General features: G+C 44.0%; 4 protein-coding genes across 7 annotated transcripts; 2 read left to right on the top strand and 2 right to left on the bottom strand.

Moving 5' to 3' along the window:
- Positions 1-8,148: 8,148 nt before the first annotated feature.
- LSM3 (LSM3 homolog, U6 small nuclear RNA and mRNA degradation associated) lies at positions 8,149-30,347 on the bottom strand. The gene is made up of 4 exons (XM_004469158.5): positions 30,238-30,347; positions 28,053-28,163; positions 24,964-25,059; positions 8,149-8,531 (listed from the first exon to the last, which is right to left on the bottom strand). The coding sequence occupies exons 1-4, from the start codon at positions 30,256-30,258 to the stop codon at positions 8,451-8,453; spliced, it is 309 nt and encodes a 102-aa protein (XP_004469215.1). The 5' UTR covers positions 30,259-30,347; the 3' UTR covers positions 8,149-8,450.
- A 101-nt stretch (positions 30,348-30,448) lies between these two features.
- Positions 30,449-87,819, top strand: XPC (XPC complex subunit, DNA damage recognition and repair factor). Of its 4 annotated transcripts, XR_011647566.1 has the most exons (17): positions 30,462-30,651; positions 35,805-36,000; positions 40,705-40,820; positions 44,610-44,733; positions 45,639-45,723; positions 47,308-47,465; positions 47,894-48,014; positions 64,238-64,327; positions 65,155-66,036; positions 67,468-67,628; positions 69,910-69,991; positions 73,330-73,464; positions 73,546-73,715; positions 74,289-74,382; positions 75,739-75,963; positions 85,479-85,568; positions 86,818-87,819. XR_011647566.1 is itself a non-coding variant. In XM_004469160.3 (16 exons), exons 1-16 carry the CDS (start codon positions 30,549-30,551, stop codon positions 87,031-87,033), a joined length of 2,823 nt encoding a protein of 940 aa, XP_004469217.1. In that variant the 5' UTR covers positions 30,461-30,548; the 3' UTR covers positions 87,034-87,819. The 4 variants fall into 4 exon arrangements, 3 of the variants coding, with proteins under 3 accessions (XP_071068341.1, XP_004469217.1, XP_004469219.1); XM_004469160.3 differs by lacking the exon at positions 75,739-75,963 and having other exon boundaries at positions 30,461-30,651; XM_071212240.1 differs by lacking the exons at positions 35,805-36,000; positions 75,739-75,963 and having other exon boundaries at positions 30,449-30,651.
- An 828-nt stretch (positions 87,820-88,647) lies between these two features.
- Positions 88,648-106,199, bottom strand: TMEM43 (transmembrane protein 43). The gene is made up of 12 exons (XM_058288981.2): positions 106,060-106,199; positions 101,966-102,115; positions 100,970-101,104; positions 100,271-100,365; positions 99,362-99,411; positions 99,011-99,080; positions 98,175-98,245; positions 97,173-97,294; positions 96,897-96,971; positions 96,158-96,259; positions 92,978-93,095; positions 88,648-90,702 (listed from the first exon to the last, which is right to left on the bottom strand). The coding sequence occupies exons 1-12, from the start codon at positions 106,069-106,071 to the stop codon at positions 90,500-90,502; spliced, it is 1,203 nt and encodes a 400-aa protein (XP_058144964.1). The 5' UTR covers positions 106,072-106,199; the 3' UTR covers positions 88,648-90,499.
- Positions 106,200-106,501: 302 nt separating this feature from the next.
- CHCHD4 (coiled-coil-helix-coiled-coil-helix domain containing 4) lies at positions 106,502-118,055 on the top strand. The gene is made up of 3 exons (XM_004469163.4): positions 106,502-106,618; positions 113,176-113,274; positions 117,197-118,055. The coding sequence occupies exons 1-3, from the start codon at positions 106,597-106,599 to the stop codon at positions 117,493-117,495; spliced, it is 420 nt and encodes a 139-aa protein (XP_004469220.1). The 5' UTR covers positions 106,502-106,596; the 3' UTR covers positions 117,496-118,055.
- Positions 118,056-143,285: the final 25,230 nt, after the last annotated feature.

Consider the following 143,285-nt stretch of genomic DNA (forward strand, 5'->3'; position numbering starts at 1 on the left):
ATTTTCGGGAACATCAAGGAGGCCAGCATGCCTGGGCAAAGCAGGTGAGGTCAGAGGTCAGCAGGGGCCGGATCAGGAGGGAACGAGATGGGCATGGAGTGCAGATGTTACTCTGGTGAAGTGGGAAGCCACTGGAAGGTTTTATGCAAGGGTGATGTGATCTGAATGCCTTAATCACAACCCTTGTCCAACAGTTTCAATGCCAGCTCTCCTCTTGCCAGTCCAGGTTCTTTCTACCCAAAGAAGTTTGGATGGTGATAAGTCAAGGATGAAATAGCTTTACAGTCTTCTAAAAAAAAATGCCCATGGATTTGGTTGTTACTTTCCAAACCTTGGAAACCCTTGAAAAATAAGTTTAGGCAGGGTAGTAAAATCATGGGAGAAGGCTTAGTGGGTAGAGGACATCTCTAATAATTGATGAAGACAACTGGTAGTGTTTTGCTTTAAGAAAACATAATGTATAAAACCATGAAGTCAGGAATAGGATAAAGTTGGGGCCAAACACCCACTTTAACAAAATGTGGAGTTTTACATCAGGTTCTTCTAAGCAATAGCATCCCTCTAGGGCACTAAAACACGGAAAACACTTTATGCACAGCATTGTGGAAAAACAACTAGCCTGGGTGGAGGAGGGCCAGAGGGCTTCTGCAATGGAAATTCCCACAAAGTGATAATAACTTTAGATTCTGCTTATCTGCTCCATCCCAAAGGGCATTGCACAATATGAGTGCTTGGCTTGGACAGGATTCCTGTGAAACGATCCACGTTCTATTTTGATTCTGGCAGTGGGTAACCTTTCTTCTAGGAAAGAGGTGAAGAAAAAAAACTTGTTGGTGATATTCTGTTGTTCTGAACATGTGAGGGCAGCAAGGCCAGCTGGGGCAAGCTGAGCAGAGGCAGGTGTGGTCCCGGGGCAATTTTTAGCAACACTCCCAGACCCTGATATTTGACGGAGGCCTGCACACGGCTCTGTCAATCGGCCATGAAGATGACCTGTCCTTTCCCTCGGTTATTTGAGGCCTGGGTTTTTCCTGGGCAGGAGCTGACAGTGATGTCATAGTCTCGTGATGTTGGATGACCTTGGTCACTGAGCTGGGTCTACTCACTTCTCTTGCACCCTAAAGGTGAACTGAGGAAAACACTGCTGAGAACTAAGGAGAGGAAGAACAGAGGACTCTGCAAAGGGGGAGCGTTCTTTTGCCGATCCTTACCTTCCTTGCCCCGCAACCTAATTCAAAACCCTTATCAAAGACGGCAGGGGAGGAACACTGGTGTGGGGTATTATTGATACAACTCCAGGTACTGGTGCTCCTGAGGGCTTTGGAGACACACAGGTTCTATGGTTATAGCAGATGGCTCTGGAGTTCAGTGCCTTGTCAGTGGGCCCTACTTTGGAATCTGTGCTCCTGAGTGTGATGGAGTTAGACTCAGATGTGACCTTTCTACACATGCCTCTTCTGTCACAACCTGTGGTTGGCGCTAGGGTTGGAGTATACTCAGGAGACTTGAATCTCTGGACTGGCCATGTGCCAGCTGGGCCCTGAGCCTCACCAGAGTTGCAACACCTACTCTCTGCTTCGCTGGACTTATTCGGGCCAGCTATCAGGAAGTGAAGATGGTCAACCACCACACCAAGGAACTGAGGGATTCTACAACTGCAAGCAGGAGAACTGCATCCATCAGTTATGTGGGATCTAAGCATCCTCTTGATTTAGAGGTCGAGTGGACTTCACCATCCCAGGGCCCACAGGATGGAGGAATATAATATGGATTGGAGTGGACTTGCTGGTATTCTACTATAAAACTGTTGCAACTTTAGTAATGGAAGAAATTGTATCATTGATGTGGAGACAGTGGCCATGATAGCTGCTGAGGGTAAGGAGAGGGAAGAAATGCGATGTGGGGGCATTCTCGGGACTTGGAGTTGTCCTAAATGATATTGCACGAACAGATGCTGGACATTATATGTCCTGCCATAACCCACTGAACAGACTGGGGGAGAGTGTAAACTACAATGTAAACTATAATCCATGCAGTGCAGCAGTGCTCCAAAATGTATTCACCAAAAGCAATGAATGTGCCACACTGATGAAAGAGGTTGATGATGTGGGAGGTGTGGGGGGGTTGGAGTATGGGGTATATGGGAACCTCTTATATTTTTTAATATAACATTTTTTTTGTGATCTATGTATCTTTAAAAAAAAAAGACAAAAACAAAAAAACAAAATAAAACCAAACAAAAAAAACCCCTTATCATGACTAGCTTTTAGCCAACTCAATTTCTAAGCAGCATTCAGCCTGGAAAAGTCATAAAGGAAAAACACAAGAAAAGATCAATGAGAAAGAAAAATTTAATGTTGTAGTTGACTCAGCAAGGCAGAAACTATGAGCTCATAAAGACCAACTTTGAGCCTTGTTATAAAGGCAGATAACATTTACGAGTGGTCTTTTCTTACTGTGCGCCAGCCGCAGAAGCCTGAAAGGCAGGTAGCAGGGGACAGGGGGCACAGTATGTGAGCCGCTGGTCTCACTGAGGAAACACAAATATACTGAGCACTGAGTCAGATCCTTTGTGGACATCATTTCATCCTCAGACCTTCTTCATGAGATGGGCACTGCTATTGCATCCATTTTATTACAGAGGAGGAAACTGAGGATTAGAGAGGCTGCGTCTCTCATTAAGCCAATAAGTAGTGGCACTGGCATTTGAACACAAGGCTTCTTGACTCCTAATCTGTACTCTTCATGGCTTTTCAACCAACAGTGAAGAATTCCCACCTTGGGCTCTTTTAATCAATAATAGAGTGATCCCAGGCCTTTCCCCTGCAACCCACAGTTCAAGTTGAAATAAACTGTACAAAGACAGAGGCCGTGAGCAGGGAAAAGGATCTGCTCAACAGCGGGCAGAATCTGGCCTTAAACCTTGACCAAAGCTCTATGTGACCATCCATTCGACTACGTGCACAGCACACAAAGTGCAGACAGAAACTGTCGTGCCTGGAATGTGGTCTTGTCAAAAATCTAATTTTAGTTCAACAGGATGTGGGCACAATTAGAAGGGAATTTTACCTTATAACTTGCTTCCTGGGGCCTAAACAGCAAGCTGTGTTTTCTTTCCTATATTGCTCCTGGCAGCAGTAGATATTGTAGGATTGATTTCCACAAACTGTTTGGACTTAAGGAGACAAATGAGGAGATCACTGGCAAACAGTACGATGTGGACTATGAAGCAAGAAAAAAATGCAATTGAAAAGCAAAGAGCACAGCACCACCTGGTGTTGGAAATTAAGAGGTGGATGTTTAAGTGTACTTCCTCTGCTGAAAGCGTGGGCTAGTTGCACAGCAAGCTTTTTAGGGCTAAAACTCAACTCCCTATGTTTCCTGTCATATGAGGAATTAAGGCCCTGAAAGGGTGAGAGGCTTGCTAAAATTCATACACCATGTGGGAGATAGAGCTGAGTCCTGCCAGTTTGATTTCCAACTCTGTGCTCTTTCCACGAGGCCCAAATGCGGGCAGGTGCATGGTCTCGCCCCTTTCATGAACGCCGAGTACCAGCTCACATATGGTCCACGGGGCAGCTGTTCCTCAGAAGGAAGACACCTTCCTTTGCAAGGGGAAAGCTGCTGAAATGTTAGTTTGCCATCTGAAGCAAGGCAACCCTGCAGCTGCACCAGCTGCACAGCGCCCAACTCTGGGGAGTGGCATTCACAGACCACGTGAGCGGAGCCTGCTGGAGTCATGCCACATGGTGGTTCTAATTCAGATTTTAGAACTCACTTAGCCTGGACTTGCTTGAGGCAAGTCTCTTTCACTCTTGGCCTTTTCCTCTCCATCTGTAAAACAAAGTGCCTGAATCACATCTTAACCCAAAGCCGCCTGATACGGCCCCCTCTGAACTTATTGCCCCCCACCCTTGCTTGGCTCACTCTCCTCCAGACTACTGGCCTCCTTGCTGACCCGTGTTCAGGCACAGCTCTCTTTGCTTCAGAGCCTCTGCATGTGTTCTAACAGCCTGGAATAATGCTGTTTGCCAGGTCCCCCACAGGATCTGCTCACGTCACCTGCTTAAACAAGCCTTCTGAGGCCCTCGAATGTTGCATTCACTCCCTACCCCTCACCCACCGTCACGCCCCATCACTTTACCTTCCCAGTGTCCTTCATAGCACATAGCATTGTTTTGTTTGTCTGGTTCAGTCTTCTCGAGAGCCAGGCAAACAGACATTTGATAGTGATTTTTAATAGAATGAATCAAATTATTCCAAATTCCTGATTCTCCTGAAAAATCTTTGGGGGATGAAGAGTGACAATGGGTGGAATAAAATGGTGACCTTAGCAAACCACTCTGGCCCTTCAAAATTGCCTCCACCTCCCGTGACTTCCAAAACTGGTGTCTATGACGTGGCAGTAACATTCCAGGCACTGTCTTGGGCTTCACATATTGACTGCTTCCAGTACTTACAACTGCCTTGAGAATGAACTCGGTTCAGTTAAGGAAACTGACCTTAGGGCATAAGTAACTTAGCCCAGCTGGTGTGTGGCCAAGCTGGGACTTGACACCAGGTTTATATGCCCTCATCACACTGCTTGATCCTCAATGGTCAGTTTTATAACTCATCTAAGGGCATCTCTGGAGGACCTGTCACATCCAGAACCCAGGTCGCTACAGCAGTATAGAGAAGCAGTTGGGATGAGTACCAAGGAAAAATTCCTCTGCAGTAATCAGTATCAGAAACTACAGTGGAAAATAAGACTCTACATGCTCCAGTCTGTTAAAATTGGGTAATGAATCTAAAAAGAATTTAAAATTAGGTCCCACCTTCCTCATTCCTTGGTGTTAAGTTTTCCATGTTAACTGATAACTAAGTAGGGATCTAGAAGGGGCCTACACTGATACTCTCAGGTCAATGGTAAAGGGGGCAAGACGGTTAGAAGAGTCAAAAACAGGGGAGCAGGTATAGCTCAGTTGGTTGAGGGCCTGCTTCCCATGTATGAGGTCCCAGGTTCAATCCCTGGTGCCTCCTAAGACAAAAAAAAAGTAGCATTGTCCGGTTGTGGGGGAACATCACAAGTATCTGGAAAACAATGTACAAACCCACCCTCTTTGAAAGTACCATTTGCCCCTTCAATCCAGTCTTGGTCACAAAGTACTCTTCTCATTGGTTTTCTTGTTAATTTATTCACTCATTTATTAAGGACTCATGCAGGGGTTGTGGCTTTGGTCCCTGTCATTAGCGACAACTTCATCTGGTGGGACTCAGTGTTCCTCAACTCTCTCCATTTAAGTGTTCAGCTCTCTCCAAAACCCTGAGGACCCAAATACCTATCCCCAACCTAACAAGTCCCTAGAAGACCTCAGCTCCCACCAGGCCATTACTAAACAAGTCTAAGCTCCATCGACACTGACGCATCCTCAGGGTGCTCCAGGGCCTCCTACTCAATTCCAGAGCAATAGCTTAAAATCACAATGTCTCGCTACAAGGAATGGCCCAGGAAACTCGCTAATAATAAAGTACCAATGTGATTTATTTTTCTATAAATTGGAGCAAAGTTATCCCTTCATAACAGGCATTCTGTTTCCAGCTCCCATTTCCTCTTCCCTCTGGTTTCCTTGAAAGAACCACCCCTGTCCAATCTGAAACCATATGGTTGAGGTGCGGGTAATTGCACCCTTAGTTCCAGGGTTGAGCATGATTCAGGCCTGTCTAGTCAGTTTTACATTCTCTTGGCCATGACTAGCTCATGAATGGGGCACAGGACCCAGTCTAGGAGAATGAAACCCACTACAAGTGACAGGCACATAAGATGCAAGCCTGGATCTGCAATAGGGAAGAGCCTGCCAGGAGGGAAATCAGCATGGTTGAGCAGAGTTGCATGGCACAGAAACATCAACCCCTTGAACCAACCAGCGTGACAGCTGAAATGATACTTTCCATGTCCAACACAGGTGAGCACCGCTCACAGCTGCAAACTGCTCACACAGTGGAACATTCCCCGCCTCTGGCAGGAGGTTAAAAGCAATATGGGCAATAGTTAAGAGTAAATGAAAGGGTGTATAGAACTAGTTTTTGCATCTCAGCATTCAGAGGGATGATATTTCTAGTTTTGGGCAGATGTGAAAAAATCACTTTTTAAAATTTTAAAATTGTTCATTGTAGCTAACAATTTTTGGCCAACTTGGGATAATCAAATTACTTGGGTTTCATTCTGGGCATATTTCATCTCAACGAATAACTTGTGCTCCTCCTACATTTTGTCTGTCCATCTTTCTTTGTGGGAGGCAAAGAAAATCCCAACCTTTTACGAAACCAAGGCAGGGATCCAGGTGTGGCATCTGCTTGGGAAGCTTCCAAAGGAAAGATGGTCAGAAGACACCTCCTGGGCTGTGTGACGCTGTTGTGCAAACCACCAATCATCAGCTCCAGTGACCAGCTGACCAGAGCACGGAGCACTGCACAGTCTTCTAAGTCCAAGGCCTGGTGTGCAGAGGCCTTTGGACTGCAAAATTCCTCAGAAGGCAGTGCCCACAGACCTGTAGAGAAAACTTCTGCATGGAGAACCGTGGCAGGGCCCCGCTTGAACTGCCGAGCCCTCCAGGCCAGGACCTGGAGCTCCAAAAGGGCTCATAAAACTCCTACTGCCTCCTTTCCACCTGGTAACACAGACGGTTTCCTGCAGTTAATCTTCTATCTTTCTTCCTGTATCTTAGCAGCTAGGAGATGAGTGATGTGTTTTTATGTTGTAGCAGAGTTGTTTTTTTTTACTGTGTAAGGTAGCTGTGTGAGATTTTAAGTGTCATGTGTTTTGGAAACATGCAAAACAACAGTCCTTGCAGCCAACAGTTCTAGTCCAATCTATCACTTTCAGGAGAAAAGAGAAAGATGACCAAGAATGGAAGAGAAAAGGTGCTCAGAAATTAAGTGTGGAGATCAGAAACCACTAAAAACGGAATGCTAGAGAGAAGTAGAGTATGGCAGACTAAGAGTAACCAGTCATGCCATGGCCATGGTGGCATCAAGAACCAGGCACAGCCAACAGACTTCTCCGTGCATGGGCCGCTGCAGCGCACCACGCCCACACACTTGTGCCTTAGGAGTCAGGCAGATTCAGACCCTGCTATCGTGTACTACCTACGTGACATAAGCAAGTGACTTAAGCTCTCTGAGCCTCGGTTTCTTGTAACGTGCTGCAGCAGTGAGTTGTAAAGGATTAAAGAGGAATAAGCACACAAAATGCCTTTGCCTGGGACACTTTCTTGAACAAATGATGGTAATATTGTGTTTCATCATCATCATCATTTAGGTAAGGGTTCTACTCAAGAGTGATCAAAAGGAGCAGCCACCTGTCACTGCCAGAATCACAAGCCCCATTTTCCTAACAGTGAACAGGTTTCTACAAACAGGTTACCTCCCAGAACCACTAAGGCATAAGGATAAAAAGTGGGGGCAGCAGAAGTGAAGGAAGAGTGTCCCTCCTGCCTACTTACAGAAGTAAAAACCACGTTAAGATAAAACCTCCATCACCCCACCCATACTTGTTTTTCCTTTCTCCAGTAGCTTCCAGTGACAGGTACAATAAATAATAAAAATGAAACGTTTTATCCCATATCTACCAGAAGCATCTTTCTTGCACATGGCTTAAAATATTATGCATGTTAGCATACTGTGCTTGATAATGGATTAACAAATGCACATTCAGCATATTTATAGACAAGTCATCCACAAAGCAGATTTTCTGCATTTCAAAATGGTGCAACCTACTCAGTGGAGGGTGCCAGGTCTTGAAAAAGTTTTGGAGATTATAAGATACATATAGATTTCCACACAGGTATGTAATAAGAAACAAATTACTCTTCATATTCTACTGCTAATGTTTACAACAATATCACTGTCATCACACTTACCCACCCACTGCATCCTGATTTGGGTACTCCGAAGGTACCCTGTATGTATTATTCTGTCAGCACTGATCTCACTGCCCTATAATTGTTGTTTTAAACAAATGTCTCCCCAGAAGACTTGAGGGCAGGAAGTAGAGTAACAAAATGGTACTTGGCCAGCACCCATCTTGGCGTCTGAACACAGCAAGATACGTGTGTGAATATGGTGAATGTAGGCATGCTTTGAAGAATTCACAGATAGGAGACAGCATTAAGATCAAAGCCAAAAAAGGGAAAGTCAGATTTAATTTGAAGAAAAAAAAAATCAGAAATTGTTTGTAAAAAATAATGGAGCAAACCAATTCCTGAAAGAGAGTTCTGCATCTTTTGAAGGGTTGCAAAAAATAAAAATGCTATTCAGCTTAAGAACTTGTGCATTATCTATAATAATCATGAAGAATCCTTGGTTATTTCTTAATATCAAAATTTATGCAGACTTCTTTCAGTATCTTCAACGTTAAAGAGGTAACAGTACAGAGTCTCCTATTTTTCACGCAGGATAAATTCTTTATTTCAGCCAACTCTCAGTGGAGGGGCAACTAGTACAACACCATCGCCTCGCACAAAAAGCATCGGAATATTCCGTTTCGTTGACTAGAAGAGGGAAAAAACACAAAACACATTGATACAAATATGTATTATTATAATCATAATACATGGATTCATCTTGGCTCACAAAAACTAGATTAAAAATCTAATTACTTACCTTTGTAGCATAAAGGATCAACTATTAACTGTTTACTTTCCCTGTATATTAACAACTGTGGCAGAGCAGACTGGAGCTGGCCACCAAAACCCATTTTCCTCCTCTTGGGGCATGCAGCTGGACTGCATTTCTCAGGCTCCCTTGCAATTAAACGTGACTGAATTTTTTTTTTTTTTAAGATACTTAGACTATACAAATGTCACATAAAAAAAGATAGGGGATTCCCATTTGTCCCGCTTCCCACACCTCCCACATTAACAACATCTTTCTTTAGGGAGGTACATTCATTGCAATTGATGAACACATTTTGCAGCATTGCCATCAAGTGTGGATTAAAGTTTACATTGTAGTTTACTCTCTCTCCCACCCAATTCTGTAGGTTATGGCTAGATTTATAATGGCCTGTATCTGTCACTGCAATGTCATTCAGGACAATTTCCAAGTCACCAAAATGCCCCCATATTACACCTATTTTTCCCTCTCCCTGCCCTCAGAATCTCCAGTGGCCATGGCCTCCACATAAATGACATAATTTCTTCCGATGTGACTGATTTTTAACCAATGGGAAGTAAACAGTGCTGCTGCAGCCATATCCACACTGACCTGTAAACCTCCCTCTGTGGTCTTTCCCTACCCCTGAGCAGATAGATACATGAGGGTAAGAACCCAAGAGGTGGAAGAGCCCCCTGATTCTGGATCCCTCACTGATCACAGAGAAGAAAGCTGGTGCACTAATCTATACCCCACTCAAGACTATATGAGCAAGAGTGAACTTATATTGCGTTGGGCAAAATACACACAGTTTCTAATTGCAACTGCAGTCACACCTCTAGCACCTTGCAGCGTTAACTTAGGGTCTGGTGAGGCAGTAAGGAAACTGCTGGAATGTTTGAGATCTCCCTTAAACCCAGACAAAAGGTTGGGTAAATCTGTTGCCTGAAAGAACTTGGAAATAGACCAAGGGCCTCTCAACCTCTAGCTCTGGGGACAGAGGTTGGAAAAAGTCAAATGTTAATATGTGTTGCTAAGCCTGATGCATTTAGCAAGACAAGAGAGAGATGAGCTCAAGGCAATAACCAGCTGGGTTTCAGGCAGAGATAAAAAGAAATAGCAAGACTGGAAAATAAGGGCTTGATACGGCTGGAAAAGCCAGCTGCTTCCAGACTCCAAACTGTGGAAGATAAATTTGAAAAAAGTTTTGAGGAACAAAGACCCAGTAAAACTTCTCAGTTAAGTAAATAACTCAGCCCTGAAGCAAAGATCAGGTTAAGGGTGTTGCCTGCTCATAACAAACTCATAACAGCAAATGGCTGCTGCGAGGCATTTTAATTAGAGCTCTAAGAAAGGTGAGAAGCTAAAGGAATAAAGGAGTCCTGCAAACTATGTTGAGGAAAGAATGCCCAATGAGGTTACTGGTCTATAGAATGGACTAGAAGGAAATAGATCAGGAATCTATGTAGTTCTAAGCTGTTGTTTTTTTTAAAAGATGTATTTATCACCTCCCACCCCAGCTGTCTGTTCTCTATGTCCATTTTGCTGTGTGTTCTTCTGTGTCTGCTTGTATTCTTATCAGCAGTACCAGGAATCTGTGTCTTTTTGTTGCGTCATCTTGCTGAATCAGCTGTGAGTGTGTGTGTGTGTGGTGCCAGTCCTGGGCAGGCTGCACCTTATTCACATGGGGCGGCTCTCCTTATGGGGTGCACTCCTTGCATGTGGGGCTCCCCTACGTGGGGGACACCCCTGCATGGCACGGCACTCCTTGCGTGCATCAGCACTGCATGTGGGCCAGCTCACCACACAGGTCCAGAGGCCCTGGGTTTGAACTCTGGACCTCCAATATGGTAGGTGGATGCTCTATCCATTGAGCCAAATCCAATTCCCTAGTTCTAAGTTTTTAAAAGTGCAGTGCCAAAGAAACCAAAAGCCTGTGGCTATTCAAGTTTTCTTGCATAAGCAAGAAATTGGCTATGAGAGCTCTGCAGACCCAAATTACGTTTGCCAGACTTAGTAAATAAAAAAATATGGGACAACTAATTAAATCTGAACTACAGAAAAATAACAAGTAACTTTTTTAGTGTTGCGTATCCGAAATTTAAATTTAACTGGATATCATGTATTGTAACTGGTAACCCTGTCCCAAAGCCTGTCTCAGATGTGGCCATGCAAAAGAATGTGTATAAGGAAGTTCCTCTCAAACAGCAAAGCCAGGGGCCACAGCAGACAATGTATAAGGAGTTCCTCCCAGAGAAAAGCTTTAGGAGCTCATCAAGGAATTTCTTCTATTACAAGGACAGGGAGCACTACTGCTTTCCCAGTGGAACTTCGTCACTGTTAAGGACCGGTGACCGCTCAATGTTTCCCCTTCTTTCCATCTCAGAAAGGGAGATTTCATAGTGGAAATCCTGTACCTATAGGACTTGCCAAAGAGAACTGCAAGTCATCTGGGGCCCAGACTCTGTGTTGATCTGGTTGCCTCCTTGGAAACAGAGGTGATTGTGCTGTGTGTTTGCAAAGTAGGGCTCTATAACGCCCACTCTTGTTGGTCTTTATAGCAACGTGACAATCAAATTCGCAAAGTTCAACAGTCATGCTAATACTGGTGTATGCTGCTTCACAGAAGGAAAACAAAGGATGCCAGCCTGGTAGTGTCAGGAGCATTTTTCAGTTGAGAGTCTTGACAGCAGTCTGAGGGCTCTTCTTTAGCTATCCGAGTAACAGCTCACTTACTCACCCTGGCTTAACTGCCCCAGGTTCCATATAGGAACCGGTATCCCATGGCTGTAGCTTCCAGAGTCCCTAGGAAGGAGTATGTTCTTTTACAAGTAATGTCTCATCACACTCAGGGAAACTCACACCTACAGGTTCCTAAGGGTATTTAGAGTTTATTCATAGTTCTCCCAGTCCAGATGCAGTTTATTGTATCATAGCAACACAGCTGACATTCTACTTTTATTAGGTTTCTAGGGAAACAGAACTGCTAAATTAACCCCTGGCCATATTTCCACAGAGAATTTTTTTTTTGGTTATTTTTTCACTAATCCTTTGCTCACAGGTATACAAAGACATTTGGTTGCCAGAAGAAGCAGACTATTGCAGACTGCTAGCTGTTCTTTTGTCCCAGTCACACAAACTACTTTTCCCAGCCTCTCTTGCAGTTGCACTGAGTTCTAGACCAAAGGAATGAAAAGAGATGTTTGGTACTTTTGGGACTGTGTGACACTATAGACCTGGCTCAAAAAAATTCCCATCAGCACTCCTCCATTTTTCCTACATACCACTGGCTGCATGCAAATGATAATACAGACTTAGATGATGGCAGAGCCATTAGATGGAAGGAATCTGGATTCCTGAATGACTGTGTGGAGGAAACTGGCTTACAACAATTACGTGATCGAGAAGCAAACTTAGATTGTGTTAAGCCATCACAAATTCAAGGTACTTGTTACCACAGTCTAGCTCCACACTAACTATACGCCCCTAAGAGTAAACTTTCAACACCACATGTGAGTTACCTCCCCTGGCCTGTATGCTCATACCATCCAGCCAGGGCCAGGCTACAGACAAATAATTTTTGAGAAAGAAGGGGATATGACCATGTACAAGAGGTTGCAGTGTGTAAACTTAAGTCCAGCAGGGAAGAAAAGACTGCTATAAGCTCACTATAAGAAAAAAGTATTGAATTTTCTAGCTATGGTGGTAATCAGAATCAAACAAATCAAATATTTAAGACAGTTACCTAGATTTGGACCTGCAGTTCTTGGTTATGAAACACAAGTTTTTCTGTTCACAATGAACTTAACCTCCTAGAGTCTCCATTCCCAAAATGAAAAGTAAAGAAAGTATGAATCTATACTACATGTATACTTACACATAGCAAAATGATATCATTATTCACAGTAGGATAACTTCTAACAGCAAAAGACTGGACATGGCTATGAACAGGAAAATAAATTATGGTATATTCGCATAATGGAATACCATAAAGCTGAAAAACAAAAGCATGAGGAAGCTATGTACAGAAATGTAAAGAGCCCTGAGACGAAAAAAGCAAGGTGTGGAATAATGTGTATGGTATACTATCTTTTGTTCGGGGGAAAAATAGAAGGAGAACATTTATTATTCATTAGTATATGTATAAAGACACTGGGTAGGATTCTCAACAAATTGATAAGTGAATACCTTTTGGGGCAGGTCTGAAAAGAAGAAGAACAGAAGACAGAGGTAGGAGGGAGACTTTTTACTAAAATTCTGTAAGAAAAAAAAAGAAATGCCTTAAATATTACATAGTGATATATGAGTTCATAAAGAGAAAAGAACTAGTTCTCTGTGGGGCAGCTGATCTAGAGCTACTCTGTCCAATATGACAGCTATTAGCCACAGGAGCCTACTTAAATTAAAGTGAAATAAAATTTACATTTAAATTTCTTAGCCACACCAGCAGCATTCTAAGTACCTGGCAGCCACAGGTGGCTCCTGGTCCTGGCAGTTGTAATGGACAGTGCAAACGCAGGGCACATCCTTCACAGTAAATGGTTCTCTTAGACTGCAATGCTCCAGAGAAAGGTCTAGGAGAGACATGCAAAGTTGCCTAGAAGACCTATAGGCAAGGACTGTAGGGGAGGGGGTGTTCTGCCAGCAGAGGGAATAAGATGGCTCAGTTAGAAAAGGGTATAACATCTCCAGGATAAAGTCTGTGAGTCAAACTATAAGGTGTTAGACAAAGCAAAGTGGCAAATGAAGGGTGTCACAAAAGTAGGCTGCAGTCAAGTGAAAAACACTTTAGCAACCTACAAAATGGACAATCCAATTATGGCAGGAGAGCCAAGAAGAAGACTGACTGCTTTTCCACTGTCCCACTAAGAAATCAGTAGTCATATTAATTATTCAAAAGTCAATTCTCTGGTCTTCGGTTCCCCCCAACTAAGGGATGTTGATATTATTAGTTATTTCAACAGAGGAAATAGAGCAAAAACATAAAATGGGGCAAACTGAGAAACCATTTAGTCAGGTTTCCTATTTTGGGTAGAAATACCAAGAGAGCAGAGCATACAGGAGAATAAGGTAGTTGTTCTCCTTAATGTTGATTACACAGATTACAGATATTCCCCATAATAGCACTCTCCTCCCTTTCTTCTATAGTTCATACACACACTACAATGAAAAACATTATACATGTCTAAAACCCTGTAAGATAAGGATGCTTGTGTAAGAACATAGACCTACTGTACAGAAAATAGCATACTACTCTTTCTAGGGAAGAAACTTTTTTCTTCATAGTTGAAAATAAGAAAAGTATTTTCATTTATCCAAAGATTTTACTTTAATATTTTACCTAATAAATCATGGCAATGGAACTTTCCTTACTCTCCTGCAGAAGCAACTCCGGGAGCAAGAGAGCCCACGTTCACTCAGCACACAGTGTGCAGCCATTCAACAGTCAATCCCTTTAGGAGCAGCAGCCAGCCTTCTATGGCAGCAGTTACTAAGCTTTATGGAGGTCAGCGACGACTCTGAGAATCTGTTATAGACAGTTCACCAGAGAAACGCACATGTGCACAGACAACCAACACCTTCAAACGGTTTCAGGAGGAGCCCTCCTCAGAGCAGAGTATAGCAGGGATGAGATAACAGCTGATCCTGCTGTCTGCTCACTGCGAATCTAGAGTGAGCAGCAGTGCTCCCCTCTCTGTAAGAATGGAGACCACGGCCAAAGGGTCATTTCTGTCACAAGCAGAAGTCAACATGAGCACAAGATGTTCATAAAAAGTCATTTCCATGGTGATATTCTTAACATGCTAATAATGTTATATGAAAAATGCAGAATATAAAATTCTATGTACCAAATTTCATCACATTAAAGACACCATCATTTGTAAGCTTTTTGAACTAAAAAAGAAAAATCCTTCCAACTATACTATGACACAATTCTTTCTTAGTAAATCAACTGTAAGAGGGATCTGATTTTAGAGATGCTAAAAAAATAGAAAGTGTATCTTAAAATTGGCACACTGGTACATTGTGATCTCATCTGTTTTTTTTTTTTTTTTTTTTTTTAAAGCTACAAGATAGGCTCTGAGCAGAAAAAGAATAAAGAAAAGTGAAAGGAATCTGAGGAATCTGTGGGACGCCATCACATGTACCAATGTGCACAATGTGGGAAACCCGGAACAGAAAAAGGGGCTGTAGCAGTTTGATATAGTTGATGGATTCCAAAAAGAAATATTGGATTATGCTTGTAATCTGATATGTACCTGGGCATGACTGAGTTATGATTAGGGTGTTGCATCCCCACCCCTTGGTGGGTGGGGACTCACAGATAAAAGGCATGGAGAAGAAGAGAGTTGAGGATTTCTGATGTGAGAGTTTGAGGCTGAAGATCCGGGAAGTCAGCACCAGGAAGGAACCTTGAACCAAGAGAAAAGCAAGCCCTAGGGACGTCAGAACCCAGGAAGCATGAATCTTCACAGGCATTGTCAGCCGTCTTGCTCCAAAAAGACTTTGGTGAGGGAAGTAACTTATGCTTTATGGCCTGGTATCTGTAAGCTCCTGCCCCAAATAAATACCCTTCATAAAAACTAGCCAATTTCTGGTATTTTGCATCAGCACCCCTCTGGCTGATGAATACAGCGGCAAAGAGAATATTCAAAGAAATAATCACTGAAAACTCCCCAAATTTAGCAAAAGACATAGATAAGCAAATCCAAGACACTCAACAAACTCAAAACAGGATATATCCAAATAGACCCATACCACGACACATCAAAATCAAACTGCTGAATGTCAAAGTTAAAGAGAGAATCCTGAAAGCCACAAGAAAAGCAAGTGTCAAGTACTATGGAGCCTCGTAAGATTAAGTGCCGATTTTTCATCAGAAACCATAGGGAAGAAGGTAGTGGGATGATGCAGTTAAAGTGCTGAAAGGAAAAAACTGCGAAAAATAATTCTATATCTAGCAATAATGTCTTTCAAAAATGAAAAAGAAAATAAGACATTCCCAGATAAACAAAAGCTGTCACCACTAGACTGGTTCTACATGAGATGCTAAATAGAGCTCTGCAGATTCAATAGGAAGGACAATTGGAAAAAAAAAAAGAAAAAAAAAAAAAGAAAGGACAATTGACAATGGACTGAAGTTGCAGGAAGAAATAAAGATCCCCAGTTAGGATAATGACATGGGGTAATGTAAATCCCAGTACTATCGTATTTTTGGTTTGTACCTCTACTTTTTACCTCCTCTTCGATCTACAAGGCAACAGCACAAAATATAATGATAAACCAGTGGTTTTGCACTCAGAGTGTATAAACATGTAATTTATGACAAGAATTATAAAAAGGTGGGGGGGGGTAATGATAGGAATATAGTCTGTGTACTATTGAAGTTAAGTTGGTAGAAAAGACAACAGATTGAGGATGCTAAATTTAAGCCCCATGGTAACTACAAAGAAAATATCAGAGAATACACAAGCTCATAAAGACAGAAAGTAAAGTACGGAATGTCAGGGAAAGAGGGCAGGGGAAATGGGGAGTTAAGGCATGATTAGAGAGATGAGAAAATTTTAGTAATGGAAGGTGGTGAGCATACTGCAACAATGTTAATGTAATTAATCCCACTAAATGGAATGCTTGAAGGACTGAAGGGAAAGTTGATGTTGCATATGTACCCCCCCCCCCCGCCCCGTCCCCAAAAGAGCAAATAAACAGACAATGATAAGTAAATGCAATACATGATTCTGGACAGGATCTAATAAGGGAAGAGAAAAGGCTCAAAGGGACATTACTGGGACATATGAAAAACTTGAATATAAAGTGTAGGCTTTATATCAATACTAAATCTTTTGATAGAACATTCAGTAAATGTTAAAACTGGTGGATCTGGGTACCTGGGGTGGAGGAATATGAGTATATTGGAATTCTCTGTTATTTTTGTAACTATTCTGTAAGTTTAAAGTATTTCAAATAAAAAGTTCGTATTTTGCTCGTTTTAAAGTGTATACAGTTTGAAATCCACTAGAAGGAAACCTGCTCAAGCTAGAGATCTATCCACTAAAACATTTATGTCACATATCCACCAAGACTACTAAAAATTTCTAAGCCAATTAGAACAAGTGGTCTGCAAAATGAATTTTTTTTTTCCAATAATGTTTTATTTTTATATTGAATGGATGTTCTGAGATGCTCCAAGGTGCTTCCTTAACTTCCTAATCATTGCATTATTCAGTTTCTTAAGAGGGAACTGACATGTAAGAAACTTTTAAAGTGCAGTCAATAAAATACAGTCTTTCCAGGAATTCAACTCCATACCTCCCTTTTCAGCTAACTTTGGGAACTCATCAAGAAATAAGTAATTAGAAAGCAGATGTGGTTCAAGCAACTGGGCTCCATCTACCATATGGGAGGTCCAGCGTTCAATTCCCGGGGCCTCCTGGTGAAGGCAAGTTGGCCAAGTGGAGAGCTGACACAGGAAGATGATGCAACAAAGGACACACAGGAGAGACAATAAGTGATACAGCAGACAGGGAGTTGAGGTGGCAAAAGAGATTGAGAGCCTCTCTCCCACTTCAGAAGGTCCCAGGATTGTTTCCCAGTACCGCCTAAAGAGGAGACAAGACGCAGAAGAACACACAGCAAATGGATACAGAGAGCAGACAAGCAGACAACCGGGGGGGGGGGGGAGGGGGAAAGAGGGTTGAGGGAGAAATAAATAAATCTTAAAAATTAAAAAAAAAAAAAGAAATGAGAAATCTGGTATATGGCATAGGTCCTGGTCTTGGGAGTCTGGCAAATGTGGGTTTGAATCCTGGTTCTGCCACTTATTGGCTTTCCAACCCTTGTATAAGTTGTCATCTATACACTGGGAATAATTGTGAGATATCAGGTACATAGTATGAGTCAATAAATGGTAGTGATTATTTGTAATGCTTTTAAATAAACTACAAGAAACTTAAGCTCTTACACTATACTGATTAATTACTATGGACTATGGTTTATATAAAAGTGACAACTGTAAGGCTGAATGACAACTCAGAGGGGTAGAAAATGTACAAGAAGAAAGAAAAAGTCTAAATGTCCACATTTAGAGTAGGAAAGAAAGAAAACAAGCAAAATAGTAAGGAGAAGGGGAGAATTCAGGGAAGATGGTGGATTAGAAAGACACACGACTCTTCTCCAGAAAAATAACTAGAGGACAGGCTCAAATAGCCTAGAAAAATAACTTCTTGGGTTTAGGACACCAGTTGAAGGCTGGACATGGCACAGAGGAGAGAGGGACAAAAGAGGGAAATCATGAGGACAGAACTGTTAGTTGAAACCAGCCGCTGGCAAACCCCCACCACCCCCCCCCCCCACTTCAGAATTCTCAGGCCTCTGGCACTGCAGCTACAGATAAAGGGGGCTCCAGGGATGGACCACCCCAGGAAAGGGGAGAGAGAGACACACAGCCTAAGGCTGACTCGGCTTCTGACCACAGATTTGGTCTGCTGTGTCCTGGAGCCCTTCCTGGCCAGGTGGGGCTGCATCATTGTTTGCCTTGGGTGCCAGCAGGGACTAAAGACATAACAACCTTCCCAATCTCCTCCTCTACTAACCGGGACTGATTGTGGAGGACTCAGAGGGAAGAGGAAATACTTCCTAGCCAGGAAAAGGGAGGGGGAGGCCAGAGAAGGCTGGAGTAAGGTATCTGAGAAAGTTTCAATTACAAGGCTCTTAGACTCCAGGCAGGAAGCTGCACTACGTGGATATGGTCTGTGTTGCAACAAATACACTGACTAGGCATTGAAGGGAGAGCTGCCAAGGAGCGCCATCTGCTGGCAGGCCAGGAAGTGCATGTGAAAAAATTAAAAATAAGAATGAGAGACTTTTTCTGGTCTCTATAACCTCCCTCCCCAAGGCCGAAGGAAGTGAGTCTAAAACCAATTACTGGGTCCAGGGCCCAGTTTTGAGCAACTAGCAGGGACAATTCTAACAATCCAAGTTGATCCAAGAATCAAAGAGCAGTGGTAACACACAGCCTCCTGCCACTAAATCCCTACAAAAGAGAAAGAAGTAAACTATATCCCAATTAGATGCCTAGACATTAGCAAAAAAAATACAAGAAATACTAAGAAAATGGAAAACATGGTCCAAGAAAAGGAATATTATCAAAGCTCCAGAAGAGATGCAGGATTTGAGAGAACTAATCAGTGAGATGAGCACAAATGTCCAAAATCAAATTAATGAATTGAAAGACAATATGGTTAAAGAGATAAACGACATCAAGACGACACTGAGTGAGCGTAAAGAAAAATCTGAAATCTTGAACAGAAAAGTAAGAGAGCTCATGGGAATGAAAGACAACCGGTGAGATCAAACACATATCAGAAAGACAACCAGCAAGATGGCAGCAGAGTAAGGAGCTCCTAGAGTCAGCTTCTGCTACAGGGCAGTTAGTAATCACCCAGAGCTATCTGGAGCTAGCTGAAGCACCTGTTTGGGGGCTCCAGGAGACCAGAAGAACATCCTGCAACATTCTTGAAGGAATGAAAGGAGAGTGTCCATCTGCAGAGAAGACTACTAAGTAGAGCACTCAATGCCACGGAGGCTGGTGCCCATCATCCACTGAAGGCACAAGGTGCCTTGGGAGCTGTTTCTCACCTGGAATTGGAAGCTCCATTTCCCCAAAACAGGCGAGGAAGACACGGATGGCACCAATTTCAGCTACTGATGAATAAATTCAGCAGGCTAAAGTATAATCCTAAGAATGGCTAAAATTTGAACCTGTCCAAGTCAGAAAAAGGCTCGTAGCTGCCATCTTAACTACGTGCCTGGAATGGGCGGAAGCAGGGTGATCTGAAAATCACAGTGCCAGTAGGGACCGGCTTCTTTCCATCCAGCTCAGATTGCAGCTCTAGCCTCAGCCCAAACCCCACCTCCAGTAGGGAGGAAGCTGGGGAGAACTCCGCCAGCCTCTCTGGGAAATTACTGGCCACGCTGCAGAGGCTGGTAATCATCCTACTCTGGCAGCGCAAGCTGCCCCAGGAGCTATTCTGTGACTGGAATTGGAAGCTCCATTTCCCAAAAACAGGGAAGAAAGAGAGAGTTGGCCACCGATTTCAGCTACTGATTAGTAAATGCAGCTGGCTAACGTATAATTCCAAGAACAGCTAAAGTCTGAACCTGTCCAAGTCGGAAAGAGGCCGGTAGCTGCCATTTTGACTCTGCTCCCAGCGTAAGGGGAAACCCAGCTGACTGAAAATTACAGTGATGGTAGGAACCAGTTTCTTTCACCCAGATAAGTTTACAGCCCTAGCCTAGGGTTCAGCTCCACCTCAGGTAACTGAAGGTACATGTGGCTGGCACAGACTGAATAACTGGAAGTCTACCAGGGCAACTGTGGTCATCTTGGACCCACACTGCATTGACTGCTGCCCAAACCTGTAGCTCCAAGCCCACCACAGGCAGGGGAGAAAGGGGTGAGAAGTGTCATCAGTTTCTCTAGGCAACTGCAGTCTAGGCCTGCATGACTTGGATTATTCCACACGGCTGTGACTCTATTCCTATCCCTGGCAAAGGAGAAAGTTGGGAGAAGCTTCATCGGCCCCTGGGGCAATGAGGACAACTTGAGCCTCCACAGCTTATAGCACCAACTACATCCTTGGCTCCTACTGTACAAACAGCAAGGGAGAAAGGGCAGGAGGCCCTAAAGTGAATAGAAAAACTGCACCTAGAATAAATGCTCCAGTAAGCCAGATGCCAAGACACCAACCAAAAATTACAATCCACACCAAGAAACAGGAAGTTACGGCCCAGTTAAAGGAACAAGATAAGCCTCCAGATGACATAAAGGAGTTGAGACAACTCATCATAGATGTTCCAAAAAATCTTCTTAATAACTTGAATGAGATGGCTAAAGAGATTGAGAATATTAAAAAGGCACTGGATGAGCACAAAGAAGAATTTGAAAGCATACATAGGAAAATAGCAGACCTTATGGGATGAAAGGCGCAATAAGTGAAATAAAAGAAAACATTGGAATCATGTAATAGCAGATTTGAGGAGGCAGAAGAAATGATTGGTAAGCTGGAAGAAATGGTCTCTGAAAGTGAAGATACAAAAGAACAGATAAAGAAAAGATTGGAAAAAAATTGAATAAGGGCTCAGGGAACTAAACGACAGCAAAAGATGTACAAACATGTGATATGGATGTCCCAGAAGGAGAAGAAAAGGGAAAAGAGGCAGAAGGAATATTTAAAGAAATAATGGTAGAAAATTTCCCAACCCTACTGAAAGACATAGATATCCATGTCTAAGAAGCACAACATACTCCCATCCAAAAAAAAAAAACTGAATAGACCTACTCCAAGACTCATATTAGAATGTCAAATGCCAAGAGAGAGAGAATTCTGAGAACAGTAAGAGAAAAGCAATGCATAACACATAAGGGATACCAAATAAGATTAAGTGCTGATTTCTCACCAGAAACCATCGAGGCAAGAAGACAGTGGTATGATATATTTAAGATATACAAGAGAAAAACTTCCAGTCGAGAATCTTATATCCGGCAAGATTTTCTTTAGAAAATAAGGGCGTGTTTAGAATATTCACAGATAAACAGAAATGGAGAGAACTTCTAACCAAGAGACCAGATTATCAGGAATTACTAAAGGGTGTGCTAGAGCCTGAAAAGAAAAGACAGGGGAGAAAGGCCTGGAAGAGAATCTAGAAGTGAAGACTACATCAATAAAAGTAACTAAAAGTGTCAAAAGAGTGGTGAAAATAAAATATGACAGATAAAACTCAAATAGGAATAAACTTAACCAACGATGTAAAGCCCTTGTATTCAGAAAACTGCAACTCATTGTTAAAAGAAATCAAAAAAGCCCTAAATAACTGGAAGAACATTTCTTGCTCATGGACTGGAAGATTATCATTAAGATGTCAATTCTACTCAAATTGACACACAGAGTCAATGCAGTCCCCTTAAAAATTCCACCAACATTTCTCTAAAAAAATTAAAAACACGATTATAAAATTCATTTGGAAGGGTAAGGGATCCTGAATAGTCAGAAACATTTAAAAAGGAAAAGCGAACTCTCATCTCCAGACTTTTAAGTCATCTTACATAGCTATAGTGGTAAAAACAGCACGGTACTGGCATACAGACAGACATACAGACCAATGGAACCAAACTGATGGTTCAGAAAGAGACCCTCACATGAATGGTCAAGTGATTGTTGACTAGCCTGTCAAACCCACACAGCTCGGGCAGAACAGTCCATTCAACAAATGGTGCTGAAAGAACTGGATATCCATAGCCAAAAGAAGGAAAGAGGATCCCTATCTCATATCTTATCCAAAAATTAACTCAAAATGGATCAAAAACCTAAGATAAAAGAACCATAAAACTTCTAGAAGAAATTGTAGGAAAATATCTTCAAGCCCTGGTGGTAGGTGGTAGATTCTTAAAGGAGGTAAGAGGAAGATGGAGATGGACTACTGATGTTTAATGTATGTACAAGTTTTAAATAGCTTTACTGTAAAAGTGTGGAGATGTATAGAGTGGATGGTAACAAACAGTGAGTAACAGCTAGTTACTAAATGCCAGCTAGGTATGTAAATGCCAATTGACAGAATGCTAGAGAATAATCTAGGAACTGAATAGCACGGTAAACCAAGAGGTGGATGGGAATTGTGGCTGATGGTACAGATGCCAAAGTGTTTTTGTGAGCTAGTGCAGATGTACATCACTACTGCAGGGTGGAGGGTATGTGTGAAGCATGGGTAAAATAAACTGGAGTGACCTATGGACTGTGGTTAGCAGTAATAATATAATATTCTTGCATCTAAGCCAAAGATGTACTGTGTTGATAATGGGGCAGTATGGAAAATGTGTGCCAAATGTACCCTATGGACGTGATAACAATCAGATGATATTATCTGTAGCAACTGTTCCACCACAGTGTGGTGTGTTGATAGAGGGGTGTTGTTTGGGAATTCTGCATGTGTACATGTGCATGATTGTTTTATAAGTTTACAACTTGTGTCATAAAAAAATATTTTAAAAATAATAATAGGATGGGATGGGGTAAAAATATAACAAATGTTAAGATAAGGACAATAATTAGTAGTAAGATTTTGACAATGTTCTTTCGAAATTTATAACCAAGGTCTCACAACAATGTAACGTGTTGGAGAAGGGTTGATGTATGGAACTCCTGTATGATGTTAGGCATTTTTACTTTGTAAGTTCACAACTTTTATTATACACTTATTGTTTATGTATGTTTGTATATAAATGATGTCAAGAAATAATAATAGGGTGGGTTGGGGGAAAAACACTTTTGTTAGTAGTAATATTTTGACAATGCTCTCTAATCATTAAAAACATTTAACAACAATGCAAGGTATTGGTGATAGGGTTAGTATGAGAGTCCTGTATGATGTTATATATGTTTGTTTTGTAAGTTCACAACTATTACTATACAGTTATTATTTATGTATGAGTGATATACTTCAATAAAGTTTTAAAAAATGTCACCACCACATACTTAAAATTAAAAAGCCAACCAAAAACAGTTCAGAACATTCTTGCTGAAAGAGTAAAAATTAATTTGAGCAAATCTTGACCCTTGAGTACATATCCTTGATGAAATGGAAAGCAAACCTTCAGCAATTTTTGTGTAATGAACTATAATTGAGGAAAAGCACTTGTACAACTGAGCTATGAAAGCAGAGCAACTTTTTTTCAGGATCATTATTTTATCTTCGAAGAACAAATGACAGGGAAGTGGATTTGGCTCAATGGATAGAGCGTCTGCCAACCACATGGGAGGTCCAGGGTTCAAACCCGGGGCCTCCTGACCCGTGTGATGAGTTGGCCCATGCACAGTGCTGATGTGTGCAATGAGTGCCGTGCCACGCAGGGGTGTACCCTGCGTAGGGGAGCCCCACACTCAAGGACTGTACCCCATAAGGAGAGCCGCACAGCGTGAAAAAAGCGCCGTCTGCCCAGGAGTGGTGCAGTACACACAGAAAGCTCACGCAGCAAGATGATGCAACAAAAAGAGACACAGATTGCTGGTGCCACTGACAAGAATGCAAGTGGGCACAGAAGAACACACAGCGAATGGACAGAGAGAGAGCAGACAACTGGGGGAGAGAAGGGGAGAGGAAAAAGAACAAATGACAGAAAATCTATAGGTATTCAGATACTGGCAGACATTTTCCTGAAAATAAATGAAGGGAACCTAGCACTTTAAATAAAACAATTGACAGTATTTGTTACTGATAAAATTCAAGCTTTTATGTGAAAATCAGAATTCCATGTGTATGCTACTAACATAAAGTAGATGGCTTTCCAATATTTAGAGACTTTTTGAAGAGATCACTGATTTTTTTTTATATTTAACCATGAAGTGTGTGACTATTTGGAAGATCTATATAACTTAGTGAATTAATATTTTCCAAATGACCAGTGCTTGATGTTGCAAAATCACACACAGGAAAATGATCCATTCAAAGTATTGAGACAAACCAATGGCTTTTCATATGACTAAGAGCATGAAAAATTGATACAGTTTCAGATTCTACAGAGCAACTAACTTTAAGAATATAGCACTTGTTGAGTTTGGGTGTAGCATCAAAGGAAAGTAGTCACAAAAAATTACCCCTCCCTTTTCCAACTGTTTCCTAACTTTTCCAACATTGAGTCCAAATTTTCTTCAACTAAAACAACATGGTGCAACAGGATGAAAGCAGACAAAAAAGAATGAAACTCTAGGTGTATCAATTAAACCAGACATTAAAGAGATTTGTAAACATGTAAAACAATGCCTAACAATCAATATATTTTAGAAAACAGAATTGTTTTAAAATGTTACTGATGATAACATGCAATAGGTTATTTTTAACGAATCAAAAAATATTTTTAAAATTTCTCAGTTTTAGTTTCTAATATAGTAAGTATTGCTAGATTAAATTTACATTAACGAGAACACTGTCCAGTATTCCTGTATTATACTAGCACACGTATGCACCTTACACTACTGTATGTCATTAAATCCCAGCAATAGTATGAGGTAAATATTAATATTCCCATTTACCAATGAGGGTAGTAAGTCTGCAAAATTAATTCCCTTGCCCAAGGGGTAGGACAGCTAGGAAGTGGCCAAGCCAGTTTGGGCAATCCGATTTGCTGAATCCCAAAGTCCCTGCTTTTAAATGCTATTCTCTGAGTCCATGAGTAGCATCAACACATAACAGGCATTCCATAAGTATGTGTTAAAACTGTTGGATGTTGAGAATGATTGACATTTTCAAAGTGGTGGTTAGAATTGCATGACTTACTTTATATATCTCTTCATATGTTTCTTCATCAATTTCTATCGTGGTCACAGTTTCTTCCACATCTCCCAAAATCATATTTAAATGCTGATCGTAAGCCTGAAACAGAAGGGCAGGGGACCAAGAAGTTTTAACAATTTAATTATGAAAAAATTAACAGACCTTATAATATGCAAATGACTCAATGACAAGTAACACACTTAATATTTACGCCATAAACCTTTACATGCAAATAAAAAATACTCCTGACTGTACTAATACACTGTTTATTTCCAATGATAAATTCATTGACCTGTTTGTATAGCCGAAAATGAATTTATCAAAATAACTTTTCAAAGGTTCCATCCTACCTATTATACAAGGCAGTTACTTAATTTGTATTTAATTATGAAAAACCGCAAATTCATCACTTATCGTGGATTTCTTTCAATTTACCTTTAACAATTTGACAAGAAAGATACAGAAAAGGAGATAGAAGTCCTTTAAGTCATTTTTTGCTAAAATGATGGCAGTACAGTCTCTGAAAGGCACAAGACACTGTCATTAGATCTTCACTGCCCTAGCCTAGACTAAGTACCACAAAAGTAAATTAAGTAGAGCAACCCCCCAGTCTATCTGGAACTTAATTGTGTTTGGCACCTGCAGGCTCAATCAATAAATGTTGCAACTGAGATACTCAGGGATGTACTCAATCCAAACTTCAAAGCTCATGTATTTCACTGAAAGGTGACCCTCCTGGGGCGTTTGGAATGCACTTACCCATATTTCTAACAGTGTTAAGTGGCTTGCCAGCGGACATAAAAATAAAAGTAGCAAGTAAGTGTCGGAAATTACTAGAGAGGGCATAGTAACAAGTTCACAAACCTATAGCTGATAACAACAAAAAGACAATAAACCCAACTAAGAAATGAGCAAAGGACTTGAACAAATATTTCTTCAAAGAAGATATAAAAATGGCCAATAAGCACATGAAAAGATGTTCCACATCATTAGCCACTAGGGAAATGCAAATGAAAACCACAATGAGATATCATCACCTCTCACCACTAGAAACAGAAAATAACAAGTGCTAGGAAGGATATGAAGAAACAGAGATTACAGTATGTTGTTCTTGGGAATGTAAAATGATACAGCTGCTGCGGAAAACTTTGGTGGTTTCTCAGAAAGATAAAAAGAACTACCATATCACCCAGAAATCCCACTTCCAGGTATATAAACCAAAAGAAATGAAAGCAGGTACTCAAATATGTACAACAATGTTTACAGCAGCATTATACACATACAATGCCAAAAGGAAGAAGCCACCCAAATTCCATCAACAGGTGAATGGATAAATAAAATGTGGGATGTCCATGTGGGTGTGTGTATACAATGAATTATTATTCAGCTATAAAAAGGAATGAAGTTCTGATATGTGCTACCATACATGAACCTTGAAGACATCATGTTGCATAAAATAAGCCAGACATAAAAGGACAGATTGGGGAGATTAGCTCCAGTGGTTGAACACCTGGTTTCTCAGGTACAAGGTCATGAGTTCAATCACCAGTACCTCCTAAAACCTAACAAAACAAACAAAAGAAACCATCTCTCATGGGGGAGCAGATGTAGCTCAGTGGTTGAGCGCCTGCTTCCCATATACGAGGTCCTGGGTTCAATCCCTGGTATCTCCAAAAAAAAAAAAAAAAGACATTATATGATTCTACGTGTATGAAATAACTAGAATATGCATATTCAGGGACAAAAAGTAGAGTACAAGGATACCAGGGATGGAGGAGGAAGGAGGGGGGATGGAGAGTTAATACACATGGGTGTAGGGTCTCTGTGTGAGAAGATGGAAAAGTTTTGGTAACAGATGGTGGTGAGAATAGTACATTATGACACACTCTCGCTGAACTATATGCTTGGAAAGAGGCAGAGATGGGGAATTTTCTGTTGTATACATGTTTCCACAATTAAAAAAAAAAAGTCATAGTTAAAGGACAGAGAAACCAGACAGACTCATACATTAATTTAAAAAAAAAAAAGGTTGAAAGTCATTCAGTATAGAGGTAATCCACTCTACCCAGGAAACTGAAGTTTCCAAGACTTAAGGGTAACATCTCTGTCCTGGGGTGTCTCTCCAGGTGCCACAGGCCCATGTGATTAAGCTCAATTCCATTTTTCTTTCCCAAGTTGCCATTACTCCATTTCCTTTCCCTTAAGGCTAGCTATAGATTAAGGCAACTATCTCCCTAAGACCCTACTTCCTTCTTTAAGCACAGAGGTCCTTTATCTTGAGGTTTGATGGAAGGTGGAATCACAGATTTGAAGAGCAGAGTTGAAGTCAGACTGTCTATATTTGCATTCTGGCTTTCCCTTTACAGGCTGTCGCCTTAAGCAAGTAACTTCACCTTTCTGAGCTTCCGCTTTTTCGACTGTAAAACGAGATAATGAGTACCTGCCCTCAGAGGGCACTTAATAAGATCAGATGAGATAATACATACAAAGCATTCAGCATTAAGAGTACCTGGCTCCATGAATGTTAGCTGTTTTAATCACCACAGGGTAGAGTAGAAGTTATAAAAACAATATACTCAAGAAAGCAACAAATCATCAAGAAAAAGCATAACCTTCAGAATAAATGGGACCATTTCAAGAGACCAATCCTATAGAAATATTTGCTGATATGTACAAAGAGATATGTATAAAAATGCTTACTGCAATATTATTTATAATTGCAAAAAATGGAAAACCACCTAAATATCATTATTATTATATACAGTATCCTGGGCAGTCATTAAAAAAATATATTTATGTGTCAGAATTAAATAAGAATGAAAGACAAATGTAGGAAAAAAAGGTAATGAAAGTGTTCTGTGATAAACACACTTCTCTAAAGAGAAAAAAGTGTTAAAGATATGAATAAAATAATAGTTGTATTTGGCTTATAGAAATATTTGTTACTTTTCAACTCTCCCTCTTCCATGTTTCAAGACATTCCTTCACATTGGATAGTTTTTACATTTCAAGGTGGATAATTTTTACCTTTCAAGGGGGTGGGGTGACAAGGAAGTAGTCTAATTTCAAGGAAACTTAATAAATTTACTTACATGTAACCTGCCTCGGAGCTCTCGGTCGTTCCTCATTTTCACGTAAATTCGCTCATCCAGGCTGAGCCTGATAAGATCCAGGGGCTCCTCTACGGTGTTGGTTGTTTGTTGCTAATTAAAGAATCAGGTTTAGTAACGTTGTACAAGAGACAGTGTAATGTTCAAATCACTGCTCTGCTGTATAACCATGGCAAGTTACTTAACCTCTCTATGCCTCAGTCTCCTGATGTGTAAAACGAAGATTAACAGTGTCTACTTTATACAGTTGTTATGAGGCTTAAAGGGCACATATGAAGGCTTAGAGTAAGAGCTGTATAAATTAGAATGTACATGCATAGACAGAAGTTATACAGCAAAATAGTCACGACTATATCAATTAACTTTACAACTATGCTCCCTCAAAATATGAACTGCCTGAAGCTATCCCAATTTCAGGGTAAAGGGAGCCAACTCTCTGGGACTTTCACCTTACTCAAATATCATTTAACCATTTGCAAAACCTACCACACACCAGTCAGAATGCTAAAGAGGGATGAATGTCTGAGGGAAGATTATGAATTCAGCACAGGGAAGGGAGAGTTCAGGTTACCCACTGAACAGTAAAATGAATATAGTTAGTAAGCACATTGGATATGGGTTCAAAGTCCTGGCTTTCAAGCCTTGGCTCTGACCCATATGAAGTGAGAAAACAAATCATGCCATCTCTAATTCTTAGCTTCCTCATTTGCAAAATGAGCATGTCACAACCTTCCCTTCAGGGTTCTTGCGAGGATTAAAGGAGTCAATTTATTTAAACTTTAACCTGGCAGACAGAAAGCTCTTAAAACTGCTAATAATTAATATGATTGATAGGAATATTAAAGAACTGTTGGTAACATGAGGTCTGCAGTTTCAGAGAGGTCAGCGCTAGGATCACTTGGCGTCATCCATCTGGAAGGAATGGTTAAAGCCATGCGTGATAAGATCAAATTCATGCTCAGTGAGTGCATGAGGCCTGTGGAGGAAGGTGACTGAAGATTACAGGCTCCATCTGTTTCTAAGTTTCAAAAAGCTCAATGAGGGGAAAAAAAAGTTCTGGCCTCAACTGGTACCGCCCCCACTACCCCAGTTCAAAAGGTACAGTTAAGGACCTAGACTGGTTACACAGACTGGTTACACAGCACCGGCCCTTAAGGAGTTCAGCCTGAAGGAGAGAGAAGCATATAAATAAATAATTGTAATACTGTAAGAACCTACAAGTGACAGAACCCTGCTGCTACTTTAGCCTCAATCTGAGATGCTCCTTATCCACTCTTTTCAACCCGAAGCCTCAAAGTTGCCTTTTCAAAAAGGCCTTTTGATCATTCAATTCATTCACTCCTCAATATTTGTTGAGTGTTTCCAGCACTGTTATAAACCCGAGGGTAGAACAGTGAGCAAAACAAAATTCCTGCTTTTGTGGGGGAGACAAAAGTTAAAGCAGCACAAAAAAGAATGACATGCTATGAAGAAAAATTAGGGTAAGCAGACAAGGGTGGTGGTGGTGCTTTTTGATGTAGGTGGCAAGGAAGGCCTCTTGGTGGAGGTGTGATTTGGCAGAAAAGTTGAAGTTGTGGCTTGACATTAATTAGGAAGATAATTTTGGGACGAAGAGCAGGAGAAAAACCCTGTAAGACCATCTGTCATTCTCTATCCCGGCCCCTTGCCTGTTTCCTTTATACCACACCACAATTCCTGCCCCAGAGAATATAAATTCCAAGTGGGAACAGGCATCACGTGTACCTGCTGCCTAGAAGAGCATCCAGTCATAAACAGGTGAAGTTCACGACGTATCGTTCCAATGAGTGGATAATTGGTACGCTTAGTAATAACGATACTAACTCAACTTTATTACCACGTTTTCTATCCAATCCCGGCAGCTCCGCGAGGCAGACAGGGATAATTATTCCCATTCTACAGGAATAATGAGCGTGAGGAATCGCTGTCCCACGGGCTTCGAACAGGAAAAGACCTGAGGGCCTGAAGCAAAACTCGAAGGGGGCGCGGTTACAAAGGGAAGGAGACAGAGCAGGCCGGAAAGAGGCGGTACGGTGGGACACTTTCCCTTGAGTTCGGAGAAAGGCGCCCAGGTACGGAAAGTCGAGCAAGCTCAGGACTGGGAGTGCGGGGGAAGCCGCTCTGGACCAGCTCCTCAGAACACACTCACCTGGTCCACGTCGTCCGCCATGTTTCAAACCCTGCGCCCTTTCTCTTCTCTCGCGAGATCATACGTGCACCAACGAGCTTCCGGAAATGTGAGCAAGCAAAGCACCGGAAGTAGAAAAAAATCTGTTTGGGTTTGTCTCGTTGCCTACAATTTACATTGGCCACGGGGTGGGGGCGGAGCTTCATCTGGGGCGTGGCTCGGCCAAAGCGAAGGGGCGTGGCTCGGCTCGTTCCCTTGGGGGCGGTGCCCGCTCAAGGGCCAGTTCCCGCGGCGTGGTGCGTCACTCGCGAGGCGAATCTCGGCTGTGGAGTATGGGTCGGAGAGGCGCCGCCAGCGCGGTATCGCGGCGCCGTGAGCCGCGCGGCCAGAAAGCCAAAGGCGAGAGCCAGGCCCGGCGTGAGGAGAAGGAGGCGGGTGAGAGCCAGGGGACAGATGCCGAGGGGGACGGGAAGCAGGCCCGCAGTGCGGGGCGCAGGGGCGGCCGGATGTTTGCGGAGAGGGAGGAGGCTGCTCGGCGTCGAGACGCAGGGCAGGCGGAGCCCCGCGGGGCCGTAGGTCATTGATGGGTCGTCCACGCGGGGAGGGCTGCGCCGAGCGTTTTCCATGCAGCCCCAGCCTGCCACGAGCCCCCCTGCTTTCCTTTGCCCAGAGGGTCAAGTCCACCCGCCTCGCGGATGCTAAGGGCTGAATGAGGAAAAGGCATTGCAGTTACTTTTGTCCCCAGAAGACGGACCAGGACGTAGAGTTGTGGTGTGCAAACTCCCAGAGTAGTGTGTTCAGCCAAATCTCCCACCAGAGTTCCAGACTAGCACCCAACACGACTTCTCCACGTATGGTATAGGCTTCTTACACTTATCATGGTCAAAGCAAACCTCTTGATTTTCCTCTTTTAAATCTCTGGCCCTTCCCCAGTTTTTCCTGTCTCAATAAATGATCCCTTCACCCTCTCATTAAAGCAGAACCCTCCTTTTCCTTACATGCACAAGTCCTGGCAGTTCAGCCTAAGAAATACATCTCAGCAAGTTCTGTCTGTTCATCGTCAGAAATGTATCTCAAGGCTGCCCACTTTTCTTAGTTTCCATGGCACAGCACCTGTCCAAGCCTCTGTCATCTTTCAGTTGCATGGTTGCACTTAACTCTTCACTGGTGCACCTGCTTCCCCTCATTCCCCTGCAATACGTTCTCCACCAGCAGCCAAAATGATCTTTAAAAAAATCCGGTCATGCGTACTCCTATTTCAAACCCTCTCTGGGTTCCCACTGCTCTTGGCATAAAATCCAAATTCTTTAGCATTGCATACAGGACCATACATGATTTGGCTGCTGCTACCTGTCTTTTCTCCTACAGTTCTTTTTCTTGCCCGGTACTGTCCTTACAGACCAACTTTCTGTTCCTCAAATGTGCCAATTTATTTCTCCCCTTGAGCCTTTGCTTTTTTTGTTGTTTTTGTTCTTTCTGCCAAGAATGTTCCTTCATGGTCCTTGCTTTGGCTGATTTCTTCTATCCCTTCAGGTCTCAACTCAGACATTCCTTGAGCTTACTATCTCCCCAGGTACTCTATCATAGCACCCCAATTATTGCTCCCACACCTCCTATCTCAATCTGTAATGGTCTTGTTAATTTATTTCCTTCCTTTTTGATTGACTATCTCACTAGAATTTAAGCTCTATGAAAGCAAAAATGTTGTCTTTTGCTGTATCTCATCTTGTCCCCTCCCACATATAGTAAGTGCTCAATAAATATTTTAAATAATTGTGAAATGCATGCTGTAGAAGGGATTTCAGGGTTCCTGAAATAATTGGATAGAAGATTAGACTAGGTAGCCAGCAAGGGCTACTACTACACTAGATTCTAGGATTCTGTATATATTATAAATTCATTGTCCATTAGAAAATAGTCAAATGGTTATAGTTCCTAAACTCAGGAGATAATTTACCTTATGCTTAATTCATGCTAAGATACACATGTTATTCATTTATGCACTCATTTATTCATTCAGATAACATTTTTTGAATGCCAGTGTATGAGTTAGGTGACTTGGGAGATGGAGATTTCATGGAGGAGCTTAGAGAATGGTACTGTTGACATGATATTTGCACATGGAATATCCAAGAAGTGCATTAGATGTAATGGAAGAAGGTACAAAAGGCTTTGTGGCTTCTAAAGGATTAATCAAGTTCAACTGGAGAGATTGGAAAGTGCTCTCTGAAGGAGTTATGTTTGAGCTGCAGTTTTAAAGATGGATAAGAGTTCAGCTAGCTGCTGTAAAAGGTGGTGGGCATTCTGGTCAGAGGGAAGTATTCAGAGTATGCCGCAATTTAAAACTTAAAGGTTTTAGTCTTATGGAAATGTCGCTTTCCGGGGTTGCAGTCCTCCCAGCACAGCACTTCAGCTGGGTATCAGCTTGCTAGAAGTCCAACATTGAGTAGTTATATGCACTTGGGTTAATTATTTTGGACAAATAACCTTTTTGAACCTCATCTGTGAAATGTATTGCTCCTTTGCAGGGTGGTTGTGAGTTTTCAATGAGATAGTAAGAGCATAGAAAGCTCCGTGTTAGCTCATCAGTTGGGCTAGCTAATATCATCCAGCCTAAATTTAGGTGAGGATGCATCTAAGCTCTGCAGGCCAGGGGAGCTAGCAAGAAGTTGTTAAGGTTGCTTCCAGGATCTGAAGAACTACAATCTTTGTTGTGGTTGTGGGGAGGAGTGTAGACTTAACAACTGTGCCTTGAGCTACAGGTGGCACTATTTTGGTGACTGTTGAGTGTAGAGATTCTTCTAGAACTCTGGCTTTTAATAGCACTCCTGTACATGCAAATGAAGGTGTACTGGACCGCTTTCAACAGTTAGGAACAGTCTTCCACATTATTTCTCTGATTATATTAGGGCACCTGTTCATATTTCTTCATGTGCCTTCTTTGATATAGTAATTTCATCAGCACATAATATGTATTGATTAAGCACCTAATATTTCTGCTCACTATTCCAGGTATTGGAAGTATAGTAGTAAACAAGACAGGCAAGGTCCCTACTCTCTTGATACTTATAATTTTGGGGGGTGGAGAGGGTGGGTGGGGCTGACAATAAGTTAAAAAAGCAAACGCAGGTGGTGATAAGAGCTATGAGGAGATAAAACAGGGTGCTGTAATAAGATTGACATGGAGGTGGGGTTTGAGACGCAGAGGCAGCTAAATTAGAATGAGTGGGCAGGGAGGGCCTCTATGAAGAGGTGACATTTTGAGCCACTTACAGAATGGCATGAAGTCGCTATTCATAGGAAGTTCTGGGGGTGAGGAGGGTGGAGCAGTGTGGGTGGAGAATTCTAGCAGAGGAAACAATACATGTAAAGGCTCCCAGGACCAAACAGCCTTGGCCATTTTGAGGAATAGCAAGGAGGCCAGTCGGCTGGACACGGAGAGTAAAGGGATGAGTGGTAGGAAGTGAGGTGAGAGAGGTGAGCTGGGCCTACCTTATGTAGGAGGGCAAGCCAAGGAGTTTAAATTGTATTGTAAGTGCTGTACCATGTCCCAGGAAGGTTTATACAAGAGTCCTTTTAGACCTCCATAGATGTCGCAGCAAGCCACTGTGGTAATCACTGCCCTAATGTAATTACCAAATTGAGCTCAAGGGCAAGAGGCCAGTTGGAATGCTCCAGATCCTGGAGCGTCCTGGAAGTTTAGCCTCTAAATTCTCGAGGACTGAAAAAACACAGCAAAGAATAAAGGAACAAAATACAAGTCTTTCATATTTCTACCCTCCAGAAATAATCACTGCTAACTATTGGTTTATTTCCTCCCAGTCTGTGTTTTGCTGTTTTTGTGTTTTTTTTTTTACACAGTAGAAAGCATATTGTAAAAACAGCTTTGCATGTATAACATTATATCATATATCACTTTCCTTCCTCTTAAGAGATGAGGGAGTTGTTTTTCAATGGCTGGCTGTACCATAATTTACTTCGTAATTACCTGTGGTTGGACATTAATACTGGTTCTTTGATTTTTGGATGTTATAAGTCATGATCCTATGGATAACTTTTGGGTTCACTGTTTTTTGTTGTCCCTTCCCCCCCTTTTTAAAAAAATTTCTCTACTCTCTTATTCAAAGCACAGAAATATACAGCTCTGCCTTTTAGCCCATGAAACAAGTGTGAGGAAACAAATGGTGCTTTTGAAGTATTCTCCAACTTCTGTCTTTAGATTAGTAAAATTAAAATGGTTAACATTTTTGTTTACTAATGGAAGGCTAAAGTCCAAAAATCCTGGTTTTGTTTACCAATAGAAGGCTGAAGTCCAAAAATCCTGGTTTTGAGAGCATCCTGCTCAAACTGTCAAGTCATAAACCTTTAAGCGGCTTCTGGCCTTGAAATAGGAAATCTGTACCCAAATCTTCAATAATTATGAAATATTTTATTTTTCAAAATTTCTCCTTATTTTTTTGCTTATATTGCCTTTAAATGTTTATGGGAATCCATCAATTCCTTCCTTTACAAAACAGTTTAAAGAAACAACAGAATCAGTTATTTTATCTAGCATTAAAACACATGCTCCTATAATGTGAACTTTATTTAAATTAAATTATGATTTTATTTTTCCTGCATGTAAAAATAGATTCTTGGGGACTATAATTACTTTTTCAGAGAGTCAGCAGGACAAATCAAAAATGAAAAGAATAACTTATTTTATGTTATTAATGTAGCTCCTTTTGGAGCATTAATAAAGGTTAAAGTGCTTTTGTTTCCTGAAATTAATTGAACCACAGTCATGCAAAGGGAAAGGAAGGTTTATTTCAGATTCATGATTATTTCCACGAGTGTATTTGCAAAATAGGAACATATATTCCCCTGCCATGTTTTGTATAAATTATTTAATTGTTAAAAATTAATCTATTAATGCAATTATTTGTTTATATGTAAATAAACATAGTATACTTTTAGAGGGCCTCGTCAACTAAAACTGAAAGCACATACATTTTTATTTCCCTTTAGCAAAAAACTAAATATTTTAAGAAAATGAAGTTTTTTTCAATTATTGCTGTCTTATGCCAACCCTCAGTTTACTGGAATGTGTTTGTATAAGAGTGCCATAGCTGTATGTGTTTTGAGCAGAGTTTGGTTTTGAAAGATGGCAGACACATGGATTAGTAGAAATGAGGTGTGGTAAAACTCAGCCATGTTCAGACATTAACTTGAAAGATTTCAGTTATTAGGAGGAGATTATCCCTAAAGCAAATAATTAGTCTTGGCAAGTAGTAATGGATTCATGTTTTTTCCTTCACGGACATTAGCTGAAATCTCAGATTTGGAAGTTGGATTTTATTAAAATTTTATGGTGGTATCTCTGTAATCTACAGAGAGTAGATTAAAATGCTGATAAGAGAAGATGGCTTTTACTGAGAAGGTAGACTAGAGCAAAGGCTCCGAGAAGCTAAGCTCTGGAATGGTCGACTAGTAATGGAGATGTGGTTTCGAGAAACATTATGGGAGATTTTTTATGACCCTGACTGTTGAACGATACTGCCTCCCCCTTTCCTAATGTCCCTCACCTCCTGTTCCTTGTGATCACCCAGATGTTCTTGAAGATGAGAAACCTCCAAGGAAAAGTCTTCCCTCAAAGGTTTCACAAAGAAAGAGGAAGAAAGGGTGCAGTGATCCTGGGGGCCCAGCAGATGGTCCAGCCAAAAAGAAAGTGGCCAAAGTGACCGTTAAATCTGCAAAACCTAACGTTATAAAAGAAGAAGCTCTCAGCGATGGGGAAGATTTCAGGTGAGATGGCTGAAAAGCTTTGGTCTGGGCTCCATTGTTTCCATCAGCTAAGTGTGGGCAATAAAGCCTGCCACCTGCCCCCTATTTTTGTCCCTAAGATCTGTGAAAAAGGTGGCCTCTTTAAACCCTTCTGAATAAAGAGCTCAGATTAGTAAGACCTTGAAAGAATCGTAGAGATTATGTATTTTATTTTCTAAGTGTTTCAGAAGAGGACAGTGGAAGCCTAGAGAAAGGGATTTACTTATGGTTCCACTGCTAGATAGTGGCAAACCCAGAGTCAGAACCCAGGCCTCTGACCTCCGGTCCAGTGCTCTTTATACTACACAAAGATATTAGATATATACAAAATATTTGCCTGCCATTCCAGCTTTATATTGCACTATTCTTCTCAAACACACTTTACTCCTACCACCTGGACTTCTCTTCATTCACTTGACATAGTATTATACTTTGCTTACCCCTAAGTTTGCTCGTATCATTCCTTCTACCTGGAATGCTTTCTCCTACCTAGGAGTTATGGCTCAGAAGCCATGTACCCTGCAGTCTTCTTTATTTTAAGATTTATTTATTTTTTATTTATTTCTCTCCCCTTTCCCCCTCACCAGTTGTCTGCTTTCTGTGTCCATTCGCTGTGTGTTCTTCCGTGTCCACTTGTATTCTTGTCAGCGGCACCAGGAATCTGTCTCTTTTTTTGCGTCATCTTGCTGCATCAGCTCTTCATGTGTGCAGCCCCACTCCTGGGCAGGCTGCACATTTTTTGTGTGGGGTGGCTCTCCTTACGGGATGCAGTCCTTGCATGTGGGGCTCCCCCATGCGGGGGACATCTCTGTATGGCACAGCACTCGTTGCATGCATCAGCACTGCACGTGGGCCAGCTTCACTACACGGGTCAGGAGGCTCTGGGTTTGAACCCTGGATCTCCCATGTGGTAGCGGATGGTCTATCCATTGAGCAAAATCTGCTTCCCAGTCTTCTTGATTCTTTCCTCTGTCCTCCTCTGATTTCCTACAGCATCTCTGCAGAGTGTAACATGCTCTGTCTACCTTGAGTTACACTTATTTGTCTCCTGCTGTGTGTCCGTGCTTGCTACGATGTGGCCTCTCCGAGGCCTGGAGCGATGCCTGGTTCATTTTCACATGCCCTGTGCCATCCAGGGCAGGGCCTCTCATCTGGCTGAAACTGAACAAGTGTTTGTGTAATAAATGAGCATTCATCTTAATTTAATTGTTGTAAAGCATGAATATACGCCTACTAAATACTTGATTATCTGCCTCCTAGGAAAGTTGGAAGGGAAGAGGAAGAACAAAGAGGCAGAAGTTTCTTCCTTCAAAAATAAATCTCCACTGCGTGGGTCTTTCCAGCAGCTTCCCTCGTCCTGGCTGCGGATGAGGCCACTAGAGGGCAGCAGCAGAAAGCAGTGCAGGAGAGCTGGCAGATTATCCCCAGGGCTCTTCTCTGCTTTTCCCAGGAATGCCTCTGAGCTTCCTGCTTCCCAGTTACCTCCCCTCTTACTGGTTGAAGTCTGTCTCCAGAACCAGAATGCTGCCCAAAAAAGCTCTGGGTCCACCTTCCTCTCTAAATTGAGACTTGATTGTAGGGAAACTCAGCATATGGGCATTTCTGGTACTTTATTCTAAGGAGAAATTTTTGTTTCTGTGGTGTTGAGAGAAAACAGTAGGCCAAACAGAGAGTTGTGTATTATTAGAGCTGAAGGCAAGGATTGGTTATTTATTTATTTATATTTATTTATTTCTCTCTACCCCCTCAGTGTTACGTTTGCTGTGTCTGTTATGTGCTGGTCTTATTTTTATTTCGGAGGCACCAGGAACTGAACCCTTGAGCTCCCTTGTGGGAGGGATATGCCTAATCACTCGAGCCACCTCTGCTCCCGGCTTTGTGGTGTCTCTCATTATGTTTTGCTCTTTGTGTCTCTTGTGTCATCTGTTGCGTCAGCTTGCCATGCCTGCCCATCGCATCAGTTTGATGTCTGGCTCGTCTTCTTTTAGAGGCACTGGGAACCGAACCTGGGACCTCCTATATGGTAGGTGGGAGCTCAGTCACTTGAGCCACATCTGCTTCCCAGGATTTGTTATTTTTAATGTCTCTACTAAACATTCTTAGAAAATATTCTCATATATTTATACCAAGTATCAAAGCTCACAAAAGCTAAAGGTCATTTAGTACTCTAAATACATTATATATCTGAGTTTACAGAATATGTTTTCTGTTATATACTTTAGCTACCATTTAGTCTTGAGCCAATATATAGCTATCTGTTTACCTGTGTAGTTTCCACTTACCAGCTAGCTATCCATGTTTTATTTATGACATATTTATGTATAGTCACATCCCCACTGTATTAGCCAAACAGGTTCCGATGCAAAATACCAGAAATCTGCTGGCTTTTATAAAGGGTATTTATTTGGGATAGACACCTACAGTTAACAGGCCATAAAGCATAAGTTACTTCCCTCACCAAAGTCTTTTGCCACATGTTGGGGCAAGAAGGCTGCCAATATCTGCCAAGAGTTCAGGCTTCTTGGGTTCCTCTCCTCTGGGGCTTGCTTATTCCAGTCTCAGCGTTCCTCTCTTCCCAGGGCTTGCTTTTCTCTGGACTCAGGGTTCCTCTTTTTCTGGGGCTTGCTTCTCTTTCCTCACTACCAAGCTCCTCTGTGTGCTGACTTCCCAGGACTCTAGCTCAAGACACCAGCATCAAAACTCCCAACATCAAAATCTCCAACTCTGTTTTTTTGCTAATGATACTAGTTGCTGTTTATTTTATATTTATTTTAGACTATGGAAACGATGTTAGACAAAAAGCACATTAGAGTGATTTTCTTATTTGAGTTCAAAATGGGTCGTAAAGCAGTGGAAACAACTTGAAACATCAACAACCCATTTGGCTAGGAACTGCTAACGAACGTACAGTGCAGTGATGGTTCAAGAAGTTCTGCAAAGGAGACAAGAGCCTTGAAGACAAGGGGCATAGTGGCTAGCCATCAGAAGTTGACACTGACCAATTGGGAGCAATCCTTGAAGCTGATCCTCTTAAAACTACATGAGAAGTTGCTGAAGAACTCAGCGTTGACCATTCTATGGTAGTTCAGCATTTGAAATAAATTGGAAAGATGAAAAAGCTCAATAAATAGGTGTCTCATCAGCTGACTGAAAATCAAAACATCGTCATTTTGAAGTGTCGTCTTCTCTTATTCTACGCAACAACAATGAACCATTTCTCGATTGGATTGTGATGTGCAATGAAGTGGATTTTATACTATAACCGGCGAAGACCAGCTTGGTGCTTGGACCGAGAAGAAGCTCCAAAGTGCATCCCAAAACCAAATTTGTACCAAAAAAAGTCATGGTCACTCTTTGGTGTTCTGCTGCCAGTCTAATCCACTACAGCTTTCTGAATCTTGGCAATACCATTACATCTGAGAAGTATGCTTAGCAATTTGATGTGATGCACTGAAAACTATAATGCCTACAGCCAGCATTGCTCGACAGAAAGGGCCCAGTTTTTCTCCATGACAACACCTGATTGCACATCACACAACCAATACTTCAGATGTTGAAGAAATTGGGCTATGAAGTTTTGCCTTATCTGCCGTATTCCCCTGACCTTTCACCAACCGATTACCACTTCTTCAAGCATCTTGATGACTTTTTGCAAGGAAAATGCTTCCACAACCAGAGGATGCTGAAAATGCTTTCCAAGAGTTTGTCGAATCCTGAAGCATGGGTGTTTATGCTACAGGAATAAACAAACTTATTTCTCATTAGGAAATAAGAATGGTTCCTATTTTGATTAATAAAGATGTGTTATTTGATTTAAAATTAGTTATAATGATTTAATTATAGTGATTTAAAATTCATAGTCCAAAGCTGCAGTTCCTTTTGCATCAACCTAATGTTTTCTCAATCTGTACGTGTGCAGCAAAGAGCTTTGTAATTGCTGCAATACCACTACCAACAAAAAAAACCTTTCTAAGTAAAGATCAATAAATCTTTACAATTTCCCCATATTAAATAAATTTGTTAACATAAAAAAGAATTTCCAACTCTGTCCTTTGCCATGTCTTCTGTCTGTGAGCCCCTCATACCCTACTGACGTGGCCTAATCAAAGCCCTAATCATAATTTAATCATACCCAGATACAGACTAGTTTACAAACATAATCCGGTATCTTGTTTTGGAATTCATAACTATTTCAAACTGCTACACCCACTTAACTTGAGTTTAGAATTATGCTAACTTCAGTATCCTTACATTGTATTTCTCAAAGGTAGGAAAGATTTTCTGAATTGCTCATAGTAGGATCAGAAAATGTGAATTGCTTTTCTTCTTTCTGGTCTCTAACTGCACATGTATACACAAAGACATAAAACTTTTACTCCTGGAACTCAAAGTGTCATTTTCTTTCTCTTAACTTTACCCCTTCTGTTTCTAGGCACAACTGTGTTTTCCTTCACAGCTCAAAGTTGTAGGTTAAATAGTGTTCTTTCTGCTTTTATAGCATGCCTAGCATTAGACTAATGATCAGAGCATACTTCAGTAGGGATTTGAGACCCATACTATTAAGAAAATAGCTGCAGCAGATTTCAGTAATATAGAAAGAGGAGTCTTTTAAAATTACCTTTAGTTTCACTGTGACAGTAGGATGTCTGAGACTTCTTAATTTTCTTTTCTATGGTTTTCACACAGGAGCTTTTCAAGTATCCCCAAGAAGGCATGCCATACAAAGAGAGAGAATAGCATTGACAAAGGCAGCAGTGAAGGAGATGAGGAAGAAAGTGAAGATGATTGGGAAGAGGTAGAAGGTAAAACATCTTGCTTTGTACCTAAAATCTTTTTGATTTTGTTTGTTTTCTCTTCTGTTTGGATTCAAAACACTTACTGCAATCCCGTTTTCTTTTGAAACTAGTAAGACCAAAGATGAGATTGCAGTAGGGACTCAGTTTTGATATAAGGGAAAATTCATGACCAGATTACCAAAGAAGGTTGTATATTCTCTTCCTGAGGTGACTGTGAGTGGAGTAGATGGAACAGAGAGGCAGCAGCATCTTGTAGTAGAAAGAGCACAAGGCTTTGATGCTAGTCCGACCTGAGTTCAGAGCCCAGCTTTGCCATCTTTATGGCTCTGTGATTTTCAACAAGGAACTTAACATCTCTGAGCTAAAGTGTTTTCATTGGCAACACTCAGTAAACAATGAATGCCAACTACGTGCTTTGCACAGTCTAGGCATGAGGATTGTTGGGAAAAAATGATGGCCCCAGCACAGGGGTTCTTAACCGGAGGGAAAGATTTCAGGGAGTCCATGAGCTTGAACTGAAAAAAATGAACTTGATTAAATGTCCAGATGATATGAGTGTTGCTTGTCAAATACTACGTTACAGTTTAATGTTCTTATTCAAGAGAAACAACAATTTGCATATTAACATGTCTTTAAAAAACAAAATTTAACTTTAATTTTCCTATATTTTTGGAGGATTATTATTTAATGTGCTAAGAAAAAAGCACGTGTATGTATATTTTTATTTTTTTTATTTTAATAATTATTTCAATATATGTAACTGATTTCCTTTGTAAATTCATTTTATGCATTGAAAAACATTCTTGTGGGGACATGTTGATGCAGGTATGATATATTTATTAAATAATACACAGTATAGTGTGGACTTAGTATGATTTTTATTTTGATGTAGTGTGTTCTCAGTACAGTGGATAACTGCCTGTAAAAGAGGTTGGTAAGGGTGGCAGAAATGGTTTTATGATGCCATGGGAAAACTCAAATTTCTAAATGTTTGCCCAAAATGACCATTTGATTAGATGTTGAACCATGTTAGGTTATCAGGTATTGAAATTATGTGAAAGTTGTAAAATGTAATTTTGAATAATCCTAAAATTTACTTTAGAGACATGCCAATGTTGAATGTCATAAAACTATCTGTCGTTGCATTCTCTGAAGAGGTCTGTGTTTTCACCTGACTGGCATAGGGGTCCATGGAACAAAAAGGTTAAGAACCTGGCTCTAGAGCGTCGTATCCTCACCATGAACAGTAGCTAATATTGTATCATCCCTGATTGCTTCTGCCTAGGTAACTTTTCCCCAGCTTTTTATTTTGAAAGTTTTCATCCTATAAAAAATGGGATATGTGGTACAGCAAACACCCATAAACCCTTCACCTAGACTCACAAAATTTAACGTTTTGCTTTAATGAAAGTCTCTTTCTCTCTGTAATTATGCATTGTGGAACCATTTGTAAATAAGCTGATGCTTTACTTCTAAATACTTCAGCATGCATTTCCTAAGAATCAGACATTCTCCATGGCAGTATAGCATGGTCACATCTAAGAAAATGAAAAATAATTCCAAAATATCATCTCATATCCAGATGAAAGTCCAATTCCTCAATTTTATAAAAATATTTTTTATGTAGTGTTTCTTTTTTTTTTTTCAGTCCAGGATGCAGTCAAGGTGCCGGTCTTGTTAGGTTGTTATGTCTCCTTAGCCTCTTTCAATCTAGAACATTATCCCTTACCCACCCTCCTTTGTTTACTTTAAACAACCCTGCTGTTTTTCTGGTTTTTGAGGAGCCCTGGTCTCTTGTAGAGCATCTCATGCCTGGTTTTATCTAATTGTTTTCTCAAGGTGCTTTTGAGCTGTATTTCTTATAAACTGTAAACTTAATCCAAAGACTTGAATGGATTTAGATTAAACATATTTTGGCAAGAATATTTCATACATAATGGCTTCTTACTTCATATTACATCCATAAGAGGAACCTAACATCTGATTATTCCTCTAGTCATGATGCTAACTTTAACTTTGATCACTTGTTTAAGATGGTATTACCAGCCAGATTGTGCCATGGTAGGGGTACATTTTTACCTTTGTAATTTTATATCTTGGGGTGATATCGTGAGTCTCTGAATATCTTATTCCTCAATAAATTTTCTTAAAAAAAATTTATTTATTTATTTCTCTTCCCCACCCCGGTTGCCTGTTCTCTGTGTCTATTTGCTGCGTCGTCTTCTTTGTCCGCTTCTGTTGCTGTCAGCAGCATGGGAATCTGTGTTTCTTTTTGTTGTGTCATCTTGTGTCACTTCTCCGTGTGGGTGGCGCCATTCTTAGGCAGGCTGCACTTTCTTTCATGCTGGGCGGCTCTCCTTACGGGGCACACTTCTTGTGCGTGGGGCTCCCCTACGCGGGGGACACCCCTGCGTGGCACAGCACTCCTTGTGTGCATCAGCACTGCGCATGGGCCAGCTCCACATGGGTCAAGGAGACCCGGGGTTTGAACCGTGGACCTTGCATGTGGTAGACAGATGCCCTAACCACTGGGCCAAGTCTGCTGCCCTCAATAACTTTTTAATTTGATAGTCTTAACATACATTGATTATCTTGATGGAATCAAAAATTATTATATTGATAATTGGAAATGCTAATTTTCTAATTCTGCCATTTGATATATATTTTTTAGTTGATTTTCATGTGTAAAGAAGAGCTTCCCCTTTAAGAATTTTATTAATTTTTTTCATTCATTTATTTTGATTATAACTATGGGCTTAGAGATTTGCTAAAAATTCAGATAATCAGTAGCCATCATTATTTATCTCTAGGATGTCCCAAATTTGACTAGTGAGAACACCTTTAAGCTAGCTACCAAACTAGCTTAAAAGGTACCAAACTTTTGATATGTCCTCAGTAGTTTTAAAGAACATTTTTGTGTTTTGATAGATGTTCCACGCTCACCTTATGCTTTTCTTGCTGCAGACCTATAATCAGCCTTTTTTCTCTAAGAAGCCCTAGTTCGTTTTAGCAGCGAATGGTAGATAGAAAGCAAGATCATGGCCTTAGGTATACTCGTTGCCAATGCAGTATCATTGCTTCTAGGCCCAGCTCTCTCTTAAAAGTGCCTTTGCTAATGAAGTTCAAAATTAAGTCCAGTTCAGCAAATTCAGTTTATTTTAGCTGCATTTATGGGCAACGTGAAGGATAAAGAGATGAAAAGACACATTCTTCGTCGTTTACAAGTTTAGAGTCAGGAAAAAAAAACAAACAAAGCATACACATGAACATTAGCTTCTTGATAGCGGAGCTCTGGATCTAATTCACCTCAGTATCTCTGTGCCTCAGTTTGTTCATCTAAAGACTATTTGTGTTGTTCTGTGGATTAAATAAGATTAAGAAATTTAAAATATTTAGGGAGTGGATGTAGCTCAAGTGGTTCACCGCCTCCTTCCCAAGTACAAGGTCCTGGGTTTGATCCCCAGTACCTCATAAAAACAAACAAATAAACAATGAGAAAACCCAACTCTCATTGTGGAGTGGATGTAGTTCAGTGATTGAATGCCTGTTTCCCATGTACAGGGTCCTGGGCTCAATTCTACTTACCTCCTTGAAAAAAAATTTAGAACAGTGCCTGGAATGTCATAGCTTCTCAGAACAAACAAACAAAAATTATGGTAGGTGTAATGGCCTCTGTAGATTGCCTATCTGGCATCCATTCCTTACTTCTCAGCAGAATCTCAGTTTTATTCAGGACCATAACTGTAGTTATTAATATAATTATTCTTACAGATTTTTAAAAATTATTATTGTTAGAACTTAGTGAGCCTGTGCCAGGTGATGTGGGAGAAAGTGCAACCCTCTCCAGATCTGTTGTGCCTGTGAATCCCGTGGAGATAGAGATTGAAACACCGGAGCAGGCTAAAACAAGAGAAAGAAGGTAAGATTAGGTATTTGCTTCTAGGTTCCTGTCACATATAATGGGCAGTAGTTTCTGCTTAAAGAACGTTCTTGAGAAACACATAAGGTCCCAGGACTGAGTTTCAGAAGTAATCAGGAACCTTGGGTGAGAAAGCCTTGGGTTTGGTTTTAACACTTGTGTAAGAAACCTTCACGTCCTGGCTGGGACAGGAGATAGGGGGCTATAGGTCATTTATCTGGCATTTAATCCTTCCAAAAGGATTACAAACGAGGGCCCAGAGAGTCAGAAAGGTAAGGGACTTTCTTGGAGTAATTCAGCCATAAGTGGAAGAGCTTAGATAGAAATCCATGTCCATGTGACTCAACACTCATGCTTTTCTCACCTCATCTCAGTGCAGGACTTGAGGCAATGCCCCAAGAGTTAGGGAGTCCCCATTCCATTCCCATTACCTCCAGAGCCTCTGGTGGCTTGGGACAATGGAGTCTAGCACCTGGCAGATAATCCATGTACTGAGCCCATCATTACGTACAGAGGAGGGAGATGATAGAAGCCATTCAAGAAGCCTCAAGTTTTCTTAAAGATGCACAGAACAGAGACATGAAAGAAAGTTTACACAGAATAGCATCATGCAGATGAGTACATAATAATTTAGCATACTGGGAGGAGTTGCTAGGGAGGAAACTAGTAGTCAGATGAGAGCAGACTTCTTAGAGGGAGTGAGTTCTGAGATGTTCTCTAGGAATGATTGGGGGCTGGATGAGAGGAGGGCAGTCTAGGTAGAGAATGTCTTGAGCTGAGGTTTGGAGTTGAGAAGGGCAAGTCACATGCAGAAAATAGTGAGCTTACAGATTTGCTTGAGTAGCAAGAAAAGAGCTGGTTTCAACTTCCCATTTCTTTGCCTGGTTTTTAAATATACATTGCAGTGAAAAGATAAAAATGGAATTTGAGACATATCTTCGGAGGATAATGAAACGGTTCAACAAAGAAGTCCACGAAGGCACACACAAGGTAAGGGCAAGGAGTGAAGGGAAAGAACAGTATTTCTCTTTGACAAAGCAGTGAAGTATGGTAGAAAGAACTTGGGTACTTCAATCCGTCAAATGTAGGTTTTATTTTTGGCTCTGCTAGTTAAAACTAGCAGGCCTTGGGCAGGTGTCTTGTTCTCTCTGAGCCTTAATTTTGTCATTCACAAAGTGGATATAATCATAGTATGTACCTAGTAGGGTGGTCGTGAGGATGAAGGAAAATACCACGTTACGCACATACTGCCTGGCACATAGTAGGGGCTAAATAATATGTACTTTTTTTTTTCATTTCTTCTTTCAGCTCGTTTAATCACTTTAATTCTGATCTCATCTAAAGTCACTGTGGTGGTTATTGAAACATGTAGACCTAGAAAGGTGCTAGCCATTGTGGGGCTGGCTTCCTACCAGTAAGGAGTTTGTGATTCGATAGATGAAAGAAGAAAGACCTCAAAACAGAGATACTCAAGACCACGTGCTTCGAACAGTGAAGGAGTAGAGAATTGAGTAGCAGAAACAGGGTTGGAGCTGGGTCTGGGAGAGAGGACAGCTTGGAGAAATGGAGAGAGGATGGAGGGCTGGGGGTTCTGCTCCAGCCAAGGTGTGGAGGGAGTGGGAGGATGTCAGGCTGCATGGCTCTGTGGACGGTGTAAGTGCTCGAGGCCAGTGGGGAGGGAGGGAAGGGAGGTCTCTGATTTTCCTTTGTTGGGCAGTGGGGAGCCACGGAGGGTGATGATGGGATAGGAGTGTGTGGGGCAGACAAAGAGACACTCTAGGTCTGCAGCTGCAGCAGAAACCTAGAGGTGAAGTGATGAGTGGATAGCAAGCACTATGAGGTTAGAGAGGGTGGGTGAGCCTGAGGGTTGCCCGCCTTGCCTAGGCCTTGGAGGATTAAATGAATTTGTGAGATGTTCCTTTTATCTCTTGGGGGGTACTGGAGAGGAAAGAAAGGAAAGGATCAAGATGGCTCCACGATTGGAAGCCTAAGTGAGGGGAAAGGAGAGGTGCCATTGAGAAAAAAAAATTGGGAGAGAAGGGAGACAAATTTTGAAGGGGAAATGATGAAAAGCTGTGTGAGCGAAGGGAAAACCAGTAGGTTGGTGAGGGTGGTATGGGAGATGAGATGAGGGGACAGAGATGTGGGGTCAGCAGCTGAAGAGTTTGGGGTCAGAGAGCAGTATAGTGAATTCCCTGTTCCCGTCTCTTGGCCTTGACATTTACAGCTCTCTAGCAGTCTTGTTCATCTGTGCTCCCACTCACTTTTGCTCCTGGTCTTTTGGGGGCAGATTCCAGACATTGTAGCTTTCATTCATAAATCCTTCAGTATGTATCTGTAATTGACAAGGCTTCTTAAAAAAACAAAATACAAAGTTTATGTTTCAAAACTTGAGCCAACTGTTTCTTCAGGAGAATGAGTCTTTGGAGCAAAGAAGAGGGAATGGAAACCAGTCGTGGAAAGTGGCCAATATTGGTGTTTTTACTTTCCTGTATCATAGAAAATGTCTTGTACTTTGGCAGCCCAAATCTCTGCTGGTTTCAGCCTGTTTCCCTACCTTCCCCTTCCTTTTAGGTCCACCTTCTGTGCCTGCTAGCAAATGGCTTCTATCGAAACCGTGTCTGCAGCCAGCCTGGGCTGCACGCTATTGCCCTCTCCATCATCCCAACTCACTTTACCAAAGTACTGCCTAGGGACATGGATATTGCCTACCTCTCAAACCTGCTGAAATGGTATGCCCTTCACCCTGTCCTGCAGGGCCTATGGGTGGGATTTGTGTTTCTCTCAAAGGATGGTTTGGACTGATTCTGCAGACATCCCAAGATGATAGCATGTGCCAGGCCATGTGCACAGCACTGGGATAGAGAAATGTCAGGTGTGATCCCTGCCCTAGAAGAGTACCCAGGCTGGGCAGGGAGACAGATACACCTGAGTAATTACAGAGTCCTGTGATGAGGAGTCTGATCTCAGTTGGGGGTCTGGGAAGGCTCCCCAAGGTGGTGAGGTCCGAGTTGGGTCTTCAGGGATGTGTGGGAGTTAGCCAGACAGGGTGTGAAGAGTAGAACAGAGGCAGGCCCTCTCACGACTCATACCCCCTTTTGATCGTCTTTGCTGTAAAAGGGCAGACCCTGACACCAAGGAGTGCCTTCTTTCTTTCCAGGTTCATTGGAACATTTACAGTTAATGCCGATATTTCAGTCAATGAGCAAGATAGCCTGCAGACCACACTGGAGAGGAGATTTGCCATTTACTCTGCACGAGATGACGAAGAGTTGGTCCATGTAAGTGTTTCTGCTGGTAGCATTGTTGTTTTTTTTTAATCAATTTTATTGACTTCATATTCAATATGAATTAGTGTATTCATAAACTGGACAGTCCATCTAAAGTGTATAATCAGTATAATTGCAGAGTTGTACATTCATCACTTCAGTCAGTATTAGAGCATTTTCATTATTCAAAAAAAAAAAAGAAAAAACCAACAACAAAAACCAAAAAGCCCCTATACCTTAGTAGGGGTTTCTTTCACTTAACATACTTCCTTTTTTTTTAAACCGTTGATCAGAGTTATTAATATATTCTTCAGTTTTGCCTGAGTTTGCCTCATGTATTTTGGGGCACCCTGATTAGGTGCATAGATAATTTATGACTGTTACTCCTTCCTATCTGCATCTGTTATAACTTTTTTGCATTTAAAGTCTGTTTTGTCCAATATTAGTATAGCTACCCCTGTTCTTTTTCACTTACTGTTTGCGTGAAATATCATATTCCAGCCTTTCACTTTCAGCCTATTTTTATCCTTCAGTCTAAGGCTAAAGCAGACAGCATATGGATCGCTCATGTTTGTTTTTTAAAATCTATTCTGTCAGCCTGTCTTTTGATTGGGGAGTTTAATCCAAGAACATTTCATGTTATTACTATAAAGGCATTCCTTACTGCAACCATTTTATCCTTTGGCTTTCATATGTCATATCTTGTTTTTGTCTTTTTTACCCTTTTGGTTATTCTCTCTGATAGTCTTCATTTTTCCACTCTCCTTCAAATCTCTCCTGTATTTTCAGGCTGAACTCCCTTGAGAGCATCCTACAGAGCTGGATTCTTGTTTAGGAATTCTTTTAGTTTCTGTTTATCTGTGAATATTTTAAACTCATCTTTATATTTGAAAGATAGTCTTGCTGGATAAAAAATTCTTGGTAGTTTTTCTCCTTTGTATCTTAATTATACCATACCACAGTCTTCACACCTCTATGGTTTTGGTTTTATTTTTAAGATTTATTTACTGTCCTCCCCCCCTGGTGCTGGTTGTTGTCTGCTTTCTGTGTCCATTTGCTATGCATTCTTCTGGGTCTGCTTGTCTTCTCTTTAGGCGGCACCAGGAACCGATCCTGGGACCTTCTGGAATGGAAGAGAGGTGCTCAGTCTCTTGCATCAATCACCTCAGCTCCCTACTCTGCTGCATCTCTTATTGTCTCTCCTCTGTGTCTCTTTTTGTTGTGTCCTCTTGCTGCACCAGCAGTTCTGCGCAGGCCAGCACTCTCCCTGGGCCAGCTCACTGTATGGGCCAGCACTCAAGTGGGCCAACTCTCCACTTGGGCCAGCTCGCCTTCACCAGGAGGCCTCGGGAATCGAACCCTTGACCTGTCATACGGTAGATGGGTGCCCAACCGCTTTAGCCACATCTGCTTCCCTCTGTGGTTTCTGATGAGAAATCTTCACTAAGTCTAATTGGGCATCATTATATGTGATGTTTTGCTTTTCCTTTGCTAATTTCAGAATTTACTGTTTATATCTGGCATTTTTGGTATTCTGAATAGTATGTGTTTTGGAGTAGATCTATTTGGATTTACTCTGATTGGAGTCCACTGTGCTTTTCGGACATGTATATCCATGTCTTTCATGAGAGTTGGGCAACATGTGGCCGTTAATTTCCTCATATACTCTTCTGGAACTCCCATAATGCAAATATTGTAGTGCTTCATGCTATTATTCAAACTCCCTGAACCCCTGCTCAGTTTTGTCCATTCTTCTCTGTTCTTCTTTCTTTTCAATTTCAGCTGTTCTGTATTTTATATTGCTGGTTCTTTCTTCTGTGATTACAAATCTGCTATTGTATGCCTCTAATGTATTTTGAATCTCACCTATTGTGTCTTTTTTTCCCATAAGCTCTGTTATTTTTCTATTCAAGTTTTCAAATTCTTCTTTATGTGTCTTTTTTTTTTTTTAAGATTTATTATTTTATTTCACTTATTTATTCCCCCCCCCTTGTTGTTTGCACTCACTGTCTGACATCAGATTCCCGACGTTGGCACGGGCTATCAGCCCGCTGTGGCAGTGGCATGGGCCATCAGCTTACTGTGGTGGCAGCACAGGCCATCAGCTCTCTGTTGTGACGCAGGCCAGCTTGGCTTCACCAGGAGGCCCTGGGCATCAAACCTGGGGCCTCCCATATGGTCACTGGAGCCACATCTGCCTTCCCCGGTGTCTTCTTAATATCCTCTTTAGTCATGTTGTCCTTCAGCTTCTTGATTTGATTTAGAAAATTTGTATGAATATCATTGATGAATTGTTTCAAATCCTGTCTCATTTGGAGCTTTCATTTGTTCCTCTGCCTGAGCCATATCTTCCATTTTCTTGGTGTGGCTTTTAATTTCTTTGCTGATGTCTAGGCATCTGATTATGATCTATGAGTTTACTCTGATGGTCACTTTCTCTTTTGTGTAGGGATTTGGTGTTGTATGGGTGTATTTATCACTGTTTTTTCATTCTTGGTTCAACTCGCTCTAGGTCTTCAGCATTGTTCTTGTTTAACTGCTCAAACCAGGGCCATGTACTCAGTAATGGGGTACAGACCAGTTTCCAGGGGCCTTGGGGAGGGGAGCAATAAAGGTACCAAAGAGCCTCTTTCATTTAGTTTTTCTTTCTTTGTGTGCACTTTTCTGGTCTGCCAGCAGGTGATGATCTTCGGCAGACCTCTCCACTCAGACCCAGAAGAGAATGTGTTCACTGGAACCTTGCCTGCTGGCAGGATAGAAGCAGTGTCTGGGAGAATTCTCCCTCAGGGAAGGCTGTTCAGAGCCAAACTTGCTGATCAGAAACTGTTTAGTCCTAGCAACCCTAATGGGCCCTGAGGACTCCAGAAGCTACAGAGTTTCCTGAGGTTACTCAGTTGTTAAGTAGAGGAATTAGGATTGTGAACTGAGTCTGTGAGTCGAAAGGCCTGCATTCTTTCCTTTCTATTAATTTGATGTCCTATAACAATTTGGTTTATTGAAGCATATAATTTTTGTTCAGATATCCTGGAAATGTTTTAATTATTCAAAAATTGTGTTCAGAAGTCCCAAGGAAATGTCTCAATTTTTTCAGATGGACGATGAAACTTAACAACCATTTCCTGAAATCCTTCAGAACGTGTTTCTATACTTTGAAACTATGGTGATAATAATAATAATAATGGTAGACAACTCTGCCATAAGGGAAGTTCTGTGTTGTCATCCTTATATTCAGAATGGATAAATATGAGTCATGGTAGAATACAGTTACTGATGGACTCTTTTCTCAAATGTTTAAAAAGACCTTTAGGTATTAGGCCTTCAGATATCTGACCTGCCAGTAATTATGCTATAATATTGCTGCCCAGAGAAAACCATTGTTAATATTTTAGTATTGACCTCCCAGGTTCTCTTCCTGTGTACTTGTGTATGTATATGTGTACATACATGCGTGTGTGTGTGTATGTTTTGTTTTGTTTCTAGCAAAAATGGAATTACACAGTTTTACCTGGTTGTTTTTTTCCTCACCAACACACATGGACAGGTTTCTTTTTTTTTAAAGATTTATTTCTCTCTCCTCCCCTTCCCCCCGCCCAGTTGTCTGCTCTTTCTATTTTCTGTGTGTTCTTCCGTGTCCGCTTCCATTGTTGTATTGTTCTCAGCGGCACCAGGAATCTGTGTCTATTCTTGTTGCGTCATCTTGCTACGTCAGCTCTCCGTTTGTGCTGCTGCCACTCCTGGGCAGGCTGAACTTTCTTTTGCTCTGGGTGGCTCTCCTTATGGGGCGCTCTCCTTGCGCGTGGGGCTCCCCTACGTGGGGGACACCCCTGTGTGGCAGGGCACTCCTTGCGCGCATCAGCACTGTGCATGGGCCGGCTCCACACGGGTCAAGGAGGCCTGAGGTTTGAACCGCGGACCTCCCATGTAGGTGGATGCCCTATCCATTGGGCCAAGTCCCATGGACAGGTTTCTTAGGAAGTAACATGGTGATGACAAGGCAGGGATTATTGTAGATGGAGAACTCTCTGTGTGGAGAAGTCACTCAGCTCGTCAGTCATCTGAACTTATAGATCTGTGCTTCTGTGCCTTGCTGTACAAGCAGAAGCTGAAAAATTATTATTGGTACAATACTATCAGCCAGACTGCAGAGTATCCCTCAATTTGCATTTCTGTGGTGTTTTTTCACCTTCCTGCTTTTATCCCCTAAAGAAATAAGGGAAAAATACTTAGTCTTATTCCTATCATCACCTGGCGTTTCACAGGATATTTCAAATATTCACAGTGATATTTTGTTTAATTATTTTATTTTATTTTTGTGTGTCTGCTACCATTACCACCATCCATTTCCAAAACATTCATCACCCCAATAGGAACTCTGTACCTATTAAGCAATATATAATTAGCATTTTTTTAGGAGGTACTAGGGATTGAACCCAAGACCTTATATATGCGAAGCAGGTACTCAACCATTGAGCTACACCTGCTTCACATAATTAAGATTTACCGATCTTTTGGGTTCTGTTGACAGTAATGTTCTAAATCAGGGGTCAGCACACTGTAGGCATGGACCAAATCTGTCCACCAACTGTTGTTGTTGTTTAACAAAAGTTTCATTGGAACAGAACCATTCCATTCATTTATGTATTGTTTCTGAGTGTGTTTGAGGTACAACAGGAGACTTAAACAGTTGCTCTAGAGATTATCTAGACTTGAAAAATTAAAATATTTACCATCTTTAAACCAAAAGCTTGCCAAATTTTAGCCTAAATGATTAAAAATATAAATTGTAATTGTATTCTAGTACACAATTTCAATATTTTTCATTAACAAATACAAGTTAAATTTTTGTTTAAAATAAAATTATTTTCACATGTTATTTAAGTTATTTTACTTCTAAAGTTTTCAGAACTGTGTATTAAAAGACAAAAGACAAAATGTGTTGTAACTAACGAATATAAAGATTTCAAATCAAAATTACAAGTAGTAGTAAACTATTTTAATTTTTGGAAAATTAATTAAATCTTATTAAATGTTTATTTTTGTGTTTTCCATTTTAAAAAGTTTGTTGAAGTATATCATTCCTCCATGACCACACATGTGATGGTTAGGCTATTGTGTCAACTCGGCCAGGTAATTGTGCCCAGTTGTTTGGTCAAGTAAGCACTGGGCTAACTGTAATACAAGGGCATTTATGGACTTTAGTCACCATTGACTTTACTGCAGTGGTAAATCATAGATAGCTGATTGCATTTACTTCAGTCAGGGAGATTGCCATCAGCAGTGAGTGATGCTTTATCCAGTTGGTCAAATGCCTTAAAAGGGGAAGTGATTCCAGCATTGGGAGAGAATGTCCCAGTTCGTCTTTAGATAGCCAACATTTCCCAGAACTCATCAAGAACCTTCATTGGACTTTCATTGGGGCTCCCTGGTCGCAGCCTGCCTGCGGAACCTGGACTTGCATCCCCATGGCTGCATGAGAGACTCTTATAAAACTACCTACTACTGGCAGATATCTCTTGTTGATTCTGTTTCCCTAGAGAACGCTGACTAATACAGAATTTGTTACTGAGGAGTGGGGAAGTGTTATTGTAATTACTGAAATACTGGAATGGTTTTATAAATTGGTAAGGGGTATTTTTTGGAGGAATTGTGAGATGCTTGGAAGAAAAGACCTACAGTGCTTTGACTAGACCGTTGATAGCAATATGGATGCTAAGGAGACTTTTAATGATGCTTTAGAAGTAAATGATGAAACTTATTGGAAACTGGAGGAAAGGTGATCCATGTTTTAATGTTGCAGAGAACTTAGCAAGATTACCTCCTGGTTTTTTATAGAAGGCAAAATTTGAAAATGGCAAGCCTGGGCATTTAGCTGATGAAAATTCCAAAGGAAACCCGGAGAATGTGGCTTGGCTTCTGCTTGCAGCTTATAGCAAAATGCTAGCGGAGAGAGATATGCTGATGACTGAACTGTCAGGCACAAAGAAAACAGAAACTGATTCCGGAAATTCCAAGCCTCTGGAAATCAAGCTCCCAGGTGAAAGTGCCCCGTTGGAGGACTTAACTAAACTTGGAATTTATAAGTCAGGATTGAAGATGCAGTTATCTCAGAAAGACTTGTGGAAAATCTTATTATCTGATGGTTTGGACCCCTGCTTCCTGCATGCTAAACCAAAAGCCTTTTGAGAGAGCTGTATGGACAAAACCACTGCCAGCCTGGAATAAAAAGGACATGGAAAGGAGAGATTGAAGGAGAAAGAACTTTAAGAGGAAAACCATGGAAGCTGAGATCTGGAATTAAGACATCACTTTGGGCCAAGAGAGGAACCTCACCCATGTGTACAGAGAAGGTAACCAGCAGTTAAAGAGGGTGGATGTTCCCACGCGATGTTCTGGGAGAGTTTTGCTGCCCTGGGGTACAGAGAGGGTGGAGCACATTATCCAAGGATTATGGTGGTTAAGGTCAGCATCCCACAGGTCTGAGAGGGGTGGACATGTCCCCCATGGATTAGGAAAGGCCAGATGGTCAACTCGTTGCTCTGAGTGGTTTGAGCCTGCATGCCAAAGGCTAGGAAAGGCCAGGTGGTCAACTCATTGCTCTGAGTGGGCTGAGCCTGTATGCCAAATGCTAGGGGGAATGTTGACTTCACATCACTGTACTAGGGGGGGTTAAGACTCTAGACTAAAGATTGGGTAAGGTGTGTCAATCACCCCAACACTCTTGCACGGTGAGGCCTAGAGCTTGGTCAAAAGTATGGGTTCCCGTAAAGCACCAGGAAGAAGACACCATCAGGGAAGTGGCTGTGGCTCAATCAGTTGGGCTCCTGTCTACCATATGGGAGGCCCTGGGTTCTTAAGGGCCTCCTTAAGAAGGCAGGCTCGCCTGCACGCTGTGGAGAGCCGCCCGGCCCGCAGACACCACGGAGCACTGCCTGGCCCACAAGCGCCATGGAGAGCCCACTCAGCAGGGTGACACAATAACAACAAAAAAGGAAGACAGGCAAAAACTCAGAAGACCGTGTCCACAGCAGACAGCAAGGTAGCCGCAAGGGTGGAGGGAAAATAAAATAAATAAATACAGACACAGAAGAACATACAGTGAATGGACACAGAGAGCAGACAGCAAGCAAAAAGCCACAAGGTGGGGTGGGGAAAGAAGAAACCATCATCTTAAGAACAACTTTCAAACATTGAAATCGAACAGAGGATGCCCTTCAGGTTTACTGAACTATAGAGGACCCATGACTCATGTTTCCCTCCCAGTTTCTCATTATAATGTATCCTTTGTCAAGTTGTATATTGGAAACAGTTAAATTTTTTTGTAAGTTTCAGAGGTGTATAGCCGATGAGATTTTGCCCCAAGACAAAATGTATTTCTCTAAATTGATTGTGATATGATTTAGTACTTGCATTGTTACTGATTTAAGGTTTATTTGAATATTATAATGTCTTTTTGGAATTCAGAGGGTATTATGTAGTAGTTTGATATAGTTATGAATTCCAAAAATAGATATTGGATTATGTTTGCAATCTGGTCTGTACCTGGGCATGATTAAGTTATGATTAGGACTTTGTTTGGGCCATGTCATTAGGGCATAAAAGACGTGGCATGGGACAGAGTTGAGGGTTTTTGATGTTGGAGTTTGATGCTGAAGCCTTAAGCTGGAGCCCCACAGAGTAAGCAGACAGGAAAAAGAAGCCAGCCCCAGGAGGAGAGGAACTCTCAACCCAGAGAGAAGCAAGACCCTGGAAGGGAGAAACCCAAGAAGCCTGAACCCTCGCAGGCGTTGGCAGCCATCTTGCTCCAACATGTGAAAATAGACTTTGGTGAGGGAAGTAACTTATGCTTTATGGCCTGGTATCTGTAAGCTCCTACCCCAAATAAATACCCTTTATAAAACCAACCAATTTCTGGTATTTTGCATCAGCACCCCTTTGGCTGACTAATACAATATATGAACAATAAAAGTTGTTTCTAACTCTTGGCAATCGTGAATAATGCCACTGTGAACATAGGTGTGCAGATAGCTATTTGTGTCACTGCTCCAGTAGTGGTATTGCAGGGTCATGTGGCAAATGCATATTCAACTTCTTTAGGAACTGTCAAATAGTCCTTCACAGTAGCTGTATCATTCTGCACTCCATCTTTTTTTAAAAATAATGTCCATTCTGTAAGGTGTGAAATGGTATCTCATTGAAGTTTTGATCTTCATTACCCTAATAGCTAATGATGTTGAGCATTTTTTTCATGTGCTTTTTGGTCATTTGTGTTTTCTCTTTGGAGAAATGTCTACTCAAGTCTTTTGGCCATTTTTTAAAAATTGGGTTGCTTCTCTTTTTATTGTTGAGTTGTATAATTTCTTTATATAACATGGATATCAAACCTTTATTAGGTATGTAGTTTCCAAAGATTTTCTTCCATTGAGTAGACTGCCATTTTACCTTCTTGACAGTGTTTTGAAGAAAAAAAGTGTTTAATTTTGAGGAGGTCCCATTTATCTATTTTTTTCTTTTGTTGCTTGTGCAGTGGGTGTAATATTTAAGAAACTAACACCAACCACAAGATCTTGAAGATGGTTTCCTACGTTTTCCTCTAGGAGTTTTATAGTTGTATATTTTATGTTTAGGTCCTTGATCCATTTTGATTTAATTTTTGTATAGGTGTAAGATAAGGGTCATCTTTCTTTCTTTTGAAAATGGATATCTAGTTCTCCCAGCACCATTAGCTGAATAGACTATTCTGGCCCAGCTAAGTGGGCTTGACAGCCTTGTGGAAAATCGCTTGATGGGGAGCAGATGTGGCTTAAGCAGTTGAGTGCCCAACTCCCACGTGGGAGGTCCCAGGTTCAGGTCCTGGTACCTTCTAAAGAAGACAAACAAACAATGAGCAGACATGAGCAAAAACAAATGAGCAGGAAGCTGATGCTGCTCAAGCAGTTGAGCGCCCATCTCCCACATGGGAGGTCACTGGTTCGGTTCCTGGTGTTTCTGAAGGAAGAAACAAACAGATAACTAGTGCAAACAATGAGCAAAAGCGATGAGCAAATATGAGGGAGCCATCTCAGGGTCAGGGAAATACCATTTAAAAAAATTAGTAAAAAGACTCTCTTAACCATAGATGTGAGGGTGTGTTTCTGAGTTCTCAGTTCAGTTCCATTGGTCAATATGTCTATCTTTTTGCCAGTACCATGCTGCTTTTACCTCTGTAGCTAACTAATATGGTTTAAAGTCTGGAAGTGAGAGTCTTTCAACTTCATTCTTCTTTTTCTTTTTGACATTTTTGGCTATTTGGGATCCCTTGCCCTTCGAAATAAATTTGATAATTGACTTTTCCATTTGTGCAAATAAAGGCTGTTTTGATTTTAATTGGCATTGTGTTGAATCTGTAAATCAGTTTTGTTACTGGATTTTGTCTAGGTTCTTGACTATGCTGCAGAAATGAATTTCAAGAGCACATCAGGTGAGTTGGCCAATAATTTATTCAGACAGGGAGGGATGAGAAATGGGAGAAAATAACAGATCAGGGGTCCCAGGTAGAGAGAAAGGGGCTGAAAAGTGATAAAGAGGGCTGATTTACAGACTACAATTCCCCATTATAGATTATAAATGCCCAGGTTTTACTCGAGTGGCCACATGGCAGAGGAAAAACGGTGAGAGCAGGGCACAGAAGGCAGGAACAGAGGTCCAAAGGCGAGGGAGCGAATTCAGGCCTTGTGTCTGCTTTTTGAACTGTTATTCTACCCCTTTGTTAATGGCCAGGAAGGGGTTCCAGCTGTTTGCTGTTTTGATTGATTGCCCCACCCATCAGTCCCCCATGAAGGCCCAATGATAAAGTCCTTGGGGAATATCCGGGGCTTCTCCTGGCTTCCAGGGGAAGTCTTTGTTCTGAAAGGCAGACTCTTGGTAAGGGTCTTCCAGCAGCTATCTTGGGAGTTATTGGACTCTCTGTCAGGTTGCAGATCCATCTATTGATTCTCTGTTTTATTAGCTAGCTTCAGGTTGGGTAGAATTGACATCTTAACCATATTTAATCTTCCAGTCCTTCCATTTATCTAGGTCTTCTTTGATTTCTTTTAGCAATTTCTTGTAGTTTTCTGAATACAGGTCCTTTATGCACTTGGTTAAGTTTATTCCTAAATATTTGATTGTTTTAGTTATTAAAATAAATGGAATTTTTTTCTTATTTCCTCTTCAGATTGCTTATCAGTAATGTATAGAAATGCTACTGATTTTTGCATATTACTCTTATATCCCACCACTTTGTTGAACTCTTCTAGTAGCTTTCTTAGGGGTTTTTCAGGATTTTTAGATATAGGATCATATCAGCAAAGAGCAAAAATTTTACTTCTTCCTTTCCTGTTTTGGTGCCTTTTATTTCTTTATCTACCGTAATTGCTGTAGCTACTTCTGGGAAGACGATGGACTAGAAAAACATGGGATTTTCTTCCCCTCCAGAAAAATAGCTAGAGGATAGGCTGAAACAGCCTGGAAAAAGATCTTCTAGGGTTTAGTCACCAGGTGAAGACTGGACAACACCCAGAGGAGAGGGACAAAGGAGGGGAGTTGCGAGGACAGAACTGTGAATTGAAACCATCAGCTGCTGCTGTCGGCACCCTTCCCCACACTAAAGACACTTCAGAATGCTCAGGCCTCTGGGCCTGAGGCTATAGTCAAAGGGGGCTACAAGGATCCACCATCCCAGGAAAGTGGGGAGAGAGGGACACAGCCTAAGGCTGACTCAGCTGTTAATTCACGAATTTGGTCTGCTGTGTCCTGGAGCCCTTCCAGGTTGGATGCGGCTGTGCCATTGTTTGCCTTGGGAACCAGCATGGGACTAAAGACATGCAATCCTCCCAGTCTCCTTCTCTGCTAACCGGTACTGATTGTAGAGGACTCAGAGGGGAGTGGAAATATTTCCGACTTTCCCAACTGGGAAAAGGTAGGGGTCTGCCAGAAAAGGATGGAGAACTGTCTCTGAGAAAGTTTGAATAATCAAGGCTCTTAGCTTACAGACAGAAGCTCTGTTACATTGATCCCGTCTGTGTCACAGCAAATACACTCCCACCCGGCACTGAACTGAGAGCTGCCAAAGACCGCCATCTGCTGCTAGACCAAGGAAGGGCACATAAGAAAATAAAAAATAAGTAAAAGGCTTCTTCCGGCCTTTATGGCTTCCCTCCCAAAGACCCTGGGAAACAGGTCTGCAACCAGTTATCGGGTCCAGAGCCCAGTTTTGAGCAACTAACAAGGACAATTCTAACAATCCAGGTCAAGCCAAGAATCAAAGAGCAGTGATAACAAATAGTTTCCTGCCACTAAATCCCTACAAATGAGAGAGAAATGGAGCATCTGCGTAAACTACATCCTAATCAGATGCCTAGACATCTGTAAAAAATTATGAGCCATGCTAAGAAAATATAAGTCATGGCCCAAGAAAAGGAATATATTAAAGCCCCAGAAGAGACGCAGGATTTGAGAGAGCTAATTAGTGAGATGCACACAAATTTCCAAAATCAAATTAATGAGTTGAAAGACAATATGACTAAAGAGATAAATGACATCAAGAAGACATTGAGTGAGTGCAAAGAAGAATTTGAAATCCTGAACAGAAAAGTAGCAGCTCATGGGAATGAAAGACACAAAGGTGAGATCAAAAACACTTTAGAGGGAAACAGATGTGGTTCAACTGATAGAGCGTCTGCCTACCATATAGGAGGTCCAGGGTTCGGTACCCAGGGCCTCCTGGCCTGTGTGATGAGCTGGCCCATAGTCAGTGCTGCCACACTCAGGAATGCTGTGCCATGCAGAGGTGACCCCTGCGTAGGGGTGCCCCATGTGGAAGGAGTGTACCCCGCAAGGAGAGCCACCCTGTGCAAAAAATGCAGCTTGCCCAGGAGTGGCGCCACACACATGGAGAGCTGACGCAGCAAGATGACCCAATGAAGAGAGACAAAGGTTCCCAGTGCTGCCTGATAAGAATGAAGGTGGACACAGAAGAACACACAGTGAATGGACACAGAGAGCAGACAACGGGGGGGGGGGAAGGAGAGGGGAGAGAAATAAATATTAAAAAAACAACAACACACATTAGAGGCATACAACAGGAGACTCGAAATAATAGAAGAAAGAATAAGCAATACCAAGACAGAACAACTGAAGTTGAAGAGAGAAAGGAAAGGAAAAAATTTAGCAGGGCCTCAAAGAGTTGAATGAAAACATGAAAAGCAACAACTTACATGTCATGGGAGTTCCAGAAGGGAAGGAGAAGGGAAAAGGGCCAGAAGGAGTATTTGAAGAAATAACAGCTGAAAATTTCTCAAATCTCACAAAAGAAATGAACTCACATATCCAAGAAGTGCAGCAAATCCCAATCAGAATAAATCTAAATAGACCTACTCCAAGACATATACTACTCGGAATGACAAATGTCAAAGATAAAGAGAAAATTTTCAGAGCAGCAAGGGAGAAGCAAACCATCTCATACAAGGGACTCCTAGTAAGACAGCGCTTATTTCTCTTCAGAAACCACAGAGGTGAGAAGACAGTGGTATGATACAGTTAGGATACTGAAAGAGAAAAACCGATAGCTGAGAATTCTTTATCCAGCAAAATTGTCCTTTAAATATGAAGGTGAGAATAAAATATTCACAAGCTAAGAGAAACTAAGAGAGTGTAAAAAAAGAATCCGCCTTTGCAGGAAATATTAAAGGAGCCCCTAGAACCTGAAATAAAAAGACAGGAGAGAGGCCAGGAGGAGAGTATAGAAGAAAGAATAGGAAAAGGATAACCAAAAAAGTAAAAAGACAAAAATATGATATGACATATGAAAACCAAAGAGTAAGGTGGAAGTAAATAATGCATTTAGAGTAATACTACAAAAAAAAGAAAAAAGATACCCACTAGTATCTTTAACGAACATAAATGCAAAAATACTCAACAGAATACTTGCAGACAACCCAAAAGAACGTTGAAAGAATTATATACCAAAACCAAGTGAGTTTTATCCCAGGTATGCAAGGGTTTTTCAATGAAGGAAAATCAATTAGTGTAATAAACCACATATGTCTGTGTGTGTGTATACACATTGTATATAACAGTGTAGCATTGTATTCAACAACGAAAGTGGGACTAAGTGCAGGAAATTATTTTTTTTTTTAAGATTTAAAAAAAAATTATTTCTCTACCCTCTCCCACCTCCCCATTGTCTGCTCTGTGTCCATTCTCTGTGTGTTCTGTGACTGCTTCTATCCTTATCAGTGGCACTGGGAATCTGTTTCTTTTTGTTGCATCATCTTGTGTCAGCTCTCCGTGTGTGCGGTGCCATTCTTGGGCAGGCTGCAGTTTTTTTTCGTGCTGGGCGGCTCTCCTTACAGGGCGCACTCCTTGCGCGTGGGGCTCCCCTATGCAGGGACACCCCTGTGTGGCACGGCACTCCTTGCACGCATCAGCACTGCGCATGGCCAGCTCCACACCGGTCAAGGAGGCACGGGGTTTGAACCGTGGACCTCCCATGTGGTAGACGGACGCCCTAACCACTGGGCCAAGTCTGCTTCCCAGGACATTATGAATTAATGAACTTGGGAAGAATACAAATGGGGAGACGAGTGAGCATATGCTGAAGATACTAGGGAGTGCATCTGGTGAAAAATTTGATCTTAAACAAGCACCAAAGTAAAGAAATAATGGGATAAGATTTCTAAACCCCAGTGTGTGCTTAAAAATCATTGCTGCCATTGGCACTGTCTGTGTCATCCTCCCCTTCTTCTGCCTCTTCATCATCCTTGCTCAACTCTGTCTGGTTGTCCCCCAGTCTTCATTATCATCCTCACCACACAGTCCCCCTGCTCAGCAGTCATCTGCACCCTCCTTAGGCTCCATTTTCACCCGAGTCTCATTCTTATTCAGGGAGCTGCTGCTCTGCTCCTCTTCTGACTTATCATTCTTCATCTCGACTCCTTATTTGCATCATTACGTTTAAAATGTCTTTATAAAATCAGTTTTGGAATAGGAATGTGTTCTGGAAGTGTGAGGAAGAGAGGTTGAAAATCAGAGCTGAATTCCAGTGAGTAGGAACAAGGTTTGCCTTGCTGACCAGAAGGGCAGGGAGAAGAGATTCGAATCTGAATCTCCAACTCCATGCCTCCGCGCAAGAAGCCAACTGCTGCTCAGGGTCATCAGTGCAGCCACCTATTCTTTATCTCCTTAGTCATATTTTCCTTCAACTTGAATTGGTTTAGGAGATTCGTATAATTATCATTGATTCGTTGTTTTAAATCTTGTGTTTTGTCTCATCTGGATTTTTGGTTTGTTTCTATGGCTGGGCCATCCTTCCAGTTCCTTGGAACGGCTTGTAATTTTTTGCTTATGTCCAGGCATCTCAATACGTTGGTGAATTTAGTCTGATGATCAGTTTCTCTCTCCTGCCTAGTGGTTTGTTTCCTGGCTCTTCCTTGATTTTTTAAAAATATATTTTTTATTTATTTTTAAAAGATACAATCGATCACACAAATTGTTACATTAAAAAATATAGGAGGTTCCCATATGCCCCACTCCCCATACCCCCCACTTTTCACTCATCAACAACTTCTTTCATTAGTGTGGTACATTTATTGCATTTGATGAATACATTTTGGAGCACTGCTATACAGCATGGATTATAGTTTACATGGATTATAGTTTACACTCTCTCCCAGTCCATTCAGTGGGTTATGGCAGGATATATAATATCCTGTATCTATCCCTGCAATATCATTTAGGACAACTCCAAGTCCCAAAAACGGCCCCTTATCACACCTCCTTTTCCCTCTCTCTGCCTTCAGCAACTCCAGTGGCCCTGTCTCCACATCAATGATATTTCTTCCACTGGTGGGGTCACAATAATTCTAGTAGAATGCCAGTAAGTCCATTCTAATCCATATTTTATTCCTCCATCCTGAGGACCCTGGGGTGGTGATGCCCATTCCACCTCTCAATTGAGAGGGGGTTTCGATCACATATGTTTGGTGGATGGGACTCTCATGCCTGCAGACTTTCTTGGTTCCTTAGTGTGATGAGGATGGTCAACCACCACACCAAGGAACCAAGAGAGTCTATTACTGCCAGCAGGAGACTCCCATCCATCAGCTATATGGGATTGAAGCCCCCTCTGGATTTGGATGTGGAGTGGACATTGTCATCCCAGGGTCCATTCTCACCTCCCTGTCAGCTGACCTAGGTAAGTCCAACGAACGGGAGAGTAGGTGCTGCAACTCTCCTGAGGCTCAGGGCCCAGCTGGCACATGGACAGCCCAGAGGTTCAAGTCTCCTGGGCATACACTAACCCCAGTGCCAACCACAGGTTCAGTAAAAGGGACAGAAGAGGCATGTGTAGAGCAGTCACATCTGAGTCCAAGTCCATCACACTCAAGAGTACAAATTCCAATGTAGGGCCCACTGGCAAGGCACTGAATTCCAGAGCCATCTGCTATGACCGTAGGACCTGGGTGTCTCTAGCCCACAGGAGCAACACTACCCGGGGCTCTTCCTTGATTTTTTATTTATCTTATTCTAAGTATTTAAAATTGCCCAGCTTATGTTACCAGAGTAAGGCCAGGGCCTACCTGAAAGTGGTTTTCTGCTTGTAGCTTCCTGGCTGGCCAGCAGATGGTACATGTCAGCAAATATTTCTATGGGGGTGACTTAAACTTCAATTTCCTGTGATTCTGGTCTGGCCAGAGCTGGGATTTGAAGCGAGCTCTGAAGGCCAGATTCGCTGAAGAGAAATCATTCTTTGGCCCGTCTCACCCTCCCTCTTTCCAGGGAGGAAGATGTCTGTCCCCCTCTCAGTTGCGGCAGTGAGCCACGGGTTTTATGCATGCTGCACATCTTGAGGGTGGGGTGGGTGCTGTTCCCAGTCATGGGGGTTAGTAACTCACAATTTTCATTTCGGTTTCTTCATCTGTCTGTCCCTCGCTGTCCTGGGGAGTGCACAGCACTCTCCTGGTCTGCAGCTCCCCAAAGCTGCTTTTGGCCCTTCCTCGGTTATTTTTGTGAGAGTCGAGCCCTGCCTGCTTTCCAACGCCATCTTCCCAGAAGTCCTGCAGCATCGATTGTAAATAGTGTCAAGGGTTCCAGTAATCGGTTGTCAGACAATTTAGTTGTTTCCATCTTTTCTCTGTTATAAAGAAGCACCACAACAAGCACCGCTGAACTAGACAGATCCTTACTTAAGATAAATGTGCTGCTTATTTCCATCACAGATATTTCTGCTGATTCTCCGGGCCCTGCAGCTCCTGAGCCGATTGGTATTGTCTCTGCAGCCGATTCCTCTGAAATTACCAGCAACAAAGGTGAGGTCCTCAGGACTCCCACAGAAAGGGGTAGTTTTTCAGGGAGGAGAGAGAAATTATCAAACTTAAAACAAACCAGCAAATTGGTACTGAGAATACTTGTAAAGGCCGGTATTCATGGAGCGCAGGTCCTTCTGAACTTGGGTTGGGGAAGCCTGGACCTACGAGTGGGTGTCCAGTGACCCGAGCTTCATGGGTGGTTGGCCTCACGGATGCCAAGTGGCCTGCAAAAGGTCTGGGCCTTTGGTGCTTTAGTTTCTGTCCGTAATGGGGTGGGTTGGTACCCGTCCTTAGCAGCGTGGAGTGATGATGCATGAAGGACTCTGAATTTTGAGGTGCTCCCAGATGGAGGGCAAATGCTGAACTCACTGGGGTGTTGGCATTATCTGAAGCCCAGTAATCCAGAAGTTGACTTTAATAATTTACTTATTCTTTATCGAGTCAGTAAATATTTGTTTGCACGTGTTAGCACATGCAAGGTAGTGATTATTATTGCTGAGGATACTGAGATGCAGCTGTTGAAGAATTCACCTAAATCATATAACAAGAGACAGAACTGGAATTGGAATCCAGATTTTCCCATTTCCCCTATGCCACAGTTTAGGGTGAAAAGAATTATATTCTGGCCTTATGCAGGGTGCTACCTGCTTTAGCTAATACTTTCTCACTTCCCTCAGGGATAGCCACTTGATCATTGCAGGAGCTGGGAACATCTTGCATATGCTGGTTCTCTAGCCAGTGACTAACCCTCTTAGGTTATAGAATTTCTATCTCATCATTAGCAAAAAAGGGGGAAAAAAATAGCAAAATCTCCTCTTCTGTTTAAGGGAAAGAAACCTGAGGAGAGACCCACAGAGGTTCCTGGAGGCTCCTCAGAAGTTTCCAGCCAAGTTCCAGAAAACCAGACCAAACCAAAGACCAGCAAAGGAACAAAACAAGAGGAAACCTTTTCTAAGGGCACTGGCCATCCAAGGACCAAAGGAAAGAGGGGCAAGGCCACTACAGGCAGAAAGCAAAGGCGAGAGCCCTCCAGCAGTGAGGATGAGGATGAGGGAGGACAGCAGGAAGAGAGCTCCCAGAGACGTCGGCATGGCCGACAGCGGCGGGTGGCCTCCACTGTGTCTTACAAAGAGGACAGTGGGAGTGACAAGGCTGACAGTGGCTCTGACTTTGAGCTCTCCAGCGGGGAAGCGCATAGTCTATCTGATGACAATTTTGAATCTGACCTCCCGAGGCAGAGGAGGGCCCTGGCTCCTCCAGGAACAAAGGCAGCTTCCAAGAGTGACTCCAGGACCCGGCGTAAAAGCCACACAAAGCAGCCAGGCTCTCAGGCAGCACCCTCAAGCTCTTCAAGCAGTAAGAGAAGCAAGAACTTTTCTAGTAATGGTGAGGAGGCAGAAAGAGGGAAAGCAACTGGCAAAGACCAGTGGCTTGAAGTGTTCTGCGAGCAGGAGGAGAGGTGGGTATGTGTGGACTGTGTGCATGGTGTGGTGGGCCAGCCTCTGACCTGTTACAAGTACGCCACCAAGCCCATAACCTACGTCGTGGGCATCGACAGTGACGGCTGCGCCCGAGACATCACACAGAGGTATGACCCAGCCTGGATGACAGCGACCCGCAAGGGCCGTGTCAATGCCGAGTGGTGGGCCGAGACCTTGAGGCCCTACCAGAGCCCATTTGTGGAGAGGGAGAAGAAAGAGGAATTGGAGGTAAGGCCTTGGCTGCCACAGACAGAGACCCAGGCAAGGCTGTTCAAGCTCTTCCCACTTTGAGCACTCATATACGCCTGGCACTGTGTTGGGTTTTTTAATGTCTTGTCTTCTTTAATTACCACAGTTACACTCTAAAGCAGGATTATTATTACCTTAGTTTTACCAGTAAGAAAAAATTAGGGTTCTGAGAGATGAACTGACTTGGTATTTGAATCCAGGTTTATCTGATTTTGAAGCCAGTGTGCTTATAGTTATTAACCAGTTATAAATTTGGAGTTTGAAAATAATTTATGCAAATCATCTGACTAGTCCTGAGTGAGTGAAACGAGAAATAAGTCATCAATAGAATTGTCACCCCCTTCCCGGCGTGGGTGTGTGTGCACACACATACACAGCCCTTCGTGCAGAGAAAACCTCATCTCCTGGGAAGAGAGGGACTGGGAACGAGGTTGTCTCTTCAGTCTGGTAGAAGGCACTCTGGGAAGCAGGGACTTCTCAAACATTTGTGTTCCTTGGTCCTAGAACCATCCCCTGACCCCAGGCAGAGGGCGCGAGCTCCTTTCACTTGGGGTGGAGCCTGGCATTTCCACCTGAGAACATGCCCAGGTTTACAGAAGACCTGTCCTTCAGGATGGGTAAAATGGGGATTTATTTAGTGTTCCCTGTGATGGCACAATTCATCCCACATTAAGAGCTTGCTCTGGGAGTGTTCTTGGTTCATTTATTTAGCAGTGACAGGTTTAATGGGAATTAAGCAGGTAGTGTTGTCATTTACTTAACGGGAGCTTCAGTATGCAGAGGGCCCTCAACTCCAGGCTACTCGCATTGTTAATTCTTATTAAGCTATTAGGGGAATTTGAAGAGATGTTAAAGGAAAGCATAAGAGACCTTGCTGAACAAGATGTGAATTTCCAGCAGTGGAATTGACCTCAAGATGACAAATCAGATTGTTTAAAGAAGTGCAAACAGAACTCACACTGATTATAGTGGATTAAGAGAAAAGTCTCAGGCTGTTGATAACTTAGGTCACTTCCCAGTGAGAGCAGAGTCAAGGGGTCTCCTGTTGCAGTGCCACGGTACAGGTTTGAGAACGGTCCTCTGTCCTTAAGAAAGCTAGGCCTTGTTTTTCCTTGAAATCTTTACTAGCAGCACTGATTGGCTAGGGTTGGTCAAGGTGTGTAAGGGCTGGGAATAGGTGGATGACTTTCAAAGCTGCCATGAGCCACACCTTGGTTCTTCATAGTTTTTGGTTCCTCCAAAACTTCTTTAATGGCCAGAGCTACAAAGGCAGTTACAAAATCCTTAGTGTCTGTGAAACCTCTTCTCCACCGCCTGGTGTCAGAACAAGTTAGTCCAGCGCTTGTCCACCTCAGACCCCTCTTCTTCCTCTACGTACCACACCTGCCATCATTTCTCTGGTCTTTGCAGTTTCAGGCAAAGCACCTGGAGCAGCCTCTGCCCACTGCCATTGGCATTTATAAGAACCACCCTCTGTACGCCCTGAAGAGGCACCTGCTGAAGTATGAGGCCATCTATCCTGAGACAGCTGCGATCCTTGGGTATTGCCGTGGAGAAGCCGTCTACTCCAGGTGCGTGGAGGAGCCACATGCCCTTGTGGCCTCGGTGGCCTGGGGTTAGCAACCTTCTTCCTGGACAAGGGACCGGGAACGGGAGCTCATACCCTGTGTCGGTGGCATTTTCATGGGATTTGCTATCATGTGCATGTGCTGTAGGGTGTGTGGGCATTTATAGACATGATAAAAACTTAAAAATTAAAACAACCGGGATTTAAAAATAGAAAAAACAGAGTGGTTGGGGTCGGACGGAGTGAAAAATAGGACAAATAAGATTTAGGATAGGGCAATAAAGAACACACTCCTCAAAGAAAAGTTAAAAACCTACAGAAGGAAGGACTATAGCAATTAATAATGAAAGTTAAACCATGAGTGGAGTAAGAGTAAAAAAATGAATGTGAACTATATACAGAATTAAATCTGAACGCATCTTAATAAGAATATAATTTTTTAAGTTGAGGAGAAGCAGAAAGGGGAATTCTAAGCAATAGCAATAGAAGGCAAATAAAAATAGTGATTTTTAAAAACACTGAAATACAAGACCAAAAAATAAGGGATGTTCTTAATAAATAGGAAAGCAGAAGGTAAGGGGTAAGGGGGGAAAAGGCGGAGAAAAAGCAGATCTGGGGACCTCCTGAGAGTAGGTGGTCTGAGCCCTTGGCTGAGGACCACTTCCTGCTGCCAGGCCGTCAGGGAGTCACACTGGACCCTCTCCTCAGGGCTTTGCTTTTGTCAGGAAGGACTGGATTCCAGCCAGGGCAGAGGCTTTACCATTCTGAGACCTCATCAGCCAGAGGCAGAGGCAGCTCAGGGCCCAAGCCTCCTGACAGGCAGGACAACCCAGGCTTCCTCCGTGAACATGCACAGTAGTTGGGAGAAAGGACATCTGGCAGAAGAGAGCACTGGGTCAGCACCAGAGAGGCCAGTGATTGGACATGTCAGTGGATGACATTTATCTTGCAAGGGCTGGGTCCAGTTCCCCACTACTCTCCCCAGGAATGTCCAGATGAGCCGGTGCATCGGCCCTTCTCGCCCCTGCCTTCTCTGCCCCTGTCTCAAGGCCATGGCCAGAGCATGATGACTCTCTGGTTCGTCCAGTGGAAGGTGGAGGTGGAGCTCTGAGCTCTGTCACAGTGATGCTTTCAACAAAGAAAGCGTCTTGGGAAGTGTCTGGTCCTCCCAGCAACCTTGCAAGGTAGAAAAGATGCAGAGCTCCTTATCCCTGGTGACAGATGGAGACACCAGGGCACAGAATATAAAGTGACTTGTCCAAGGTTACCCAGCTCAGAAGACACACAGCCAGGATTTGACCTGTATCCATCCTGCTGTGCCAAAATCCTGCCTCCAACTTGGGGTAGGTAAACGGCCTGGTTTCTGTTCTAGAAGGAAATTTGATGCTTTTGCTTGTTGGAGCCCTGCTGTCATGACAGAATTGAGGGGTTCAAGCTAAAGAAGAAGAGGAAAAATAGATATAAATAAAAGAAGAAAAGAACATGACCTGCCAGAGCAGGCTCAGGCAGGAAAGGAGGTTGCAACTCATAGGAAAGTAGCACTGCAGGGCCATGGTATAGCTCTTAGCAGTGGAGAGAGGGGAGCCAGAGTGTGTCTGCCCATAATCACAGGCTCCCATCAATCATTTAACTGTTCCTTGTGCATGAGTCTTTAATTCCATGGTAATTTCACTTTTTCTGGGTACTAGGGATTGAACCCAGGACCTCATACGTGGGAAGCAGGTGCTCAACCACTTGAGCTACATCTGCTCTGCTCCATGATAATTTCTTAACCTTATCATAAAGTCTTTTGAATTTATTTTCCCCTTCTCTGGACACTCGCCCCTCCCCACCTGGTGTTCAGCCCAGATTGGACCCACAGTGGGTGCTGACTCACTGGTGGGTAGCCGCACTTGCCCTGCTTCAGCTCCCATCAGCCTGTCCTCTGCAAAGGGGACCCTCATCCTTGGGATCTGGAGAGCAGACGAGGGGAAAACCTAGGAATGGCAGGAAGGGCAGTGAGACGTGAAGCCTAAGAGACAAAATAACTCCAGATAGGTCAGATTGATAAGTGGACCCACCCCTCAAAAGACAGCAAGTCAAAATCAGAGGCTGTTTGCCTAACGCAGGTACTCTGCGTCCTTTAGGGCAGGCCTGCTCCAGGGCCTGAGGAGAGAGGAATAGGGCCGCGCCCTCCCGTCAGGTGCTGAGGCACTGCAGGTCTGCAGGTTCCGGTGCCTAAGGCACTCCCCAAGGTGGGGCATCAGCTGAGTCTGTCCTTTGTCTCCCTGTGTTGGCCGGGATAGGGATTGTGTGCATACCTTGCACTCCAGGGACACGTGGCTGAAACAAGCAAGAGTGGTGAGGCTCGGAGAAGTGCCCTATAAGGTAAGAGGGGCTGGGGGAGCCGGGGGTGGCAGAGGGTCTCAGGACTAAGGTTGGTGGAAGAGCTGAGGGCGGAGGAGTGGTGGCTGAGGGTTGCTGAGGGGCTATCCAGGGTAGGAATCTCTAAGTCTCTGACGCTTCGGTTTGGGAAGGATTTGAGGAGAAAAGCTTTTCAATTATGTCTTATTCATGAGGAATTTGTAAAGGCTGGATCTTCAGAGCGTGCAAGAAATCTAGGCCACAAAGCAGCCCTCGGATTCCTGTTGGGCACACAATGGCCTTGAAGATGGGAACTGTTACTGGGTTGTTCTGAGGGGCCAGAGCCCTGCTTTGTATGGATGTGTTCACTGGTCACAAAGATCCCTTCTGTTGGATGGTACATCAAGCTTTTTTTTTTTTTTTTTAAAGATTTATTTCTCTCCCCTTTCCCCCTCACCCTGGTTGTCTGTTCTCTGTGTCTGTCTGCTGCGTCTATTTGTCTGCTTCTGTTGTCAGCGGCACGGGAGTCTGTGTTTCTTTTAGTTGTGTCATCTTGCTGTGTCAGCTCTCAGCGTGGGTGGCGCCATTCCTGGGCAGGCTGCACTCTCTTTCGTGCTGGGCGGCTCTCCTTACGGGGCGCACTCCTTGTGCGTGGGACTCCCCTACGCAGGGGACACCCCTGCGTGGCAGGGCACTCCTTGCGCGCATCAGCACTGCGCATGGGCCAGCTCCACACGGGTCAAGGAGGCCCGGGGTTTGAACCGTGACCTCCCATGTGGTAGACGGACGCCCTAACCACTGGGCCAAGTCTACCGCCTTATCAAGCATTTTATGTCTCTCTGATCTCAGTTGTCTAACCAAACCATAGGAGTTGGCATCATGATGCCCATTTTATGGCTGAGGGGCAGGAGCTCAGAAGGAAGAAATGGCTTGCCCACAGCCGTGCAGTCAGTCCAGTGGCAGCATCCAGTCGGGCCCAGGCCCTGCCTCTATTCTGTTTTTGTCTCTCACACTGTTCTGCTGCTCTCAACCAGATCAGCTGTCCAAGAGAGAGGAGGATTTCAGTACTATCCCTCAAAAGGCTTTTCTAAACAGGACTCAGAGCTCAGTTACTCCAGGGGAGAACGTGGCCAGTCACAGAATGTCTTTCCTTTCCTGTCAGGTCCCTGGGAAGAGCACTTTGGGATGGGAAGGCCCTGGGGAGTGGAGAGGCCTCAGTGTAGTGGGAAGGGGCTGCGGGCATTCACCACAGGTCACTCCCAGGCTTGAGGGCCGTGTGCTGCCTGCTCCGACCTGAGGGACTGCAGGGTTTCCCTAGAACCCCTCACCTTTGTTTGGTTTTTCTCACTGTCTCACCAGTGTGTTCATTCTAGGTTAGCACTGTATGATAGGAACAGAGTGTGAGCCATAAATGCGGATTTATAGTTTCTAGTAGCCACATTTAAAAAAGTAAAATAAGTAACAGGTGAAATTTTAATAATATCTTTATATATTCAAACATATCTAAAATATAATCATTTCAACATGTAACTTATATTTTAAAACGTTATTTAACTATGTGACTGATCCATATGCATGAATCTTAACTCCACAATAGTTTCATAACTCATTACCTTCTATTTTATGGAAACTCAATGTATGTTGTACACTTTCAATACACCTCAATTTAGACTGGCCACATTTCAGGCGTTCAGTAGCCCCACCTGACTGGGGGCCAGTAACAATCCCAAATATTGTAAATCTCTCCCTTGTTCTGACGCCCAGGGTCCCAGCTCCAGCCACGGCCTCCTGTTCAGCCTCTGCCTCTGGCCCCCCCATCTCCATCCGTTCCCTACGATGCCTTCACGGGGCACTTCCCAGATCACAAAGCTCTGTGCATCGCTGCCCTGCCTGCTGACCTCACCCTCACCGCAGCCTCCCGGCTTCAGCCTGAGGTTCTTCATTCCTTACTGGCACATGAAACCTGGGGTGCTCAGGTCCTGCCTCTTCTCCAGCCTCCTGTCCTCCACCTAAACCCCATCCTCCCAGCTGATGTCCCTAGACACACGTCCCCACACTTGCGTGCTTTTGCCTCCAAGTCCCTTCGACCTCAGCTGTCCCTCCCCAACCCCGTTTACCTGCCCCCCCCCGTGTCCTTCAGCTCAGCTCAGCTTTACCTGTTATGAGCAGTCTTTCTTGACCTCTTTCCTCCACAGGGCTGGCCGAGGGGCCCCTGCACTCCCCTCACCCTGTCTCTCCTTCCCTGCAGGAGCCAGAGCTCCTGGAGAGCATAGACTGCTTCCTCTCTGTTCCTGATGACAGGTGTCACGGCATGATCTGTGGTCGATGCTTAGCAGATCGTCCGTGCACTTTGCTGGGTGAACAGCTTCCTCACAAGGAGACCACCAGAACTCAGTACCCTCCAAGCCTTCAGGGGTGGTGGAGGCAGTGTGTCCAGACCCCACGGCAGGAGGGCCCAGACCAGGGGTCAGCAGGTCGCAGCTCGCAGGCCACAGCCAACCTGGGTCCTGTTTTTGTAGGGCCCTTGATCTACAAATGGTTTTTACATTTTTCGCATTTTAGTCAGAAGAAAAAAGAAAAAGAATACACGACAGGGACTGTACCTGACCCTTAAAAAGTTGACCAGCCGCTGCATGTGGGAAAAGTAGCATGTCAAGGCGCAGGAGCCACTCCTCCTCGTCAGGGTTGAGCAGGCCTCCTCTATGCCAATCTCTACCCCCTCATCCTTGAACTTCCCAGTGAAAATCTTGGTATTGGCCACTGGAGATTTCAGGGGTCCTCAACTGTCAGTGCTTTCCAGGATACATAAGATGACCTCAGGTCCTAAAGTGATAAGTTACAAGCTACAGAAAGACATAGGTACCTGGGCTCAAATCCTGACTCTTGTCACGTGACCCACCATGGGTCTTAAGAAAGTGACTATCTCTGAGCCTCAGCTTCCCCGTCGGTGAACAAAGTCCAGAGCATGATTTTGTTCTGGACTTAATCTTCCTGGGTGCAAATACTGGCTCTGCCCCTTCTGACCTGGGTGACTCCAGGTGAATTGTTGTAGTATTCCAGGTTCCTCTTGCGAAAAGTGGGAGATGACAATAGGGCCAACCTCATGGGTATGAGTATGAGGAGAAAATGAAATAAACTGATGCACATAAAGCCCTGCACATGGTGCCTAAAACAGAATGAGCATTCTGAGAGTGTTAGCTGGTGGGCTATCGGTTGGCACTGTCGGCACACCCACCTCATTGGTCTGTTTTGAGGGCTAAATGAGCCAGCAGGTGAAAAGCACTGAGCCTGGTGCCTGCTCTGCAGAAAGCATTCGGGATGGCAGTCCTTTGTTGTAAATTGTGGCTGTTCCTCTGGCATAGATGGTGAAAGGCTATTCCAACCGTGCCCGGAAAGCCCGCCTTGCTGAGCCCCAGCTGCGGGACCAAAATGACCTGGGCCTCTTTGGCCTATGGCAGACAGAAGAGTATCAGCCGCCGATGGCTGTGGATGGGAAGGTAAGGACGGCGCTCACAAGGGGCCAGGACAAGACTTCTCTGTGCTTCTGCTGGCAAATAATGGCATCCCACCCTCCACAGGTCCCTCGGAATGAATTTGGGAATGTGTACCTCTTCCTGCCCAGCATGATGCCAGTCGGCTGTGTCCAGCTGAAGCTGCCCAGCATTAATCGTGTGGCCCGCAAGCTGGACATCGACTGTGTCCAGGCCATCACTGGCTTCGATTTCCACGGAGGCTATTCCCATCCTGTGTGCGTGAGGGGCCTTTGGTGGACGCTGAAAGGAGGGATGGAGGGGTCCAGAGCTGGCAATGGAAAGTTGGTCTGGGCTGGTGGAGGTTGAGGCCTAGGGACTCTTATTTTCAAGTTTTTATACTGGGTTTACAAGATCATCCTTCACATTGTACCACTTGTAGCTTGCATCCAGAAGTAGCAAGACCAAGGAAGCCAGTGTCCTACCAATGCTGGATTAAAACACTGTTACCTGGGAGTGACCAAGCAGGGTCAGCACCCTTCCTGAGTGCTAGTGACCTCTGTGCTGCCATGCGTGGGTGGGGGAAGGGATGGCGGGGGTGTCTCATCTCAGCTCTTACAGGCAGGGCTGGGGAAGAAGATGCAGTGCCTATTTCCAGGAGGCCTGCCTTCTGCATGGGTGGCATCTGTTAGTAGCTGCCAGCCGACATTGTGGACTGGCTGACCCAAGAAATCCTCGAGGGCCCTGAGTGTTTCAGAGCGCCTGCTGCCCCCCCGTAGAGGGGAGGAGGGAGGCCAGAGTGGTATGACAGGGCCCCAGAGAGGGAGCTCATCCAGGTGTGTCTCCCACAGAACGGACGGGTACATAGTCTGTGAGGAATTCAAAGACGTGCTCCTGGCAGCCTGGGAAAATGAGCAGGCACTCATCGAAAAGAAGGAGAAAGAGGTGAGCAGCCTGGCCAGGTTGGGCCTGAGGTGGAAAACTGAATGGTGGGGCGAGCACACAGTTGGGGCAGGTTCCCCCCCCCCCCGCCCCCACGTATAAAAGAAGGGGATAGAGTAGGTGAGCTTTAAAGCTTGGACTTCATGGAGGACACCCTGGGGAGCCAGCACGGGATCAAACAGGGTCCTGCTCACACCTCAGAATCCCCCACCAGCCTCTGGATCCATCTGGACCCATCCTCCAGGGACTGCCCCCTGCTGCTGAAACCTGCCTCTGGTTTGAAAGGAATTGCCCTTCGCCCTGGTCCTGGTGACCTAGAGTCTCAGCTCCTAAACATATGAGTCTAACCAGGAAAAAGGCCTTGGGTTTTGGTGGCTTTCAAGTGTTACACTTTATAAATCAGACCAGTGTTGTTATGTTTTAATTTTTTTGAAGTATATCATACATACATGCATACACATAAAGTGTATAGTAAAAGTTGAGAAGTTACTAAATAAACATGCTTATGATCATACAGGGCTCCCGTACAACACCCCAGCCCACCCCTTGCATTGTTATGAAACATTTGTTACAAACAAGAACTATCTAAAGCCCCCCATATCTTATATTTGGTGTATTTTTTCACCCAACCACCTGTATTAATCTGCTAAAGGGCTGTAGATGCAAAGTTCCAGAAATCTGTTGGTTTTTATAAAGGGTATTTATTTGGGGTATAAGCTTACAGTTACAAGGTTGTAAAGAGTCCAACTCAAAGTTGCTTTCTCACCAGTCAGTTGCCAAATGTTGAAGCAAAGTGGTTGTTGATCTTAGCCTGGTCTCTCCTTTCCCTCCAGGTTTCCAGTCCTCTCTCTCTCCTGGTTAGAACTTGTCTCTCAGGGCTTCCTGTATCAATCTCGGCTGTCATCCTTTAGGCTGGCATAGGGCTTATCTGTCCCTCAGGGCTTCCTATACAGTGTCTGGCATAGGGCATGTTTCTTTCCAGACTTTCTCAGCTGTGAACTGTCAGGTGAATGGCTCATCTCTCCCTGGGGCCTGAGGATCAAAAATGACAGAGATCTCTCTTCTTGTGTCTTGTTTGTCTTCTTTTTTCAAAAAGGATACTATTTTCTTAAAAGGTTTATTTATTTGTTTATTCCCACCCCTACCCCCACTCCCCATTGTCTGCTCTGTATCCATTCGCCATGCGTTCTTCTGCGTCTGCTTGTTTTCTCTGTAGGCGGCACCGGGAACCCATCCTGGGACCTTCTGGAGTGGGAGAGAGGTGCTCAATCTCTTGCGCCACCTCAGCTCCTTGGGCTGCTGCGTCTCTTATTGTCTCCCCTCTGTGTCTCTTTTTGTTGCATCATCTTGCTGCGCCAGCTCTCCGTTGGGGCCAGCTCTCTGCTTGGGCCAGCACTCCTGCGTGGGCCAGCACTCCACTTGGGCCAGGTTGCCACATGGGTCAGCACTTCGCGTGAACCAGCTCTCCGCTTGGGCCAGCTCACCTTCACCAGGAGGCCCAGGAAGTGAGCTTTGGACCGTCCATATAGTAGATGGGAGCCCAATCGCTTGAGCCACATCCTCTTGCCCTGTATGTCTTCTTGAGTGAGTATTCATTTATATAGGCCCACCAAGGGGGTGGGGACTCAACCTGAGTCATGCCTCACTGACATGGTCAAATCAAAAGCTCTAAATTGATTTTATCAAGTAAATGTCAATCCTTTGAATTTAATACAGTCAAAGGTATCACACCCAGAACAGATTAGTTTACAAACATCATCTTTCTCTTTTTGGGATTCATAAATAATCTCAAACTGCCACACCACTCAATTAGTAACACCCTGTATTAGTATTATATGTTATAGTTCACGAGATAATGTTTTCATATTTGTTCAATTAACCAGAGCCCCTCTTCCACCACTGGATTCCATGCTTTGTAAAATCCATTAAAAATGTATACTCACTGTTTCTCATTTTTATCACAGAGTTGTATTGTCATCATCTCAGTCAATTTTAGAACATTTTCATTATTCAAAAAGGAAAAATACCTCCTTACCTCACCTATTGTTATCCCTTAGAATTGATATATCATCTTTGCAGTGCTGCAAAAATATTACAGTATTATTGTTAACTATTGTCCATAGGTCACATTCGTTGTCATTTTCTCATGTATCACCATATCTTGACACTTGTAAAAGAAGACTCTTCTTTTTGTTGTTTGTTTTAAAAAGGGATAGAGTTTATAGTTAGAAAGATAAGTAGAATATAGATTATATACTACATACACTTAAATATACATAAAAATTTCTGAAAAAATAGAATATTAACAATACCTTTTTGGGTGGGTTCTTTTTTAAATTGATAAAGAAAGATACCACAATATGTAAAACCAGAAGAAACAAAAAGCAGTTTACAGAACAAAATGTATGAAAGGATCAGTTCTCTGATTCTAAGAGTTTAATTTGCTATGCAAGTAAATATGTTGCTCCTATAAAATAAAGGAAATAAGGATTAATTTAGTTCCTCTTACTGTCAAAAGATTAAACCTCTTTTGATTTGCCAGGTTCTCTAGTATAGCTGGACCTGTATGAGCACTGTTTTGCTGAAGAATGCAGTTAGGCTATGCCTTTGGTGGTTCAAACATACTTCTCAAAGTGTCCTTATAAGTAATTTGACATAATACCATCTGCTAGCTAGTCACCATATCCTGTGGGAATCAAAATCCCCATGTGAAAAACGCCTGCCTTTAGGAAGCCAGGGTTGGTTTGGTTGGGAAATGTTTTTTTAGTATCTTCATTTTGACATGAGAATTGAGGCTCAGAGAAGTACCTTGGGCAAGTACCTTAAGTTTGGAGCCGATCTGCCCAATGACAGAGCCAGGGCCTTCTACACCCTCTTGACAGTTCACTTTGCATCCACAGGGCCAACACACAGCCAATCCCAGAGAGCTGATCCAGCAAATGAACAGCCATGGTGGTTTTTGTTGCCTCAGTTATTGTTATTATGAGGTCACATTTCTAAAAGAGAAACAGTAATCTGTGAATCCAAAGGAAGTGAGGTGAAGGAATGGAGAGGCCTCCTATTACTTCTTTCCTTTACCTCTCCAATCCATACAAGCTGGTCTGTAACTCATGGAATTGTTGGTGTCATTGTCACTCTTGAACCCTTAGTTCATTATTGATAAGAATATCCTTATATTTATACTTGTAACCACAATCTTCATCTACCACCAAAATCACTGTTGTACATTCCCTAAATTACTCTCTAGCTTCCTTTCAATTGACATTTACATCCAAGACTATCCCTTTCAGTCACAATCTCATTTATAAGTCAGCAGTGTTATACTCACTATAATATGTTACCATCAACTCTGTTCATTTCCACATTTTTACAATTATCCTTATTAATAATGCTGTATACATTAAGCATCAGCTCCGATTCTCACCCCACATTCTATCTCCTAGTAACCTATACTCTAGAGTTTATCTCTGAGTTTACTCATCGTATTTAGTTCATATTAGTGAAACCATACAATATTTGTCCTTTTGTGTCTGGCTTAGCTTACTCAACATATCATCCTCAAAGTTCATCCATGTTGTCATGTATCCTGATTTCATTTCTTATAACAGCATTATATTCCATTGTTTATGTATTTCCCACATTTTGTTTATCCATTCATCAAATGATGGACACCTAGACTGGTTCCATATTTTAGCAATTGTGAATAATGTTGCTGTGAGCAGCAATATGCAAATGTCAGTTCACATCCTCACTTTCAGTTCTCTTGAATGTATTCCTAATAACAGGATTACTGGATCATATGGCAGTTCTATATTCAGCTTCTTGGGGGTGCTGCCAAATTGTCTTCCACAGAGGCTGTGCCATTTTACATTCCCACCATTAGTGAAGCAGTCTTCCTATTTCTCTACATCCTTTCCAGCATTTGTAGTTTTCCGGTTTTTTGGTTTTTTAAAAAATAATGGCCATTCTATAAGGTGTGAAATTTACCTCATTGTAGTTTTGATCTGCATTTCCCTAATAGTAATGTTGAGCATTTTTTTTCATGTGTGTTTTAGCCATTTGCACGTCCTCTTTGGAAAAATGTCTTTTCAAGCCTTTTGTCCACTTTTTTAATTGGCTTGCTTGTCTTTTAACCATTGAGTTGTATGATATTATTATATAATATGGATATCAAACCCTTATCAGATATGTGGTTTCTGGATATTTTCTCCCATCGAGGAGACTTCCTTTTCACCCCGTTAACAAAGTCTTTTGACGAACAAAGTGTTACTTTTGAAGCGGTCCTGTTTATTTATTTCTTATTTCATAGCTTGTGCTTTGGGTGTAAGGTTTAAGAAACTACCACCTTCCATGGAATCATGAAGATGTTTCCCTACATTTTCTTCTAGGAATTTTATGGTTGTAGCTTTTATATTTAGGTCCATTTTGAGTTAATTTTGGTCCATTTTGAGTTAATTTTTTAAGGTGTAAGGTGTGAGATAGGAGTCCTCTTTCTTTCTTTTGGAAATGATTATCTAGTTCTCTAATACCAGTTGTTGAATAGACTGTTCTGGCCCAGCTCAGTTGTGAGGGTTTATTTCTGAGTTCTCAGTTCGGTTCCATTAGTCAGTATGTCTATCTTTATACTAGTACCTTGCATCTCTTACCACTGTTTGCTAAGTAATGATTTAAAGTCAGGAAATGAGAGTCCTCCAACTTCATCTTTTTTTAAAGACATTTTTGGTTATTCAGGGCCCCTTACCCTTCCACATAAATTTGATAATTGACTTTTCCATTTCTGCAAAAAAGGCTGTTGGGACTTTCATTGGCATTGCATTGAATCTGTAAATGAGTTTGCGTAGAATTGACATCTTACTGATATTTAGTCTTCCAATCCATGAACATGGAATGTCCTTGCATTTATTTAGGTCTTTTTGATTTCTTTTATCAGTGTTTTGTACTTTGTGAATACAGGTCCTTTATGTCCTTGGTTAAGTTTATTTCTAGATATTTGATTCTTTTAGTTGCTATTATAAGGGAATATATTTTTTTCTGAATTCCTCCTGATATTGCTCATCAATAGTGTATAGAAATGTTACTGAATTTTGTGTATTAATCTTGTATCCCGCCACTTTGCTGAACTCATCTTATTAGTTCAAGTAGCTTTGTTGTGGATTCTTCAGGATTTTTTAGACAGGATTATATCATCAGTGAACAGTGAAATTTTACTTCTTTCTTTCCTATTTGGGTGCCTTTTTTTTCTTTTTCTTGACTAATTGCTCTAGCTAGAACATCTCACACAGTGCTGAGTAACAGTGGTGACATTGGGCATCCTTGTCTTATTCCTCATCTCAGTGAAAAAGCTTTCAGTCTTTCACCATTGAGAACAATGCTTGCTGTAGCTTATTCATATATACACTTTGCCATGTTGAGATAGCTTACTTCTATTCCTATTTTGGGGTGCTTTTATCAAGAAAAGATGCTGTGTTTTGTCATATGCCTTTGCTTTGTCAATCAAGAGTATCCTGATTTTCTAATCTATTAATGTGGTTTACTACATTAATTGGTTTTCTTGTGTTGAAACACCCTTGCATACTTGGATAAAACTCACTCGTTTGTGGCATATAATTCTTTTAATATGCTTTTGGATCCAGTTTGCAAGTATTTTATTGAGTACTTTTGCGTCTATATTCATTAAAGAAATAGGTCTGTAATTTTCTTTTTTTGTAGTATCTTTATCTGGTTTTGGTATTAGGGTGATGTTGGCTTCATAGAATGAGTTTGATGACATTCTTCCTACTTCAATTTTTTTTGCAAGAGCTTGAGTGAGATTGATATTTGATCATCTTTGAATGATTGGTAGAATTCACCTGTGAAGCCATCTGGTTCTGACTTTTCACTTTGGGGAGCTTTTGTGTTTTTTTTAAAGATTAAAAAAAATTTTTTTAAAAATTTCTCTCCCCTTCCCACCTTCACGTTGTCTGCTTTGTGTCCATTCGCTGTGTGTCCTTTTGTGTCTGCTTGCATTCTTGTCAGCAGCACCAGGAATCTGTGTCTCTTTTTCATTGCATCATCTTGCTGCATAAGCTCTCCATGTGTGTGGCACCACTCCTGAGCAGGCTGCACTTTTTTTGCATGGGGCAGCTCTCTTTATGGGGTGTACTGCTTGCACGTGGGGCTCCCCTACGTGGAGGACACCCCTGTGTAGCATGGCACTCCTTGCGCACATCAGCACTGCACGTGGGCCAGCTCACCACACAGGTCAGGAGGCCTGGGGTTTGAACCCTGGACCTCCCATGTGGTAGGCGGATGCTCTGTCAGTTGAGTCAAATCCACGTCCAATTTGGGGAGGTTTTGATGACTCTCTCAATCAGTCTCTTGTGATTGGTTTGTTGAGGTCTTCTTTTTCTTGTAGCATCAGTGTAGGTTGTTTGTTTCTAGGAATTTTTCTATTTCATCTACTTTGTCTGGTTTGTTGGTGTACAGTTGTTCATAGTATCCTCTTATGATCTTTTATTTCTGCAGGGTCAGTGGTAATGTCCCACCTCTTATTTCTGGTTTTATTTTCATCTTTTTTTTTTTTTGTTTTCAGTCTAGTTAAGGGTTTGTTGATTTTGTTTATCTTCTCAATGAACCAACTTTGGTTTTGTTGATTTTATGTTTTTTTAATTCTCTATTTCATTTATTTCTATTCTGATCTTTATTAATTCTTTCCTTTGACTTAGTTTGGGATTAATTTGCTGTTCTTTCTCTAGTTCCTCCAGGTGTGTAGTTAGGTTATCAGTTTTAGCTCTTTCTGATATTTTAATGTAAGCATTGAGGGCTATAAATTTCCCTCTCTGTGCTGCCTTTGCTGTATCCCATACATTTTGATATTTTATGTTCTTGTTTTCATTCATCTCAAGATATTTACTGTTCGCTTTTACAATTTATTTGACCCAGTGATTATTTAAGAGGGTGTTGTTTATTCTCCATATATTTGTCTGTCCATTGATTTCCAGCTTCATTGCATTGTGAACATAGAAAGTGCTTTGTATAATTACAATCTTTTAAAAATTTAAGACTTGTCTTGTGACCCAACATATGGTCTATCCTAGAGAAGGATCTATGAGCACTTGAAAAGAATGTATAGCCTGCTATTTTGAGGTATAATGCTCTCTGAATGTTAGGTCTAGTTCATTTATCATATTATTCAAGCTCTCTGTTTCCTTATGTGTCCTCTGTCCAGATGGTCTGTCCAATGCTGAGAGTATTGAAGTCTCTGACTATGTAGAGAAATCTCTTTCTCCCTTCAGTTTTGCCAGTGTGTGCCTGAGGTATCTTGGGGCACCCAGGTTAGGTGCATAACTATTTATTAAATAAATGTTAAAACAAACTCAAGAACAACGTACTGCAAACAGAAAAAATCTTAATAGAGCTACTCTGAGACACCTGCTATTCAGAATGACAAGTACCAGAGATAAAAAGAGGATTCTGAAAGCAGCAAGAGAAAAGCAGTACATCACACACAAGGGATCTCAATAAGACTAAGTGCTGATCTCGCATCAGAAACCATGGAGACAAGAAGAAAGTGGTATGATATATTTAAGGTACTGAAAAAGAAAAACTGCCAGCCAAAAATTCTTTATCCAGCAGAAATTAAGGTGAGTTTAAAGTCTTCACAAACAAAAATTGAAAGAGTATGTTATCAAAAGACCAGAGTCACAAGAGATACTAAAGGGAATGCTACCACCTGAAAGGCAGAAACAAGGGTGAGGGATCTGGAGAAGAGTATAGAAATGAAGATTGACTTAGTGAGTAAAAAGACAGACAGTAGTAAGATATGACAATGGAAAGTCAAAGGATAAAATGGAAGTAAGTAATGCCTTTTCAGTTATAACACTGGACAATAATGGATTGAATTCCTCAGTCAAAAGACAGAATGACAGAACAGATGAAAAAAATATAAGCCATCTGTATGCTGGCTATAAGAGCCATATCTCAGACATAAAGACACAACCACGTTGAAAGCGAAAGGTAGGAAAAAGATATTCCATGCAAATAGTAACCGAAAAAGATCTGGAGTAGCTATACTAATATTGGATGAAATAGATTTTAAATGCATAACTGTTAGAAGAGATGAAAGTCATTATATATTAATAAAAGGGGAAATTCACCAAAAAGAAATAACTATAATAAATAGTTATGCACCTAACCTGGGTCCCCAAGTTACCTGGGACATACATTGGCAAAACTGAAAGGAGAAAGAGACTTCTCTACAATAGACACATCAGTAGTCTCAGCATTGGCTAGAACATCTGGACAGAGGATAAATAAGGAAACAGAGAGCTTGAATAATACGATAAATGAACTAGACCTAACATTTAACATTATACCCCAAAATAGGAGGTTATACATTCTTTTCATCTTTTCATCATGTCAGCTTGCTATCTTGCTTGTCTTCTTTAGGAAGCACTGGGAACCGAACCTGGGACCTTCCATGTGGTAGGCAGGAGCTCAGTTGCTTGAACCACATCTACCTTCCTATACTTGGATATTGATATATATGTTTCATAAGGTTTGGGAAGTTTTTGTTCTTTATTTCCTCAAATTTTCTTTCTGTCCCTTTTCTGTTCTCTTCTCCTGGAATACCAATAACATGTATGTGCATTTCGCATTGTCATTCAGTTCCCTGAGATCCGGTTCCACTTTTCCCATTCTTTTCTCTTTCTGTACTCCTGTCTTTTCAAGTTCAGATGGTCTATACTTAATTTCATAATTCTATCCTCCCATCAGTTCAAATCTGCTGTTATATGCCTCTGTATTAGTCAGCCAAAGGGGTGCTGATGCAAAATACAAGAAATTGGTTGGTTTTTATAAGGGGTATTTATTTGGGGTAGGAGCTTACAGATACCAGGCCATAATGCATACGTTACTTCTCTCACCAAAGTCTATTTCCACGTGTTGGAGCAAGATGGCTGCCAATGTCTGCCAGGGTTCAGGCTTCCTGGGTTCCTCTGGGCTTAGCTCCTCTGTTTTCTCCACAAGGTCAGCTATAGCCTCTCTAGCTCTCTAGGCTTTACCTCTCTCCACAAGGTCAGCTGTAGACTGTTAGATGAACGGCTCTGTCTCTCTCCCTGGGGCTCCAGCTTCAGCATCAAACTCCAACATCAAAACTCCAACATTAAAAGCCTTCAGGGAAGCAGATGTGGCTCAACTGATAGAGCATTCGCCTATCATATAGCAGGTCCAGAGTTCGAACCCAGGGCCTCCTGGCCTGTGTGGTGAGCTGGCCCATGTACAGTGCTGCCGTGAGCAAGGAGTACCATGCCACATGGGGTGCCCCCTGTGTAGGGGTGCCCCATGTGCAAGGAGAGCTGCCCCACATGAAAAGTGCAGCCTGCCCAGGAATGGCGCTGCACAGAGGAGAGCTGATGCAGCAAGATGATGCAATAAAAAGAGACACAAGAGTCCCCTGCCACCTGACGAGAATGCAAGTGGACACAGAAGAACACACTTTGAATGGACACAAGAGAGCAGACAACGAGGTGGGGAATGGGGGGAAGGGGAGAGAAGAGAAAAAAAAAAGCCTTCAGCTCTGTCCTTTGCCATGCATTTAATCTGTGAGTCCCCACCCACCAAGGGTGCCCTAATGACGTGGCCAAATCAAAGCCCTAATCATAACTTAATCACTCCCTGGTACAGACCAGATTACAAACATAATCCAGTACCTATTTTTGGGATTCATAACCATATTAAAACTGTTACAGCCACTAATGTATTTTTTTAGGAGATACCAGCAAATGAACCTAGGACCTTGTACATGCTAAGCAGGCACTCAACCACCGAGTTACACCCGCTCCTCTCTAATGTATTTTTAATCTCATCCATTGTGTCTTTCATTCCCATGAACTCTTACTTTGCTTTGCAGGCTTTCAGATTGTTCTTTATGCTCACCCAGTGTGTTAATATCCTCTATGTCTTTAGTCATATTTTCCTTCAACTCCTTGAATTGGTTTAGGAGATCTGTGTGATTAATAATCATTGACTATCATTGATTGGTCATCTTAAATCCTGTGTTGTGTCTCATCCAGATTTTTGTTTTGACCCTTTGGCTGGGCCATCTCTTCCTATTTTAGTATGGCTTGTAATTTTTTGCTGATGTCTAGGCATCTGAATGTTGTTGAACTTAACTCTGACAGTTTCTATCTCTTACCTGATTTTTTTTTCATGGCTCTGATTTGATTTTTCATTCATCTTATTCTATGTCTTTAAAATTGCCCAGCTTAAGTTATCAAATTAAGGCCGGAATTATATAATGGGGCATAGATTCATTCTAAGTATACTGGGACAAGGACTCCTAAAAGTGGTTTTTCTCCTTACATTTTCCTGGCCAGCCAGCAGGTGGTGCTCATCGGCAAACTTTTCCATGGAGGTGTCTTTTCAACCTCTACTTTATTCTGGTCTGCCCAGAGCTGAGACTCAAAGCGGCCAACTTTGCTGGCCAAGTTCACTGAAGAGAAATCACTCTTCAATTTCCATTGTGCTCTCCTTCCCAGGGAGAAAGATATCTGTTCCCCTGTCAGTTGACTGCAGTGAGCCCAGAGTTTTATCCAGGCTGTCAGCCTTGAGGGTCGGGAATGGATGCCATTCCCAGCACAAGGGTTAGCAGTTCACGGTTTTCATTTTGCCTTCTTTGTTGATCTGTCCCTCACCCTCCTGAGGAGGCACAGTATTCTGCTGGTCTGTAGATCCCCAAAAGCAGTTCCCGCGGATGGCTTTTTGCCCTTCACCATTGTTTTTGTGAGAGAGTTGAGCCCTGCCTACCTGTTCTGATGCCATCTTCCCAGAAGTCTCCACTAGGTCATTCAGGCCTCCTCTCTCAGTCTCAGCTTTCCACTTTCTTCCTGAGTTCAGCTGTGAGCCATCATATGCCTGATTCAGCTTTGAGCTATTCCGTGGGCCCGGCCTCCAGGGATGTCTTTCTGTGCCTCTGTTCAGACCAGTGTTTGGAAAATGAAAGTTGGTATGATTGAGAAACTATTTTTTGTAATCTCAGATTTTATTCACAGGTTCCATCTTGGTTTCCGAAAACACCAGTGCTTAACATTTGTTCTCTTCTATTTCATTTTTGTCTGCAGAAAAGGGAGAAGCGGGCTCTAGGGAACTGGAAGCTGCTCGTCAAAGGATTGCTCATCAGAGAGAGGCTAAAGCTTCGCTATGGGGCCAAGGTCAGTGCAGGGCCTTTGTAAAGAAAATAAGCCCAGGACCAGTCTTCTGGGGCTTCAGCTCAGGATTCGCTAGCCCCCACTGTGCCCAGATAGATACTAGATAGCCTGTTATGATACCGCAGTCTTTGTGTCTCTGAGACCCCTACATCCTTACCTCTTTGGGAAAGGCCTTCCTGTTGTCAGCCTTCTCCCAGCCCCAGCCCTGCCCCAGCACCCCTTTTCTACTCATGTGCATGAATGCCTGCTGTGGGCCTGATCTGGTGCCACACACCACACAGGGCGGGCCGGGTGACTTGTCGTGTCAGTGTTTGACACACCGCTCTTAGCCTTCCGATTCTTTCAGTGTCACCTACCATCCTTCAGACCCAGAGTTCTCCATTCAACACACCCTTTATAGCAACTGCCATGTCCAGGCCAGGCTGTGGACAGAGGTGCGAGTTTGACATGCAGCCCTCAAATGGCTCCCAGCGGGGGCAGACAGAACCCTGGATACTGTGACGTGGTGTCAGGGACACCAGAAACCAGGTCTGGGAGCAGCTGCAACTACAGCTCTCTGTTGTGCTCCCCTTTTCAGCCCCTCCCCCCCACCTGAGGCTCTCCAACTCTTTATCTGGGCTATTTGCCTTAAAAAAAAAAAAGGTTTTGTCAATTCTCCCCCAAACCCTTTCAAGTGACCCTTTTATTACCAAACCCCAACTCTGACACAGTGCCCTCAGCATTCGACCTGGGCTGGGCTCCTAGCTGCCCCTGCAGCAGTGCTTCCTGCTCACGGGGTTTCACCCCTCTATCCAAACCCCTCCAGCCTAGCTCCTCTCAGCCATGCCAGCCTTTAACGAGTACACCCTCAGACCAGTTGCACCAAGTGTTGGTACTGAGCACTTGCACAGTAAGCAGTCTACTGTGCTTTTGTTCAGAAATGCAGTAAGAATGCAAAGCACCCATCACAGGTATTTCCTAAGTTTGATTGTAAGCTCCTCGAGATCATTTTTCTGCCTTCCACATCCTGGCTTTCTCTAGCACTCAGCAAGGTCACCTGCTGGGATAGGCTTCCTGTCTGAGGAAAGCATACTGAGAGCTGCATGAGGCTTGGGATGCTGATGGAAAGAACAGGAAGGGTCGTGGCTCTTCTCCCACCCGGCCCTGGCTTACAGCTGGGTTGAGTTGCTGGGAACTTGCCTGCTGCTTCACAGTGCCCCCTGGTATCTTACCACTGACATGTGGCATGCGTCCCTGTCTCCTACCTCTCCAGAGTGAGGCAACAGCCCCCCACGCCAGTGCAGGAGGTGGACTTTCTTCTGATGAAGAGGAGGGTACCAGCTCCCAAGTGGAAACAGCCAGGATTCTGGCTGCCTCCTGGCCCCAAAACCGAGAAGCTGAAGAAGAGCCGAAGCCGAAGTGCCCAAGGAAGACCAAAAGGGGAAAGAAAGAGGCAGCATCCCATCTCTTCCCATTTGAGAAGCTGTGATGTGAGGGTCCACCTTGCAGTGTGCTCTGCTGCTGTAGGCCACTTCCCTGCCCGTGGGGATCCCAGGCCCGCGTGGCTGTGCCTTCTCTGCTGAAAAGGGGAACAGAAGCAGCAACCACTGCAGGGGCTGCCAGAGAACAGCAGGGACAAATTGAGGTGATGCTGCAGGTCCATTCTGGCACTCTCCCCTTGTTGGATTCACCCAAGGTCAAGTTCCAGAGCTTTTGGCTACCACACCATACTCCTTGAGCTCTGGAACACTTCCCCAGAGACGCTGCCCTGCATCTTTCCATCTTTGGAAACATGGGTCAGTTCTTTTTATAGAAACCACTGGGAGATTTTTGGATGATGGTGCAGCCAATCCTTTTTTCCAATTGGATTCTTTCTTCATCTGTCAGTGCCTCTCTTGTGAACTTAAGACCTCTTCTCTGAAGGCCATTCATTTTTACCCTGAATCAGATTGACTAAGAAGCTTACTGCTGCCTTTCTGCAGTATGGGAGAGTAAATGGGAACTGGAGCTATCTCAGACTCCAGGGGTGTGGGGACCTAAACGTTTTGAAGTATCATTTTGTGGTAGTAGACGACTAGAACAAAGGGCTAAAATAAGGAAATGAAAGGGAAAACACAAACTGAGATTGGAAATGTTAGTATAAGATGATCATTGTGAAACTAGATTTTATTCATTACTGGATAAACTTACAAAGCTCTATGTGCTGTAGCTATTCAGGAGAAATAACTTGCATAACATTTTGAGAAAAAAATAAAGCATTTATATAAAGACTCAACTCTGCATTTCCTTTCATATTCGATGTCCTCTAAGAACACCTGGATGACAGAAATTTTACACTACACTGGATCAAAGACCAGCTTTTGTTTCCCTTTAGGCTTGGGGGACTTATCATACACAGATTTTTTTTTTCTTTCGTTATATATTTAAGCGAGGAGGAGATAGAATCTTAGACAGGAGCCTAGAAATTTGAATATGTTTCATCCAAGGGAAACAAAACACTTGGGGTGTGACTCATCTGCAACCAGAGCCTGGCTGCAATGCTCTTGTTGCAGAACCAACTGGTGTTGCTATGGAAACTAGTCTCCCACCTCCTGGGCCAGTACCCATCCCCTCCCAGAGGTGAGCAGACTTGTGTTTTGGTATTTTGGGTCAAGGGCATTGCCCTGTCTCTGAGAAATAACTCTGTTTTTCAGGCAGATGTCAGTTATTGGGAGGCATTCTGGAAATGAAAGAAAATACTAGGTTTGGGAAATTTAAAAGTATGGGGCAGACTTGGGACCTCAACTCAGGCCAATCTAAAGCCCATGGTGCCCTTTGCATACTGCTGCTCCATCCCTCTCCCTCCAGCACATTCTGAAGCTGTGTGAAATATGAGTCATTCACTTAAGCCAAAATATAGAGAAGGCACTGGTATGTAAGATTGTAAGTGTTAGAACATTGAGCTGACCCTTAAAATAAATTAAACCTATGTTAACCACTAAAAGCAATGTAGAACTGAATTCTAAAATTTGTACATTTCTTAATAAATTGTAAGGCTGAATTTTTAGACACAGTTCAGAAAGATTGCAAAAAATAAAGAATAATGGCCAAGTCTATACCAAAAGACATTTAAAGATTTATTGTGAATTTTTACCAAAAATACAAAAATAATACAAATTTCATGATGATTTGCCAGAGGCTTCAACTTTTTCTTAACATTGTCTTGTTCTTCCAAAACATTTTGTTTTGAAATAGGTAATAATTTAAAATCTGTATTAGAGAAAATTATACAAACCGAATCCCAAGGATTTCATGTTTGGCCAATATTTACTGAGTTTTTAAAAAGCAACCTTTATGAGTACAGAGATTAGATGAAATTGCTTATTTAATGAACAGTGAATACTATTTCAATTCTTAAACCCAGATAAGTCATTTCTGGGGCTGGCTGTTTTTAACATGAATCTCAATTTATAGCATAGGTATGCAGGAAAGTAAAAGTACTAAGCTACTAGTTTCAGAGGTTCCATTCCCTTATTCAACTATCGAATATTCATCAGCTAAAAGCAGCTACGCCCATCAAGGACAAACAATGGCCAAATAGTAAAGAGTATGAAAGTACTTGGGAAACAAATTATGTAAATCAAGCGTGGGTGGATTTTATTCAGGAGGAATGAAGCTGTGGAGACTTAACACCTGGAAGAAGCACTTGGGCACACCCCGTGAGGCCTGGCTGCCTGTCCGAGCAAAGCCGTGCTTCCGGGGCCGGGCCGGACCAGCCTGTGCTCTGCAGCCCGCCATGGGCTTCAGGCTTGATGCTGGCTGTCGTGGGGAGGCACCGGGAAGGAGTCCACTTGCTTTCAAGCTTCCAGCCTCTTCCTTTAATGACTGACAACTCAAAACCTCTTCAAGTAAAAAAGTAATTTCTGACCTCAAATGACGAAAGGAAATGCTTTTGTCTATCCTGGGGAGATTCTTCGTCTCACCCCAGAGTGAAAAGAAATCCTTTTGCTAATTCTAGTTTCCAAAGCAGCTTGAAGCTTCCCACTGACCCAGAATACTGACACAGGTAACTTTTTTTAACAGCTAAGTCAAACCCCAATTTATTAATAACTTTCTGTGCTCTGAATTACCTCCCACCTGTGGATTAAAGGCAGTTTTCTCTAACAGTCTGAAATGTTAGTCATTTAGGTTTCTGTTTTGTTTTTTAAATCTTATTTCAAATAATTCCCTCTTGGGGTAGGAAGGTACACAGAAAAGGCTATTAAGCATAATAAAAGAAAAACAGGGCCTTTGAAGACCCTATTCACTAAAGATTGTACCAAACCATAAAATAAGTGTCAAGCCCAAAAAATGTCCAGTTTTTATCATCATGACATCTTCAGTGTTTTGGGTTTTTTTTTTTAAGTACTGAATTAAGTTCTATCCAAAAATGTGGTTTTGGGGGCCCCCACTTTGCCGGGGCATGCTTGGTCTGCTGGTAATCCAGTACCAGTTAGCAACAACATAACAAAGTCACCTCTTGGGTCACGGAAGCCTCTGACCATGTGGCAGGGTCCTGGCCCTTGCAGTGACGAGAACCAGGACGTGCCGAGGCTGCGCCCTCAGCAGCAGCTCTCTGCAGAGTCCCTGCACCATCACCTTCTGCAGACAGATGAGCCGAGTGAAACAGGCTGACCCGGCTGACCCGGTGACAAGAGAAGGGAAGGAAAATACAGGAGATGCTTGTTAAGTTGCCAGCTCTAAACTGCCTTCTGCCCACTGAAGCTGCTGAGTGGTAAGGAAAGGGGTTGGGAAGACATCAATGGAGGGAACACTGAATCCCGACACGTGTGTTGCCACGTCTGGCCCTGTGAAGAGTGGAGGGAGCACAGAACCTCAGACTCACTGCCGCTCACGCTCCGGTGTCATGCTGGGTCAAAGGGCTGAGCTGGTGACTTGGATTCTGAGCTGGTGTCGGGTGGGTGCCAGGGCTGGTTTCACTCCAGCTTTTTGGCCGGCACCCGTGTCCGAGCCACAAGGAGGGGCACCAGGGCCAGGCAGCCGAGGCAGAGGGCCCACAGGGGCCGGTAGAAGAGCCAGCCGGCAGCCACGGTCAGCAAGGTCAGGGAGGTGGCCACGCAGAAGGCAAAGGCTTTCAGGCCAATGTTGACCAGGTCTCGGAAGACAGGAAACCAGTCCACTGTGGGGAAGGGAAGGGCAGTGAGGCTTCTGAGGCCAGCACGCTCTACCTCTTACAAGGTCAGCAGGGCCTTCCTGTCTAGACAAAGATCAGTCCTCATGGCCACACAAAGCAGGAAAGGGTGTCCGTGTGGCAGAATGCAGATAACCTCCGACTGAGCGCCAAGACCCAGAGGAGGTGGAACTCCCACTCCTGAGCCTGTGGCTGTGCCCACTGAACCTGCCACCTGCCCAGTTCCAGGGGGAGAAGGCCTACAGACGTGCTTGGTGAACTTTACAGCTACCACTGCTAGCAGTCTTCAGGCCACTGAAGACATTTCGCCTGTCACGTTGGCCGATGCCCCAGCTCCTGCACACTCACAAAGGAGCTGCGGATGGAACCTGCCATGGTGCCTGACTGGGCGCTCAGCCATTCCTGGAGGTGAGTGTTCACACAGTGGGAGGCTGCCAAGTATCTATGTGCCCGGCTCTGCGCAGGGGCCAAGGGCAATCTGGCCACCGCCGAGGCTGTCACTGGCTAGTGGTTTAACAGGATAAAGCCTAGGCTCCTGCGAACGCCTCATGGAATGACCCCGCTCCTGGCCTGCCTCGCCTGCCCAGATCGGCCTTCCAGCAGCCCAGGTCCACTGCGGGGAGCTTGGTCGAGGTGCCGCTGGGTTTGCCAAGCCAGCCCTTGCTCCCTGCAGGCCGCCCCTCGGCCTCACCGTGGCCTGCCCCGTAATAGGCAGCACTCATGTTCTCAACACTGTGCCCGGCACTCAGGTGCATCATCTCCCCAAACCCTCCAGCCCACCCTAAAAGGGAGGTACTGTTCCTCACCCCATTTTACCCGCAGGGTGATGGAGGCTCAATGAGCCGAGAAACTTGTCCCTAGAACTACAGCCAGAAATTGCCGGAAGCAGGATTTAAACTCACAGCCGAGTCCAGAGCCTGAGCTCTCAGCCACTGCTCTAAAACTTAAAGCCCTGCGAGGATGGGGACTGTGGATCCCTCCATCCTCGGATGTCTTCCTTAGGTCTGCAGCAGGGGTTCTTAACCTTTTTTGTTCCACGGACCCCTTACTAAGTCCACACTATACTGTATATTATTAAATTTATCACACCTGCACCAACACGTCCCCACAAGAATAATGTTTCTTGGAATTTCAACTCAAGCTCATGGACCCTTTGTTAAGAAGCCCTGGTCTGGAGCATCAGGATTCCAGTGTGGAAACAATCAGAGGATCACGGTCAGAGACTGAAAGAAGAAAGACTCCAGCCTCAATTTGACAATGGGGAAACTGAGGCTCCAAGAGGGAAAATGGCCTGCCCAAGGCCACACCACCAAGACACGCTTAGTTCAAATGCAAAACTGGGGACTCTGTTTAAATTCAGATCGTTCTCTAATGGCAAACCACATGCGTGTGGTCTGAGCACAATCCAGCTGTCCAAAGAAGCCTCAGAGGAAGTGGCCTTCCCCTCCTGGACCTCAGCTCTCCCACCTGCCAAGCAAGGAGGTGGCCCTCCCAGCTCTGGTAAATGGGGGTTACTGCAGCTAGACTGCCCGCTGTAAGGGGAAGTGGGGGAGAGGTTTCTGCTGGGCTGGGGCCCAGACATGGCCAGAGGCGCCTGACTACCCAGGGACACAGACTGGGGTAAAGGCCTGGCTAGAAATTCTTCCCGAGACACCTCCCGGGTCAACAGTCTGGGCCCAGCACTTAGCCACCCGGGGGCGCTCAGATCCTGAGCCAAGTGCGGGCACTTGGGTGCCAACTGGGCTCACTGCTTCCAACCTAAGGCCGAGGGAGCAGCCCAGCAAACCCTCCCTGGAGCTCCAACTTGCTGGTTCCTCCAAACCTGGCTCCGATTTGGGAACAGGGAAGGAAGCCTGACAGTTTTTGAGTGCCTGTTTAGCCAGCATTTCACAAAACTCTGCAAGTTAGGCATGAGATAATAGAAGCTGAGGTGGGAAAGGAACGGCCCGTGGATCTAGAGTGCTGATGCGACACCTGCTGCAAATGCAGGTCTGGTCACTCCAGAGACACGCTGGCCTCCTGGCTGCGGCTGTGCAATTACTCACGGAATGAAGAAAGAGGGAACGAGCAAGTGTGTGCACTCTGCCAGTGGGCAGACGGGAGGAGTGGAGCCTAGGCAGGGGCCGACGTGTCTAATCTCTGCCCCAGGAAGCTCCCCACCAGGCCAGAGTGTGACAGGCGATGGTGTGGTCTGCACAGAGGTAAGCAGGGCTGCAGTGGGGAGGGCGGCACCCCGCCAGCCACCCCGTCTCCCCGCACCTACCCAGAGTATAGAGGATCCGCGTCATGAGGTTGAGGCCCATGAACATGGCCATCCAGCCGGCGGCCCGCAGGCCCCACGTCTTCATGGAGTTGCTCTTCTGTTCCCTGTGGAACACCTCCTGCAGGACAAGAGACTGAGCGCGTCACCGGCCTACCCCAGCTGGTAGGAGCAGGTGCTGAGGGGGCCGTGTCCGAACAAAGCGGAAGCAGATGAAGGCAGATCTCCCACTCAGGACAAAGACCCTCAGCCCCCCTGGCCCAGCACAGGGCAGGGCCTAAGGGATGTCTGTGGAAGATCCTACCATCAGGACACACCAGCCCGTCGTCTCATCCGGAATGAACCTGGCTCTCCTGCTGCATCAGGACCTCTGTGGTCCCCTATCACTGTCTGTGAGCAGTTGCACGACTGCACGGCCGCGTGCCAAGCACCAGGCTAAACGCGGGCTGTGCGTCTGTGGTCCGTTCAATCTCACGGCTTCCCGGATACCTCACTCTCCTCGTCCTCCTTCCCTGGCTGTTTCTTCCCTCCGCCTGTCCTCTGATTGCTGAAATTCTTCAGCTGTGTTCTTTTCCCTTCTCAGCCTACACTCTCTTCCCAGGTAACCTGGTCCGTTTCCTTGGCTCCGATAAGCCACTGACCCTCAAATTTAAAGCTGCAGCTCAGCACTTGCCCCTGATGTCTCCTCTGGACGTCTTGGCCTGTCCAATGCCGACACTCAAGCCTCCAGCCGAGCCTGCCCCTCTCTGGTCTTCCCCATCTCAGCAACGGTCCAACCACCCACCCACCTACACAGCCAAAACCAGGCGTCCAGACCTGATTTGCCCCTCTCCTCACTACCTCCCACGCAATCCCTCAGTCTGTCAACTCTACATCCATCCAGATTTCCTCAGATCTCCTATCACCACTGCCAACCCCTAACCTCGCCTACTCACCCCTCACCTGGACTACTGCAGCAGCTGCTTCCACCGGCACCCTCAGCACGGTCTCTACATGGCCATCTGCCAAGGCCCTCCGCCTTCTCACCCTGTTGCTGGTGCCCCGGCCCTGCCGGCTGCCTGTCCTGAGTCCAGGTCAGCTGTCCTCTTGCCTCTGGACCTTTCCACAGGTGATTCCCTCTGCTTAGAACGCGTCTGCCCACAGCTCCTACTCATCCTTCTGATATCAACTTAAATGCCGCTTTTTCAGAGAGCCTTCCCTGGCCCTTCCATCTAAACCAGGTCCCATCATTATTTACAACAAGAACAACATTTCTTCCTTGCTATTTATTGGTCACTCTCCTAAGTGCTTAATAAGTATTCTTTTATTTAATCCTCAAAATAATTCGAGATCAGCTCATTTGTCTCCATTTTATAGATGGGGAAGCTGAGGTTCTGAGAGGCTATGTTCTTGCCCAGAGTCACACCTCAGTTGACTAAACTGGAAGCTCCCCAAGGCAGGGACCATATCTCTTTTGTTGCCCACTATGCCTCCTTTGCTCAATAAAACTCTGATAACCCATAAATAATCCTCACAACCACCAAATAAGAAAAATGGTAACAGTGATGATGGTAATAATAATGATTGTTGTTTTATTTTTTACTGGATGAAGAAACAGGTGCCAAGGATAAAGAGCTCGTTCAAGGTCGGGCTGGCTGGGGCCTCTTTCTGCCCTCTCCACTCTCCTGTCTTCTGGGACTAGGATCTAGGCATTTTGACTTGTGGGGCCTGGGGTTTCTTCTCAGTGCCCTGGGTTGCCTCTTGGCCAGGACCTTCTCTCCCCAGACCCTGTGGGGACTTGGGAGTTGCAGGGTAGGGGGTGAGGAGACGGTTGGGGCTGGTAAGCAGCAAGAGGCCTGGGGTGACCCAAATATCTAGGCCACAAGCCCCACCCAGTCTCTCCGACCTGGGCCTCCCCTTGCAGAAGGCTGGAAGCCGGGGGGCTGGCAAGAGCCCTGGTGGGGAGAGAGCCTGGACAAAGCCCCTAATTTAGGAGCTCCCTGCAGGGCCTCAGCTGCTGGTGGGAAGGGTGACTCAGTCACACCTGAGGTTGGTCCTGAGGCTCTTGGCCACATCCTCTCCTGGCCAGGTACAAGGAGCAGGTGTGGCCCAGGCACAACCACGGGGCTGGGTAGCTGAGAGGGATGCCAGCCAAGGGCCAAGAGGGTCACAGCTCAGCCCTGATACCTGCCCACTACCTTCACCTGTTTTAGCCCTTTGGATGAAAAGTCTCACAGTCCTATTTTGGGCAAGTACAGAAAGTCCCACCAATGATATACCGTGTTCACCAAGAATGTACAAAGTTTCTATTTTTCCGTTAGAAAAGACTTCCTGTCTAAAGACAAAAGGCTAACTTTTATGGCACAAAACGGAACTGTTCAGTACATCTTTGCATCCCTTTTCCTCGGGGTTTAGGTGAGGCACGACCCTCCCCGTTTTACAGTCGGGGACACAGGTGCCCACAGAGCTCTAGGGACTGCTGTCCGAGAGGCGCTCGTCATCACTCGCCTGGTGCGGGGACTCTCCAGCTCAAATCCTTCACCGCCTTCCTGCTGCTTCCCAAGAATTCACACGCACCTCACAGCACGGCCTCGAGTCCTCCGGGGGGCTGGCCTCAGCCCCCTTGTCAGCCTCGCCTCCCCTGCCCTTCCCCTTCTCTCTGGGCTCTGGCCACAGGCCCTCTTGCTGCCTCTGGCCAATGTGGACTCTTTCCTATCTTGACTAGGCTGCCTTACTCATCTGAAGTACTGACGGCCCGACTGTTCCAGAACTGTCTCCTTTTCATTTGGGTCTCAACAAAAACGTCACATCAGAGACGCCTGCCCTGACCATTGGAAAAGGAGATTTCCTATTATTACTCCTGTTTATCTCAGAGCTTCTCTTCCTCCCTTCAGCCTGCTCAGCATGACTTGTCATTATCTCCTAGTTGTTCTAGTGAAGGTCTGATAACATCTCTCCCCCCTGCAAGACTGGAAGCCTGTGAGGGCACGAAACTTTGGTTAAACAATCTCTCCTTAGTAGCTAGCACAGTCTGGCATGCCAAGGGAGACTGTCCTTCCTTTTCTTTTTTTCTTGCCCTATTGCATTGTCTATGACCTCCAGTAGAAGGAGCGTGTTAAATAATGGTTGGAGGGAAGAAGGAAGAGGAAGGAGGGAGGGATTCACCTGTTCCTCCATCACACAGGTTGGGCAGCAGCAACTCACCTCCGCTGAGAAGTCCCCATGGTGCAGGAAAAGCAAAGTGTCCCCAGACTTGGTGGAGTATGGGACTAGCTGGTCACCCTGCTGCCGGGCGATCACAGAGACCTGGTCAGAGGGCTGAGTGTCAAAGGGGAAGGGCATATGCCGAGAGCCCCCTTCCACTCCTCAGCCTCTGGGTCCAGCAATTCCTCTCGGGAGTATGTGCCAGCTAGGGAGGTGGGTGGAGAGGCCCATTATCACCCCCCTGGGGCTTTTCATTTCACCTGTCTCCCTGGGAACCCCAGCCCCAGGGCTCTGGCTGACCTGTCAATCAGAGCCCAGGGATGACCTGGCAGAAGCACATGTCAGGGCAGAAGCACATGTCGGCAGAGCAGGGGCTGGGGTGGGCCTGCCCGTGACAGGGTCAGGGATGTAAGACCAAGCATTCAGCAGTAAAAAACTGGGGATTGGGGAGTGGGGTGGGTGTGACCAGAAAGGGAACTCTCAGTAGGCACAGCTTTAAATTCCTCCAGGATGGCGGTCCTTGACCTGGGGTCCTTGGGTGGGCTGCAGGGACCTGGACCCCTGAACTGCTCACAGGTATGCACCCCTGTGAGCGCATACGCACGCGCAGAGGCTGGCACTTTCAGGGCGTGAGGGGGAATGGGGAGGCCACAAAGTGCTCAGGGGGTTCTCAAAGGTGCTGTGACTGGCCTAAGGCATGGAGCCCTGACTGAGTCCGCCCCTCGGGAGGCTGGGTTACCACGTGAGCCGGGCCCAGGTCAGGGTCATCGCTGCTCAGCCCCGCGTAGGAGAAGGACACACGCAGGTCTCCGACCTGGGGAGGGGAGAGTGGGTGGTGAGCAAGTCGGGGCCTCTCGCCTCCGCCGGCTGATCCAGCACCCACAAAGCCTCCCCACTCCACCACCCCAGTGGCCGAGCGCAGCTGTGGATTCAAGCACGCCCACTCCGCCTCTGAGCAGGAGCCGCGCTCACCCACGGGCTCATTCTCGGAGGGCCACCTGAACTCCCTGTGTACCTCTGGATACTTGGGGTTTTCGCTGTGGTAGAAAAAGTCCCCACGGCGGATGATGTCCACATGGGGGTCCTCCAGCTTGGACAGGCTCAGTGGCTTGAAGTTGTCAACCTTGTCGATGAGGCCTGAGGGCAGCGCGGCAGTGGGAATAACGGAACCTCCATCTCCACACCCTCAGCCTGACAGCCCCGCCCCCAGCCATGCTGTTCCCACCAAGCTCGTGCCCCTCAGGGGTGTGCTGCTCTCCCACCTGGAACACCCTTTCTCCCTCCATCTCCTCCAAAGCTTCTCATCTGCCAACCCTGTTTCAGTCACCATCTCCTCCAGGAAGCCTTCCCTGTCCCCTTCCCACCAAGTCCAAGCGCCCTTTGCCATTCCACTTCGGGTTATGGTTGTCTGTGGCCTGGCTAGCAGCAAAGCAGGCAGGAGGCCCAGCCCTGGGCCACCCAGCCCCTCTTCCCTCCCTCGGCTCCTGGGGTGCTGAGTGTCCCCTCTCCGTCCTTCCTTGGTCAGGCCTGGAGACAGAGCCCTGGGAGTCACTGGGGCTAAAGGTGCTGGCTTGTCCCTCAAAATCCTCCCTCTGGAGTCACTTAGTGGGGAGGTGTGTCCCGCAATGAACCACCCCTCTCTGGCACAGAGTGAGACACCAGGTGAGGTTCCAAGGTAGAGGCCAAGAGGGAGCGAGCGTTCTGGTCTGTGCGACCAGCTTGAGCCATTTGGGGAAGGCTTTCAGCTCTCCCAGTTAGGGTGTCTGTTCTCTGGAGTACCCTGGCTGGGGTGGGGGTGGGGGTGTTCTATGCTAAATCCTCACCTCCTGGGGATTCACCTTCCCTCTGGGGCTGCACCTGGCTTGCCAGTGGGCTGAAGTATGATGCCTGGGGCAGGGGGACCCCTTGAACCATCTGAAGGTTGAGTGGGCTGAGGCCCCACTTCCTGGGAAAGGATGTGAACGGAAGCAGAGTCTCTAGCTTGGCATTGGCTCACCCACAGGGGCCCAAGACTTACCTGCCGACAGAAAAAACCTGCCAATCTGGACAAAGGGGGCTGTTGCTGTGAATGACTCCACTGCCATCGCACTGTGGGGAGGGAGGGGGGACCATCAGTGAAGTGGGCAGTGGGGGGGATCTGGGTACCCTTTGGATGTGCTGGGCAGGGTCCCCCAGGCAGCTCCTGCAAGCCCAGGCATGGCAGACATCTTGTCTACCACCTGCCCCGTCCCCCAGGGGGTCCTGTCCCCCATGCCCTCTGATTCTTGTCCTCCGGAGTTTTATACTCTCTTGCCCAGACCCCTCACCCCACCTGCCAGCCATCAGGTGGATCCTTATGGGACCTCACACCTCAACCAACTCCTCCCAGCCCGGGGGAGCACCCAAACCCCACTTCCCAGCACAGCCCTGCCCATCTCTGCCTGCAGCCCAGGCTCCCACCCCACCCAGGCGCCACGTCCGTCCACCCATCTCCGCCTTCCTTCAAAGGTCTCTCCCTAATGCAAGCTCCCTCTGCTGAAATCCTAAGGCCGCCCAGATCTAACAGCTGCTGCCTCCTGAAAGCCTTTCTGGCCACCCTCCCACCCCGGTGACTGTCAACAAAATGCTTCCTGGGGCACTTCTTCCCAGCCTGGTATTTGAGACTTGTTTTGTGGGGAGCTCATATTGGGCCAGGGGAATGAGGGTGTGCCTCTGTGTTCCCCGAGCCCCGCACGGGACCTGGCCTCCCAGGACCCATTTTCATCAACTCAGGAAGCAGAAGTAACCGCCCAATTACTCAAACAAGGGGCCTGAGGCTGAGAACCTGCCCAGAGGCAGGCAAGGACACTCTGAGGCCTGGGGCCCTGCCTTCACCTGGGGTTTTTGTGGCCAATCTCTCGGTCGAAGTTTCTGCTGTTGACGATTTCCGACCTCCATTCGGTGTCTGCGTGGGGAGAAGGATGGATTAAAAAACCAGAAGGACAGTGGCCGCACGTCTGAGCCCCACTGCCCCCACAACCTCGCATCGGAGCCTAGGACCACATGGTGATGGGAGGGGCAGCTCCAAGAGCCTCGCTGGACGGATGGGGGCACCACGGCTCTGGGACCAGCACCCAGGGATCCTGCTGCCTGGTTCCATACCCTTCTCCCCTTTCAAAGGCAGAGGCAGCCCGTGAGCAGGGGTGCAGCCTGGGGTGTGGTCTAGGAGGGGGGACTGGTACTCACTGTAGGAGTATCTCCTCTCTGTCTTCGTCTGCCCGTCCTCAGTGTACTCACTACAGGGAAAGCAGAGGCAGCCCTGAGAGTCGCCCCATCTACTCCTAAGGTATGTGATCTCTCAGCATCTCTAACTGCAAGCAACCTTGGGAAGATGAGGTCAGACTCCCCAAACAGTACAGAAGCCTTGACAGGGGACGGTGTGCTCATTCCCGCAGAGAGCCGGCTCCATCCCGCAAAGGCGTGGACTAGAGGCGAGTGCTTTCTCACCCAGAGCCGACATCTGTCTCCGCCTGGCTTGCACCAAGGGCCCAGCACTGCCCTCTGGGCTCTGACATCTGGCTGCACCCTCTGCCCCAGGACAGCCCTGCAGGAGCCCCCTGAAGCTGCGCTTCTCCAGGCTGAGCTGCCAGGGTTCCTGCAGCCTCCTCTCCACCCCTCACTTGGTCCAGCTGGTTCAAGCAGAGAGGACCACCCCCCACACCCAGGTAAGCCCAGCCCGGCCACTGAGAGCCCGCCCTGGGCCTTCTGCTGAAGCTGAGAATGCCAGCCTGGAGGCCTCTCTGCTCCCCTGACAGGGAGGGAGCAGCACAGGGACGATGGGTGGGGAGGGGCACACCGAGTCCTAAGGATGCTGTTTGAGGCCTGGATTCAGATGCGCCAAAACGTGTGCACCAGCTGACTTCCCAGATGAGGGAGCGAATTGAGCCCCTGCTTCAAACCACTACGGATGGATTTCTGCCATCTCCAACCAAAAGATCATTGATGAATCATTTGGGGATAATTTGAAATTTTTCTGATAGAAGTTTTCATGCTTTAAATTTCCAAAGTGTGAAAGTGAAAGCCACCTGAGTGTGGTGCTACCACCTGTACCTCCTTTACCCCCTAATGATGTCTGCTTCCCCGCAAACAACTCACTGGGACTCTTCCGTTTCGACCCACTGGTACATCTCCACCTGCCGCCGCAGTTTCACAGCCGGGATGTGGACCCCGTAGTTTGGGTCGGACAAGAGCTTCAAAAAGAATCAAACAAACCAAAACATAAAGAACAACACTCACTTTAGCCCAGAAGCCCAGCCTCGGGGGAAGCTGACCAGAAGAGAAACAGGTATAGAGAGGCAGGGACAAGGCTGGAGGACTCTGGCCGCTTCACGTGGGAGAAGCCAGTGAGGCTCCTAGCTCCAGTGAGGATCACCGTGAATCCAACGGTCCAGGCCCAGGCTGCAAGGCCATGGCGACGTGCCAACTACGGTGTATCCGGGGTTCAAAGAGCAAGAGCTCCAACGTGCAGAGGATCTGCGGTCTTGAACTAGACACACCTGACCAACAATAATCATCAAGCACTGATGTGTGAACCTCATCCCGCTGGACAAAGAGATAAGCACTGCACCAGGTGCATATCTACTTTAACTTGCTGAATCTACAATACTGTCTCCATTTCACAGGTGTAGACGTTGAGACTCGGGACTGGCTCGGCCAAACAGCTGCTGAGCGGTGGCATGGGGCACCACACCATGTGCATCCCTTTCCAAGGCCCACGCTTTCAAAATTCCCCACCAGACAAGAGCCAGCAGTGTGCCCAGAGCCTAGCCGGTCAGCAAGCACCGCCAGACCTACCTTGGACGTCCGCAGGGCCCCGATGAGATGCACCAGCCTCCCCTCGTGCTCCGGAGCCACACTGTGGATGCTGTCGGGGGACACCACCAGCGATAGCCCCTCGGCCAGGGAGGTCGCCGTCTTCAGCGCGCGGCCCTGTGAACCGAGGGAGTGCGACACTGGCCGCTCAGAGGAGGCTTGGCAAGCCGTGCTTGTCACCGCGTATCAGAGTGGGAGGGGCTCAGGGAGCACTGAGACTGATCTCCCCAATTCACCTTGGGAGAGCTGAGGCCCACCAAGTGGCAGAGCGGGGACTGGAACTCCAAAGTTCAGATCTCTTCCCACCACCCCACCCGTTTCCACTAAACACCCCCTGCCCCCAATCTCAGCACTGGCCCCCTGTTGTGAAGAGCTGGTGTTTCTGTCTGTCCGGTATCCTTTCTCCCATTACCCTTTGCCTTCTCTTCCCCTCCCCAGCTCTCGGTCACGTGGTTTACACAGGCTGATCTGAACTGTGGTCCAGATCATACCAGCCAGGCCTTGCCAATCAGAGCATGTATCCCTTGATCATAGGGACTGGTTCAGAAAAAGGACTGACACCCAAATCAGGACGCTGAGAGCCCTTCCTGAAATTTTTGCTGAATTGATTTAGAAAGGGTTTCCTGGAGTTGAAGGGGCTGCTGTGCCACACAAAGGAGGAACCTACCCAAGATCAATGATATTACAGAGAAAGACTGCCAAGAGAGGGGCGTGGAGATTCCCGGTGATCCTGCAAGAGCACCTGGATCCAAGCAAGCCTGGAGCTGATCGACCTCCAGGACTTCCAGTGTGGGAGCTGGCCCACTGCCCTTCCCACTGACATCCATTGTGAGGCAGGCCACAATAGGAAGAATTTTGATTCCTTCAGCCACCCTCTCTCTAGGCCCTTAACACCCAAACCCAGGGCCTGCATTCACCGCCGATGCTCCCTAACTTTGTGGGGACTCTACTCTACACACAGGGAGCTGAACCTTTTACCTCATTGGTGAAAATTAAGTAGAAGGAGAGCAGGAAGGTCATGAGCCCCACAAACATGCCCCCCGAGGTCTCACTCAGCCGCTCCAGGAAACCTGGCTGGGGACTGCTGGTAATTTTGACATGTTCTCTTCTGTTACTCGTAGTGGAGTACTGCAGGGAGAAAAAAGCGAACATACTTTTAAGAATCAGAATGAGGATTAAGTTTTTTTATATCGTTGAATTTTGCTATTCATTTATATTCCAATTTGATTGATTTTCATTCGTAGACAGTAAAAATGCAAAATGACTAAGTATACAGTTTGCTTGGTTTTGACAACTATATCCCCCATCTGGCCAAGCTCCAGGTGAAGGAAAAATAAAAAGAATTTCCACCATCCCCAAAGTGTCCTTGTGCCCCTTTCTTGCCAATCCTCCTCCCTCCCCTCCCCCCAGAGGTAAGAACTCCTTGGATTTTTATCACTATAGATTAGTTTTGCCTCTTCTAGAAATTCATGGGGAAACGGATGTGGCTCAAACTACGGGGCTCCCATCTACCATACAGGAGGTCTAGGGTTTGATTCCTGGGGCCTCCTGGGGAAAGGCAAGCTGGCCCGCATGGCAAGCTGGCCCGAGCAGAGAGCTGGCCCGAGTGGCTCATACAGAGTGCTAGTCTGCACAGGAGTACTAGGCTGCACAAGAGTGCTGGCCCACACACAGAGCTGGCGCAGTAAGATGGCACAATAAAAAGAGAAACAGAGGAAAGATAATAAGAGATGCAGCAGACCAGGGAGCAGAGGTGATACAAAAGATTGAGCACCTCTCTCCCACTCTGGAAGGTCCCAGGATTGGTTCCCAGTACTGCCTAAAGAAAAGACAAGCAGACACAGAAGAACACGCAGAGAGCAGACATCAAGCACAAAACAAGGTGGGTGGGTGGGGGGTAGAAATAAGAAAGATAAATCTTAAAAAAAAAAAAAGAACTTCATGCACATGGAATCATCCAGCATGAACTCTCTTCTGTGCTGGTTTCACCAGGTGATAGACATTTGGGTCGTTTACAGTTTTTTGGCTACTATGAATAATGCCACTATAAATGTTTTCTTTATGTAGACACGTGCTTTCACTTCTCTTGGGTAGGCACCAAGGAGTGGAATTGCCGAATCACGAGGGAGATATATGTTTAACTTAAGAAACTGCCAAACTGCTTTACAAAGAGCTTACTTTTAATTAAATTGAACAAGTATAGTGGCTAAAATGTCCTGCGGGCCGTACTAGGCCCTGTAGGGGAGGAACATGGGTGGACGGACATGTAGGGTAGTCCAGCCACAGCCACAGCCACAGCCACAAAACACCATTAGGAGGCTATGTTGAGTCTGGTGAGATGGGTGCTAAAGGAGTGGCCCCTTTCAGCTGGGGATCAAGGCAGACTCCCTGGAGGAGGGGGCATCTTAGAGGCAGAAGTTGGGGGCAGCGACTAGATAAGCAGTGATGAGGGAGGACGTGGTTCTGGGGGAATGGTTGCTTACCTGCTCTGGCTGGGTTGTGGGGACGGTGGGAACAGATGGAGGCAGCGTGGCATGGCCATCTGAGGTCATGGCAGGCCTCACATGCCAGGGTTAGCGGATCAGGCTTTGTTCAGCCAGTACCAGGAGCATGGTTTGAAGCTGTTCGCTGCTGATCACTAGGCCACCTGGTGTCATCATCAACCCACGTGCACCCTGGAGCCCAAAAGACTGGTTCTGGATCCTGGCTCTGCCACACACCCGCTACCGGACCTTGGGCAACCCCTCTGCAACCTCTATTTCATCATGTGTAAGTTGAGGCTAACAAGCCAATGTATTGGGTTGCTTCAAGGACCAAAGCAACTAATTAAGACAGCTCTCAGTGCTAGGTGCATGGGGAGCACGGGGTAGGGGTGGGCTACTGGGAATGTTACCGGGTTTCTCTCTAACTGACACCAAGGCTGGTGCCAGGGCTGGGGCAAGTTGACAAATGTCACACTAGGTAAAGGAGTTTCCAGATGAGCTCTTGGGGTGAGCCAGGCCCCATTCTGGCACGTGGGGGTGGGGGTGAGAGGAGCAATTCAACAGTCTCTGCTTGAACAGAGCTGATGCCCTGCTGCTCAGAGGCAGCCTGGGGGCTACTCTCCCATCGTTCTTCCAGACTGCATCCCTCACTCCCTGGGCTGTAGTGAGAGTGGAACGTTGGGAGCCAGGGCTGCTGGCACACCTGCAACATCCAGATAAAATGGCCTGGAAGGGAGGGAAAAGAGACGCAGGAGGGTCCCCTCAGGCTAGCAGTGTGGCCCAGCATCCTGAACCAAAATTCCCAGTAAACATGGAGGTGTGAGGCTCCATTTATCCCCAGTGACACACACCCTCCCAGTTCTAGCCCCACGAGGCTCAGAAGCGATGTGGTGGGAACAGAGGTGCACCCTCAGGCCCAGGAAACAGAACTGGTTTGGAATCCGAGCTCTGCTAAGGGCTTGTTGTGTCATCCTGGACAAGTTGTTCCACCTCTCCGATCCTGTTTATGCTCTTCTAAAATGGAGCTCTACCCCTCCATCTTCGGATCTTTCTTTACCCAGTCTGGTGGTAGCAACTGTACATGTGCACCCAACTGGATGAATCATCAAAGGCTTAGCGGCCAAAGTAAGTCTAAGTGAGTCTACATCCTTGATGAGATCAGGTCCCATATAATGCGGGATGGAATCTGCCCACCAGGGACATCCAGGTTTGGGTGGGGAGAAAGACACGGAATGTTGGACAGAGGACAGACTTTTTTTTTTCATATTAAATACTTACTCTGTGCCAGGCACTGTGCAAAGCACAGTCTCACTCAAACTTCCCAGTGACTTTTAAGAGAAACCACCACCAGTCCCATTTTTCAGGAAACACCAACCCCAGAGAGATTAAAGCCATACAGTTATTAAGTGAAAGAATCCGAATTTGCTCCCCAGCCTGCCTGACTCCAAAGCCTGCCTTTTTCAGCACCTTCCCGTGACACAGCCCACCATGCTGGCAGTGAGATTCTGGTCAAGTGCCCTCTTCTGCAGTGGATGTTCCCTATCTGTAAAACGTGGTGGCTGGGAGGGTCAGATGGGAGTCCATTTGCTGGGGGTAGCCTGGCCTCCTGACTGTCCCCTCCCCCTGCAGACTCTGGGCCTCTGGGTCCGAGAGCCCATGGACCACTCTGGGACCTTTTAGGCGAGGATTCCAGCCCTCCCTCCCCCACAACTCTCACAGGAGGCAGAACGTGCTGGGGCTGTGGGTGACACAAACCTGGCCTCCCGTGGGTGTGAGGGGTGGAGAGGACGCTGGTGGACAGAGGAGGTGTCTGTAAAGAGGGTGGAACAGGTTAGGGGAGGGCGTTTTGGATACTCGGCTGGAAGGAGGAGGGAGGGTGTGTCTGGGGCTGGCGGCACGCCCAGGCTGGCTCCAGAAGGGCTTTCACAGAGGAGGGGTGTGATGAGTCACCAGCTTCACCCACACCCAGCACCCTTGCAGGAGGGGCTGCTCGGTGTGTGGAATGAGTGCTCCCCGAGAAAGGCTGGCTACAGGGAGAAGAGGGAGCTAACTGGGGTGGGCTTCCGGGCAGCCTTGCTTGTTAAAGCTGCCACCTGCCGCCAGAAGCTCCAACCAATCAAATCCAAAACCGAAGGAGCCCGGGAATACGGAAATGCTCCTTCAGGCTGTAATGCCAGCTCCTCTGCCCTCATCTAGCCGCTGTCCTTTTGCAGCATCACAGGCTATCCCCCTGGACAGGTCCTCCAGGGCCTTCCAACCATCTCCGCGCACCGGGCCTCTCACCGGGGTCCCAGTTAGCTCTAGTCCTCAAGTTTGAGAACCCCAGGGTCCCAGGCGGGAAATGAGGATGCAAGGGGGGGGGGGGGTGACGGAGGCGCCGCGCACAAGCAGATGCCACAGTCGGCGTCTCGCTCTTCGCGGACGCGCGACCGGAGGAGCGGACAAAGAAGCCTGGACAGGCTAAAAGCAGACGGACAGGCTGCCGGAGGCAGAGACACAGACGTGCAGAGGGAGGCAGGCGGGCGGGTGTCAGGCAAGGCCCGGGTGACGGGGAAGTCTGGGTGTGGCCCGGCGGGCCCGGACACTCACATTCGCGGCCATGGTAGGACCCGGCGCGCCGCTGCCTCGCTCTGCTCCACTAAGAAATGGTTTGGCGACGGAATGCGGAGTTCAGGAGCCTCTCGCCCGCCGGGAGCTGCAAAAGACCGCGTGAGCCCAGGAGAGGAACGTTCTTGCTACAGAGTTACCGCCCCCGGGGCTCCATTCTGCCCGCGCATGCGCGCCGCAAGGCCTCCTGGAAAAGGTAGTCCGAGCAGGGCTAGAGGCCACAAAACAGCAACCTAGGAGGTATACCCCTGGTGCGCCTGCGCATTGCAAGGTTTTCTGGGAAATGTAGTTCATGCCACCGGGAGCGGCGGCGGGAGGTGCGCGGCCTGCTGGGAACTGTAGTTCCTGACTGAAGGGTCGTGCTGGCGCTGGAGGGCGCGGAAGCAGGCGCGCGGTGGGCAGGCCTGGAGGGGGCGGGTCCGTGCGGGCCTTGAGCCGCACGCCCCACCTGAGGAGAGGTCACGGCGTGGAGCAGCCGCCGCTGCCGCTGCTGCGAGGTCTGAGCGCCTGGCTGCAGCGATGGCCTACTGCCGGGAAGAAGGTAGGAAGAGCGGGCGGGCGCCTATGGAGACCGGCCTACGAGGGCCCGCAGGGGACACGCCACCCCGGTCAGCCCCGTCAGGTCCCGGCGTTCTGCGACCCCACCGCCTGCGCGGCCAACCCGAGGTGCGGCCTGAGGCACCCTCGAAGGGACCCTCGGGAGAGGGCCGGACGGGGGGGGTCGTCACTCGGATTTGTAGATGAAAAAACCGAGCCTCTGGGAGGAACGGGGCTGGTCCAAGGTCACGATGAGGCTCGAACCCGGGCCTCAGAAGGAGCCGCGCTCGGGGGATCAGTACGCTAGGCCCGGAGGGTGTACGGAGAGTGCTGGGCTCGTAGCCTGGCCCGGGAGGGGGAATTGGTTGCTAGTAATTATTACTCTGGTGCTCACCACAGAGCACGTGTTTCCATACTGCGCGCGCCTAGTAACTGTCCCGAAATCTTGCCGCTCGGGTCACGTGCCGTGCTGCGGTCGGTGTCGGAAGCACCAGCGGGAACATTTATTTAGGTCCTGCTACGCATCGGGCACGGGGCAAGGGGCTTTCCGTGATTGCTCTCCTGGATCGCTCAGCGACCGAAGTCAAATTCTGTAATCCCCATTTGCCGACCGGAAGGGCAAGTTAAAGGCCCAGCGGGGTTAAGCGATTCGGCCGGAGTCGCGCCGCCGGGGAGGAGTGGCGCTGGGGTGTGAGTGCCGGCGTTGTCCTATCCGGCGGGCGCCGCGCGGATTCCGGGCGCCCTCTACAAAACCCGGCTTCCCTCGCCTCTCTTCCCCCGTTCCCTCTGCCCAGGAGCCCACCCTGGCGCCTAACCCCGGCCCGTTTCCAGCCTTGTAAAGCGAGGAGGTGGACTTCATTCATTCAACAGCTGTTCATGAGACGCCCTTTCTGTGCCCGTGCAGGGCAGTGGGGGGATTCGTAGAGGAGAAAGCCGAGCCTCTGGAGTAACGGGGCTGGTCCCGGGTCACAGTCGTCCAAGGTCCAAACTCCAGAGAAAGCTGGAGCTCCTCCAGAGATTTTTGGCCCCCCTCAGTTTCATTGAGGGAATCTGAAGCCCGGAGAAGGGGGTGACCTACCCGAAGTCAGACAGCTAGTTAGGGAAAGAGTTCCATGTAGAATTCTAGGCTGTTCCCCTGGTGCCCCAGCCTGCTTCTAGAAAGCCTGTGATTACTATTTCCATTAATTAATAATTAATATCTGCTATAAACAAAAGTCCGCTGCTCTCACCAAATTATATGTTAGACAGTGGGTCTCTTGTCTTGTTTTTAATTTGCATTCTCTGAGTCTCTCTTTCTTTATTCAGCAAGTAATTTTAGAGCTTGTTAGGTATAGTGAAGCTGTAAGATAAATACCACCCCTCCTTGTTCCTGAGGCTTTTACAGGGTCAATGGGTTTTCTGAGAAGGAAGGGCAGTGTTCTGCCACCAAAGCATGGAGCCCTGTCATTTCCTGGTTCAAGGGTCTCTTTTTCTTAGTTAGGGAATGAAAATTAAAAGCACTCACTGTTAGGCCTTTCTTAGTTTTTATCTTACCCATACCACTGGCTCTAAAAATGCCCCCAACTTTTTGTTTTTCTACCTACTAATCTTTTATGTTTTCTCTGAGACTTAGAAAAATGACCTCAAACTCCTTATTCAAGTGTTTACATGATCTTTTCCCTGCCTTCACCTCCAGCCTCATTTCCTACTCCCTTACCTTGGCTGCTCCCCCTAAACTTTTAGGCCTCCTGGCTCTGCCCCTCCGTCTGCCTGGCACATCCTTCCTCCAGCTCTTCCATGGCTGGTTCCTCATCCATCGTCTCCTCATAGAGGCCTACTTTGACTTCCTGTGTCTTTCACCCTGAGTTCTATGAATTGCTTTGTTAATTTTGTTGTTTTATTTCCTGCCTGGCTTCCACGGAGCTGAAAGAATTAGTCAGGCTATATCCCCAGCAACCAGCACAGGACCTGGTATACAGTAGGCATTCAAATCTTCATCATATGAACCCATGCTCATGTCTGCTCTCTGTTCTGAGCGATGACTTGCCAGTGCTAATTGACTTTAGGGGTCCACCAGCTACCCAGTCTTCAGGTTAAAGGCCTTAGTTTGCCATTCCCTATTGTAGACTCAGCCTCCTTCTCAGGCCTTGGGCCACTCTCACTGTTCAGTGTCAACTCCATCCTGTTCCTTTCTTTAGTTTCTACCTTTCCAGCATGGTCTATCCTCTCCTATTCAGTTAACATAGCAAACATTTATTGAGCACCTACTATGGGCCACCCACAGGCACATAGTACCTAGCGAGGGTGCCATAATCTCTGCCTTCTTGGCCTCTAGTGGAAGAGATGGGCATGAAAACATCAACAAATGAATGTGTAATTGCACACTGTGCTGAGTGGCAGGAGAAAAAGCCCAGCCATGATAGTTTAACAAAAGTCTCTGCAGGGTCAAGGAAGGCTTTTCCTAACTGCAAGTATTGTCATTAGCTACAAGGCAGTTGAATTTCATTCAGTGCCGACTACCCAGACTTCACAGGTTAGGGGCAACCCGAGGCCACCTGCACTACTGGCTACAAATTCAAGGGTTTCCACCATCCTTGGGTTCAGAAAGTTGCTAGAACAACTCACAAAACTCACTGAAAGTGCTATACTTAATTACTAGAGTTTTTATTATTGTAAAAGGATATAGTGTAGGAGAAACCAAAAGAAGAGACACATGGGTTGAGTTCTGGGAGGGTCTCAAATGCAAGCTTCTTTGCCTTTTCCACTTGGAATTGGAACAGGGCATCCTCCCGGCATAATGGTATATCATATATCAAGTGAGCTTCAACTGTCCTAAGTTTATATGAGGTTTCACTATACAGACATAATTGATAGAACTCAGTCTCCAGCCTCCCCTTCTCCCCCAGAGGTCAGGGAGGTGGGCTGATGTGACCTGGCACAAAGCCCCAACCCCCTAATCCTATGGCTGGTCTTTCTGGTGGGGCCAGCCTCCTGCCCTAAGACGACAGGTGTGACTGGCCCCACCCTGTTATCTCATTGGCTCTGAAAGGTCAGGTGCGGTCCAGAGGGTCCACGAGGAATACCAACATTCCTATCGTGAGAAAATTCTAAGATTTTAGATGGGTACCTCCCAGGAGCCTGGACCAAGCTCCTTTCTGGAGGCCAGATTCATTATTATATAGCAGCTTAGTCTTAGAGGCTTCATGGACAGAGGTAGAGTATGGGAGGGGGTGATCCGGTAGAAAAAGCAGTTGATTCTGAGCCTAATCTAGAGTGGGCCTTATGGAGGAAACCAACCTAGAAGTGTACTGCCCAGGGACACAGGACCATACAGTTCACCCAACACGGGGCAAGCAGAGGGATGGCCAGAGAATGGATTAGGATATCAGTGAGAAGGAGAGCAGATGTAGCTCAGGTGATTGAGCTCCTGCTTCCCATGTATAAGGTCCCGGGTTCAATCCCTGGTACCTCCAAAAAAAAAGTGAGGTTTTCAAGAGCCTTACTATCAGAGCTAGTGAATATAGATTCCTGAGGCTGAACTCCTGGCTTCTTTTTAACCCTGAGTGACTGTCTTGTAATCATGCTAGCATGAGATAATCTCTCCTGCTTGAATTGGAGAAATAGGTAGATTCCAAAGGACAAATTCTTGTGGACCCTTCAGTGTTGATCTTTTGTGTGTGGGTGTGTGTTAGTATATAAATGTACACCTACACTTAGGTATACACATTTGCTTGCGGTCTTAATTCTAAAATGTAAAAGATTAATGAATTGAATACTACCAATATTCAGTTTAACACTAATCTGGTAGATGGTATTTGAGTGAAAATTTTAATTGTCCTCTTACAGAGAATGTGCTTCAATGCCAGTACAGGTTCTTTTATGTTAGCTGTACCTGTGCTACCATTATTTGACGTCCACAGTCATCCAAGGCCAGTCTCTGAATGACTGAGAAACCTTTGCTTTGCCCCATGGAGCCAGATTGGGAGATCATTTGGCTTTTACTAGCTGTGAAGGCATTGTTTCTCTATTAAATTCACCTTAGTTCTTTTCTCCCATGATCATTAACCTCTGTTTAGAACTCAAAAAGGATATGAGGTAGTTATCGACCTCCTCCTGAATAGGTTTGTTTTTTTAGATTATATTGGAAATAAAAGCACAAGCATTTATATTTATCTATAAAGTCCCTGAGAAATTTTGTGAGAAATACTTGTGTAGCTCACTGCTCGAAGCCTTCTAACTGCCAGTCGTCCATCGTAAGACTAGTTCTTTCAGTTACTTGTGTTAAGGGTAAACAAGCTTGTGCTTGCATCAATATCATCTGCTTTTAAGCATTCCAGAAAGCAGAGGCCTGGGATACATACAGTCATCTGTGTGGGGCGGGTGCTGGAGACAGTGAGGGTCCAGGGCACACTCGGGGTCTTTCACAGGGTTTATGTGCCTGCTCTGCCTTCATTAACTGTGCCTTCGGGTCAGTTCCTTACCGCCTCTGAGCCTCCATTTCCTCTTTCTGCAAAAAGTAGATAAAAGTAAATCCCCACATCACAGGGTTGGCATGAGGATTAAATGAGCCACTGTAGTAAATGCATAGCATGGGGCTTTAAGTGTTTTAAAGATGCAGTTATTTTATTCAACCTTGCTCCACATGGAAGTGTGCAGAAGGGCACGTGTGAGGACTTTGCTGTGTGGGAGGGGCCTGAAACTGTGGGATTGTGCCAAGTACTCATTTCCAGACCTGCTGTGTATCACAGTCGCCTCTGAAGCCTGTGAGCAGTCTAAATGCTCCAGGGAGCTTGATTCTGCTTTTTTGGGCCTGGGCCTGGGTCTTACCATTGGCCTGGCCTGCAGTCTTGGTAAATAAAGCTGTCCGAAGCTGAGAATTTGGCATAAGCATTTTTGCAGACTGCTTTCGAGTGTTTTGTAAACTGTCCGTAATGACCAAGGTCATCAAGTATGTTAACGTGCTTGGCCGCTTGGCCCAGATCCTTTCCCAGGCCGCATGGGAAAAGCAGCCTACTCTGAAATAACATGTGAGGTGTAGAGGCAGAGAACAGTTTTGGGAGCAGAGACCTCAGGTGGTGGCTTTTCCAGATCTTATACCCTAAGAGTATCACCTTATTATTGTTCCAAGAAAATGTTTTCATGCAATTTCGGATCTTAGAGCTTTATTGAGCAATTCATGAATTGGGCAGCATCCATTCAGGAAGTAGAAGGGAGTACTGTCCAGGGATTGGAAAGGGGATGCATCTGATCAGCTCGCTCTCCTGGGCTGAAACAGGCTTATCACCAGTTCTATAGGATGCATTCCATTGTTCCGTTTTCTCAGAACGCCCTTGCAGGTCAGTTGTTTGCATCTTCCAGAAAATCCTTTTGGCGTCTCTGGTACTTTACCTAACACTGTCCCCCATATGGGAGTACCTGTGCAGGTATGGAAAGAGAATAAAGCACCTTTCTTCTTTCCCCTGAGCTCCCTGATGAGAGGTGCCTCAACCTTTTTCCTTGGTTTCCCTTAGCATACCTGTGGCAGAACTTTCCTAAATATAAAAGCACTGTCTCTGGTGCCCCTGTCCAAGGGCTCCTGTGGATGGTGGCTGGAGAAGTCTCCATAAATACTAGGCACTGCCCATCCCATTGCACGTCTTCTGGGGTCAGGATGGGCAGTCATTAGGGCCATGGAATTTGCCCTTGCCCTTCACTAGGTAGTACCCAGTAGGTTAGAAGAAAGATCCTATTTATTCACTTAATTCTAAGGATGGTTGAGGGATTGGGTCAGTATTTATTGTATGAAGCATTTATTCATGCATGAGGCTTGCAAAGCTCTCAGACAGTGCCCTTGTCATGGTGAGTACTGTGTGTCAGCTGTCACCCTTCTGTGTGTAGAAAGGCTGTCCATGCTGTGGACGTGCAGACACAGAGCAGGGTTCATATTCCAGTTCTGCTCCTTGCTGGTTGAGTGAACTTGGGCCAGTCACCCCCAGAACTTCAGACTTGCCATTGTAACATGGGGTACATACTGCTACCACCTTCTCAGGGTGGTGGGAAGGTTGGCAAGGCCCAGAGATGGTTCAACCCCAATCCTTGCTCTCCAGGGTCAGGCAGGGAGAACTGATGAGCATGCAGCATACTGGGAACTGAGGAGGTGAGCAAGGTGCTTGCTTATCTTCCAAAATGGAAGCTACCTGGCAAAAACCACTGTGGGGTAAACTGATGCTCAAAGTTTGTAGGAAGGTGTGAAGTCACGTGTGGTAGCCACAAGGTATAAGGGAAAGAACACATGAGGGAGTTGGGTAGGGGAGGGCCCTGCCTTGCCGCTTCTAACCGGTTGATTTTCAGTAACTGCTCTGGGCCTTGGGTTTCTGGCTCTGTAAGATGGGAGTGAGGGCATTTATACTTTATAGGAGCTCCGTCAGGTATAGATGAGACAAGACCATTAGGAGCCCTGGGGAGAGCAGTTCGATGGGGCCACCTCACTCTGGGGTTTCACCTGGGATATTCTTCAGACTTTGTCTGTGTGGCTGCTTTGGCTTTAGGAACGATTCATCGCTCTTGAATGAAACATTTCTTCCTCTGTTCTCCAAATGCTAGGGAAGGATAGAATCATATTTGTGACCAAAGAGGACCATGAAACTCCAAGCAGTGCAGAGCTGGTGGCCGATGACCCCAATGATCCATACGAGGAACATGGTAAGTGGTGTGTGGCCTCCCAGGGACCCATAGGCTTGTCCTGGGGCAGGGGGTAATTCAGTAGTCATTTTTTTCTTTCCCGTTTTGTCCTAACCAATCCTACTTTTGAGGTATCCATCTGCAGAGTTGGGGGTAGTCTGAAGACTGCCCTCATTCTGACAATAATTGCAGGCTTCCGGGGTCTCTAAGATCACCTTCAGGTTCTGATAATTTGCTAGAAGGACTCATAGAACTCACTGAAAGCTGTAGACTCATGGTTGTGGTGTATTACAGTGAAAGGATACAGATTAGAATCAGGCCTATGGGGCAGTGTCCAGGAGAGTTCCACGGGTGAAGCTTTAGTTGTCCGCTCTCTGTGGAGTCCTGGACAGTGTAAACTCCTCCCAGCATTGCTGTGTGGTGAGACAGTATGCACGAGTATCGCCAACTGGGGAAGCTCATCTCAGCCTTGGTGTCCAGAGTGTTTATTTGGGACTCAGTCACATAGATATTGATTGTTAGCTGCTCTCATGACTGTCCTTAGTCTCCAGCTCCTCTGGAGATCTGGTTGATATGACCTGACCCAAAGTCCCCACCATAAATCACATTGTTGGAGAGTCTGGTGTGGCCCGAGACCCCCAGCTAAACAAAAGACTCTCTTAGCTGGCAGAACATTCCAGGGTTTTAGAGATTACTTACCAGGGGCAGGGATGAAGTTAACTTCCTATTAAACGTCATCTGCACCCTGAGCCATCGCTCAGGCTGTGAGGTCACCTCTCTCAAAGCTGTGAGGGAGTGGAGTGTGCGGAGTGCTTTCCAGCCCTCATTCTGACACACTTCCCTGGCCTTTAGGCAGAACACAGGTTTCTCCTTACTGAAGCCCTTCCTTCCCCTTTTGTTTCCAAGATTTTGCACTGACTAAACAGGTTGAATGTTTCTCAGTGATGACTTTTTGAGGGAAGTTACCAGGGGATTCTTCACTACAGGTAGTTAAGATGACAGGGATTCTCCTGCTCAGTCACGCTCCTAGTCACATCTCCAACTTTCTTAGCTAGCAGGCACATAAACAGTTACACACCTTGTTCTGGGAGGTAGTTGAAGGCTCTGCTCTCTCTTTGGGTGCTCCAGCAAGCACCCTGCATGAAGAGTCCACTCAAGCTAGATGGCCAGTATCTCAGCAGCAGGCCTCAGCTGGCCTAGTCAGTGCTTGGCGCTAAATGCCCCACCGGGTCCCTTGGGCCTGAGGAGCCACTCCAGAGGCTGAAAAAGGGTTAGCATTCTGAGAATGACAGGGCCAGGAATCATCTTGAACCAGTGCTCTTTTATCAGGAAAAATCAATCACGTGGAAAGCCTAGTTTCCCTTTCTTTGTTGTCCCTGATGTTTTCTTTTTTACCTGCTTCTATCATTTATGGCGTGTCTGTTTAGACACCATGGAAATTTGTCTCATGCCCTTTTAGTGGATAATAGGATAAAGAAGCTGATAAAACACCCAGGTTCTGAGCTTGCAATTGTGAAATTACTACGTGGATCAAGTAGGTCACCAGCTTGGGCTTGCATCCTGGCACTCTGGGGCTCAGTGGCTGGGGTAGTGCTTGGAGCAGCTACAACTACCAAAAGAGAAGAGGGCAGGATTAATTGTCATAGAATCAAAAAGCCAGGAGAGCCTTAAAGATCTCCTGGCCCCAGTGGGAAAACAGGGCCAAGGAAGAGGGGGGGACTGGCTTAGGAAGTTAGTGACAGGGACTGGAAGGCCAGGCCTTTGAGCACATGTGTGACAGCATACTGTATCAGAGGCCAGACTGAAATGAACATGCTGGGGCTACTGTCACGTGTCATGTGAGCTGTGTCATTCTGGCTCACCTTCCCTTCAGAAAGTATGGAACAAGTACCCCTGCAGACCTGAGTTATAATTTTCAAGTGTCAGTATTATACTCTATTTCTTTTGGAAACTGGTTGTACATGTTTGTAAGCAGATTTGAACCTCCAGGGGGCAGCACTTCTATATGCCAGCACTGAAGAGTCCCTGAGAGGCAGGGAGAGGTGGTGTGGGGTTAGGGGGATGGGGCATGGGCTCTGGGAATCCTACAGGCCTAGATTTGGACCCCACCGAACCTCAAAACCTCGTGTATAAGCTGCAGTTAGCAGTGCCTCCTGCAGAAGATTATCAAAAAGACTGTGTGAATTTCTGAGTGTGGAAAAATAACTAACATGAGAACTTACTCTGCAGCTAGGCATGGTAAGATGCCTGCTTGAGGCAGGAACAGTACTGATTGCCATCTCCATGGTTACCCCGAGTTTACAAATAAGGAACAGCAGATTTATTGAGCAATGAAGGTTCCTGAGTAGAATTGAAAGGCAGGACTCAGCCCAGCACCCCAGGACTTTGGACAGTAGCTCTGAGTGGCATGCATGCTCAGGGCCTTCGTGTGTGCTTCCACTGGGCATTTAGAGGCTCCCCTCCTCCCCCGCAAGGAAGTTGTGGTAACAGGTGTGGGGAGACCCACCTTTGGTTCAGACTCTTGTTTCCTTTCATTTTAAAATTATTTTTTAAAAGTTTACAAATATCTCCTTCCCGACTCCCCTCCCCTGTCCCCTGGTAACCTGTGTTTATCTCTGTGAATCTGCTATTTCTAGTTCTCTCTTAAAAGTGGTATTTTACCATATTTATTCTTCTGTACCTTGCTTATTCGAGCATGTTTTCAAGGTTCTTCCATGTTCTAGCATGTCTCAGAACCTCCTTTTTCTTATGGCTGAATAACTCATATTCTGTTGCATGGGTAGACCACCTGTTGTTTATCCACTCATCTGCTGATAGACATTTGGGTTGTACCCACCTTTTGGCTAGTAGGAATAATGCTGCTATAAACATTGGTATACCAGTATCTATTTGAGATCCTATTTGTACATTCTTTGGTTATATACCTAGAAGTGAAATATAGTATAGTATAGTAATTCTATACTTTGCTTTTTGAGGAACTGCCATATTGCTTTAGAGCTTTCTTAAAGAATGTGCTCTCCATGTCTATAGAAGACTCAGGTACCAAATTTCTACCTGAGTCATATTTCCATGTATCACAAGGCTGAAAATAAAGCCACTGTCTTGAAAGCTTGTTGGAAAACCAGGAAATACTAGGTGTTAACAGAGGTCAAAGTTAAGAAAAAAATGAAATTCAAAAGTAAAGGGCCTATAGAATATGAAAAATGAAAATCCATCTGTTACCACCGCCAAAGCAGATGTACAGTATGATGGTTTGGTTCCTATTCCTCCAGGTTTTTAATTTTTGCAAGAAGGGAATTTTACAAGAAGGAAATCCCACCATCCTGGACTGCCACTAGCCTTTTTGTTGTACTGCAGGTCTTAGACTTCTTTGCACATCAGTGTAGCAGCACCAGACAGTTTATCAGTTCCAGACTGTGCTCAGCTTCTAAGGGCAGCAGCAGATTGAGAGGGGCTTGGGGGCCAGGGAGCACTGGTGGGTGGTCCAGTCCTGAGCATTTGCTTGGGAGGGAGGGGTGGCAGGCAGGCAAGGGATTAAAAGGGGATCCATAGTTCAGATCCTTAAAGTGGGGCTTTCAAGAAGCTTCTCCCTAACCATCCAGGTGATCACTTCTTCTTTGGCTGGAACGGTTTCCAGGATTTAGTTCTTAGAGCAAGCACAACCCCTCAGCACTGGGAAGTGGCTTAGTATATAGATCTGTGCTGCACATGGAGAAAGGTGTCATTCATGCCTTCTCTCTACGTGTCCCGAGAACGCTGGGTTTGTGCCAGGCATCTGAATCTGATCCAAACTGAGGTCAGTCCACAGGTGAGTGCTCGCCAGGCAACAGCTCACAATTGCTCTGCGCCTCCTGAGTGGCCTGTGAGGACCGGGCCTGGTGTTACATTTTCTGAAACCTTAGGGAAAATCGCTTACATTCGTTTACATGTCTTCTTGTTCCAGGGTTGATACTGCCAAATGGGGACATTAACTGGAACTGCCCGTGCCTTGGGGGCATGGCCAGCGGCCCCTGTGGGGAACAGTTCAAGTCGGCCTTTTCCTGCTTCCACTACAGCACGGAGGACGTCAAGGGGTCAGACTGTGTAGACCAGTTCCGGGCCATGCAGGAATGCATGCAGAAATACCCGGACCTCTATCCCCAGGAGGATGAGGAGGAAGAGGAAGAGAAGAAGTCAGCAGAGAGTGTAGAGGAAGCAGTTCCTGCTGGTGCCACTGCAACCAAAGAGGAGGGGTCAAGCTAATGAAGGCCGTGAGGCTCTGGGCTCCCGGCCTTCCATTTCAGATTGATAGGGACCTTTTGCAAAATGCCTTTCGGTTGCTCACCAACAAAGTGTCTTTCCTTCTGTTGTTCTGTGCACTGTAATGTACAAAATAACTTATTTTGATGATTGAGCTCTTGGCCCCTTATATATACACTGAAAAGACGGGGGTTTTGTGCATGTGTGTCCCATTCAAACCCATCAGCAAATGTAGCTGCCATTTTGAATTCTCTTTTCTCAGATTGTCCTGAATTTTGCCACTTTGAAATAATGTGCTGAATAGTCTCAGAAACCACAAATCATCACACAGAAGTGTTTCTTGTGTGTGAGTTGATTTCTTCTGACCCATCATATCCCTTTTAGTACATTTAATTCCCCTTTGGGGAATGAAACAAAAATGTCTTCCTTTAAAAAATGCCAGAGTGAGGTCATTCCTAATAGAAGAGGCCAGATTATCAGATATTTATTTCTCAAAAACCGTTTTGACCTTTTTGTATATGAGGAAGTACTGTGAGGTTATTAAATATACTTCATTCCTGATACATTTTGGTTTCCGTTTTTGCATTGAACTCCAGATTTTCTACACTTAGAAGGTCGAGACTTCGATCCTCTGATTCACAGTCTCTAAGTGAAGGGAAAGGCTGGTTATCTCTGTTCTTATTATTCAGGAAGCCCTGGTTTGGGTCCTGTTGACACTGATTCTGTCTCAGCCGGCTCAGGTGCAGTGTTCTTGAGAGGTGGGGACCTCCTATTACCAAAGTAACAGCCAAGAGTGAAAATGCTGGGAATTAAGTGCCCAATTAAAAGGAAAAAAGAGATTTCTACCTGATTTTTAATGTGTCCTTGGTGTTTACTAGTTAAAAAAATATTTTTGATGTAAGGAAAAATAAATTAAGAAAAGTTCTTTTGAAATAACTTTTTAAAGGTATTGGTAAACCAGTTTGAGTTTGTTAAAATTTGCTGTGTTGAGTTCAAAGCAAGTTGACTTTTATAATCTGTGAGGCAGATGCCTTTATAGTCAATCCATGAAGTGGGAAAGCTCTGAGGAACTGAAACCCTTGCAGGCTCAGTAACTCGCCCAGGGTGAGTGCTAAACAATTTTTAGACTGTTGGACAGTAATGCCTTTATTTGTCCTAAAAAATGTATTAATTGTTTATTGCTATGTAACACATTACCCCAAAACCAGTGGCTTAAACATCTTTTGCATCACAAGCTCTGTAGTCAGGAATCTGGGCACAGCTTACCTGGGACTCCTGGCTCTCAGAAGGTTGCACCGAGATGTGGGCCAAGGTTGCCGTTGTCCCAGGGTTGGCCTGGGAAGGATCTGCTTCCAAAATCAGTTTGTAGTGGGTTGCTGGTCTGCAGTAGGAGATCAGCTCTTCACTGGTTCCCTATCATGTGGGCCTCTCTTCAGGGCTTATAACATGGCAGCTGGCTTCCCTCAGAAAGAGCAAGAGAGGATGAGCAAGACAGAAACCAGAGTTACCTTGTAACATGTTTTCAAAAGTGACATCCTTTCACTTTGATCATACTCCGTTGGAGCAAGTCACTGGGTTCAGCCCACATTCCAGGGAGGGACAGAGGCATGACTACTAGAGATTGAGGTGACACCGGATTAAAGCTCTGCAGCACACTTAAAATATGAGGAGTAGAGAAGAGGAGATGGCTCTAGCAATTGGCTCTCATCTACCATATAGGAGGTCCAGGGTTTGATACCCAGGGCCTCCTGGTGAAGGCAAGCAGGCCCACATGGCGAGCTGGCCCACGCAGCAAGCTGGCCCAAGCCGAGAGCTGGCGCAGCAAGATGATGCAACAAAAATAGACACAGAGGAGAGACAATAAGAGACTTAGCAGGGAAGCAGATTTGGCCCAACAGATAGGGCATCCGCCTACCAATGGGAGGTCCAAGGTTCAAACCCAGGGCCTCCTGACCCATGTGGTGAGCTGGCCCAAACTCAGTGCTGATGCACGCAGGAAGTGCTGTGCTACGTTGGGGTGTCCCCCGCGTGGGGGAGACCCATGCGCAAGGAGTGTGCCCCGTAAGGAGAGCCGCCCCTTGTGATAGAAGCACAGCCTGCCCAGGAGTGGCGCCATACACACGGAGAACTGATACAGCAAGATGATGGCAACAGAAAGAGACAGATTCCCAGTGCCACTGACAAGAATGCAGGCAGACACAGAAGAACACGCAGCAAATGAACACAGAGAGCAGACAACTGCCAGGGGGGTGGGGAGAAGGGGAGAGAAATTTAAAAATAATAATAAAAAATCTTTAAAAAAAAAAAAAAGAGACTTAGCAGACCAGGGAGCTGAGGTGGCGCCAGAGAATGATTGCCTCTCTCCCACTCTGGAAGGTCCCAGGATTGGTTCCTAGAACCACCTAATGAGAATACAAGCAGACACAGAAGAACACACAGCGAATGGACATGGAGAGCAGACAATGGAGAGGGGGGAGAATAAAATTAATTTAAAAAAATGTGAGGAGTGGGAAAGCAGATGTAGCTCAGTGGTTGAGCACCTGCTTTCCATGTATAAGGTCCTGGGTTCCATCCCTGGAACCTCTAAAAAAAAAACAAAGGAGTGATTCCAATGCATTAAGAGATAAAACTAGTATCTGCATCCATAACATGGTAAAAACTTGCTCAGGAGCCCAAATACCTGGACCTGGCCAAATGTGGGGCTGTATAGCCCCATGAAGGGCCCTTGTGACTCTTAACCTCATACAGAGCCTTTCACATTAAAAAAAAAAGTTCCAATGCAAATTTTGGTCACAACAAAGGTGTTAATTCGTTTTGTTACCATCTCACGTCTCCCATTTCTTTGCTGCACTTTAACAGTCCTCTACAACTGCAAAGCCTGGGGCCATGGGAAAGTGATTCCTATATGGTGCCCTTGTGAAGCTAGTCTAGTCAGGAAGTCAACATCTAGAAAGCAGAAAGGAATGGATGGGTGTTATATGACGGCACTGGATTCTTGGGGTAGATTATTTTTCTCAGTCATGGCAACCCTTAGAGCAGGTATTGTCACTGTTTGCCCGAGTCCACTTGGGTAGGCAAAAGACTGAACTGTTTTTTTTTTCCAGTGGAAAAGTGACTTGGTAATAAAGGAACACTGCAGTTGGGAGTGGGTGGAGATTATGCTTTGGCACCAGGATTTTGGGTAATCATTTTGAACTGCTATGTAGCCTTATAAGCAAAGAACCTTCAACTGGCTAAATAGGTAATGATAAAGATGAAATTGCAAAACAGCAGAATTGAAATGAAGGGTGACTATAACACTGATTTGCCCGCTACCTACACAAATAGAGTGCTTTGTGTCTGTGTTTTGTTGTTTTTTGTGATGCAGGCAAGTGCAGCATATCTGCCAATCTTCTTAGAACATTGAACTTTAGTCCTCTGTAGGTTCTAGGGTTGTACAGATTTTAACTTCATAGCATTTTAATAACCCATAATGTCTCTCAATTCATACTTCCAGTCTCATGGGGGCTTCTCGATTATCAGCTAACAGATGTGGGAGAATCCAATGCCTGATTCATGGATAGATTTTGATGGTTTGCCAGAACCAGCTGGAAGTGGTCAGCTGCAGTTCTACAACCTTAGATAAGTATGGCCTGGAGAAGAATGGTGAAAAGCACTCCCAGGGGCAGTTTGCCTAGTACATTTGGTTGGACATCTCGGACGGAAGAGGAGATGGCCCACCTGTAGATCTACAGGGGTTCACAGGCAGCGGCTAATAGGCCACTGGGACGCCACTCAGCTCCCTTCCCAGGCTCCTTCACGTCCATGGTGATCATGTGCAAAATGGCAGCAAGGATGGAGGCTCGGCACGACCTCCCACTCACCACGGTGGCTCTGGCCACCACCACTGCGGGTGCCCAACCTCCATCAAGAAGAGGGTGACTGAGTCTTTGATGTGGAAATATTCCATGGTGGCAGGCCGAATATGCTGGACCTTTCCTGTGCTTTATTTACTGAAATAGACATGCTCTGAGTAACTAATATGACTTCCCTGCCTACAGTCCTGCCAGCACAGCTATTCATGGACTTGCAAAATGTCTGTCATGCGTCTTAAGATGTATCCAGGGAATCTCTGAAATTGCCTCCAACCTGGGAGACATTTTAGGGCAAAGGCAGTAAGCCAGGGGGCGTCCTGTCCATGCGCCCCATCGGAAGTAGTGGATTCAGTGGAATGGTGGGATGGCTTGCTGAAGACTCAGTAATGGCACCAGCTTCAGGGAAATCCAACAAACAAAAAACACTGTGGGTGTGCAGTGCTGCTGTACAGGGTGTTGTATATTCAGCACTTGGGGCTGTTTACTTCAAAGCAGGAGTGCACAGATCTGGAAACCAAAGTGGATTCTTACACTTAATCCACTTGGAGAACGTTTGGTTTCCTGTTTTTGCAGTTGGGCTCGATGGGTTTGGAGGTTTTGGTCTTGGACTTAGAGTCAGGCTTCAAATAGGGTAGCAGGAGCACTTGTATACTCTTGTGGGGTGTCCTTCCAGCTGAAGGAAGCACTCTTTCTTTCCAGAATCTAACAGTTCATGGCCTTAAGGGCTCAAGGTTGGTTCTTATGCTCATCTATGAATCCGTCAATTCAATGTAGTTAAATTTTTTTTTTTTCCTGTCAATGTAGTTAAGATAACCTTCCTAGGCTAGGCCTTTTGTCATTTTTCTCCTGAATTCAGTGGTAAAGCCAGCTCTACAGAATAATGGGTGAGAGTGGGGCAGGATGGTTTTTCAGTGAGGAATTGAGATACCTTTCACCTCTCTCACCTTAAAAAAAAAAATCAATTTTATTGATACATATTAATAAAGCATACAGTTCATCCAAAGTACACATTCAGTGGTATTTGGTATAATTGCATCACTGCATTCATCACTTCAATCATTATTAGAGCATTGTCATTATTTTAGTAATAATAATAAACAAAAGACAGACAAAATTCTTTACCTCTAAATCTCTATGCTTCCCCTGTTGTACATAGCTGCTATTTCTGTCTATTCTTGTGCAATTATTTACTTATTAAGCAGTTTTATTGAGATATATTCACATATCATACAATCTATTCAAAGTGTATAATCAATGGCTTTTAGTATAATCATAATGTTGTGCATTCAACACCACAAAAATTTTTAGAACACATTCATTACTCCAAAAAGAAAAATGCCACACCACTTAGCATTCCTTCCCCAGCCCTACATAACCACTAATCTAATTTCATCTTTATAAATTGACTTATATTTACATTTTATATAAATGGAATCCTACTATATGTTGTACTTTGTGTCTTTTTCTTTCACTTAGCATAATGCTTTTTTTGGTCTATTAACATTTTGTAGTATTAACATAGATTTGTTCAGCTTCAAAGAAAAATGGTTTTGTATATGCAATTTTACCCATATTCATATTTCATATCCAGTTTTACTGTGCTACACAGTTGCATGTTACATTTTTTTTGACTTTCCTTTTAGTAATATATATGACCTTAGACTGTCCCTTTAACCCCCTGTCATAACCACATAATAGTACTGTTAGTTACAAACATTACATGGGGCTTTCACCTTGTCTATTCATTTCCAAAAATTAACACACATCCTTTTTACCAGTTCTGTGCAAGTTAACCTTCAGCTTTCCATTCTATTTTCAGGTGACCCATATTCAAGTTATTAACTCCATGAAATTACACTATATATTTAGTTCATAATAATGCAATCATACCATGTTTGTCCTTTTGTGTCTGGCCTGCTTCACTCAATATAATGTCCTTCAGGTTCATCCATGTTGTCATATACTTTATTTTTTATGTGTGTTTAAATACCTTGTTTATTGAAATTCCTGAAGGAAACCTACCTTTCTATTTTAAGTCTACAACTCTGTTGTCTTTTTTAAACTTTATTTTGTACATTTACTACTGAAAATAGAAACCCTTAAAAACTAAAAAGAAAATAGTTGAATAAAAACATACATTTCTCAATTAAATGCACTGGATACATATAATTTTTTTTGACTCATACAATATGTTACACAATATATTTGGTTCATAGTAAAGCAATCACACAGTATTCGTCCTTCTGTGCCTGACTTGCTTCACTCAACATAATGTCCACCACATTCATCCATGTTGTCATAAGTTTTACGACTTCATTTCCTCTTACAGCTGCATAATATTCCATTGTGTGAATACACACAGTTTGTTTATCCATTCATCAGTTGATGGAAACACCTGGGTTGTTTCCAACTTTTGGCAATCATAAATAACACTGCTATGAACATCACTGTGCAGATGTTTGTTCACGTCACTGCTTTCAGTTCTGGGTATATACCTACTAGTGATATTGATGGCTCATGTGACAAATCTATACTCAATTTCTTTAGGAACTCCCAAATGGTCCTCCACAGTGGCTGCACCATTCTACATTCCCACCAACAGTGAATGAGTGTTCCTATCTCTCCACATCCTCTCCAGCACTAGTAGTTTGCTGTCTTTTTAACAGTTGCCATTCTGATAGATGTGAAATGATATCTCATTGTAGTTCCGATTTGCAGTTCCCTAATCACTAGTGATGTTGAACATTCTTTATGTGTTTTTTTTGCATTTGTATTTCTTCTTTGGGCAAATGTCTATTCAAGTCTTTTGCCCATTTTTTAATTGGGTAGTTTGTCTTTTTAGTTGTAACATCTCTTTATATATCATGGATATTAAACCCTAAGGACATGTGATTTCCAAATATTTTATCCCATTGAATTGGCTGCCTTTTTACCCTCTACACAAAGTCCTTTGAGGTGCAAAAGTGTTTCATTTTGAGGAGGTCCCATTTATCTATTTTTTTCTTTTGTTGCTAGTGCTTTGGGTATAAGGTCCAAGAAACCACCAACTATCACAACATCTTTAAGTTGTTTCCCTACATTTTCTTCTAGAAGTTTTATGATCTTGGCTTTTATATTTAGGTCTTTGATCCATTATGAGTTTTTTATAGGGAGTGAGATAGGGGTCCTCTTTCATTCTTTCACTCTTTTGAATATGGATATCCAGTTCTTGCACCATTTATTCCACTGTTAACATGGACTTGGTAGATTTGTAAAAAAACTAGTTGGCTGTAGAGGTGAGGGTTTGTTTCTGAACTCTCAGTTCTATTCCACTGGTCAATGTGTCGTTCTTTCTGCCAATGCCATGCTGTTTTGACCACTGTAGTTTTTTAGTATGTTTCAAGGCAGGTAGTGAAAGTCCTCCAAGATCACTTTTCCGTTTTAGAATGCTTTTGGCTATTCAGATGCACTTTCCCTTCCAAATGAATTTGGTAATGACCTTTTCTAATTCTGTAAAGTAGACTGTTGGAATTTTTATTGTTATTGCATTGAATCTATAACTTACTTTGGGTAGGATTGACATATTCACAATACTTAGTTTCCCAATCCATGAACACAGAATGTCTTTTCATTTGCTTAGATCTTCACTGATTTCTTTTAGCATTGTTTTGTTGTTTTTTGCACATAGGTGCTGTACTTCTTTGGTTAAATTGATTCCTAGGTATTTGAGTCTTTTTGTTGCTATTGTAAATGGATTCTCACCCCCCCCTCAATTTCCTCCTCAGATTGTTCAATACTGGTGCACAGAAACTTTACTGATTTTTACATGTTGATCTTGTATCTTGCCACTTTGCTGAACTCATTTTTATTAGCTCCAGTAGCTTTTCATAAAAATTTCAGAATTTTCTAAATAGAGGATCATGTCATCTGCAAATAGAGTTTTATTTGTTTTCCTGTTTTGATGCCTTTAATTTTTTTTCTTGTCTAGTTGCTCTAGCTAGAACTTCTCGTACAATGTTGAATAACAATGTTGTCAGTGGGTATCCTTGTCTTGTTCCCAATCTTAGAGGGAAAGCTTTCAATCTTTCCCCATTGAGTATGATGTTGGCTGTGGAGTTTTTTTCATATATGCCTTTTATTGTATTGAGGATATTCAATATGATTCCTTTTATTCCTATCTTTCGAAGTGTTTTTATCAAGAAATGATGCTGCATTTTGCCGAATGCCTTTTCTGCATCAATTGAAATGACCGTGTGTTTTTTTCCCTTTAATTTGTTAATGTGGTAGATTATGTTGATTGATTTTCTTATGTTGAACCACACTTGCTATCAAAAATAAATCCCACTTGGCTGTGATGTATAAGTCTTTTGATATGCTGTTGGATTTTAAAAAATATTTATTTCTCCCCACCTCTTGTTGTTAGCACTTGCTGTCTCTGTTTGTTATTTGCTAGTCTTCCATTTTTTAGGAGACACTGAACCTGGAACCTCCCATATGGGAAAGAGCTACCTAATGCCTTGAGCCACCTCCTCTCCCTGCTTTGTTGTATCTCTCATTATGTTTTCCTCCTTATGTCTCTTGTGTCATCTTGTTTCAGCTTTTCCATGCCAGCCTGTTGCATCAGTTCTCTGTCTCGCTTGTCTTCTTTAGGAGGCTCTGGCAACCAAACCCAGGACCTCCCATGTGGTAGGCAGGAGCTCAACCACTTGAGCCACATCTATTTCCCTGCTCTTGGATTCTATTTGCATGTATTTTGTTGAGAATTTTTGCATCTATGTTCATTAGAGAGATTGATCTATAATTTTCTTTTCTTTTAATATCTTTATCTGGCTTTGGTATTAAGGTGATGTTGGTTTCTTAAAATGTGTGGGATAGTTTTTCCTCCTCTTCAATTTTTTGGAAGAGTTTAAACAGGATTGGTGTTAATTCTTTTCTAAATGCTTGGTAGAATTCACCTGTGAAGCCATCTGGTCCTGGACTTTTCTTTGTTGGGAGATTTCTGATGACCTATTCAATCTCTTTAAATGCAATTGGTTTGTTAAGTTCTTGTGTTTCTTGTAGCATCAGTGTAGGTTGTGCATTTCTAGGACTTTGTCCATTTCATGTAGGTTGTTTCATACAATTTCTCATGGTATCCTCTCATGATCCTGATGATCTAATGATTTCTGTGGTGTCAGTCGATACTTCGTCCCTTTCATTTCTGGTTTTATTTATTTGGATCTTCTCTCATTTTTCAAGCTAGGGGGTTGCCAATTTTATTGATCTTCTCAAAGAACCAGTTTTTGGTTTTGTTGATTTTCTCTATTTTTTTTCCCTCAATTTCACTTATTTCTACTCTAATCTTTATTATTTCTTTTCATCTGCTTGCTTTGGGAATGTTCTTTTTCTAGTTTCTCCAATTCAGTTAGATCTTTGATTTTTACTCTTCTTTTTAAATATAGGCATTTAGGGCTATAAATTTCCCTCTCAAGATTGCTTTCACTGTATCCCATAAGTTATGTTCTCATTTTCATTCATCTCAATGTACTAATTTCCCTTACAATTTGTTCTTTGATCCCTTACAATTTGTTCTTAGGAGTGTGCTGTTTAGCCTCCACAAATTTGTGAGTTTACCTCTCCTGTCTATAATTGATTTCCAGTTTCATTCCATTATGATCTGAGAAGGTGCTTTGTGTAATCTCAATCATTTTATATTTATTGAGCTGCTCTGTGACCTAATGGGTGGTCTATCCTGGAGAAAGAGCCATGGGCACTTAAGAAGAATGTATAACCCACCTAATTTGGGTTCAATGTTCTGCATATATCTGTTAGGTTCAGCTCATTTATCATATGTTCAAGGTATCTGTTTCCTAGTTGATCTTCTGCTTAGTTTTCTATCTAATGATGTGAGTGGTGTGTTGAAATTTCCAACTATTATTGTAGAGATATCTGTTTCTCTCTTCAGTTTTGCCAGAATTTGCCTCATGTATTTTGGGGCAGACTGGTTAGGTGCACAGATATTTATGACTATTTCTTCCTGATAGACTGTCCCTTTGATTAATATACACGGGACTTCTGTATCTCTTAAAAATTTTCACATTTAACCCTGTTTGTCTGATATTAATATAGCTACCCCTGCTCTTTTTTGGTTACTATTTGCGTGGAGTGTCTTTTTCCAACCTTTTAATTTCAGCCAGTTTGTATCCCTGGGCCTGAGTCTCTTGAAGCAGTGTATGTATGGCCATGATTTTTAATCCATTCTGTCAGCCTATATCTTTTGATTGGGGAGTTTAATCCATTCATCTTCAATGATATTACTGTAAATGCATTATTTACTCCCACCATTTTATTTTTTGGTTTTCATAGGACGTATCTTATTTTTGCCTGTCTTTTTACTTTTTCTGCTATTCTTTCTTCTATATGCTCCTCCAAGTCTCTCTCTCTGGTCTTTTTCTTTCAGGCTATAAGGCTTCCTTTAATATTTCCTGCAAACATGGATTCTTGTTTATTAACTCTTAGTTTCTGTTTGTTTGTGAATATTTTAAGCCCACCTTCATATCTGAAGGATAATTTTTCTGGATAAAGAATTCTCAGCTGGCAGTTTTTCTCTTTCTTAATATGGCTTGTAATTTTTTGCTGATATCTAGGCATCTGATTAGGATGGTGAGTTTATTCAGATAAAGCTGTGTGTTTATCTGGCGGGAAGCTGTGTGTTACTGCTGTTCTTTGACTCTTGTTCAACCTGTTCTAGGACTTTAGGATTGTCCATGTTAGTTGCTCAAATTTGGGCCCTGGACCCATTAATGGGTTGCAGATCCGCTTCCCAGGGCCTTGGGGAGGGCGAATGTAAAGACCTGAAAAAGCCTCTTATTTGTATACTTTTGATTTCCTCATGTGCACTTCTTTGGTCCGCCAGTAGGTGGCACTCATTAGCACCCTCTCAGTTCAATGCCAGTGTATTTGCTGTCACAGGAACTGGATCACTGTGACAGAGGATCCTGTCTGGAGACTAAAAGCCTGGTAATTCAAACTTTCTCAGAGGTTGTTCTACAACCTTTTCTGGCAAACCCCTCCCTTTTCCCATGTAGGAAGTAACTCCACTCCACTCTGCATCCTTCACAACAGTCCCGGTCAGTAGAAAGGGAGATTGAGAGGGTCGGATCTCTTTAGTCCCTTGCAAGCTCCCAAGGCAAACAATGGTGTGACCCCACTCAGCCTGGAAGAGCTGGTGGGATCCAGCAAACCAAATTTGTGGGTCAAATGCTGAGTAGGCTTTAGGCTGTGTGTCTCTCTCTCCCCTTTCCTGGGGAGGAGGATCCCTGGAGCCCCCTTTGTCTGTAGCCACCTCCGGGGCTGCAAGTCCTGAGAATTCTAAAGTGGCTGTAAGGTAGGGGAGGGTGCCGGCATTTGCAGCTGCAGCTTTTAACTCACAGTTTTGCTGTCACGATTCTTTTCCTTAGCCCCTCTCTCCTCTGGGCAATTTCCAGCCTTCCCCTTTGTCCTAAACCCTGGAAGATTTTTATCCAGGAAGTTTCTGCCTGTCCTCTACCTATTTTTCTGGGAGAGAAGAGAGTCCCATGTCTTTTAGTCCACCATTTTCCTAGAAGTAAACCCTCTCTCACTTTTAATCTCTGCAAAATAGCACTTCCTATGGTTTCCTCTCAAGATCATTTATTTCGGCACCCTGTATCTGTCTATACGAGGCACACACTGTCTGGGATGGCCAAACCTACATTACACATTTCCACCCAGATGTCTCTCACCCTCATAGGCCTTCATGCAAAATTCCCATAACACCCTATAGCTACTGTTCTAATCTTTTCATGATACTTCACAGTTATCACCGTATACCTTTGCATTTATGTGTGTGAATATTTTGTTAATGTCTGGCTCCCCTATTAGGTTGTAATCTTTACAAGAGCAGTCACTATGTCTGATTTGCTCACACATCTACCCTTGAAAGCTTTACTCAGTAGCTGGCACATACAAGGACTCAAGAATATTTTAAAATAAATATACAGATAAATAAAAAATTATGAAAGACTTAAAAAGACATTGATTTAGAATGAGTAGGGGAGAAATACAAAGGACTAGGTGAATCATCAGGTTCTGAACACTTCAGGAACACAGATGAAGGCATGGAACCCAGAGAAATAGAATCATGTGGCTCAGAGGTTCTTGGCATGACCAGGCTGGCTGCAGCTCTTGGGTTCTCATGGTGGAACCAGACAAGCAGTAAGCTCCTTCCTCTACCTTTCTGACTTAGTGAAGTAACTAGTCGAGGGTCATACTGGTTATACATTTTGAGGGACAATGCAAATGAGAAATGATGCCAGTGTATTCTTTGAGAACTAGGAATTTTGGTGTGGAAGAAAGAAAGTTGTAAAAATGATGACATGTATTAAGAACCTTTAGTTTGTGTTTCATTTTGAATTCTCAGTAGAAGCTCATAACATATATTTTTCTTTATAAGACATATATATATATATATTTGTATTTAGTTTTTCCATAGAAAAAGTCTAGAAATAATTTCCAACTCAATAGTAATGAGTTTCTCTAGTACCCAGGTTGTGGTCTCTAAACACCATTTTTACCCTATGGTCCCAGAACTTCCTGAAGAAAGTTTGGGGCAGGAAATGGACAAGATGAGCCTGTAACTTCCTCTGCTAGAAAGCACAGAGCCATCAAACACTCCTAGGAGTGTGTCGGAAGGAGTCATGAACCAAAGTGGCTAGGCTCCCATTTGCCAAAGAGAGAACAGTGTGATCATCAGAAGGATAATAATTGTAGTAGATTGAAGCACACCGGATATGTCTTAATCCATGAGTTCACAGTGATACAAAATTAATGCTCTGGTCACTTTGGATGGTACTAGGAAACAAAGTGAAATGGTGAAGAGCAGGAGAGCCCCAGGCAGCCCGGGATATATGCAGACCCTCTAAGAGACATGTCAACAAGTCACAATGTATGTACTTTATTTGGGCCAGATTCCACAGATGAACTGGAAACAAATATACATATTTATATGATGTATATATGATATATATACATGCACACATCAGGGAAATGTGAACATTGGATACTTGATATATATAATTACTATTAATTTTCTAGGTGTAATAATGATATTATGATTATGTTTAAAAAGCAAAGTCCCTATATTTGATGGAAACATACTGCCTTTTTACTGATGAAATAATAGTAATGGGATTTGTCTCACTATTAGAGGGGGAGGGAAAGGGGTAGAGATGAAACAAGACTGGCCATTAGTTGATAATTTTTGAAACTGGATAATGAGTACATGGCTAATATTATAATATCCTATTTTTGTTTTGTATCAAATATTTTCTAATAAAATGTTTTAAAAGTTGGAAAAAGACACCATAAACAGCAAAATAATAAGTTTCAAATTGGAACATAGTAATAGCACATAAAATCGGCAAAGGATTGATGTACAGAATATATAATGGGCTCCTAATAATAAAACTACAAACAACCCAATAGGAAAAGGGGGAAAAGACTCAACAGGATATTTAAAGAAAAGGAACAAGAATGTTTAATATGCATATGAAAATAGATTTATCCTCATTATTAATGAAGAAAGTAAAATTCAAAAATAAAATAAGATATAATTTCCAACACACCAGACTGGAGAAACTGAAAATCTTTGATCATAGTGTTGTCTAGAATGAAAATCCTTATATACGGCTAGGGCAAGAATTAAATTTATAGAACCATTTGGGAAACAATATATATATAAATAAACAAGGGCATAATTTAGGAACAAGCCAATCCTCTCAATGGTATGTACCCTAAAGAAAATCTTATTTCTAGGAAAATGTACTCTAGGAAACATCTACAGTAATATTGGGAGGAACCTTATTTCCATGTTGGATAACGATATTTGGCTACGTTCATGCAATGTCATCCCATAGAAGTGCTGCTGTACCACAGCCTCACACATCAACAAGCGTGCTCTCAAAACAGAAAGCTTAGTAGAGGACTCAAATCACCAGAATGAATATGGAATGATACTATAACAGTTTGATATTATTTATGAATTCCAAAAAAGATATTTGATTATGTTTTTAAACTAGTCTTTTCTTCCGGGTGTGATACCCTTTGATTGTGTTAGATCAGCTGAGATGCCTTTGATTAAATTATGTTAAGACTTAGGTCTTTGATTTGACCATTTCATTAGGACGACTCAGTTTGAGTCCCCACCCCCTTTGTGGGCTTTATAAGCCAACACTCACTCAAAGAGAATACAGAAGTAGATACACAGAGAAAAGAGACAGCTCCATAGACATGGCAGAGGCCCCAGGAACAGAGATGAGCCATAGACATGGTAGAAGCCCTGGGAAGAGCAATGAGCCATTCGCCCGATAGTTTACAACTGACCTTGTGAAGAGAACAGAGCAGCTGAGCCTGGAAAGAAACAAGGCCTGGGAAAGAGACAAAACCTATGCCAGTCTACAGCTGAGATTGGAAGAAGCTGGGCCCATGGAGCCTTAAGAGGGAAGAGGAAGGCTGAATCCTTGCAGATGTTGCCTGCCATCTTGCTTCAACATGTGGCAACAGAGTTTGCTAAGGAAGTAACCTTGAGTTCAACTCTGTAGGATCTTGTAACTATAAGCTTTTACCCCAAATAAATACCCTTTTAAAAGCCAACAGATTTCTGGTACTTTGCATCAGCACCCCTTTGGCTGACTAATACAAATAAATAAACTGATAAATGAACGAATATCTTAATGATGTGTTCATAGACACATAAGGCAAACCTTTAAGGTGAAAAACAAGGTAAATGATTATTACAATCAAGATAATTATTTCATATGAGAGAGGTTTTTTTTTTGTTTGCATTCAGACAGAAAGGTACACAGAGGCTTCAAAAATAATAAACTGTCATTTGTTAAAAGCTTAGTGGTGGGTTTAGCAGAGTTAATTCTATTTAATATAATAATCATTATTATTTAACATATCACCTTCACCAAATTAAAAGGCAAAAAAGAAAATATACTCCCAGAAATCTCTTGGAAGTTATTTTGGAACGTTTGTAAGGTAGGATTCTTTTTAATTTCCATGTGGACAGCCAATTTTCCCACCATATTTGCTAACTAATTTGAAATCCACTTCTGTCATATACCAAATTTATATGTATGATGGTCAGTTTTGTAGCTCTCTATTCAGATTCATTGGTTAATGGTATTAATCTACATGAAGGCTACACCGTTTTACTTATAATAACTTGAAATTATATATGATATTTATTAAGCCAAGCTCTCTCTCATTTTTTTTTGCTCTTCTCCTTTTCCCTTCCTTCCTCCTCCTTCCCCTCATTTTTCTTTTTTCTCCAATTTTCAATTATTTTGGTTAATTATTCTTTAATATTAATTTTAAAATCTGTTTGTAAATTCCTAACGATAACCCTGTTGAATTTTGATTGTTAATTAATTTAGGAGGATTGGAATTTTGGAGATTCTATGTCTTCTAATCCATGAATATTGTATGTTCAATTTATTTTGGCCTTATTTATGTTTCTATTAGGTTCTCCATTTAAGTTTTGCACAAATTGTCCTAGCTACCTTGAAGATTTCTTTTGTTTTTGTTTTTTGTTTTTGTGTGTGTGTGTGTGTGTTTTTTGGTATTCTGTATGATATTCTCTTTTCTACTGCAGTTTCTATTATGTGTTTGCTAGGGTATAAGAATATTATTGGGGAAACGGACTTTGGCCCAGTGGTTAGGGCGTCCGTCTACCATATGGGAGGTCCGCGGTTCAAACCCCGGCCTCCTTGACCCGTGTGGAGCTGGCCATGCGCAGTGCTGATGCGCGCAAGGAGTGCCTTGCCACGCAAGGGTGTCCCCCGCGTGGGGGAGCCCCACGCGCAAGGAGTGCGCCCGTGAGGAGAGCCGCCCAGCGCGAAAAGAAAGAGCAGCCTGCCCAGGAATGGCGCCGCCCACACTTCCCGTGCCGCTGACGACAACAGAAGCGGACAAAGAAACAAGACGCAGCAAACAGACACCAAGAACAGACAAACGGGGGGGCGGGGGGGCGGGGGGGTGGGGGGGGGGGAAGGAATTAAATAAATAAATAAATCTTTAAAAAAAAAAAAAGAATATTATTGATTTTTGAGGATTGATACCATATATAGCCATCTTGCTGAACTACCTTATTATTTCTAGCAGGTTTCCCAATCATGCTTTAGACCATTACATTTAGAGAAAGATATGATATGAAAATAAGAAAAATTGGAATTTTTCTTTCCAAAAGGTATGGAGTTTTTTCCTTCTTTTATTGTTTAGATTCACCATTACAATACTGAATAGGAGAATTCAATATCTGCACCCAAGTCTTGCTAATTAATTTAAGGAAATGTTTCTACTACTTAACCCTAAAAATGATGTTTTCTAAAGATATTTTTGTAGGTACATTTCACTGCTTAAAGAAGTTGCCTTTTCATATAGATTTCTAACAAATGAACACCAAACTTTCTAGATTGCTTTCTTCTGCATATATTGATATCATATTTTTCTTTTACTATGGCCATTTATCTGGACAGATTTTGTGATGCTAATCTCACCTTGCATTACTGGGATCATCTCTACTTTATTGAGTTTATTATGTTATTGTTAAATCATTGCTGAATTTCATTTCTGATATTTTATATAGGAAATATCTTTTAGTGTCCACAATGTAATTGCTATATAATTTTCTCTTAGTGGACTCTATTTAATCTGTTTTGCTGTTAAGGCTATATTAGTCTCATAAAATAAGTGGAGTAGCTATCCAAGTTTTCTGTTATTTGAAAATATTTTAAAAAATTATTATTTAGGGAGTATTCATTCAAGGCATATTTAAAAATCTCCAATAAAGGGGTCTGATCCTATGTCTTTAAAAGGTTATGTTAGGCCATAATATCTCATGAGAAATACTGATTTTCTGATGTCTTGTGCTCTTTTTAATATGCTATTATGATAAATATGGTTTTATGATGTACTTCCAATTCAAAAAATTAAATAAATTATTTTCAGTACTGTACAACATTAAGATGTACTAGCCCCATTTTAGGGAGAAAAAGACACTTCCATAAATAGAATTATTTATATTCAGGTTTCATAAAGTTAGCAATTACTAGAGTTTAGGAACTGAAATAAGATCATACAGTTTCAGTGCTATATCCATATATAGATATATTTTTTCAAATTTATTGAAGTATATCACTCACACATAATCATACACAAACAATAACTGTATAGTAATACTTGTGAACTTACAAAACAAACATATATAGCATCATACAGGACACTCATAATGCACCCTATTACAAATACCTTGCATTGTTGTTAAACATTTTTAATTAATGATTAAAGAGCATTGTCAAAATATTACTACTAACCAAAGTATTTTCCCCTAGCCCACCCTATTATTATTATCTTTATGTCATTTATATATGAACATACATAAACAATAAGTGTATAGTAAAAGTTGTGAACTTACAAAGCAAACATGCATATCATACGGGGTCCCATACATCAACCCTCCACCAATACTTTGCATTGTCATGAGACATTTGATATAGATTATGAAAGAATATTGTCAAAATCTTACTACTAATTATAGTCCTTATCTTACATTTGGTGTATTTTCCCCCCAACCCATCCTATTATTATTTTTTAAATATATATTTTTATGACAGAAGTTGTAAACTTACAAAACAATCATGCACATGTATAGAATTCCCAAACAACATCCCTCTATCAAAACACCACACTGTGACAGAACATTTGTTACAGATAAAATAATATCATCTGATTGTTACCATGTCCATAGAGTACATTTGGCACACATTCTCCATACTCCCCCATTTATGAACACAGTACATCTTTGGCTTAGATGCAAACATATTACATTATTACTGCTAACCACAGTCCATAGGTCACTCCACTTGTATTTTACCCAAGCTTCTCCTCATTCCCACCACCCTGCAGTAGTGATGTACATTTGCTCTAGCTCACAAAGGACACTCTTGCATCTGTACCATCAAGCACAATTCTCATCCACCTCTTGGTCTACTATGCTATTCATTTCCTAGATTATTCTCCAGCATTCTGTCAATTGGCATGTAAATACCTAGACTACCATTTTCAGCCACACCCCATTTATAAACTAGCTGTTACTCACTATTTGTTACCATCCACTCTGTACATTTCCACCCTTTTACATAAAAGCTAATTAAAACTTCTACATACATTAAGCATCAGTAGTCCATCTCAGTCCTCCTCTTATCTCCTTTAAGAATCCACCACCGGAGAGGAGGCAAGATGGCGGCTGAGTGAACTTCCGGGTTACTAGCTCCTGGAGGGAATCGGCTGGGAGGCGTCAGAGACTCCTTGGGACCGGGCTGTTTCGGGATTTTCCCTGGTCCCAAGGTGTTTAGACATCAATTTGGAGGGAAGGTAACAGAGAGGATCCATCCGTGAAATATACACGGAGATCCAGCTACGTGTGGAGGATTCCCTCCTTGGGTAGGCAGAGCCAAGGCAGCTAGCACCGCGCCGAGCCCCGGCGGGCGGCGGCCAGGGTAGCCTAGCTGGGCCGCGGTGGGCAGCGGGCGGGGGATCCGAGCCACGCCGCGGTGGGCGGCGGGCGGGAGAGCCGAGCCGCACTGCGCTGCGGCGGGCGGCGGGCAAGGGAGCCTAGCCCAGCCTAGCTGGGCCGCGGTGGGCAGCAGGCGGGAGAGCCGAGCCGCACTGTGCCGCGGTGGGCAGCGGGCAAGGGAGCCGAGCCCAGCTGAGCTGCGGCGGGCGGCGGGCGGCGGGCGGGAGAGCCGAGCCGCGCTGTGCCGCGGCGGGCGGCGGGCAAGGGAGCCGAGCCCAGCCGAGCCTAGCCGCGCCGCGGCGGGCGGCGGGCGGGGAAGCCGAGCCGGGCCGAGCCCAGCTGAGCCGCAGAGGGCGAGGGGGCCAAGCCCAGCCGAGCTCAGTCGAGCCCAGCCGCGCCGCGGAGGGCGGCGAGCGGGAGAGCCGAGTCGCGCTGCGCTGCGGAGGGTGGCGGGCAGGGAAGCCGAGCCCAGCCGGGCCCGGCTGAGCCCAGCCGAGCCGCGGCGGGTGAGGGAGCCGAGCCCAGACGAGCTCGGCCGAGCCCAGCCGCGCCGCGCCGGGCGGGAGAGCCGAGCCGCGCTGCGCCACGGCGGCGGCGGGCAGGAAAGCCGAGCCCAGCCGAGCCCAGCAGAGCCGCGACGGGCGGGGGACCCGAGCCCAGCCGAGCCCAGGCAAGCCCAGCCAAGCCGCGGAGGGCAGGGGACCGGAGCCCAGCCGAGCCTGGCGGCGGGGTTTCTGTTCTTTGTTTTTTGTTTTCTTTTGGTTTTTTTTTGTTTTTTTTAATTTTTAATTTAATTTTATTTTTGTTGTTGTTGTTGTTGTTGTTGTTTTTAATCCTCTCTTTCCTGTCCCCAATATTCTTCTTATACTATTTTATCCTAACAATACAATAGGTCCTACAAGAAATACCTCACATTTGCTGGGTTTCCTCACCCTCCACTGCCTCATTTTTCTGTGAATAGATTTAGCCTATCTACACTATTCCCTTTCTCCTACAACTTGATATCCTCCACCATCTGCTATCTCTCCTATATTCCATCTCCCTTTCTTTGATCCGCAAAGTGTCTAACTCTTAATTTCTAATACCTTTGTTTAGTTTTCCATCTGGTATTCGTCCCTGAAACTATTACCTTTCTTTTCTCTTTCCCTCTCTCACGGAAACAATAGCCTCTTAGTACGTACCACATTCCTCCCATATTCAGTCGTCTACCTCATTATAGGTACTTTCCTACTACTATAACTCTACACAATTTACATGATCTAACCTCCATCCTCCCAGAACTCATATTGTTGCTTTGTTAACATATATCACCAATACTACTTCACACTTTTTCCTCCCTTACACAATTGCCTTTCCCCAGCACTAATACTTTCCTTTAAAGTGAGCTTAACTAGCAATAAGAAATTGGAATAAGAAGAACAAAGTGACAAAGAGAAGATATAACACTTACGCAAAAACAACAGCTAATTAATCTCCAAGACTAGACAAAGAAGCTAAGGAACTGATTAAACCCGTCAAGAAAAAATGTTGACAAGACAGCAACAAAAATCTACAAACCAAACCAGTAATCAGGAAAACATGGCTGAATCCAATCAGGAAGGGGGGCAGGACTTCACACAAGCAATGAAAGATCTCAGATCATTTATCACCGACAAATTTGACGAAGTAATGAAAGAGGTTAACAGCATGAAGACAACACTTGGAGGGGAAATTGCAGACATGCGCAAAAAAAATAACAGATATGATGGAAATGAACACCACAATTCAAGAAATCAAAAATACACTTGCAACAAATATCAGCAGACTAGAAGAGGCAGAGCAGAGAATTAGTGATGTGGAAAACAGTGCATTGGAAATCAAACAGATTGTAGAAGTGGTCAATAAAAAGGTAGAAAAAATCCAGATAGGACTTAGGGACCTGAATGATAATGCAAAACGCTCAAACATATGTATTATAGGCATTCCAGAAGGAGAAGAGAAGGGAAAGGGGTCAGAAGGAGTGTTGCAGGAAATAATGAATGAAAACTTCCCAAATCTACTGAAAGAGACAGATGTACATATCCAAGAAGCACAGCGCACTCCACTGGTCATAAACCCCAACAGGCCCACCCCAAGACATATACTTGTCAAATTATCCAATGCTCAAGACAAAGAAAAAATTCTAAAAGCAGCAAGAGAAAAGAAAACCATCACATACAAGGGAAACTCCATAAGATTAAGTGCTGATTTCTCATCTGAAACGATGGAGGCAAGAAGGCAGTGGTATGATATAGTCAAGGTACTAAAGGAAAAAAATTTCCAACCAAGAATACTCTATCCAGCTAAACTAGCATTCAAAAATGATGGAGAGTTCAAAATATTCACAGATAAACAGAAACTGAAAGAGTATATCAACAAGAAACCTCCCCTTCAAGAAATTCTAAAGGGAGTTCTGCAGGAAGAAAGGAAAAAACAGGACAGTCAGAGATGGAGGAGAGTGTAAAAGCAACAAGAAAGACAAAAATAGAAGGGGAAAATAAAATAATACAAACAAAATATAACAAACACAAATCCAACCAAAATATGGCTACCATAAATAACTCTCTAAACGTAATAACACTGAATGTCAACGGACTAAACTTACCTATCAAAAGATTCAGACTGGGACACTGGATAAGGAAATACGACCCATCTATATGCTGTCTACAAGAGACACATCTTAGACCCAGAGACTCATGGAGGTTGAAAGTGAATGGCTGGAAAACAATCATACAAGCAAACAACAACCAAAAAAAGGCAGGAGTAGCTATATTAATATCAGACAAAATAGACTTTAAATGCGAAACAATTGTGAGAGACAAAGAAGGATACTATATTTTAGTGAAAGGGACAATCTGTCAAGAAGATTGAACAATCATAAATATTTATGCTCCTAACAAGGGCGCCTCTAAATATGTGAGGCAAATGCTGGAAAAACTAAGTGAAAGAATAGATGCATCTACAATTATAGTGGGGGATTTTAATACACCACTATCAACTCTGGACAGAACATCTCAAAAGAGAATCACTAAAGAAAGAAAACATTTGAACAGTATATTAGAAGAGCTGGATCTAATAGATATATATAGATCATTACACCCAAACACAGCAGGATATACATTTTTCTCAAGCGCACATGGAACATTCTCCAAGATTGACCATATGCTAGGCCACAAAGAAAGGCTTAATGAATTCAGAAAGATCGAAATCATACAAAACAATATCTCTGACCACAGTGGAGTGAAGCTGGAAATTTGCAAGGGACAGAGACCCAGACTCCACATGACAATTTGGAAATTAAACAGCACACTCTTAGAAAAACAGTGGGTCAAAGAGGAAATCTCAAAAGAAATCAATGACTACCTTGAAACAAATGATAATGATAACACAACATACCAAAATTTATGGGATGCAGCAAAAGCGGTACTGAGAGGGAAATTTATAGCCATAAATTCATATATCAAAAAAGAAGAAGGAGCAAAAATTGGAGAACTAACTGCACTTTTGACGGAATTAGAAAAACAACAACAAAGTAACCCAACAGGAAGAAGAAGGAAGGAAATAACAAAGATAAGAGCAGAACTAAATGAAATAGAAAATAAGAAAGCACTTGAAAAAATAAACAAGACCAAGAGCTGGTTTTTTGAGAAGATTAACAAAATTGACAAACCTTTAGCGGGACTAACAAAGAAAAAAAGAGAAAAGATGCAAATACACAAAATAAGAAATGAGAAAGGTGATATCACCACTGACCCCACAGAAATAAAGACTATCATAAGAGGATACTTTGAAAAACTATATTACAACAAGAAGGACAGTTTAGAGGAAATGGACAAATTCCTAGAAACGCATAAGCAGCCCATACTGACGAAAGAAGAAATTGATGATCTTAACAAACCAATCACAAGCAAAGAGATAGAATCAGTCATTAAAAATCTCCCAACTAAGAAGAGCCCAGGGCCAGATGGCTTCACAGGTGAATTCTACAAAACATTCCGGAAAGAACTAACACCAATCCTGTTGAAACTATTCCAAAAAATTGAAACAGAAGGAACATTGCCTAATTCCTTCTATGATGCCAACATTACCCTAGTACCAAAGCCAAACAAAGACACCACAAGAAAGGAAAATTACAGACCAATTTCTCTAATGAACCTAGACACAAAAATACTTAACAAAATACTTGCTAATCGTATTCAACAACACATTAAACAAATTATACACCATGACCAAGTGGGATTTATTCCAGGTATGCAAGGATTGTTCAACATAAGAAAATCAATCAACGTAATACACCATATAAACAGATTGAGAGAAAAAAACCACATGATTATATCTATAGATGCAGAAAAGGCATTTGACAAAATACAGCACCCCTTCCTGATAAAAACACTCCAAAAGATTGGAATACAAGGAAACTTTTTGAACATGATAAAGAGTATATATGAAAAACCGAAAGCCAACATTGTTTATAATGGTGAAATCCTGAAATCCTTCCCTCTAAACTCAGGAACAAGACAAGGATGCCCATTGTCTCTGCTCCTATTTAACATTGTCTTGGAAGTACTTGCTCGAGCACTGAGACAAGAACCAGATATAAAAGGCATTCAAATTGGAAGGGAAGAAGTCAAAATTTCATTATTTGCAGATGACATGATCCTATATATAGAAAACCCTGAGAGATCTACAACAAAGCTCCTAGAACTCATAAATGAGTTTAGTAAAGTCGCAGGTTATAAGATCAATGCGCAAAAATCAGTAGCATTTCTATACACCAATAATGAGCAAGATCAGGAGGAAATCAAGAAACAAATACCATTCACAATAGTAAATAAAAAAAATCAAATACTTAGGAATAAATTTAACTAAAGAGGTAAAAAACTTATACATCGAGAACTATACAAGATTGTTCAAGGAAATCAAAGAAGACCTAAATAAATGGAAGAATATTCCCTGTTCATGGATAGGAAGACTGAATATTATTAAGATGTCTATCCTACCAAAACTGATCTACACATTCAATGCAATCCCAATAAAAATCAACACAGCCTTCTTTAAGGAACTAGAAAAACTAACTATGAAATTTATTTGGAGTAGAAAGAGGCCCTGAATAGCCAAAGACATATTGAAAAAGAAAAACGAAATAGGAGGAATCACACTTCCTGACTTCAAAACATACTACAAAGCTACAGTAGTGAAAACAGCATGGTACTGGCATAAGGAGAGACACACAGACCAATGGAATCGAATTGAAAGTTCAGATATAGAACCTCATGTATATAGCCATATAATATTGGATAAAGCCACCAAACCCTCTCAACTGGGAGAGAATGGCCTATTCAACAAATGGTGCCTGGAGAACTGGATAGCCATGTGTAGAAGAATGAAAGAGGATTACCATCTCACACCTTATACAAAGATCAACTCAAGATGGATCAAAGACCTAAATATAAGAGCCAAGACCATAAAGACCTTAGAAAGCAGTGTAGGGAAACATCTACAGGACCTTGTAATAGGAAATGGCTTCATGAATATCACACCAAAAGCACGAGCAGCAAAAGAACAAATAGATAAATGGGACTACCTCAAAATTAAAGCCTTCTGCACCTCAAAGGAGTTTGTCAAGAAAGTAAAAAGGGAACCCACACAATGGGAGAAAATATTTGGCAACCATATATCTGATAAGAGACTTATAACTTGCATATATAAAGAACTCATATATCTTGAAAACAAAAAGATAAACAACCCATTTAAAAAATGGGAAAAAGACTTAAACAGACACTTCTCCAAAGAAGAAATACAAATGGCTAGAAAGCACATGAAAAAATGCTCCAAATCTCTAGCAATCAGGGAAATGCAAATCAAAACTACAATGAGATACCATCTTACTCCCATAAGATTGGCAGCCATGAAAAATCAGTAGAATACAAATGCTGGAGAGGATGTGAAGAAAGGGGAACACTCATCCATTGCTGGTGGGAATGCAGAAGGATCCAACCATTCTGGAGGACAGTTTGGCGGTTTCTCAAAAAATTATCCATAGATTTGCCATATGACCCAGCAATACCACTGCTGGGTATATACCCATCAGATCTGAAAACAAGGACACAAACCGATATATGTACACCAATGTTCATAGCAGCATTGTTCACTATCGCCCAAAGTTGGAATCAATCCAAATGTCCATCAACAGATGAGTGGATCAATAAAATGTGGTATATACACACAATGGAATACTATTCAGCTGTAAGAACCAATACACTACAATCGCACGTGATAACATGGATGAACCTTGAGAATCTTATGTTGAGTGAAGCAACTCAGGCATTGAAGGACAAATACTATATGACCTCAATGATATGAAATAAGTTAATTGCCTCAGAAAGCTAGAGTCTGGAAAAGTGGCTTACAGGAAATCGGGGGGTGGAGGAAGGATGTGAGTTAATGTCTGCAAGGGTGGAATCTGTGATGAGCTGGCAGTAAGTATGAGCACAAAGAAGGGACAAAATGGGGGCAAGGGGTTACCTTCAGGTGGGGTTTTCTGGGTTTGAGGGGGGCTGGGGATGGGAAGAGGGGTAATATTGTCCAAGAAATAGGTGGGAGGGAGGGGCAACATACGAATATGGGAGAGTGTCAGAAGTTCGTTGAGAACTAAATGTTGAGTAAAACGTATCAAAGTATAAGTAGGAGGGTTACCTGGTTAGGACGCTCAGGGGGTATGGTCTGATGCGTGACGGACTCCAGAGGGAATAGCTGAAGGCTCATTTTGCCAAGGTGGGTTCTACCATTGGGTGGGGTGGACCCATATCCTGGGGAAGACTAATGCCGTTGAATAGAGAGAACTGTATCTCTCGTGAGAAAGGACGGCTCCCAGGGCATTAGATTGGCAGGCGTTGTGGGCCCTAAGGGGAGGGGAAAATGGATGTGGAATAGATGGAACAAAGGTAAATAAGGGGGAAAAAGAGGAGTTATGTGAGAGTACACGAGGATGAATATAAAACAGCTAATATTACACCAAAAACATATAGGGGACGACAGACTAATAATGAAAACCATAAGACAAAACATAGGATAACTAAAAAATTTAGAAAACTGTACAGCCTAAAATATGGACCACATAGTAAGCACAAATATCACCTTGTTTGAAAACTATAGTGTTGGAATCTGTACATCAGTTTCAGGAAATATGATATGAATAAGTTAAAAGATTATTGCTGTGCAAGGGAAAAGGTTTTATGGTGGATCTGGGGAAATACTGTATATTGTATATATGAATTTCGGTGATCTAAGACTCTTCTGAAGCTGACATTATGTTGGGATTCACTTTACGGGAAGTTTTGGATCACAGAGTGGTTCAACAATGG

The sequence above is a fragment of the Dasypus novemcinctus genome, chromosome 26 (assembly GCF_030445035.2).
Source record: "Dasypus novemcinctus isolate mDasNov1 chromosome 26, mDasNov1.1.hap2, whole genome shotgun sequence".
NCBI classification, from domain to species: domain Eukaryota; kingdom Metazoa; phylum Chordata; class Mammalia; order Cingulata; family Dasypodidae; genus Dasypus; species Dasypus novemcinctus.

What these genes read in the sequence shown, in the direction of transcription:
- XPC (XM_004469160.3), top strand. Translation starts at nt 30,549, where the DNA reads ATGGGTCGGAGAGGCGCCGCCAGCGCGGTATCGCGGCGCCGTGAGCCG. An exon ending in AGCGATGGGGAAGATTTCAG is followed by an intron (nt 36,001 to 40,704) that starts GTGAGATGGCTG and finishes GTTTTCACACAG; the next exon opens with GAGCTTTTCAAGTATCCCCA. An exon ending in TGAAATTACCAGCAACAAAG is followed by an intron (nt 64,328 to 65,154) that starts GTGAGGTCCTCA and finishes CTTCTGTTTAAG; the next exon opens with GGAAAGAAACCTGAGGAGAG.
- CHCHD4 (XM_004469163.4), top strand. Translation starts at nt 106,597, where the DNA reads ATGGCCTACTGCCGGGAAGAAG. An exon ending in GGCCTACTGCCGGGAAGAAG is followed by an intron (nt 106,619 to 113,175) that starts GTAGGAAGAGCG and finishes TCCAAATGCTAG; the next exon opens with GGAAGGATAGAATCATATTT. An exon ending in TGATCCATACGAGGAACATG is followed by an intron (nt 113,275 to 117,196) that starts GTAAGTGGTGTG and finishes TTCTTGTTCCAG; the next exon opens with GGTTGATACTGCCAAATGGG.
- TMEM43 (XM_058288981.2), bottom strand. An exon ending in GGGCCCTGCGGACGTCCAAG is followed by an intron (nt 100,366 to 100,969) that starts GTAGGTCTGGCG and finishes TTCTTTTTGAAG; the next exon opens with CTCTTGTCCGACCCAAACTA. An exon ending in GCGGATCCTCTATACTCTGG is followed by an intron (nt 90,703 to 92,977) that starts GTAGGTGCGGGG and finishes CCTTCCCCACAG; the next exon opens with TGGACTGGTTTCCTGTCTTC.
- LSM3 (XM_004469158.5), bottom strand. Translation starts at nt 30,258, where the DNA reads ATGGCGGACGACGTGGACCAG. An exon ending in TGGCGGACGACGTGGACCAG is followed by an intron (nt 28,164 to 30,237) that starts GTGAGTGTGTTC and finishes TTCTTTAATTAG; the next exon opens with CAACAAACAACCAACACCGT. An exon ending in AGCTCCGAGGCAGGTTACAT is followed by an intron (nt 25,060 to 28,052) that starts GTAAGTAAATTT and finishes CTTCTGTTTCAG; the next exon opens with GCTTACGATCAGCATTTAAA.